Below are 133207 nucleotides of genomic sequence, written 5' to 3' on the forward strand. Positions count from 1 at the left end.
GGAGGGGCGGCGGGGCCGGGGCCGCTGCAACACCACGGACGGGGGCGGAGTGAGAGGGTCGGAATTGTTGTGGCGGCGGTGGGGTGTGTGGCCTGCATGACTATGTGTGAGGGAAACCGTACAACGCCTGGGAGTAAATAGTAAACGCAGCCAGGCTGTTGTGGGCTGAGAGAAGCAACCGAGGATGTTCAAGCTGGAGACGACAGGACCAGGGATGGGGGCGCGATCACTGTCTTCTTAGCTATCACGTGGAGGAGGGATAGACTTGCTCTGTGTGGCCCCACAGGGCAGAACTAGCGCCAGCAGGAGTGGGGGTGGCGGTGGGGGCTGCTAGAAGGCGGATTTCGGCTTTAGTAGAGGAAGAAGTTTGTTAACAGGCAGTGCTGCCCAACCAGCTGAGGAGAAGAGCCGCTCCCCACAGGCATATGCAAGCAGGAGCTCCAGGGACTGTGATGGATAGATACCAGCACAGTAGCACTCACTACGTGCCCGGCCTGATGCTATGTTTTATGTGAATAATTTAAGCCTCCCAACTACTCTTGGAGATAGTTGCAACTATTATCCCCATTTTACAGATGAGACAATCTTACCCAAGGTCACACAGCTGCTGAGTGATTGAGTTGAGATTCTAACCGAGGCAAATTTGAGTCCAGTCTCCACGTTTTTAATCATGACATAATTCCATGTCACATGAGGGGAGGACTGTTGGATTAGGTCATTTCTTTGGTCTCTTCTGATGTAAAGGTCTACAACTCTAAACAAACAAACAAAAAAAAAAAGATTCTTATTTTCAAGGTTGGGACAGTGTTTTGCTGGGGGAAATCTGAGTGATCCTAAGAGATGGAGTTTGTTTGTTGAAGCGGGCAGTCTGTTTATTCAGAAGAATCTGCTGGAACAGTAATTCTTAATTGGAAATAAAACTCGGGGGTCATACATTCTCAGAAACTTTGTGCCAAATGTGTTTGTTTATATGTGCAGATGTGTGGTTTTTCTAGGAGAGGTTTCCTAGATTTCTTCAGACTCTGAAAGGGATACATGATTCGAAAAGAAATTAGGGTGTGAAAAAAAAGACTTTAGTCCCAGTTGGTAGTTGACCTCCAAAGATGTTTTAATTGCTGGTTGGCTGTTGGTGAAAACTTTCTTTTTAGCCTGTTTGTGTTTTCCACTTTATCCCATTTCAGAGGAATGCATTTTGTGAGCTAAAACCCTGTGCAAAGCAGGATTCCTTTGGTCGTCCTGAGTGTGCAGGGTGAGGTGGCAAGTCCTGACCTGGAGTTGAGGAGGCCTGGGTTTTCCTTCGACCTTGGCCTCTGCTGGTTTCTGTGACCTTGGGTCACTTCCTTGCCCTGTTTCTGTTTGAACTTCACTATCTCTAACATAAAGAGAGAGGAGCCTGGGTGGTGAGAGCAGTTTGTGATCAGCCGCTGACTGAGAGGTTAGTGCTTCAGATCCACTCAGCCACTCAGCAGAAGAAAAAGCCTGGCAGTGTGCTTCCATGAAGATAACAGCCAAGAAAACCCATGGAGTGGTTCTGCTCGGTGACGCATGGGGTCACCATGAATCAGGGCCAACGTGACAGCAGCTAACAACAGTAGCATAAAGAGATAGGACTAGGTGATTTTCTCTCTGAAACCCTTTTGTTATGACGATGTTTTTCAGGCATTAAGAGGAGGGTATTCCTTTAAATATGTCAGGATTCGGAGAGAAAATTACATTTGCCCACTCTTTTATTCTTTTCAATTTTATAGGCTTTGATTATTCCTTCTCTTTCCTTTGTCTTTTCAAACTTACGTTGCCCCCTTATGACAGGCTACCCTAAGTGGCCATATTGATCCTCGGGGTCATTTTAGTTGCCCTTTTCAGATATCTTGAGCCCTCATTTTTTGTAGCTGTAAACCTGATCATTGTCCCCGGATGTGGAGCCCTATGGTTTTGCACAGAGGAAGGATGATATGTTCTCTGGTTTCCAGGCCCCTTCCTGATTCTACCCATCCCTTTGTCAGCCATTCTGGCCCCAATACATTAGACCTTTAGGAAAGAATCTGCAGTAGCTCCTGGATCCCTTTCCTGAGTCAAAACTGATAGCCTGGAACACAACACCCTATAAGTGGATTATTTTTATCAGAATGCATTACCTTACATTTCTCCCACATTGAGACTTACCTGCCATTTTGCATCCCACTCAGCTCACTCTCTCCTTTAGCATAGCATTTTCTTCCCTGAAAGGGCTTAATACCATTTGAAGTCCTGAAAATCTTGTTTTGCTCTACTTCTTCTGGATCACCTATAAAAATTTTCAATCAGACAAGTCCCCGTATGGTCTCTTGGGCCCCCTGCACTGTTAATGCCTTTTCATTCAGAGAAGTGGCCATTTATTTCCATCTGTTTTCAGTCTCTCACAGAGTTCTTATGCCCTGATAACAACACCACTCTTAATTTCATGATGACTCCTTTTTAAATGCCCAGTATGTTGTCCAAACTTTTCACAGATAAACTATATCCACTGCTTCTCTCAACAATTTGTGCCTAATTATCCTTCATTGAACACGAGTGCATCACATAATGGAAACTTTATACAAGTATTGTTACTTTTTGACATTCTAATAATGTTGCTTACTCCTCTTTCTGTCTTTTAAGGCCCCTGGAGTCTGATTCCACCCTATCTCCCCACTTGCTGGACTTCTTTCCCACTCCTCATCAATATGCATCCTTATTCCAGCCGAGCTTCTCACTCCTTTATCCTAAGACAAGTCAACCATGTTTCTCTGCACAGCTACACGTGCTGTTTCCTTCTGCACCCTACCCATCTATCTGAAAGCTTTTTTTTTTTAAGTTTCAGCTGCAGCCCTGCTTCTCCAGGAAACATTTCCTAAACTCTAGTCATCATTTATTTCTCCCTTCTCAAGGGGAACACTTTGGGGCATCCTCAGACAGTTTGTCATTTAATTTTTTAAAATATTCTTTGGGAGAAAAAATTGCTTCCTAGGCAGGGCCTTCCACAGCCAAAGCATTGCTTTATGTTTTTAGATCTAACACAACCCCCAACTCTCAATGCTCCCCATTAAGTGCTCATTTAATAGGCATTCAGTGATTCTCCCCTTTATGGTAAAAAGTTACATGGATCAGAAATAGACACTCATGGGCAGGTGGGTCTCAATGTCCCTTCTAAACCCTTCTTAAGAATGGAACTTAGTATGCAGTTGTCCTTCCTTCAATGTAAATAGAGGTTTTATTCTTTGTGGCAGTAGTTTCACAATTTCACCCTTGAGTTCTTTCATTACTCTTTAGGTAGGTTTCATCTGGTGGTAGTGACATATAATACAGAGGAATTAAGTGGTGGGTATGCACATAACAACAACAACAACATGACCTTAGAAACTACCAAGTAAGCACATGTGGTCACCGTAAGTAGGAATCCACGCAACAGCAACTGGTACTGGTAAGCACGTAGTTGTTGTTGTTATGTGCTGTGGAGTTGGACTCGACTCATAGTGACCCCTCCTTGGGTTTCCGAGGCAGTATCACTACAGAAGTAGATTGCCCAACCTTCCTTCCAAGGAGTGGTTGGTGGAAGGAGTGGTTGGTGGGTTTGAACCTCCAGCCTTCTGGTTATCAGTCAAGTGCCTTAGGCACTAGGCTACCAGAATAGTTGTTGTTATGTGCCTTCAAGTCAGACCCTGGGACCTGACTCATAGTGATGACCTCTCCTTGAGGCAGTATCACTTTGGAAGTAGATTGCCCAACCTTCCTTCCAAGGAGTGGCCTTTGAACCTTTGAACCTTTTGAACTGCCAGCCTTCTGGTTAGCAGTCAAGTGCCTTAGGCACTAAGCTACCAGAGCTTCCAGAATAGTAGCACTCAATAAATATTTCTTGCATTTGCCTCAAGTAGCTGCCCAAGGGCAGAAAATCTGATAGTCAGTGATTGAGAACTAGAACTTTGTTCTGGGCTCCAGACTAATTAGCTGAAAGCATTGTTCACTGTCTTTGTTTGGCTTTTGATTTCTTTCTTTGATCTTTCATTACCAGAGATCAAGCCTAAAAAAAATTCATTCAGTCTGTTTTCTCTTTTGCTTTCTTGACTCTTGTATTTTGCTCATGAAATGGTCCCACTGATTCTGTATTTGGCTTCCTGCCTCTGGTTTATCTTTCTCTTATTAGTAAGGAGCCCTGGTGATGCAGTGGTTAAGCACTTGGCTGCTAGCCGAAAGGTCAGGGATTCAAACCCACTAGTCCCTCTGTGGGAGAAAGATGTGGCAGTCTGCTTCCATAAAGATTTACAGCCTAGGAAGCCCTATGGGGCAGGTCTACTCTGTCCTACCAGGTCACTATGAGGTGAAATCAATTCGACAGCAACAAATTCGGTTTGGTTTTATTTTTAGCTGAGTAGTATACCCTTGCAATTGTGAGTGTGTGTGTGTTTGTATGAGAGAGAGAGAGTGTGTGTGAGAGAGAGAGAGTGTGTATGTGTGTGTTTTAGCCTTCCTAATTTCCATTTTGATTCTAAGGAAGGTCAGTATAGGCAGAAACAGACAACCCAGTTTGCACTGGCCACACAAATGACAAAGCATGACTCCTGGATCTGGGACATAGCGGATTCCTTCCCCCAGTCCTGTTTTAAAGTAGTTCTGGTAGCACGGTGCCTCAGGCATTTGCTAACCACAAGGTTGGTGGTTCAAACCCACCAGCCGCTCTGCGGAAGGAAGATGCGGCAATGTACTTCCGTAAAGATTTACCACCTCGGAAACCCAAAGAGGGTCGTTATGAGTCGGAATCAACTCTGTGGCAGTGAGTTTGGTTTGAGTCCAGTTTGGAGTGATCTTCTCCAGCCTGATGAACGTTCTGCACTTGTAGCCCTGAATGAATCTGATGATGGAGGAGGCCTATTAAGAAGTATTAACTGATTTCCAAGCCAAAAACCTCTCTTCATATGATCTTCACTCTTGTCAGGGAAACAAGGCTTCTGATAGGAAGTTCTTCTTTCTATCTAATCTAAATCTAGTCTGCTGTAATTTTACATTTGTTTTCTCTTATTTTTACTGTGGTTTTTCCTATTTAATAACCCCTTGTATCTGTAAGGAGCTTTGCACATTGCAGATGCTTTTATGTGCATGGCCTCATTTGGTTCTTGCAACAATGTCGGGAAGTAGACAGGGAAGATAATGTTCTAATTTACAGATGAGGAAATGGGGACTCAGAGAGAGAAAGTGACTTGTCCAGGGACTTCGTATAGCTAATGAATGGTAAAGCAAAGACAAGAAGCTGGGTTTCCTGTCCTCAGTGCTTTCCCCTCTGCACTCAGCTGTCTTCTGGATTACTGGAATAGCCTTTTAACCAATCTCTTCCACTTTCAGGTGTGTCCCATTCTAGCCCATCTTCTTGAAAGAGGTAGTTTTATAGAAAATAAAAGTAAATTATACCACAAACAGAAATAATAGGAAATTCTCAGCCTTGTAGTGTGGTATCGTTTGAACTCAAAATAGGAGTTTCCAAACCAATTCTTAATAGACTGTAACCAGTGTCTCCTCAGTGCCTAGCACAGTGCCTGGCACATTCTAGACACTTGATAAATATTTTAAAATTTATTGTCTATGTCTCTCACCAACTTCTTTGAATAGTGCTTGGCACACAAAAGTTAGTCCCTGTTTTGAAGAATAAGTGAATACATGCTAGTGGTTTAAATAAGGTCAGGGGAAGCAATGGATGGGGAGGAGATGTTAACTGAGGTTGGGGAAATCAGAACATTTCAACAAGAAGGCGGTATTGGAGGTGAACTTTGAGGGATGAGGATAGAGAATGGTGAGTGGGGCAGTCCAGACAGAAGGAAAACATGAACCAAGGCTCCACAGAAGTGCACGGCATGTTAGGAAACAGTGGATAATTTGATGTGCCTGCCTCATCGAGTTACTTGCTGTTTCCAGTAAGAGTGTATAAGGAGAAGAGCTGAAAAGGGAGACTGAGAGCAGATTGTGAAACTGGCTTTTGTCCAAAGGCTGAGGGGAATCATTCAAGGTTTCTGCTCAGGGCTGTGTTGAGAAGGTAGAGGGACCAGAGCTCTTCCTAAGGTGGTCTGGGTGCTGGCTCCTGCCCTGGGTGCATTTAGCCTTCTTAGCACAACTGGGGCCAGAGAACCTGTTTTAGGCAATAGTATGAAGATAAAGATGTGAATTCTAGCTCTGGCTCTCCTGAGCTGAGAGATTTTGGAACAAATCATTTGGTTTCTCTGGACGTCAGGATGGAGTCCATACACGTCCTTTATTGGGTTTGTTTAACATTAGTCCATGCATTTGTTTTACGAGACAACTTTGAACTGGGCTTTAATGATATATAGAATAACAGCAAAAAACATTTTTTTTTTCCCCCAGAAAAATAACCCCACCAGCTGTTCAGCAAAAGGAAGATGGGGCAATCCACTTCTGTAAAGATTTACCACCTTGGAAACCCAGTGGGGGTTACTATGAGTCATAATCGACTCAGTGGCAGTAGGTTTGGTTTTGGTGTAGATAGATAGGTAGGTAGGTAGGTAGGTAGATAGATAAAACATTTTCCCAGTGATTATATATGTTGTTACAGAGTAAATAGAGAAAAACTAAGCATTATTAGTTTTTATTACAAATTTTGTTAGCAAGAATAATTTAAAAACACAGTTCTATGCCGCAGACATTCATGTGGACACTTCCTCTGTGCTCCAAAAGGGCTAGACCAAAAAGGTAGACATCGTCCCTAACCACTCCCTCTTCTCACCTGCCTGTGGAATTAATTTTGCTTCTTGAATATTACTGTGTCCACTTCTCTCCATCCCTATTGCCTCCATCTTAGCCCAAACTTCTGTCATCTCTTATCTGGACTTCAGGTACTTCCCAACTGATAAGTCTCCCTTGCCCTCCTCTGGTCCTTCTTTCCATGGCAACCAGAGGGATCTTTTAAAAGCAAATCTATACAAGCTAAATAACAGATGGCTCACAAAATAATGAATGTCATCCATAAGTACTGTCCTCCTTTAAAAAAATCAACCCTATGAGACCGAATGGTCAACAATTACTTTGAAACAAAAATGAGAATGTAAGGGGGCAGGGAGACTAGATTAATGGAAATGGAACAACCAGAATGGAAATAATTAGAAAGTTCATGCATTGTAAAGAATTTAACCCATGTCACTGAAGAACTTGTATAGAAATTATTAAATGAGAACTTAAACTGCTGTGAAAACCTTCACTGAAAATACAATAAAATATAAAAATAAATAATAAACTACACATGACTCAATTATATCTGTAGCAGATATGGCAAAAGTTAAGATTTGACAAAATCATTGCTCATGATCCAATGTTTTATTTATGTATTTATTTTTACTTTGCTGATTGCTTGGACTGTAATGCTGTCAGTGATGAACCAGGAGGTTGGGTCTACATTCAAACCATCTAAGCTAAAATAATAAGCCAAAAAAAAAAAAAACAAAAAACTCACTGCCGTTGAATCGGATCCGACTCATAGAGACCCCTCCTTGGGTTTCCGAGGTGGTATCACTACGGAAGTAGATTGCCCAACCTTCCTTCCCAGGAGTGGCTGATGGGTTTGAACCACCAGCCTTCTGGTTAGCAGTCAAATGCCTTAGGCACTGTGCCACCAGAGTTCCTAGCTAAAATAATAGAACTTAATATGTAATCACTTAGAGGTTATCTAATTCAGCCCATCTCTCCCTCACAGTTGAGAAACTGGGGCCTGCCTGCTGGTCTTTGTCTTGTCTACTCTCTGTTCTTAACCCATCAATAAGTCAAGCTCTGGGGAATAGAAGATCTGTGGTAGATTTGCAGGAGGGCATTGACAGGGGAATGGCAACCAAGGCTCCTCCCTTCAGAGAAAGTGAATGAGGGCATGGCCACACCCCTGGCCCTGGGCAGAGGCCTCCCCAGAATTGGAACTCGGATGTGCCAGTGCTAACCCAAAACCCCCAACATGCCACCTTCCCAGGCATGGTGACTGTCTGGCTTGTGGTAGCCTCCTGGGAGCAGGCCAAGGACATTGTGCAGAATGCCAGGGAATTCCTGCTAGTGCACTTACCACCCACTCAAGAGCTGATGGCAGCCAAGAGGCAACATGACGCCATTAAGGTGTTTGTCAAGAAGCTACGCTGGGCGTTGTGGGCGATCCTGAGGGCCTTTTTAGATTGGCTGTAAGTGAACGGGGGGAAAAGACAACATTTGGAGGAAACCAGAGCTAGTACAGAGGCAGAAAGAACCTTCAGTGGGACAGGCAGGGTCTCTAGGTTCCATTTCTGACTCTTCTTTCCACTTGCTCTCTCATTTTGGATAAGTCATTTTCCCTACCTGAGTTTTATTTTTCTCTTCTGCAAAATAAATCCAGAAATTATTTGATCTCTAAATATTGTGCATTTTCTAGTTACCTGAAAGCTTAATGCTTTTAGCATGAACTTTTAAAAAATTAGTTATAACTTAGGTGGGTTCAGCAAAGTCTGGGACCTCAATTTTATGAGTAAAGCAAGAAGCAAGGTTTTGGCAGGACATGGGCTGACATAGTGACTGACATAGTGATAGGACTTACCCCAAGTAGTCACCAAACAGACATAGTGAATTGGTCTGGCAGCAATGACTGAAAGTGGTTAGTCAGTTACAGGGGAGTGTAGGAGTGGGAATACAGATAATAACATTGTAAAAACGCTTACTATGTGCCAGACTCTGCTAAATGCATTATATGCGTGTATTAGTTTCCTATTGCTGCTGTGACAAATTACTACAGATTTAGTGGTTTAAACAGCACAAATTTGTTATCTTCCAGTCCTGGAGGTCAGAAGTCCAGAAAGGGGTCTTAATGTGGCTAAAATCAAGGTGCAACCAGGGCTGCATTTCTTCTGGAGGCTCTAGGAGAGAATCTCCTCTTTGCCTTTGCCAGGTGCTTGAAGCTATGTACATCCCTTGGCTTGTGGTCTCCTCCTAGCAGTAGCACCCTCTGAACACTGCTTCCATTGTCACACCTTCCCTGACTCTAGCCCTCCTGCCTCCCTCTTATAAGGACCCTTGTGATTATATTAGGCCCATGTGGATAATCTTTCCCTCTCAAGATCCTCAATTTACTCTCACTTGTAAAGTCTCTTTTGCCATGTAAGGTAACATATTCAAAGGTTTTGGGGAGTAGCATTTGGACATCTTTGAAGGATCATCACTTTATCTACCACAGTGGACTGACTCTCACCCTTACCTTGCTTAAAATGTTTCACTGAGTCATCTTAACAACCCTCCTTTCATCATCCTCTATTTAACAGAACAGGAAAATGATTTTTAGAGCAGTGTTCTGGTTACCTAGTACCACTCTGACAAGAATATACCACAAATGGGATGACGTTAACAAACAAGAGTTCATTCTCTCACAGTTTGGAGGCTTTAAGTCCAAGTTCAAAGTGCCAGGCTCTAGGAGCTGGGTAAAGCCCCTCAACCTTGGGGTCCAGCTCCTCCTCCTGCTCACAGACCACTGGAGCTAGAGGCATTTCTTCACTCAGACAGCTCTTGGCTGCTGAGGCTGAGAAGCCCCAAGGTTGACAAGTAAAAAGGCACAGGCCCGATGTTACCAAACCATGCAACAGGCCATTGATTTAAGTCCATTTTAAGTCCCAAGGTCGGCAGAGCATGGCAGACTACTGAACAATGACATGGTCACCTGCAGGGTCCAAGCATGCCATAACCTAGAGACCATTCCCAAAGCTGCTTCTTATATATGGGAAGCAGACCACATCCCTAAGGCAGCTATTTAGCTGCTCACAGTAGATTCCACCATGGAGTTGATTACCAGTCTCATCATAGGGAATAATTACATCCAGCTGCCCAGCCACTCAACCAGGTCTAGCCAAGTTGATTGAAAAACATAACCACCACAAGAGTTTGGGTCATTTACCCAAGTGTATACAGGTGGAAAGAACAGTCAGCCAATATTTGGCGTGGGCTAGCATGTTGGTTCCAAGGGCCCAGTCTTTTCAGATAGGACTTCATTCATATCCCAAGTGTATAGAGAAAAGACTCTGACTCTGTGGAGGAAGCTTTGTAGAATGGCAGGGAATCTGAGGCCCTTAGAAAAAGATTAGGGTCATAGCAATCTCAGTTTAAGACCTAAGTGCCAGATAAGCCACTGAGGCAAAAACACAGTTGCAAGGGTGTAAGATAATATAGCAGTGGACGGGGAAGGCTAACTTTTGGCCACCCCTGATGTTGGTGCACAGCAACACGATAGAATCCCAGTGTGGGGGCTGAGGCTGCTGATGGACCAGTTGCCAAAGTCAGGAGTGGCCAAGAAGATGGGCAGGTGGAGGACCCAGGGATGACAGCAGAGCTGAGGCACAGAAGGCACGGAAACCTATTGAGCCAATTTTGAAAGAGAAGGCTTTTCTAAGTGGGTAACACACTTCCTACCTTCTTGTTGTTGTTATGTGCCATCGAGTTGGCCCCCAACTCATAGCAACCCCTCCCTGGGTTGCTGAGGCAGTATCACTACAGAAGTAGATTGCCCAACTTTCTTCCAAGGAGTGGATGGTGGGTTTGAACCACCAGCCTTCTGGTTAGCAGTCAAGTGCCTTAGGCACTATGCTACTTCCTACCTTAGTAAATAATAAATGATAGTGAACATAGCATACCCTTTTCTTCATGATGCAAGTTGTCACTCTGACTGGTCCTTGCTATAGTGGATCTCATGCTTTAGTGGGCAATCGAATCACTGTAGGTGCTCACTTCTTAAAATGCATATTCCTAGTTTCCAACCTCAGAGAGTCTGATTTAGTAGGTCTAGGTTTAGATCTACAGTCCTCAGTATGGATTACAGCTCAACATAAAGAAAACAAAAATCTTCACAACTGGACCCCTAAGCAACATCATGATAAATGGAGAAAAGATTGAAGTTGTCCAGGATTTTATTTTGTGTGGATCCACAATCAACACACATGGAAGCAGCAGTCAGGAAAGAAAATGACATATTGCACTGGGCAAACGTGCTGCAAAAGACCTCTTTAAGGCAGTGAAGAGCAAAGAGGTCACTTTGGAAACTAAGGGGCGCCTGACCCAACCCAGGGTATTTTCAAAAGTCTCATATGCATATGTAAACTGGACAGTGAATTAGGAAGGCCAAAGAAGGGTTGATGCATTTGGATTGTGGTGTTAGTGGAGAATATTGAATAAATACTATAGACTGGGGGAAGAACAAACAAACCTGTCTTGGAAGAAATACAGCTGTAATGCTCCTTAGAAGCAAGAATGAGCAGAATTTGTCTCTCATACTTTGGTCGTGTAACCAGAAGAGGTGTCCCTGGAGGACACCATGCCTGGTAAAGTAGAGCGCGAAAGAGGGGGAAACCTTCAATGAGATGGGATGACACGGGCTGCAGCGACGACCTCAGATGTAGCAGTGATTGTGAGGGCCAGGCAGTGTTTCGTTCTATATATAAGAGGTCGCTGTGAGTTGGACGCAACTCGATGGCACCTGACAACAACAGGTTCAGATCTGGGAACATGCACTTTTAACAAGCTTCCCATATGGTGCTGATAATCCATGAGCCACAAGGCCAACACACTAAGAAACATAGCTTTCAACTTTGGAACTACAGAACACTGATGCTCAGGTAGCTAGGGTTATTTGTCACCTCTCAGGAAAATAACACCAATCATTATTGCTATATTTGATTGGCTACTCACTGCCACACACCATGTTATTTAATCTTTATAACCACTCCATGAGAAACATGAAGAAAATGAGAAATAGGACATTTGAATAATTTGCCTAAGGTCATACGGCAAGTAAATGGAAGCAGCAGGATTTGAATCCAGCATACTTCGTCTCCAGAGTGTGCACTCTAAACCATAACTCTGAACTTGCCCTCAGGCTACTTCACTTCTCACCCCCTCACCACACCCCACACCAAGCTCACTTATCTCCACTTGTAGACTGTAGACTGCCCAGGCAAGGAAGCCATTTCTCACCCTGATCTTCATCCTGGGAGACTGTTGATTAAATACCTCAAAACCAAACCAAACTCACTGCCGTGGAGTCAGACCCAACTCATAGGGACCCCTCCTTGGGTTTCCAAGGCAGTATCACTACAGAAGTAGATTGCCTAACCTTCCTTCCGAGGACTGGCTGGTGGGTTTGAACCCCCAGCCTTCTGGTTAGCAGTTAAATGCCTTAGGCACTATGCCACCAGAGCTCCTGATTAAATACCTAGTGCTCACCATAAAACAAAAATTTTATTTGAAAGGACCTTTAGGGGATATTCAAGCCAGCCCCATATGGGAATCTCTTTATAACAGTGGTTCTTATCTGGGGGCGATTTTGCCCACTCTCAGGTAACATTTGGCAATGTCTGGAGACATTTTTGAATGTCACATCTGGGGGGGTACTGCAGTTGGCATATGGTGAGTAGAGACCTGGAAAATACCCTAAAATGCATAGGACAGCCCCACCTATGAAGAATTATTTTGCCCCAAATATCAATAGTGCCAAGGTTGAGAAACCCCATACTATAGCATATTCTGATAAATGATTACATGCCCTCTCCCTAAACACTTCAACCCATTTTTATTCTATAGATATGTACCAAACATACCTTCCATGCCAGGCTCTGCGCTAGGATTGGGGACACAGTGGTGAAGAAGACAGACTTAGGTCCCTGCCTTCATTTATTTTAGAGTCAGTACGAGGAGACGGATCATTCAACATATGGTTATAATACAGAATTGTGATAAGGAGAAGGACAGGGTTCTGACAAAGGATGTAGAAGGAAGTGTGATGTGGATTTAGAGGGCCTAGGAAAGCTTTTCCAGAGAAAGGGAGAAGGGAGAATGACCTAGATAGAAGGAACAATATATGCAGGGCTTATAAGCACTAGAAGGAGCTCTGGTGGTGCAGTGCCTAAGGCATTTGACTGCTAACCAAAAGGTTGGTGGTTCAAAACCACCTGCCACTCTGTGGAAGGAAGACTGGGCAATCTACTTCCATAAAGATTTACTGCCTCAGAAACCCATCATGGGTCGCTATGAGTCAGAATCAACTCGATTACATTGAGTTTGGTTGTTTTTTTGTTTTGTTTTGTTTTGTTTTAATATGAGAACTAGAGCACACTAGAACACAGCCAGGGTGGTAAATGGCAGAAGAGGTTGCTGAGGTAGGCAGGGCCCAAATTATGGAGGCTCTTGGCTAAAAAGGTAGAAAGTCCTGGAAGCCACCTCAGCTTATTTGTATTTACTGTTACTCTTCCCGGAACACACTTCCTGGTATCCATGTGGCCCACTCCCTCACCTCTTTCAGGTCTCTTGCTCAGAAGTCACCTCCTCACAGAGACCTTCCCCGACCACCCTCTATAAAATAGCTGACCCGTCATTCTCTATCTCCTTATCTTGCTGTATTCTTTATTATTATTATTATTGTGATTTGGGTGAAGTTTACAGAGCAAATTCACTTTCCATACAGCAGTTCACATACACTTTGTCTCATGACATTGACTACAATTTCCCACAATGTAACAGCTCCCCTTCCACTTTCTCCCCATAGTTACCTCTTCCCTGTATCCTTCCCTCCATGCACTCCTGCCCCCTGAGCTGTCTCCCTGTGCATACACAGCCCTTCTATTCTCCCATGTTCTCTCCAAGGAATGTATTTACCTAGTATAAATGTTCAGCTCATATGCCTGTCTTTTGTTTGGCTGGAAGCCACAGGTGTGGGTTCAATTCCAGACATGAAGGGCAGCTAGGGACCATAGTCTCAGAGGTTCCACCAGGCTCTATCACACCAGCAAACCTGTCCTTTTTTTTTTTTTTTTTTTCTCTCCAAATGATTTTTGAGTTTTGTTCCACATTGTTCTCTCTCTCTATCCAGAATCTCCTACATAGATCCCCCTCCGAGTGGTTGACAGTGGTAATCCTTCTGTATTCTTCATAGCACTTATTCACCATCTGGTTCCTCCACTAGACTGTAACTATAAAGTAAGTAGAATGTTTTGTTTCCTGTTATATCCCAGAGCTTAGCACACAGTGCCTGGACCTAGTTGGTCCTCAGTAAGTATTTGTTGAATGAATGAATGAAACAAACAGATTTGATGTTGAGGAGGGGGAACCAATAGTTCTTTGGTAAAAGATTGGAAGTGGGTAGTGAAGGCAAGAGGGGTGTCATGGGTCATATGAAGCTTCTGGTTTGGATAAGTTGGTAGGTGATGGTGCCATACCCTAACATAGGAATCACAGCAGAACAGTACCAAGCTCATTATGACCTGAGGTTAAGACATTGGACCTGAGGAATGAGAGGTATGGGAAGTCCTGGAATAGGAGCTTCCTAACTGCTCAGTAGTCTGGATTGCCTATTTGGTTGTTCTCAGATATACCTGTTTGAATCCTGCCACTACTAGCTTTGTGTAATACTTAACCTCAGTTTCCTCATCTGCAAATTGGGGGTCATAGTTCCTACATCATAGGGTTGTTACATGAGGTAGTGCATTCTAGGGTACCTAGTACAATGCCAGGCATGTAGTCGGCATTCTAATAATAGAAGCTATTACCTGTGCTATTATAATTAGAACATCTCTAACTGTTAAAAAGTTGTTTTTTATAATGAGTCAAGATTTATGTTCTGTAATTTCTCGTATTGGTCTTAGTGCAGCCCTCTGAACCAGCCAGAATCAATCTTCATCTGTAGCCATTTAGCTTTGTGAAGATGGTCATGTTCCACTGCAGACCTTCTTCCTAGCCTGAATGTCTCGCACTCTCCTTGCAAGAAATGGTTCTTCTCCCCTTGTCTCCAGCCCGCTCTCCTCTAGTCGTGCTCCTTCTGCGTATATAACCTCTAGAGCTAGACTTGAAACTCCTATGAATATTGAGGCCAATACCTGATTCCTGTTACCCCAGTCATTGCCCTAGATTATGACTTCAGCTGCCCAAACTCTTTGACCAGGGTTTTTGATTCTTTCTTCCTCATTCTAGCCCGTGCTGCTAAATTTGACACCATATTGTCTTGTCCTTCTGTGTAGCCTTTTCCTCTGACCTGTCTGAGAACACTTTCCCGACCACTTCATTTCTGATTCCGAGCCTCATTCTCTCCGCGCCTTCTCCAGGCCTGTCTGATTTGGGTTCATCCCTGGTGTGATGCCCTGGTGTGATGCTCCGAGGACCCCCCTGCTCCCCCCACCCCCCGGTGACCGAGCCGTTTGAACTGAACCGTCTTGCCTCTCCTCCCCCATGGCCATCTCTGTTTTCCAAGAGCACTTGTCATCATCGTAAGTGGATCTACTTCTTGCCGCCTCCATTGCCACTTCTCACCACCGCCTCTGCTGTCTGCCGCTCTCTTCCCTTTCGGTCCACATTTTTTTCTCTTTGTTATTCTCTGCTCTCTCCTTTCCCTGCCACTACGCCTGAATGTCTCAGCTTTGGCTTCTGAGGAACCAAAATCCCGCCTTCTGGCTAACAGACCAATCACAGTGTATTGTCTAGGAGCTTTACCTCTTTGGCTCAGGCCAGCTATTTTGGTCCCTGCTTGCACTCTGAGCGTTTTCTCACTTTTCCTCTGGGTTTACACTTCTATCTTCATTTAAAGGGTGAGAGACATCTTAGAGTTGTTTAACTGAGCTGTAAAGGTTAGAACTTCTGACATGGCCGGTGATTGATTAGTGGATCCAGGTGTAAAAAGATGAAAGGTAGGTCATTCTGTTTAAAACTGAATGGATTTTTTCCTTTAGTGGATTTTACCTCTTTTCAGAGGGCACAACGGAGCATGCAAGGAAGTCACAGTCAGTAGACTGAATTTCATCCAACACTTTTTTCATCCTCTAATAAATACCAGGAATTATGTCTCGTGCTTTATGTATATTACTCATTAAGCCTTCCCAAGATGCAATTCCTTGCTTGGTACCCAGAGCATGCCTCCTAGACCTACTACTATTCATTCATTCGTTCATGAATCAGTGAATTCACTGATTACTTATTGTGCCAGGCACCAGGCTAAATACTGTAGCAGATTTGAAAAGAAATATGACACAGTCTCTGTTCCCTATGGACTCAGTCTTATGGGGAAAACAAACACATCAGCTAACAGGTATGATATACTGTGGTAGTTGCACTGAGAGTGGTGTGTACAAAGGATTGTGGGGGTAAGGAGTGGGGAGCCACTAACTTCCAGGGGAAGTTAAGGAAGTTTTCACAAAGGAGGATCATTTGAGCTAAACCTTGAAGGATGAGTAGGAGTTTGCTCACCTGCTTCATAGTCAGCAGCTTGAAAGCGTGAAAGGACAGGGAATGTTTTGGGATTGGTATGACTGGAGTGAAGATTTGCGCCAACCTCTGGCTTCTGCCCAGAGGAGTTAAAGGATAGCCTGGGTCACAGAACAACTGAGTGGCAGAGGCAGGGTTAAGCAGCTGCAGCTGGATTTGTCTGGTTGCTGATGCACAGTCCTATATCTCCTAGCCATCCCTGTGTGCAATGCCAGGTCCAAACTCAACGTCCGTTGCCCTGACCGAGAGGCTGACAGTTGAGTAGCCTTTCGCCTTCCCATTTCCTGTCTTGGAGGTCTGCCTCTGAGCTCTGAGGATTGTCCCTAGTGAGGAGAAGGCACTGATACTCTTCCCACCCCTACTGTGTGTCCAATCCTTTCAATGTTTGGTCCTGACCCAGATATTTGCCTAGGACCTGAGTCCTTATATCTTAACTCTTACTGCTGCTGAGATAAACTCTGTGACTTTCATAATGGATCCTGATCAGCCCTGAGATGCTTCTGCTGAGAATACCAGAGAAGCAACTGAGTAAACTAGGCTGCCAGCCCTTTGCTGAGGAGGAGGCACTTTGTAAGCAAAGCTGGAGGGTTTTTTTTTTTTTCTTGGCTGTAATCTTTTTTTTTTTTTTTAATTTTGATTTGGGTGAAGATTTACAGAGTAAATTCACTTTTCATACAGCAGTTCACATATACTTTGTCTCATGTCATTGACCAAAATTTACAATGCAACAGCTCCCCTCCCACTTCCTCCCCATAGTTACCTCCTCCCAGTGTCCATCCCTCCATACTCTTCTGCACCCTGAGCTGTCTCCCTGTGCATAAGCAGCCCTTCCTTCTCCCATGATTGTTCTCTCCAGGGCGTGTGTCTACTTGAGGTAAATGTTTAACTCACATGCCTGTACTTTGTTTGGCTGGAAACCACAGGTGTGGGTTCAATTCCAGACCTGAAGGGCAGCTAGGGGCCATAGTCTCAGTGGTTCCACCAGGCTCTATTGGACCAGCAAACCTGGTCCCCACCTTTTTTTTTTTTTGCCTCCAAATGATTTTGAGTTTTGTTCCACATTGTTCTCCCTCTCTATGCAGGATCTCCTACATCCCTGCTGGAGGGGTTTTTGCCAAAGTTTCCCTGTTCTCTTATCACCTAAGAGCTCTGGTAGCATAGTGCATAAGGCACCTGACTGCTAACCAGAAGGCTGGCGGTTCAAACCCACCAGCCACTCCTCGGAAGGAAGGTTGGGCAATCTACTTCTGTAGTGATACCGCCTCGGAAACCCAAGGAGGGGTCGCTATGAGTCGGGTCTGACTCGACAGCATATAACAACAACAACAACAAGAAGCAGTGATGAGGGCAGAAGGGGTGAGGGTTCTTAAATTCCATGCTCGTAGAGGTAGGTGCTCAAGAAATACTCAATTTGCTTATTGATTTGTCAGTGTTACCTGTCCAAAGATCTCCAGCCACTCTCCAAATGCCATAATTCATCTTAGCTGGATTTTAAGAGAACTAATAGTGCTCATTGGCAGATAGGGAAGGACTGGATTTATTTGGGACTTGTGCCACACTTTTTTTGGAATGGCTTGAGGCAGATTATAGATTAAAACATAGTGTTTTAAAGTAAGACTTTAAGGAGGAAACATAATTTGGCAATCAAGAGATGAAAAAGTAATAGCTACTTCCAAAAACCACCATCCTCAACACTTAATGCTATAAATTTGGCTGAAAGATTCTTGGCAGGAAAACCATTACATACTCAGTGTTCGTTTTCTGGTACCAGAGAACATACAGAATTTCCTGGAGGGAAAACATTTCTCCTCAAGCTATAGCCAAACCAAAAGTGATTGGGTTAGTCCTCATCTGAAGAAAGTGGAGCGACAGGGTGAAGACTATGCAGTTCAGTTCAGCTGTAGTTTCTCACCATCCACCAAGTACCAGTCCCAGGCAGTGTTCCCAGTCTTGTGTGAGAGACGGTCTTGTCCCTAAGTTACTCTAATGGAAAGTAGATGTGATAGTAGACCATGATCGATGTACTACCCTCCATAGGACTCAAAAGGACTGGATCTTGGTTCAGGGCAGAGTGTGGGAGGGTGGGAAGCCTTAATGGATGACTAGATTTCAAAAGGCAGAAAAGAAGTCAAAGACCATGTTTTCCACATTGACTTTATAAAAGATAGCAGAAACACCACCCAAAGGGATAGCAAACACTTTTTGAGTGATTACTGTGTACCAGGTGCATTTGTTCACTCAATCTTAACAATAATCCTGTGGAGAAGGAATTATTATTTATGTTTTACAAATGCAGAAACTGAAGCTCAATTTGCCCAAGGTCACATATAGTAAGTGATGTATCAGGATTCAATATCAAGACTATGTCTCTGTACCACTCTACCACTTTGTTTGTTCAACAATATGTGTGTGTGTGTGTGTGTGTATACAAACATTTATTGAACATTTGCTACATGCTAGACAATGTGCAAGGCTTTGGGGACACAGAGGTGAATACACACACACACACACACACACATACCCTCTTTGGGTTTCTGAGGTACTAAATCTTTACAGAAATAGATTGCCCAGTCTTCCTTGTGGAAGTGGCCGGTGGGTTTGAACTGCCAGCCTTCTGGTTAGCAGTCAAATGTCTTAGGCACTATGCCACCAGAGCTCACACACACACACACACACACATACATAATTGTATTTTTCATGAAGGTTTGGATAGCAGTTTGGTTCCCATTCAATAATCTCTGCACACATTGTTCAGTGCCACTGGTTACGTTCTTCACAGTGCATGAACATTCTCATTATTTCCATTTTGGTTGTTCTGTTTCCATTAATCTAGTTTCCCTACTCCTTTACACTCTCATAATTGTTGACCGTTTGGGTATAGGTGATATTTTAAAGAAGCATAGTGCTTACAGATGATATTCATTATTTTTTAAAAAAACCAACTTGTTATTTAGCTACAAGGTGACCTCAAGGGTTAGTTTTGATTCCAGGTTTTAAGAGTATCTCAGGGCTATGGTCTTGGGGAGTTGTCCAGTCACAGCCAGTCCAGTAGGTCTCAACCAGACAGCTCTTAACTGGAGTTTCCATAAAGAAAAGGAACGTAACATGGCATTCTGGCTGTGAGCAACTAAAGGAATGCAGTCCATTGATGCTTTTAACTTAACCTGAGACTAGAAGATGAATAGATGGACAGTGTGTCAATTACTCTGTCATCTCCACTCTAAATATTTCACTTGAACTTTTTGACTGATCCTAGGCCACAGTCAAGGAGCTCTGATGGCAGAGTGGTTAAAATATTCGGCTTTAATCAGCAATTAGAACCCACCAGGCATTCTGTAGGAGCTCTGGTAGCATAGTGCCTAAGACACTTGACTGCTAACTAGAAGGCTGGCGGTTCAAATCCACCAGCCACTCCTCAGAAGGAACGTTGGGCAATCTACTTCTGTAGTGATACCGCCTCAGAAACCCAAGGAGGGGTCGCTATGAGTCGGGGCCGACTTGATGGCACATAACAACAACAAGGCACTCTGTGGGAGAAAGATGAGGCAGTCTACTTCTGTAAAGATTTACAGCCTTGGAACCCTATGAGGCAGTTCTATTCTGTCCTACAGGGTCACTATGAGTTGGAATCAACTCAAGGGCAGTGGGATTAGGCCACAGTCTAATCACAAGTGATTTTCTGTAGTTTGTCCGTTGTGTCAATAAATATGTGTATCTCATCTCTTTGCACTTGCAGCTCTCTCTCCTCATCACCTCCTCCCGCAATGTTCTAGCCATTTTGAAATACTGCTCAGAATGCACCAGGCAACTGCACATGCTCTACCCTTTAAGACTTGGCTCAAATCCCATCTCCACCTGGAAGCCTTCCCTGAGTTCCCCTTTTCTCCCCCCCCCCTCCACACAGAGAAGATACTCCTCTCTTGTTCTCCCACAGAATCCCATAACACCTCCCTTTAGCACAGTTTACTTGTTGGTTTGTGAATTCCTTATTCATCTTTGTGTCCCTAGAACCTTGCACACTGCCTCAATATAGCAAATGTTCAATAAATGTTTGTTTAATGAACAACTATTGTGTGTCAGGCACTGTCCTGGGTACTAGCGATATAGGAGCTCAGAGTCTGAAGGAGGAGGTTGATATGTAAAGTAATGATTAGAGCCTAGTGTTATGAGATCTATTAATAGGGGGTTTGGAGAGCACTGAGGAAGGAGAAAATAACTTGGCCTGGGGAGTCAGTGCAGTCTTCCAGTGGTGGTAATTATGCCCTGAACCTTGAACCCTGAAATATTTTTGCCAGACTAAGAGGTACAGCAGGCAGAGGGAAAAACATGTACAAGGGCAGGAAGGAGAATCAATGGGGAATTACAAAAAGTATTAATAACCTGTACCGTAATTTGGAATGAAAAACATGTTTCAGATACCAAATTGAGACGTAAAGTTGTCATGGTGTTTTGGAGGTTTTAAGACTGTATTATTCTGACAATATTGTTTTTAATCAGTCAGGTGGATTTTAGCACAAGGCAGTAAAGATGTTATTGTTGCCTTTGATGAAATAAATAATAACTGACTTACATTTTCTGGTCTACCTCCTTCCAAAAATTGTTTGAGTTGACATAATAAAAGACACATCCACAATAAGACTATTAATAGACACAGGAAATAAAAACTACAGATGGAAGAGAATAATATAATTTCCTAAAGTTTTTTTTTTTTTTTTTTCCTTTATTAGCTCACTTTGACTTTAGATAGCTACGGTGGGAGGGGGAAGGTTGATGGCAGGGTTCCTTCAAGCCCAGAGGCGGCATGCAGTCAATGCTTGTGGGGTTCCGTGAAAACGTTTCCCAGTTGATGCCACAGACACTGCTGGTGCTCTGTTTTTCTGAGAGTTTCCGTCTCCTCGTGCTTTTTGGTGGGAACCATCTTTATTTTGCTCGTCTTCAGATTCTCTGCTTCCTTCAGATTCTCTGCTTCTCTGAGCTTCTTCATCCAACTTTTGTTCAGATGCTCTTGTCCATTTAGAGTTTTTACCACTTCCTCTGCCTAAAATTTGAAAAACAGAAAAGTACACACATAGAAAAAAAAAAAGTCTCCCTAGATACTCTAACCAAAGAATAGTCATGGTTATTTATTAAAAAATGTTTTACCTCATTTCAGACTTTCAAAAAATTTTCCAGAATAGAACAGAGAATTCCTGAATACTCTAGGCCTAGCCTCCCCAAATGCCCAACTGGTACCATTTTATTATTAGGCTTTCTCTCTCACCCTCTCTCTGTCTTCCTTTTCCTCTCTCTTTCTGAACCTGTTCAAGAAAAAGCTGACCTTTATATAACCCTAAATACTTTAATATTTCCTAAAAAGAAGGAATTATCTTGCATAGTCACACTATTAATATTTTGTATCCTTCTAGATTTTTTCTATGCATATATTATTTATATTTAAATTATATGATACATTATTGTTTACTTTTATGTATGTATATATATTTATAGAAAGGAGCCTTGGTGGCTCAGGGTCAGACACTCAGCTGCTAACCAAAAGGCCAGTGGTTCAAAGCCGTTAGCTACTCCCCAAGAGAAAGATGAGGTACTCTGCCTCTGTAATGATTTATAGCCTTGGAAACCCTATGGGGCAGTTCTACCCTGTCCTATAGGGTCACTGTGAGTCAGAATCAACTCGATGGCAAGGGGTTTTGTTTGGGGTTCCATGTTTATTATAATGACTTGGGTTGTTTTTTGTTTTTTGTTTTTTTTTTTTGCTTACCAATAGAGAATGTCCATTATCTCACGATTTTGCATCAGCCCCTCCCTTCAACACAATGAGCTTCTGGGTGGCAGAGGATTTTCAACAGGCCACTCTACTTCAGAAAATTTACTGTTCTTTTTTTCTTCCATGTCTATTCAGATGTCAGTAGAAGCTGCTGAGTAAATGGGCAAGGAGGCAGAATAATGGAAGGCCTTGAATGCAAACTTAGTCTTTATTCTGTAGCCAGCAGAGATGCAGGGAAAGGTTTATGGCAGAGGAGTAAGTCAACATGAGCTGTGTTTTCTGGAGATTGATTTGCCAGTGTGTGAAGGAGGAAGAAGCCAGAGCGTGAGGTCGTGAGTCCCGTGGGTACCATGATCCCTAGTGCCAAGGGCACGTCTCTGCCCAGGGAGGGCAGAGCCTTCTCCAGCATAATGCATCCTTTTCTTTCCCATGTCTTTCAGAGCTGGTTAAAGTCATACGGCTATCTACTTCCCTCTGATTCACGGGCATCTGCGTTGCACTCAGGGAAGGCCTTACAGTCAGCAGTCTCCACTATGCAGCAGTTTTACGGGATCCCAGTCACCGGTGTGTTGGATCAGACAACAATCGAGTAAGATTTGCGTAGGACGTTGTCTTTTAATTTTCTGGACTTACATTTGGATTCGCATTTTTCATGGCCTTGTGTACACACCATGTTCAACCTACTCTCCTGCCTTTTACTCCTGCAGTTGTTATCCTAGAAGGCAATACCCCAAGGTACCTTTTTAGAGAAGTTGGGAATGTGTTGAGGTGGAAGTCTCACCTCTGCCATAAACTTGCTGTATGATCTTGGACAAACCATTTAACCCTCTGGGCCTCCGTTTCCTTATCAAAATGAAAGGTTGGGTTATAGATGGTCTCTTGAGTTTCCACTGGCTCTAACAACTCATGGTTCTATGAGTCACCACTTTGGAGTTCCCTGAGATATGCATGTCTCATCTGATACAGAGAACTCTGGAATGATAATGAGTGGGTTTATTTTTCCATTTATCAAACATTTACTGAATGCCTACATGTACCAGGCGCTGTGCTTGGTCCTACGATCCCTGCTCTCCAGAGGGTCACTGTTTCATGGACAACATAGTCATCTGGCTGTACAGTTCTGGAGCTTGAAAGGAACTGTTGAGTTTCAGGGAGTTACTCAAGGGGTGATGGCAAGTAAAAGTGAAACCACTAGAATGACTGAGAACACTCAGGAGGAAAAGAGTGCTGGGGAGGGAACTCCACAAAGAAAGCTGAGATGGGGCAGCCAAACAGGTGGACGAACCCCGGAACTGTGATGTCATGGCAGTGAAGGGGGAATGGTCAGCAGGGTCAGCTGCTGCCAAGTGGTCCAGTGGGTAATGACATGTCCACTGAGTTTAGTGACGAAGAGGTGGCTATTAACCTCAGTGGAATGGTGGAGACCAAGTCAGATTAGAGTGGGAAGGGGAGGTAAGACTAGAGATGACAATTATAGAGGAATCTTTCAAGAAGCTTGACAGTGAAGGAAAGAAGAAAAAAAAAGATAGCTGGAGGGGGAGATTTTTTTCCTTTAAAATGGAAGAAAGTTGATCATATTTAAGTTTGTTTATGCAATAGCCATACAAAAGAAGGGTGTGAAAGCATGGAAAAACACTAGAATAGGTCCCCTAAAGTAGAGGTTAGGGAATGGGGTCCTGAGATCAGGTGGAAGGAGATAGCAGGGATGGATAAGGACGTAGGGAAGTTTGTAGGGAGAGGAAAAGGAAAATAAGACTGTGATATTCCACCTAATCACAGACCAAGAAGCTAATCTACCTCTTGGGTAAGTTACTCCTTGAGAAAGTCACCTCCCTGGGCCTCAACTTACTTATCTGTATAAAGGAGGATTGGGTTATAACTCTTAAATTGTAGGATTCCATTAAGTATTCCAAGCTTCTAGGATTTAAAAATATTGTGAGTCAGAGGCTTTGTGATCCTAAAATTCTGTCTGAACACTTTTTATTCCTAAGATTCTCTGATTTTGACATTGTGAAGTTCTGAGAAAATGCATTTGAGTAATTGTATGATGTTGTGAGTACAGTGAACTCCTTGGTCCTGTGGACTCAAGTGAGTTGGTTAAAGAGAGAGCCCAGCCACTTCTCAAAGCCGAGGTTATTTTGAGGGCTTTGTGCAGACTATGGGGCGGGTCCATCCTGGGGCAGGGGCACTGGTGTCTCTGCTGAAGCACCAGCTGGCCTTGGGTTTTACTCCGTTCCAGAAAGCCCCAAGCCTGTTGGACAGGGTTCAGAAGGTGGCAGGTGGACAGCTAAAGGAGGAGGCAGAGAGAATGATCTAAAGGAAGAGAGTATGATCTAAAGGGAAGAGAGTGGCATTTCCCTCTTCTAGTTCTCCCCCTCCCTCTGCATAGTAAGGCAGAGAGCAGTGTCCTGGGAGCATGGGCAGGAAGAAGGCACTCACGGTTAATCCAGAACCTGAGTGGGCGGTGTGTTTGGTGTGGAATATAGAGACTTGTTTCTGCTCCTGCTTAGTGATCTGGACCAATCACTGCCTTTCTCTGGGACTGTTTCCTCCTCCAGGGGCCCTTCCAGGTCTCATTCAGCCTTGGTGTAGCAGAGGTAGAGAGAGCTCTGTTGGCTACCAAAAGGTCAGCAGTTAGAACCCACCAGTCTGCTTCCATTAAGATTTACAGCTTGGAAACTCTGTAGGGGTCACTATGAGTCAGAATCGACTTGATGGAAGTGGGTAGCAGAGGTGGTTCTTGATTGTCTTCCCAGGAACTATTAGTAAAAGGAAGCTGTATTAGCAATTTGAAGTACTATATTTGAGTATCTATCTACCTTGGGAAATGTCACACATTAGTCATTCACTCATTCAGTCATTCAACAAACATAGTTTCTCTTGACCAGCCTTGTGCTATGCACTGGGAAAAAAAAAAGCCCAACCTTTGTTTTTTACACTGTATGAATTAGTAGTTCATTTACATTCATTCAACTAAGTTCTAGTCCTGCCTTACTGTTTTCTACATTTTGCAAATTAATCGATTTATCTGTATATCTTTCATCTGTGAAATGGGGATAATAATTTTTTGTTACTTCACAGGGTTGAGAATCGAAAATTAAAAAAAAAGAATGTGAATACTTTGAAAATTCTAAGTGTTTATATAAGTTCCTGGCATTATTATTATTATGTCTCTTATTGCTTACTGAGTATAGGACACTATACTGTTGTTGTTGTTGTTATGTGCCGTCGAGTTGGCCCCAACTCATAGCAACCCCTCCTTGGGTTGCTGAGGCAGTATCACTACAGAAGTAGATTGCCCAACCTTCCTTCCAAGGAGTGACTGGTGGGTTTGAACCGCCAGCCTTCTGGTTAGCAGGCAAGTGCCTTAGGCACTATGCTACCAGAGTTCCTATACTAGTAATTAATTATTGATTGCTAGTGTAGGACACTGTGAGCACACAAAGATGAATAAGAGCTGGTCACTCCCCTCAAAGGACTTTTAATACTGGTTTAAGCTGTCTTCTTTTCTCTATATTGCCAATGGCAACTGCTTTTAATAAAACTGCAAATGAGGTCAGACTCTTTTCTCTTCCAGCAATCCCAGACTATAGTTTAATGAGCTCTAGTCATTAAGCCAGCACAGAGAAAATGCAGAGACAGCCATGGTCTTTCAATCCTCCCATCCTGACTCCTTTTGTGTATCCCCCATGATATCCCATGCCTACTGTTCCCTAATAACAGAGAGTTATCAGGATTTACTTCATTGTAGGCATTAGATTACATTCTGGAGACATAAACACAAATATGACATAGTTCCTGTCCTCAATGGACTTACCATTTATTAGGGACAATGGCCTAATGGATTTAAAATCCAATACAATGTCCTGGGGAGAATTATATTCCAAGTACTGTGGTAGTTTACAGTATGCCTATAGTACATTTCTTGAACATCTAGAATGAAGAGAATTTACTGTCTTCTAAGCTGTCCCATTTTACTGTTAGATAGCTTGATTCATTCATTCACTCAACAAATAATTACTGAGTACCTTCTGTATCAGACATGTGCTGGCACTGGGGATACAGCAAGGGTCATACCCCCGTGGATCCTAAGATCTAGTAGAAGAGGCAAAGAATAAACAAGAAGGTAAATATATAATTTCAGGTAGTGATAAATGCTACAAAGAAAACTGAAGAGGGTAAGAGGATAGTGGTAGGGCTTGATGTGATGTCATGGGAAGAAAAAAAGATAGTGGTAGGTAGGATGGAGTGGGGAGGCTAGTTTAGATAGGGTGAACAGGGGAGTCCTTTCTGAAGGGGTGACATTTGAGCAGAGGCTTGAATAAATTAAGGGCACACATCATGTGAAGAACAGGAGCAGGGGGCACAGCAAATGTGAAGACCCTCACCTGGGAATAAGCTTCATATGTTCAAGAAACAGCGAGAAGGTCACTGTGGCCTGTGCATAGGATGTGAAGAGGGGAGGGGTGAAGATGCTGGATAGCAGGGCAGGGGCTAGATTCTGTGGGGCCTATGGTCCAGGATGAGGAGTCTGGATTTGATTCTAGGTGTTTTGGGAAGTCATTAGAGAGCTTTAAACCAGGGAGTGGCATGATCTGATTATATTTACAGAGCATTTTCATTAGAGACTCAAGACAACAGGGCAAGAACTATGATTCTCATGTTGCAGATGAGGAAACTGAGGTTTATGTTGGGTTGGTCACTTGCCAGGGGTCCTATGATTAGTGGTGGAGCTGGAATTACTGGCCAAGGTCTTCTGATTCGCAGTCTCTTCTATAGCAGTGTTTCTTCATATTTGATTGTGAGTGAATGAGTGAATGAATGAGTCCGTCAATCAGTCAATCATATTCCTTTTGGGGAGTCATCCCAAGGTCTAAGGTGAGGATGCATGCTGCAGTCAGGCGGGACTGGGGACTTTGCAGTGCCTTCCTATAGTGGCCGGTGACCACAGTACAGATGTGTGTCTGCGTCTTCTCTCTGCCCAGGTGGATGAAGAAACCTCGATGTGGTGTCCCTGATCACCCTCACTTGAGCCGCAGGCGGAGGAATAAGCGCTACGCCCTGACTGGACAGAAGTGGAGGCAAAAGCACATCACCTACAGGTGCTTTGAGCGTCCTTTTCTCCCTGGCGTTGGCGCCACCCTCACTGTATCTTCCTGGCCTGTGTTTCAGAGGCTCACACTATAGGTGGGTCTGGAGATGAGCACCAGGGACTGACAGCCTATGATTTTGCCTTCTTTGTGGCTTCTGGAGGATGCTGTGACTCCAACTTCAGGTTTATTTGGTCCTATGGGGGCTTACTAGGCTGTTTAGATGACCATTGCTTTCAGTAAGGAAAGTAGGGTATGGATTATTCAGTAACTTTCCGCTGTCATAAAGAGCTGTGGCTGAACTCATTCTCTCCCTATCACTGCTTGCCAAACCGAACTTCATCCGATCTGGATCCCCTGCTCCCCAACTAAACTCAGCCTGTTGGGGAGCATCTGAGATTCCCAACCCAGCCTTGTTTCTCAGGGAGTATGGAGACCAGGAACTGAATCACAGTGACACTCCTTGACTGACAGAGCAGGCACAGTCTCCAGGTCAGACCAGGGACAAAGAGCAGAAATGATGAAGCCCATCGCAGCAGTCAGACATCAGAACTCGGAGTGCACCGGGGCAGAGATCAGGAATAGGGCAGGCTCAGGTGGGCTGTGGTTGGCAGCTCTAGAGGCTCTGATTCTGTCTCAGGTAGACCCCTTGGGTTGAGAGGCAAGATCTGGAGTTGAACTCAGGGCTCTCCTGCTGACAAGCTGCAGAAACCAGAACCAAGTTTTTGTTTGGTTTGGTTTTGTTTTTAGAAATCTGACGAGAAGGGAACTTAAGAAGAATCTGTATAGGAAGCTGGCACTTAGGGTCTCCTGAAGAGGTAGAGTGAATCAAGAGAAAAAAGAACTGGATTCTAATCCAACTCTCACCTGAACTTCTATCACCCAGTCTCCCCGGGCCTCAGTTTCCTTACCTATTGAAAAGGTCATGGGGTGGAGCATCAGAAATAATGGTGCTCCTTTGTGAAGAGCCATGAAATACGAATACAGTAACATTAAACATCTAAATCTACACATGATCAGACCAGGTACCACCCTATACCAACTTGTAGAGAGATAAGCAGTAGTAGGTACCAAAGAGTTTTTTTTTTTTCCCCCTCACTTAAACTCTTCTTCTTTGGATATTTTTGTAACATATATATATATATATAATATGTATTAGGGAAAAAAGTTAAAATTTAGAAAATGCTATCCACCAACTTAATTTTTTCTGTGAATGGAGTGGAATCCCTTGTTCAACATAAACTTTGTCAGAGATCAAGTATAAAGCACTGATGAAAGCAAAGTTACTGTGGTTGAGGTCCAGAGCCCTGCTCCTCAGCTTCTTGTCAAAGCCCTGGGCACCTCAGCAGAATTCTAGGCTTCAGAATTGGAAGATCATTGAGCCTCATTGCAGATGAGGAAACTGAGGTTTATGTTGGGTTGGTCATTTGCCAGTGGTCCTATGATTAGTGGTGGAGCTGGAATTATTGTGCCAAGGTCTTCTGATTCCCGGTCTCTTCTATAGCAGTGTTTCTTCATATTTGATTGTGAATGAATGAGTCAGTCAATCAATCAATCTGATGTTTCTGATGTCTCTTTTAGCTCTACTAGTCTCTGACTCTCTATCTGCTCCTCTCTAATGACCCTCCCCTCTCTTACCAGCATTCACAACTACACCCCAAAGGTGGGTGAACTGGACACACGGAAAGCTATTCGCCAGGCTTTTGATGTGTGGCAGAAGGTGACTCCACTGACCTTTGAAGAGGTGCCATACCACGAGGTCAAAAGTGACCGGAAGGAGGCAGACATCGTGATCTTTTTTGCTTCTGGCTTCCATGGTGACAGCTCCCCGTTTGATGGGGAAGGGGGATTCCTGGCCCATGCCTACTTTCCTGGCCCAGGGATTGGAGGAGACACTCACTTTGACTCAGATGAGCCATGGACACTCGGAAATTCCAACCATGATGGTAAGGCCATGAGGTGAGGGGGTGGGCAGTTCTGGGTTGTTTTGAGGAAGCTCTTGGATGACACTATAGGTGAGGTTCCTGCTTTCTAGAGCTTCTGGTCCAAGAACTAAAAACCTAATAATGGGAACTCTGCTCTTTAATGACATTCATCACTGGGCCCACCAGGGACAGAGCCACAGATATGGGTCAAATCATTTAGTTGATGGTCCATTTAGGCTGAGTCCAGAGTGAGGGGCTAGGCCATGGTTAAGAAGAAAAATGAATGGATCAAAGGTTAGACAAAAAGGTGAAAAGGCATTAAGCTTAAGGTCTGAAAGTGATAGGGTCCAACCTGACTGATGAGGGCTCCAAAGGCTTGTGGAATGACTGACTCTTCTTCAGCCTCCCAGGTGAATAACAGGGCCCATAATTACTCCAGTATTTTTGAATAACTTGCACTTCACCGCTATGCTTCAATTAATATCTATGGAGCAAGAGTCAAAAATGTGCAGTAATAATAACAATACCTTTTAGGTTGCAAAAGAGTTTCCTCACCAATATTTACTCACAAGCACTGGCCTAGAAAGTAAGTACCTACACATTTTCATGCCCATTTTTAAGACATGGAGTTTGGGGTTTGAAGTAGTGATGGGACTTAACTCAAATGGCCCAGCTAGGTGATAGCAGAGCTGGGTCTGGTCCAGCTACCTGGCTATGTGATGAGGGATCAATAATTCACCCTCTGTCTCAGCTATAAAATGAGGGGCTGGATTAGATGATATCCAAGCTCCCTTCCAACTCTGATGTAACATGCTGCAAAGCCCAGGAGGTTCTAAATAATAACAACAGAAAAGACATAATCTCTGTCCTCCAGAAGTCCAGAGTCAAGTGGAGAGGAGAGATGTGTACATAGGTAGTCACAAGATCAAATGTACTGAAGGCTGGAGCTAAGGTACCAAGAAAATGCAGTAAGAGCCTGGGGGAAGGAGTGCAAGGATGCTGGCTTGTAGATTATGATAGATAGTGAATGGTACTTCAGTATTCTAAGACCCAGGCCAAGTGCTTTCTACATATTATGTTGAGGCTGATAAGAAAGAGCACAAAAGAAAAAGGGAGGGAATGAAGATAAGTTTCACAGTTTTGTAATTTTGCCTAGGTTATCTTTGGCATAACTTTGCCAGACCATCTTCTGACCAGCCTTTGGCAGAAATGCTGATCTCTGATCCATACAGTGATAGGAAACGTTCTCAGGAGGCAGTCCCTGTCTACAGGCACCAAATATGGCCTCTGAGCAAATGGGCCAAATTATCATTACCTTCATTATCCTCATTTTACAGATGGGTAAACTGAGGCATAGAGAAACATAAGGTAACCTCCCTAAGGTCTGGTATTTGGTGAAAGGTCAGGTAAGGCTTTGAAAGTAGGAATTATAACCCCAGATCCCCTACTCTTAGCCACTTTCAGTGGTTCTCTAATTGCAGAGAACATAAGAATCACCAGGAAACTTTTCTTAAAAATGAAGATTCCAGGCTTCAGGCCCTTACCTTCTTCCTTTTCTGATTCTCCAGGTGTAAGACAGAGCCTGGGAATCACACTTTAGTTTAAGGAATTCTCCCGTACTTCTGAGGCAGGCAGCGGAGTGCCTAAGGCACTTGACTGCTAACCAACCCACAGTCACTCCTCGGAAGGAAGAGTGGGCAATCTACTTCGATAGTGATACTGTCTCAGAAACCCAAGGAGGGGTTGCTATGAGTCGAATCAACTCGATGGCAGTGAGTTTGGTTTGGTTTTGGTTTTCAGAGGCAGGTGTTCCATCACCTTGCAAAACAGTTCTACTCTTTGGTGTGTCCCCAATTTGATTGACCTTAAGAATCTGTTGGGCTCTTGTTATCATTATGGGTTCCCAGGCCCTTCCCCTGGATATTTTGATTCTTATGTTTAGGCAAGTTTGAGAAAATGTGGGTATTCTTTTTCCCTAATCTCAGTGTGCTTCAGGCTCAGAGTCCACTCTTAAAGGCCCATTTGCTCAGAGGCCATATTTGGTGTCTGTAGACAGGGACTGCCTCCTGACAACGCTTTGTATCACTGTATGGATCAGAGATCAGCATTTCTGCCAAAGGCTGGTCAGAAGGTGGTCTCCAAGGTTATGCCAAAGTCAACCTAGGCAAAATTACAAAATTGTGAAACTTACCTTTGTTCCCTCCCTTTTTCTTTTTATGCTCTTTCTTATCAACCTCCATATTTTCTGTCTTGTTATCTCTCCCAGTATGTCCTGGATGTGTTTCCTACCTGTTCTTTATCTAGATCTTATTCTTGGATCAGTGTCAATGAAAGACTGCCTGTGCTAACTGATAAGGCGTGAGGAGAAGAGAACTAACATTTTTGAGCCCCCATCATGTACCAGGCACTGTTAGCTGATAAGGTTTTAGTTATACCTGATAGAGATGAATGTTAAAAGGATGGCTGTCCAGAGGAGGTACTAGGGAGACACCCTTAACTGCTCTGCCTTCCCGTTCTTCCCTGCTCTGGGCGTTTGCCCTTCCCACAGCCTCTCTTGGCTGCTGAGGAACTTGTTGGGCCCAGCCTCATAGCACTTCTGGAGGTGTGTGTGAAGGAGCTGGGCCCTCTGGATGGGCACCATGCCTACATGCCTCCCACCTGTCCTACTCGATCTTTGGTGAAAGACTACCAACTCTGGTAGAAATTCCAAAGTATCTGAATGTTATCTTGTTAGATTTCCACATAAACTCCATGAGGGAGCAAGTAGTCTCCTAAAACTTTTTATTTATTAGCTTTCTTCTTTGTAAAAAGTTTTATTAGGGAAAATGTCAAACTCACAAAAATAGGGAAAAGACATAATAAAAAAAAAAAAGTATTGTGACTTGGGGGAAAGTTTACAGAACAAATTGTTTCCATACAACAGTTCATAAACATTTTTTCTGATATTGACTGCAATCCCCACAATGTAACAGCTCTCTTCCCACTTCCTCCCTAGAGTCACCTCTTCCCTGTGTCCTTCTTTCCTGTGCATTCCTGCCCCCTGAGCTATCTCCCGGTGCAAATACTGCTCTTCTATTCTCCCATGATTGATTGTTCTATGTGGTGTAAGTGTTCACCCTGTATGCCTGTCTATTGTTTGCCTGGAAGCCAAGGGAGTGAGTTCAATTCCAGGTCCTAAGGGTAACTAGGGGCCATAGTCTGGGAGGTTTTACCAGGCTGGGAAAAGAATAATATGAACCCTTCGGTACCCATCACCCCGCTTCAGCAATCATCAACACCGTGTCATTCCTATTTCATCTACCTCCCCCATTTTTATTTTTTGGCTGATGTATTTTAAAGAAAATCTTAGGTATCATTTTACCTATAAATATTTTACCTCTAACAGATAAAGACTTACGTTCAACAGAATGGCAAAATCATTATCAACCCCCAAAAAATCATGATTTTTTAACAAGTTTGTGTTAATTTTCCTAAATTATCTCCAAAATGCTACTTACGTTGTTTTCTTGAGTTAGGAACCACACATTGCATGTATTTGGCATGTCTCATAAGGCCCTATTTAATTGAAAACAATCCCCTCCACATTCTCTCTTTCCTCCATGACATTTATTTGTTGAAGAATCTGGGTCATTTGTCCTGAATATACCCTTTGGCTTACTAGACTCAGGTTCGTTTCATCAAGTCTTTCTTCCCGTTTTTCCCGAATATTGATCATTAGATCAAGGCTTGAGCAGATCTAGGTTCACTTTTTGGGGCAAGTGTACTTCCTTTTTGGTGCCATGTTGCCTCACTTCAAGAGGCATATATAACTCAGGTTGTCCCACTTTTAGTGATACTGAGGTTGATCTGTTGGTTCTGTTGGTCAGGCTGACACAACTATTATAAAATTCACTGGGGGAACTTAAAAAATAAAAAGATTGCCTAAGCCCTAACCCAAGCCTCCTCAATCAGAATCTGCTCCATCTGTGGACTTAAGAGGCTCCCCTGGAGAAACACTGGATTAGAAAGGTGATTCTAATCCTTCACCTGGTTGGACTCTGTGCAAAGAGGCGATCTAGCCCACCACACCCATAAGTTAGCTTCTGGGCACCACAAGCCTGTCATCGTCTGTCCTCATGACCTACAGAGTCATCAGAGAGTAGAGATCTCTTCCATAAACATTCCTTCACTGTCTCTTCCCCCATGCTGGGAGACAGACCAGGCAAGGATAATCATGTCCATTTTACAGTGGAGGACAGTAAAGTTCCAAGTAGTTAAGAAAGTCACACCGCTGGTAAGTGGCAGAGCCAGATCTGAACCAAAGACTCCGTATTTTTTTAACAATCACCCCAGGCAGTTCGGCTGCAGAAGTCCCAAGGACCACTCCTAGGAAAAGACTGAATTTGGGGCACTATTCCATCTTGAGTGCTGTCACCTAGTCACGTCAAGCACAAAGCTTGCCTGAACGTTGCTCACAGTCCTAGGGCAGGTGAGAGCGTGCACCCGTAGCTATAATGTAGGGTGGAAGGTGGTCAGCGTCATGAAGATGGTTCAGGTGAGCTGCTGGGACAGTGCAGAGGGGGAAGCACTCACTGCCAGCTGTGGAATTCAGGGGAGGCTTCCTGGAAGATGTGGCATTAAGCTGACTTTTGAAGGATGAGGATATTCCAGGGGGAGGGAGCAGCATTGGCAAAAAAATAAAATAGAAGCTAAGAGAAATGCTGTAACCGTTTTGGGAGTTGAGGGAATCAATGAGATGGGAATCGCCGTATCTGGAGGCCCTAAGAGAAGGAAATGCAGCAGAGACAGGGCACTGGCTTGAAGGTCCAAGGACTTGAGCTCCCAGGCCCACAGGAGTTCTGCCTGTCGGGGATGCTGGTCGTCACGCAGCTCACATGGCCTGCTCACTAATAATGATAGCTCTGTGCCAGGACCCAGGACGAGCGCTTTACATACCTTGCCTCATTCATCTTCACCTGCATGCTTATGATGAAGGTACCATTATTAGCTTTATTTTCCAGAGGAAAAGATTAAACATGTCACACCACTAGGACATGCAGAGCTGGGATTCAAAACCAGGCAGTCTGCCTCCGAATGACTGCTGAGCACTCTGCTTCCCTGCCTCGCACTCTTAGGGAGAGAAGACCTTAACAGCCTCCTGTCAGTTAAGCACAGGTCATCTCCCTATCGGGCCTCCCCTCCTCGAGCCTCTGCTTTTCCCCTCACCAGCTTCAGGGAGTCCTCCTGCCCCTCTGCGCTCTCCTTCTGTGTCCTTCAGAGTGGCCCACATGTAACTGGTGCAGTAGAATGCCAGCTCCCTGTCTCTCCTCTTCCTGTTTGTCCCCAGAACAAACCCAAAGGTTTCTTCCAAGGGCTTAGTCTTAGCCTCTGCAGAGACCCAGGCACAAAGGTCAACAGAAAACAGACAAGGAGGAGGGTTCAGGATCTCTCCAGGGGCTCAGAGCCTGGCTCTCTGGTTCCCCAGCTGAGATCCCTGTGAATGCCCCTAAGGAAGGACCTGGTCAGGAGGCAGAGGCTCTGAACAGCTTGTTACAGGCTGAAGAACAGGCCAGGAGCCAAGCCAGGACTGGACCCCAGGAAGCAGAGCTGCCTTCTGCTGGCCCTAGCAGCCACCTTTGTTTGGGATGGAGCTCAGAAATGAGCTCACCCTTCCCCGCTGCCAGAGGGACCTGGGCCCGAAGGAACTGGGGGTGGCCTGCTTTCTCTTGCCAGCCTGCCCTTCCCCAGCAGAAGGCCAGCCCAGGCTTTTGGCCAGCCTTGCCCTGATCTTACCCATTCTGCTCCCTTTCTTTGCTCAAAGGCAGCTTCAGTGTGACACCAGGGGTGTCAGTAGAGTGGTAGGCACACATTTCCCACCTGTTCTGGATCTGCCCCATGGGGCTCTTTCTTCCCAAGACAATCCCCGGCGCTATCTGATCCTCGTGGGTCCCCCAGGGCTGGGCTGGAGTGGGACAACTTTACCAGTGATCTTAGGGCCATAAGGGACAGTAGGATTCTCATAGGCTCCTGGCAGCCTCCTGTGGACTTAGAGGTGCAGGATTGGGGCTGAAACATGCCTTAGAACTAGGGGTTAGGAGGCAGGGGTCTAACTAGGCAGGCAGGAGTCAGGACTGTTGATACAATGACCTGCCCAACTCCCTGCCCTTTACATTTATTTTTTAAAGCTGTGGTTACCGGATAACCCCAAATGCAGGCCTTGTCCTGCCCTAGACTTAATCCAGAAACTCAGGTGAGTTAATTACTGGAACTCCAGTGGCCCTGTGTGTCCTTTCTGGTAAATGGGCTTGTTCCAATAACCAGGCTTCTTTCTTATGTCTGATATCAATGGCTGCTGTCCTGTGCCATGCACTTTACATATATTATCTTATTCAGCCCTGTGAGATGGAAGATTTCTTCATTTGTGAAATGAGGAAATTGAGGTTCAGAAATGTAGATCCCCTGGCCAAGTTCATGGAGCTGGTAGGGGCACAGCTGGAAATGAATGAGATCAGTCCTACACAGGGGCCAGTGTTCATAACCACTGTGCCATGTTGCCGCCTCAGTTTTGTACTGGGGACCCTAAATCCCACTTTGAGCACCAGGATCTTGTTCTCCCCACATTTGAAGCCTTGCTTTGATCATGCCAACGGTTCAGTTCCTCCAGGACTGAAGTCTGGTGGGGTTGAAAGCGTCCCCCCACACCTGGGCCCTGCTTGCCTCTGGGCCTCCTGAAAACCAGCCTATCCTCAGGGCAACCACTACTTGTCCCACTACTTCCACCTTGACTCAGACCCTTTTCATCTCTCACCTGGACCCTTGGACCAGCTTCCAAACTGATCGCCCTGCCTCTGGTCTCATTCCCCTCTCATCCTTCCTCCAACTGCAGCCAGAGTGACTTCACCTGCTCCCACCCCCACTCAACTTACACTCCCCACTGGCCAAGCAGCAAATCCAAATTCTTGTGCATGGCATTACAGAGCCCTGCTTGCCAGCCTGAGTGACCTCATCGCTCTCCTCATGCTTTGTTCCAGAGCCAAGTGGAATGAAACTGCTTGTCCCTGGACTTTGTTTATAGCATGCTATCTGCCAGAAATGCCACCCCACTCCTCCTTTCGTACCCTCGGAATCCATCCTTCTGACTAACTTCTTATCTTTCCAGACTCACCTTAAGCTTCACCTTTAGAAAGCTTTCCCTGAACACCTTCCTCCAAGTTTAAATGACTCCTCAGAGTCCCCACTGGACCCGTAAGGCATCTAGTGAAGCACTGGGACACTCTGTTGCATGTATTTTGTCTCTCTGTCCATATCCTCCACTGAGAGCAGGGATTGTGTCTCATTTCTTTCTGTGTCCCCAGTGTCCAGCACAGGGCCTGGCACAAAGCATATGCTCAGTGTTTGCTGCATTAATGGACTGATTGGGTGCCCTGTGCACCTCTGCATCTCTCTCCATAGGCAATGACCTCTTCCTGGTGGCTGTGCATGAGCTGGGCCACGCACTGGGCCTGGAGCACTCCAACGACCCCAGTGCCATCATGGCACCCTTCTACCAGTACATGGAGACGCACAACTTCAAGCTGCCCCAGGATGATCTTCAGGGCATCCAGAAGATCTATGGTGTGTGACTGGGGAAAGCAGGCCACCACTCCTCTGCGGGGCTGGGCAGTGACTGCCTGCATGTCGGGGAAGGCGGGAGGGAAACTTGGCCATCCACGGGCATAGTGAGTGTGTTTCTTATTTTCACACTGCTTTCTCAGTTCCCCGAACTTGGGCTTTGCTTTTTGTATCTACTTGTATTTCATCTCCTTGGGCCAGGAGTTAGGAGGCCTGGATTCAGGTCTCTGCTCCGTCTCTGACTGGTCTCAAACCTTTAGGGACTTCTAACATCTTTGCTTGGCCAAAAAGGGCAACATTTCCCCCTGGCACATTTCACAAACCTAGGAGAGGGTCTAAGCTGTGACTGGGAGGGACAAAGTGATAGAAACCCACTCACTCCCCCTTCACCTTCTGCACACCTGCCTCTCACCTCCTTTGACCCAGTCACCAGACAGTGACTAAGTACCCTCAGGCTATCCCACCACCTTCAAGGAGTCCCACCTCTAGCTGAGAGGTCCACACTTCTGCCCAAGTAATGTTGATATGATGTGAGGAGTAGTACAACCCAAACTTTTTTCTTAAAAAGAAAAAGTGAGGTGAGGCTGATATTCTGATAAGATAAAAGGTCTCCTACCATGCCTTTCTCCCTGTTCCGTTCGCATTGAGATATGAAGTTCTTGTCAAATGAATCAGTTGTGATGGGAAGACCAGTTTTCTTGAGCAAATAAATATCTGTTAACATTGCACAGGAAAATATACCCTTCTGAGGTGCCTGCTCCCACAACCCCTAAGCTTGGAGCACAGAAGGGATGGAAACCCTGAGGGCTTCATGGGATGATGGCCCAGCCAGGGCCCTGGAGGATGGGCAAGATCTCCATAGATGAAGCAGCAGAGGGCCAGGTGGGGCTGTGGAGCTGGAAGGTATTTCAGAGGTAGAATGGACAGGATTTGCTGATAGACATGGAGTGACTTCTGGCTTTTGTAATTATGGGGCAATAGGATTCACCAGTTTGTAGCTCAGAGATTTGGACTGGGAATATTGAGTGGAATCTTCACTGTTCAACCCAGTAGGCCTTAGCCACATGAACAAACAAAAAACCAAACTCACTGCTATTGAGTTGATGCCAACTCATAGCAACCCCCCACTGAGTTTCCAAGGCTGTAAATCTTTACGGAAGTAGACTGCCTCATCTTCCTCCCACGGAGCAGCTGGTGGATTTGAACCACCAACCTTCTAATTAGCAGACAATTGCCATATCCACTACACCACCAGAGCTCCTTTTAGCCACTGAGGCTATTTAATTTAAATTTATATTAAATAAAATTAAATTCTCAGTTCTTCAGTCACACTAAGAACAATCCCACATTTCAAGTACTCAGTAGCCAGATACCATCTCCACCATCAGTTCTCTTGGAGAGCTCTAATACAGGTCTCTCAAACTGTAAACTTGGATGAGATCGCCTAGGGTAATAAGTCTCACTCTTGGCCTCCTATTGGAATCACCTTAAGATTCCAATAAAAATACTGGTATCCAGATCTCACCCCCAGAGAGACTCAGTTTTATTTGTCTGGGGTGCCTTCTGAGCATTAGAGTTTTTAAAAGTTCCCCGCATGATCCTAACAGGCAGCTAAAGTTGAGAACCACTGACTTAGAACAAAAGGAGCTGTGGTGGTGTAGTGGTTAAGGCCTTTGGCGGCTAACCAGAAGGCTGGTGGTCTGAATCCATTCCACCAGCTGCTCCGCTGAAGAAAGGTTGGGCAGTCTGCTTCTGTAAAGATTTATAGCTTTGGAAATCCAATGGGGATTGCTATGAGTCGGAATTGACTCAAGGGCAGTTGGACCTATAACAAATAAAGAAGAGGACCTAGGGCTGAGCCAGGGCGTTCCAACCTTTAGAGTTGGGCAGATGAGCAAAGGAGGCTGAGAAAGAACAGACTGTGAAGTAGGAGGAAAACCTGGAATGTTTAAAAGGAGAGAGGAGTTTCTGTGATTTTGCTACGCAAAAGTGTTGGCCTCCACCCAACAACATTGGCATCACCTGAGAGCTTGAAGAATCGCAGAATCTCAGGCCCCACTCCAGACCCTCTGAGTCAGAATCTGCAGTTTAACAAGATCCCAGATGATTCATACGCACATCGAGTCTGAGAAGCATTGCCCTAAGAGACTGAGTCAAGTAACCTCTGAATTTGGCAACATGGAGGTCACTGGTGATCTTGACAAGAGCAGTTTCAGGGGGTAATGGGGCTGAAGCTATAGTGGAGTGAGATTTAAAAAATAAATAAGGGAAGGAGATGAGAAAGTGAGGCTAGCAGTGTGAAGGGAAGCCGAGAAATAAAAGATAAACGGTGTTATCTGGAGGTGGACGCAGGGTCGAGGAAATTTTGTTTTGTCCTAAATGGGAGCCACTTTGTATGCTGAGGGATGATCTAGGGGAGGAGAGGGTGATTTTGCCAAGACGGGAAGAACCGAGAGCAGGAGACAGGGAGAGAGTGAGTGTTCAACACTGAGCCTAAGGAGGGACATGTTCTCTCTTGTAACAGGAGAGAAAAAAAAGAAGATACCAGATTTGGGGGTGGAAAGATGAGGGAATTCCCATCTAATGGCTTCTGTCTGGAGGAACAGGTGGAGTGTGGTAGATGTCTCTCGGAGCTTCCTGGTCAGGAAGAGGATAAGGAATGGCAGTGGGAGGCAGGGAATGGCTGGCCCCTTCTCTAAGATGTGTCCTCTCTCTCCAGGACCCCCAGCTGAGCCTCTGGAGCCCACAAGGCCCCTCCCTACACTCCCCGTCCGCAGGATCCACTCACCATCTGAGAGGAAGCATGAGCGCCAGCCCAGGCCCCCTCGGCCACCTCTCAGGGACCGCCCATCCACACCTGGCGCCAAACCCAACATCTGCGATGGCAACTTCAACACAGTGGCCCTCTTCCGGGGAGAGATGTTTGTGTTTAAGGTAGGGCCAGTCAGCTGGCGCCACCCAGGTGGTCCTTCCCACTCCTTTCCCCACCATGGGACCAGAGAAAGCTGCTTCTCCAGGAGGAGGCCTGCCTGGGGCCTGGAGGAGAGATGGTCCAGTGGCCGACACTAGGTCTCTTCCCAGGTGAATCAACCGCCCATTTCTGAGGGAGAAGGGGAAAAAGACTGGTGATTCTGGACCTTCCCAGGGGTTAACACTGAGGAAAAGGGCCAGCTTCTGGTCTATAACCTTGAGCAAGCCACCTCCCTTCTCTGGACTTCAGCTTTTCCAAACCTGAGAGCTGGGAAAGTCATTCCCCTATTCACAAAGGGTTGTGGGAAGATTAAGTGAGCTGTGAAATGGCAGGCTTGCAATAGGGGCTTGATCAGTGGTGGCTGATGTACTCTAGATCCTGCCAGGGCCTGAGAGGCTGGTACTAAGAGGTTCTTGGAAGAAAGCTGGCCAGGCTACGTCTTGTCGTCACCTGTTCCATTCCTGTCGCCTTAGCCGTGGCTGTTGGGCGTACTGCAGATGGGGTTCTTCCGGAAGCAGACCTGGAGACAGTGTGTGGAGTGCAGGATTCTTCTTGAAGAGTAGCTCTGGAGTCAACATCTGTGGAAGAAAGAAGTGGGGTGGAAGCAGGACTGGGCAGAGGGGGCCAGTCAAGTAGCAACACATTGCAGACTTGGTCACCTCCACAGGGAGCTCTGCAGCTAGAATGGCCCCAGCCAGCTGGGCCTTTACACTCCTGCCTCAGTCAGTCATTGGCTGAGGCAGGACACCACCTGGGGAAGATCTGAAGATCAGGTCATCCCTGAACGGACTGACAACTGGAAAGAGAAATGGCCTGTGACCACACTCCCAGTCACTGGAGGGGGATCAGGGCAGCACATCTCGTCTCCTTCACACGAGGGACGTGAGGAGGGCAGGCCCATTCCTTCCAGGAATTCTCCCAGCAAGCTCTAAGCACTGAGCACGAACCGGAGGACACGGATTAGCCCGTCCTGCCTCTCCCCAAGGGGCTCTAGTCAAGTCACTCGGGGCATTCTTGTGACTTTCCCTAACAGAGGTGTGAAAGTCAAAATAAGTAAACAAAACTGTGAACATGCTTTGTAAAACACCATTAAAAATCTTTTCTAGCTTTTGTACCATCTTTTACAGATCACATTTATTCTTCTGCACTTGCTTCTTTTTGATCCTTCCAGCTGACTTGTTTATAGGCAGGGCTGGGTTTTATCATGCCCATTTACACATAAGAAAACAAAAGGGCTGGGAGGTTATGGGACTTACCCGGACGGCTTACCGGGAAAGGGCGGTGGTTGGCACTGTTGGCACGGGCACCAGCTTGAAGACGAGGGGTTTTTATCAGACTCTTTACCAACCTAGCTATCATTCGCCTTCAACTATGTGCCCAGTACTGCTCTAGGCACCTTGCCGACATTCGTAGGCCAATTCCCTCCATCCTTTCCTTGCTGGACAGAGCCAGCCCCTGTGGAGGTCACTCCGCCCAGGCTCAGTGACCACCGGGTGCTTCCCACCAGCCAGATTGGCCTGGCTGATGTCAGTGACTCCACTGCCCCCATGTGGCCACTCTAGGCCCCCATATCATCCCTCCAACTCTGCCCCTCCCCTCCCGTGCAGTGCCTGTTTGCTGTGGGTCTCAGTCTCTGCATTTCTGCTGCTTTGGGTTTCTGCTGCCACTCCATGACAACCCTTTTCATGCTCCACCCTAGGGGATGGGAAGAGGAGGACAGTCCTAGCTAGCAGAAGAGTTCTGCCTCTGCTCCTGACTTGCTGCCCGACCTTGGTAGAGTCATGCATCCGCTCTGGGCCCCACATTATTCACCCATTCAGTGGGAATTACAATCTCCTGCCCATTTACTCCTTCATTTGACAAAAATTTCTTGATCCCTGACCTGGAGTGGGTGCTTGAGGTCCAAAAATGACCCAGACCCCCATCTCCCCTGCCTTTGAGCAACTCCAAGTCCAATAGAGGAGCTGTCCAGGGGGACACATCATTGCAAGAAGTGTGATGTGCTGGGGACCTCAGGTGAAGAAATGAGTGACTTCCTGGAGTGCCCGGGAAAGGCTTCCCCAAAGTGATGCCTTGTTAGCCGGGGTTTGAGCAGTTAAAAAAAGCCCCCAAGATGAACTTGAGGGAAGAATTCTAGGCCTCAGGAGCTGCTTATACAAAGGCAGGGAGGCAGAACATTGCCTGGCTTGTTTGGGGAAATGTGAAGGATCCAATGCAGCCGGAGCATGAGGTGAGGCTGGGGAAGCAGTTTGGAGGTGGACTGTGAAAGGCATTGCACGCCAGGGTGTTAGGTATGGCCCTGCGGCAGCAAGCTCCATTGGGAGTTTGAAGTGAAGAGAGTTCCATGAGCACTTGTCTTCCTTACAGGGCTTTGAAAGGAAGCAGCAGTCGGTGGACAGACTCCATGGAGGGTTGCAAGGCTGGGCCCAGGGGAAGGTGTGACGTTGTAGGGACCTGAGCCCCAGGCCTGGGACCACCGGGTTCAGAGGCAGAGCCTGCCATGCCTTTCTCCCCCCCCAGGATCGCTGGTTCTGGCGCCTGCGCAACAACCGGGTGCAGGAAGGTTACCCCATGCAGATCGAGCAGTTCTGGAAGGGCCTGCCCGCCCGCATAGATGCAGCCTACGAAAGGGCGGACGGCAGATTTGTCTTCTTCAAAGGTAATGCAGCCTGTGCTGTGGGACCTGGGACAGGTCCCTGCCCCTCTCTGGACCTCTTTTTTCCCATCTGTGATCTAGAAGAGGTGGGTGGGAGGCAGAGATGCACTACAAGGTCCCTTCTAGCCCAACAACGACAGTAACCTTCTCGGGTCAGATCCTTCGGGAAGGCAGTCCACCATCAGGGGAACTAAGTCAGCAAGGGCTTGTGGAGGGTGTGTAAGTGCCAAGGCACTTACAAGGTGGATGACAAGCCTTCCACATGAAGGTGGTGCTGGCAACTGGAGACCATCCAGTGCTCTGTGGAGGGTCATCTGATTTGTAAGAGCTTAGAGGGAGGAGGTCACACAGCTGCGGAGACCAGAGGGAGAAGGGAAGGGATCTGAGGGCATACCCACGCTGGGCCTGACACAGTGCAAGGTGGTCTCACACCAATTATCTTGATTTGGGCCAGACCCACAGTGGTTAACATACAGACAGTGAGAAGGGAGGGGGATAAAGGCATTCCAGGGAAGGAACAGTGAGGGCAAAGGAGGGGTGGTGGGAATGTATGTGCATGTACATTTAAAGGGCTTAGAAGGCCTCCCAACAGCCAGGGAGGCCCCAAATTGAAGAGCTGTACAAAGTGGCCTGGAAAGTAGTTTAGGGGTGAATTGTTAAAAAGCCTTGGTTGCCAGGCCAGAATGTGGTCTCGATCCATTAGGCCAAAGATGGGGACTTACTGAATGTTTCCAAGCAAGCTGTGCTATAGGGCAGCGGGCAGTGCAGTCAGGCAGCGGCAGGGTGGCCATTTCTAAGACAGTTGCTGGAACTGAGAAGAGTGAGGCCTATGAGGTCCAAACCAGGGCGGAAGCAGTGGGGCTAGAGAGGAGGGGACAGTGCAAGATGATTAGGAAGGCCTCACAGCTGACTGCTGAGAGGAGAGAGAGAGAGAGAGAGAGAGACGGTCAGAGATGAAGGTAGGGTTTCTTGGTGGGGAGGCTCAGAGGCAGAGAGGTGATGAGGGAAGAAGCCCCTCTGTGGTGCAGGTGACTTGGAGATGCCCAGAAGGCAGTGGGAAGATGGAGTATCTAGTCCAATGGGAGAGTGGCTTTGAGCCAATGCTAGAGTTAGGCGTCATTGTGGCAAGTGGGGGGAGTAGTAGTATGCAGACCTGCAGGAGAGGAGAGAGGAGTCAGTCACATGAGAAGAAAAGAGGGTGGGGCACAGAGCCTGGGCAGCATGTAGCTTCTGACTTATCCCTTAAGCTCTGCCTGGGTTAGGGGCTTCGGACTCCTACCAAGCACATCATGCAGGCCTGTGGCTCCAGACACTGGGCATCTAGCCATGACCCCCAGACCCAGCAGAAGAAGGGCAAGTGGCCCTAGCCACAACTTCTGGCACTGACTGGGGAAGGCTGATTCTGGACTCTTTTTGGCCACAGGAGACAAGTACTGGGTGTTTAAGGAAGTGACAGTGGAGCCTGGGTATCCCCACAGCCTGGGGGAGCTGGGCAACTGTCTGCCCCGGGAAGGCATTGACACAGCTCTGCGCTGGGAACCTGTGGGCAAGACTTACTTCTTCAAAGGCGAGCGGTACTGGCGCTACAGTGAGGAGCGGCGGGCCACAGACCCTGGCTACCCCAAGCCCATCACCGTGTGGAAGGGCATCCCACAGGCACCCCAAGGGGCCTTCATCAGCAAAGAAGGATGTACGTAAGGGCCCGGCTGGATGGGGTGGTCTGGGGACTGTTTTGGCATATTCTGATTGGGCAGTAAGGGTCAGCATGAATCTGATCCTCTCAAAAGTGGAGACTGATCCAGTCCTCATAACCCAGGTCATCGTCAGCTGCCCCCATGGCTCTCTCTCTCTGACCCCAGGCAGCATGAGTGAGGTCAGATCTCCTAAGTTGAAAGGACATCAGCTGCCAAACAGACAGATGCATATGCAAATTTGGGAAGTCCACAAGACATCTGTTCTGGTTACCTAGTGCCGCTCTGACAAGAATATACCACAAATGGGATGGCCTTAACAAGCAGGAGTTAATTCTTCCAATTTGGAGGCTTAAGTCCAAGTTCAAAGTGCCAGGCTCTAGGGGCTGGGTGAAAGCCCCTCAACCTTGGGGTCCAGCTCTGCCTCCTGCTCCTGGCCCACTGGAGCTAGAGCCATTTCTTCACTCAAACAGCTGCTGAGGCTGTGAAGCCCCAAGGTTGACAAGTAAAAAGGCACAGTCCCGATGTTACCAAACCACACTGCAGGCCATTAACTTAAGTAAGTCCCTTGTAAGTCCCAAGGTTGGCAGAGCATGGCAGGCTGCTGAGCAACAACAAGGCTACATGCAGGGTCCAAGCGTGCCATAGGCTACAGACCATGCCCAAGGCTTCTCTTTATATACAGGAAGCAGACCACAAAGGCAGCTACTCAGCTGCTCCCAGTAGATTCCACCATGGAGTTGATTGCCAGTCTCATCATGGGGAATACTACATCCAGCTGCCCACCACTCAGCCAGGCCCAGCCAAGTTGACACACAAACTGAACATCCCACACTTCTGCTGTGCTACCCACTAAATTTGGGGCTGGTTTCCCACTAACCCTTCAGGATGCTAGCTGTCCACACAACACCCTTACTTTCTGACCTAAAACCAAAACAGTAAACTCACTGCCATCAAGTCAGTTCCAACTCATAGCGACTCCCATTGGGTTCCCAAGGTGGTAAATCTTCCTTCCACAGAGCAGCTGGTAGATTTGAACTGCCAAACTTCTGGTTGGCAGTCAGATGCCTTAGGCACTATGCCACCAGGGCTCCTTACTTTCAAACCTGCTGGCTCCTAATTCTCCTTTGGTTTAGACAGTTCACTGGAATGACTTACGGAATTCACGAAGAGTGAAAGGGCCCTGGGTGGCACAGTTTGCACTTGGCCACTACTGGCCTAAATGTTGGTGGTTCAAACCTTCCCAGCAACACCGTGGAAGAAAGGCCTGGCAGTCTGCTTCCATAGAGACTATAGCCAAGAAAACCCAAAGGAGCAGTTCTACTCTGTAACATAGTGGGGAGCCATGAGTCAGAATCAGCTCCATGGCAACTATGGCTACAGATTAATTACACCCAAGAAGAACGTAAACAGAAGTATACGGAAGTCTGGGAGAGTTCCCAATGAGGAGCTTCCATGTCCCAAGGGATGTCCTATGTTCAGAGAGCAGATGTTCTTGGCAACCACAAATGTCTATGAGCCTCTGTGTTCAGGGATTTTATCAGCCAGTCCTGCTAACAGGCTAAATTGTGCCTCCTGAGGCTAGCTGAAGCAGCTCTGGTAGTATATAGTGGTTAAAGCATTCAGCTGCTAACCAAAATGTCAGTGGTTCAAACCCATCAGCAGCTCTGCAGGAGAGAGATGAGGCAGTCTACTTCTATAAAGATTTTCAGCCTTGGAAACCCTATGGGGCAGTTCTACTCTGTCCTATAGGGTTGCTATGATTTGGAATTGACTCAATGGCAGGGGGTCTGATTTTGGTTTGGATAGTTGGCATCAGCCTCCCAGGTGAGTCTTTTCTGGCCAGCCCCAACGTGTCAGCACACATCTCAGGTGTGGCTTGGAAGTCCCAGACCAAGGCACCCCAATTACTCCAAGGACAAAGGCCACCTTACTTTCTGTAAAGCCAGGTCCTTTATCCCACACTGATTTTATATGTTCATCAGGATGTCTCAAACTAGGGCCTACACACATGCTCTTAAGAATTTCTAGGCATGGGAAATACCTCCCTGGTGGCAGACAACTGCCTCCTACCTACCCATGTTCACATTCTCTCTTACCAGCTATGAAGTCATAATTCCTCCTTTGCTGGGATGGTTCACAGCTGAGATATTTTACAGAGAGTGACTTCATTTCTTCAGGTGGTACTTCTCAAACAGTGGTCCTCAGGGTCTTCTCTTGGGGTTCAAGTTATCAAATCCAAAAGCAGTGATGGATATGGGTAATTCAAAGGTGTTTTTCATAAGGTTTGAGGGCAAGAAGATGAAGAAAGAAGCCTTGTTTATTGAGGAGACTTTTCCTAAGCTCCTCCAGCAGGCCATCAGGTGCCCACAGGCCATCAGGTTGCTTGCAACCTGCTTCCCTCCAAGACTAGGAATTTCTCAAGAAGAGGCGCTGGGTCAGGCCCAGGGCAGAGTGGGTCTCTGGCAAAAGCACAGACTCTGTCTGGGTTCACATCTCACCTCCACCACTTACATGAGTTTAGGCAAATGACTTATGTTTTCTTATCTACAAAATACATAGTGGCTAAAGCACTTGACTGCTAACCAGAAGGCTGGTGGTGCAAACCCACCAGCCACTCCTCGGAAGGAAGGTTGGGCAATCCTACTTCCGTAGTGATACTGCCTCGGAAACCCAAGGAGGGGTCGCTATGAGTCGGGGCCGACTCGACGGCACACAACAACAACAACAACAACATCTACAAAATGAGGATGATGATGGTATCTACCTCATGGAGCTTTTGTGAGGATTAAATAAATCATGTCGAGTGCATAGAACAATACAGCGCACAGTCCATGCATTTAAGTTATAATTCCTTATCCCCTTGTTGGTGTGTTGTAGTTTATGTAGAACAGGCCTTATTCATTCACTCCACAAACAACTGAGAGCCATGGCGTGTGGGCAGGACTGGGAATGCAGCAGTGAACCAAGTCTGCAGTGCAGTCCCTAGCTCCCAGTCTGGTGGCAGAAAACAAAGGTGGCAACAAATGCTATAAGGGAAATAAATGCCATCAGAGAACTCGCCTGAGGAAGCCTAGTTAGAGGATGGTGAGGGAAGGCTTGGAGAGGAGCCGTTGATTATAGAAAAGCCAGTGGCTGCTCGTGTACCTGATGCTTTCTTTACACACACAGTCTCATTTCTAGGAGAGCCTCAGAGACAGGTGACATCAACGACCTTGACCAGTGAACATCCCTGCCAGGGTGGGGAGCTGGCCAATGAGGAGAGTCTGGGTGAACTGCTAAGGCTGTTGCTGGAGTCTTGGGGTTGCTGCCAGGGGAATGACAGGCAGGGCTGCCCAGTCCCACCCCCTGCAGGGTCCCAGAGACCCTGCTTCTGTGCTGTGATGTGTGCAAAGCCAAAAAAAGTCCATGATAATTGCCAAGAGATGGTGTCCACTGTCGACACAGAAAGAAATCTTGCTTCCTGACTCTCCTGGCTCAGGTTGGAGCTGGCCTGAGACCCAAGAGCTATGGAGGAAGTGCTATGCAAACCATAAATTGGGGACTTGATCTGATGCATGTGAGAAGTCTGTGGGCACAGTGTGGCAGAGCTGTGACCTAGGCTGAGAAGGGCGCTGTCTGGGAAGCCAGTACCTGGTGAGGTCTTTTCCTGGTACAAGTTGAACTATGTCCCAGTTCTACTTAAGGGCCCTGTGGCTTCCCAGAACTGTTGAGATCTTGGGTGCCTGTCTGCAGCTTTGTTAGTTAGCTGCCCATGCAGATAATACTTCACACTCCAGCCACATTATTTGAGGGCCGGCCAAGTGTTCCAGCTTAGCCCTCCCTCCACCTCCTCTTGGCTTCTCCAGAGTGGGAGAGGGGACCCTCCTCTATGTTGCCTCAGCACCCTATGCCCTCTCAAACCAGCAGGGTCACTGGACCCCTAGGCCTGGCCCAGAGCAGGTGCAGGGAAGTGTTCGGAAGTAGTGACACTGGACCATGTCTCTGCAGATTACACCTACTTCTACAAGGGCCGAGACTACTGGAAGTTTGACAACCAGAAACTGAGCGTGGAGCCAGGTTACCCACGCAACATCCTGCGTGACTGGATGGGCTGTAACCAGAAGGAGGTAGAGCGACGCAAGGAGCGGCGTCTGCCCCAGGATGATGTGGACATCATGGTGACCATCAATGACGTGCCAGGCTCTGTGAATGCGGTGGCTGTGGTCATTCCCTGCATCCTGTCCCTCTGCATCCTGGTGCTGGTCTACACCATCTTCCAGTTCAAGAACAAGGCAGGCCCTCAACCTGTCACCTACTATAAGCGGCCAGTCCAGGAGTGGGTGTGAGCATCCCAGAGCCCTCTCTGTCCACTCGGTCTGGCCAGCCAGGCCCCTCCTCACCAGGGCCTGAGGGCAGCTCCGGGCACTGCCCACCGGGGCCAGCAGGGCCCTAGGCCAGGGTCGTGCAGCTGAAGTGGTGGATGCATTGTCCTAGGCTGAGTGTCGGGCAGGGAGTGATGGGGGGCTGTGTCTGGGGTGGGTGTCTGGCACCCAGCTGCCAGCCTTCTATTCTGGGTAAATTATTCCCTATTCAAGGGAATAGTCCAGGCCCCGTCAGGAGGTAGGGACCCTGTCCAGGGAGCACCCATGGTCACCACGTCCTTGGGCCTGCCTATGAGGCGCCACAGCCCCAGGCCTGGCTCGGGCTCCACACCTGTGGGAAGCCAGCACGAGCTCTCTCACCCCCATCTGGGAGATGCCACCAGTCCTGGCCCCCCCCTTTTGCCAACACCTGCTGGTCAGATGTCCCTCACATACCCCAGTCCTCCAAGGCTACAGGATACCTGCTGCCAACACGGTGGGCAGCATGCCTAGGTTTCCCCTGCTGGAATACAGCAGATTCCTCAGGAAACCTGTTCCACATTGTCAAGATCTCCTCTGAAACCCAGGATGTAGGGTCACATGCTGCAGGCAGGGCTGTGGCCCATCTGGGTCTGACAAGGACCCAGCAGTCACGTGAATATTTAAATGTCCTAGCACTACTGTTTAAGTCCCATTTTGCAAAGGCTGCTTGAGGGTTTAGATGAATTAGAGGTGACTGGCTTAGTGATGAGGCCAGTGTAGCCCGCCCTTCCCCAGGTGGTAAGGACCAAGGTGCTGCTAAGGCCACTCCGGAGACCAGATACTCCAGGAGCTGGGCCCTGCTCATGAAGCTAAAGAGCTAGGGCAGGAGCTGGCCCCGTTTCTGGAGGCCCAGCTGAGCCTGAGACGCCCTCCACTCCCTCCCCCATCCCTCTGCTTCTCTTCACTTCCCCCACCCTGTCCCCAGCTGGCTCCAGCCTGTCACTTTGGCCTGGGGCTCAGTCTCACCAGTTAGGTGGGGAAAGGATAGCTCCAGGAACATTCTTAGGGCTTCGGGGTAAGGGGCCAAGGATGGCCTTCTGAAGTGCTGAGCCCACTGCTCCGACTACCCCATGGCCACCTCATCTCTCAGCCTGGAAGCAGTGTTTATACCACAAGCTTGGCCCTTCATGACCATGGGCTCACGGTACCCATCCTCTTGCATTGTTCTTAGGTAAAGGGTATGCCCAACCAGTAGTGGCCCCCAGTCTAGGGGCCTCCCTTTTTGACCCTTCTCGGGCCCAACCTTCACTGTCTCTAGCAGAAATCCCCAGGACTCAGCTTGCCTTGTTCCAACCCAGCAGAGGCAGCCCTGCTTGTCACTGAGGAGCTTGCAGCAAGACCAAAGGGCTCAGTGATGCCTGCTGGCTCTCTGCCAAAGGTGGAAGGTGGTGGAAGGTGGCCCTCAGGTGCTGCCCTTGCCCTCTGAGCTTGCATGGGCCTTGTCCCCACTCTGTGGCCTCTGGGATTTGGGTTGGCTTACCCTGAAGCACAGCCAGGGACTCCTGCTGCCTTGGGAGCTGTCTCAAGCAAAATCTCTTGTCCCAGAGGAACCAATGGGACCACTGCATCCTCTGTTATCATCCTTCTGTTTGTTCTCATTTTGGCCAAGGGCAGGCTCCCTAGGGCAGGGGGGAATGACTGTAGAGATATTAGTGATTCATAGGTTTGTACAGTGTTTTATACTTTGCAAAGCACTTTATTAGCTCACATCTGTCCATTCACATGAAACTCGTGTAGGCCCTGGGAGGCTCAGGATGACTCTCATGGTGCCCTTCCCTCAGATGAAGCACAGAGTGGTTCTGTTCCTTGTCCAGGCCATCCAGTGGGCTGCCTGGGCCTGTGTCCCACCTGTGAATCCCTCTAGGGTCCAAGGAAGCAGAGCCAAGATGAGATCACAAGTGTCTCCCCAGTCCATCTCCTCCTGGTCTTCCTTCTCTCCCCACTGGCCCCTCCACCCCTCAGGTTGGTGCTCTCACTTCTTGAAAGCTCTTAGAACCCTTAGGATCCCCCTTGGCTCCTAGAACTACCTATAGACCAGCTGAGAAAGAGCAGGAGATGGAGGCAGGCAGCCCAGGCTGCAGACGTGAGGGATGTGGGGCCAGGCCCAGAGAGGGCTGGCTTTCAATCTCGGGCTCTCCTGCTTTGTGACCATCTGTCCATCACCCCAACACAGGGCAGACAGAAGAGCAAAGCACTGGGGGCCCCAGAGCCCAGCTTTCCCTCAGCCTGGGGGACATCACAGCATTTCAGTGTCGGTCACATTTTAAACTGATCAGCCTTTGTATAATGTTTTTTAAATCATTTCTAAATAAAACAAAAATACAGTATGAGTCATTTTCCCTGGGGCACAGGGACAAGCATCTGGTTCTGAGGGTATTTCTGGGAGCAGTGGAGAAAACAGGGTGCTATGGGTATCTGGAAGCTGCCCCTGACGTCTCATCTACCAGATCAGCAATCCCAGATGTCCTTTCCAGGGGTCTAATGTTACTGCGATCCACGATGAGAAGCAGCAACTCCTCCTCCTCAGGAGTTTGAGAGGGGTCACTGTGGCAGACTTCTCTGAGGTCAAAGCACATACTGACGCAACCTGAGACCGCCAAGAGGCCAGTTCTCAGCAAGAGTAGATGGACGAGGTTAGCAGGTCTGCAGCCCTGGGATCTTACCAGGAGCCCTGGCTAGTTCTGGAAGCCAGTGGCACGGCGTAGGGGAGTCTGTCCTCAGTCATAGCCAACAGGGGATGTGACCTGAACACTGGTCAGAACCCAGAACCCTGGCAGTGGTACCGGAGACGGCCAGAGGCGAGAGTGTCCCATGCGAGCTGGAGAGGCGACCCTGCCGGGGCTTCCTTCCAGTCCCCGCGACCTCTTCGAATTCTTATCCGTCTTTCAAGGGCGCCGGGGAGACGAGAGGTGGACTGAATTAAGAGAGATACGGGGATGTGGGGAGAGCAGACAACGGTTGGGCCGGGCCGAGGCGTACAGGAACAAGGGGCTGCGGCGCCTCGATGGCCGGTTACTCTGGTGGGTGGCACAGTCAGTACCAGGTCGTGCAAGCGATAAGGAAGCGCACGTCGTCCAGAGGCCCCCACGGTCCATCCAGCGGCCCCCACGGGGCGGGCTCAGGCCGGGGCCGCTCAGGGTCCTCCGGAACCGCGGGCTGGGGCTGCGCCGTCTCCGGGATGCTCTGGTCGCCGCTCAGCTGGGCGCCCATGGTCCGTAGGAGATGCCCTTCAGGTCTCAAGCCCGCAGCACCCCCACCCAGGGCCCTGGTGTGCCCCTCACCTCACGCAGCCGGAACCGCAGCTCTGAAGACCCTACAGATGCCAGCGTACCCACTTGCACATCGACACCCGCAGGAATTGGCGGTTTAGCGTCACTACGCTCCGTCCCTCAGAGCGGAAACGAGGACCACGTGCCCCGTGGGTGGGGCCCAACCACGGCCCACCCTTGCCCCACACGTCAAAGGCCCCGCCTTCCAAAGACCCCGCCCACGGGAAGCGTGACAACAGATTGAACTGCTTCCAGCCAGCAAGGCCCAAACAAGCACTGACTGGTATCCGGTGACTTCTGTTAGCAACTTTTTTAGTGCAGACGTGGTGATCCTGCCTCCGAAGCCCAAGGAGGGGTCGCTATGAGTCAGGGCCAACTCGATGGCAAATAACAGCAGCAGCTGCCAAGAGGGCTTCCAAGTCTGTAAATCTTAAGCCTCAGCTTTCTCTGGCAGAGGGACTGGTGGGTTCAAGCCACTGATCTCTGATTAGCAGCCAAATGCTTTAACCACTATTCCACCAGAGAACCTTCACCAAGGCCCAAGAGGGCTTTAAGAAACTTGGGAATCCACTGCTGAGGTCTTGCCCACCGAAGCTCCAAGGGAAAGGGGTCTGTTCATGTTGCTCTGCAGTGTCCAGGGCACCTCAATCCACCTTAAGTATGAAACTACCCTGTAGCCAGGTGACCCAACCACAGGGTCCTACCTAGAGAAGATTTGGGGCACATTATCATCCTCTGAAGGAGCTCTGGTAGCATAGTGCCTAAGGCACTTGACTGCTAACCAGAAGGCTGGCAGTTCAAAGCCACCAGCCACTCCCCAGAAGGAAGGTTGGGCAATCTACTTCTGTAGTGATACGACCTTGGAAACCCAAGGAGGGGTCGCTATGAGTGGGTCTGACTCTACGGCACATAACAACAACATCATCTGAAGCCCAGAAAAGTCTGAGAGGCTGAAGTTGGGTGGAAAATGTGAGAACTTCAGTGAAGAGTACTTCTCTCACCTGGCAGGGATGCCTACCATCCAAGGAGCTGGGGGAAGGGAAGGGAAGTGGGTAGGGGAACTTCAGTTATGTATATAGAATGGTATCCCATCTTCCCAGGACCCTGGAACGATGGGGTGGGGGTGGGGGCGGGGACCTGAGTACAAATAACACATTCAGAATGGCCAGAGGCAGCTGCCTTTTAATACTGAGACAAAAGACAACAGAGTCCTCAGTCAGGAGCCACAGGGTCTGACAGCCAGCTTGAGGTGGCATGTTTTTATAGTAACCGCATGTTCAGATGGGCACAGGTGAAGAATGGCTGGTCATCCAGCCACTCAGTCCCCATGAGCTCTCTGCCTCCTCCCTGCCAGTGTCCGGTACAGCCTGGGTGAGGCATGAAGAGGCAGTCAAAGGCCAGAATCTGGAGCCCATGGAGCAGTGTAGAGAGTGACTCAGGTGAGGCTGGAGAGGAAGAAGCATTGTCAGTAGTGGCTTCACAGAGTACACCCCATCCTCCATTCTCAAAGTGCTTGCCTCCACCCTCACCCCTGGACCTTTGTTCCAGCTCAGAACTTAAGAGCCGCTCAGAGCCCCACCTGGCTCCATCTAGGCTCCAGGCTTGAATGCATCCCATGAGTCACCCTTCAGTTTAGAACTCTCAATTAAAGATTGAAAGAAACTCTCTCCCCACTCAGTGAGTCAGCTTATTCATCAACTTACTCAAACTGTTACTGGTCATAAGCCAGAGCCTCGGGGGGTTAAGTCCAGTAGACATCAGAAAAAGAAACAAGGGGACTCAGAGATGGGGAGGCACGTGCCTGGACCACAAGTCTTCCAGGGGCAGGGTGAGGCCAGAACTTTTCCAAGGCCAGGACTCTCCTTTATTAGTACCAACTAAAAAGCTACAAGTAGTTGTTATGTGCTGTCAAGTCGGACCCGACTCACAGCGACCCCTCCTCCTTGGGTTTCCGAAGCAATATCACTACGGAAGTAGATTGCCCCATCTTCCAAGGAGTGGCTGGTGGGTTTGAACCACCAGCCTTCTGGTTAGCAGTCAAGTGCCTTAGGCACTATGCTACCAGCGCTCCCAAAAAGTAGCAGGCTGGAAGAGACGAGCTCAGGAAGGGTTTAGTAAAAGTGCTCTTACTCCAGGTGATAATGTGTGTATAACTGAGGTACATATTTTTAGTTGCCAACCAACATCCCTATCTTGAGGTCTCATGGACACCTCAAACTCAGCATGTCCAAGATCAAAGGATTTTAGTGAGTTTTGTCTCTTCCTTTCCAATATCCAATTCTTTACTTTGTCACAGGTTAGGACCACCAGAACAATGCAGGCATTCATTGATGGTAACAAATTCTGCCCCATTTCAAATGGTACTGTTTGTAATGTTTCACCACTAAATGTAATTAACAGCTGTAGTTTTCTAGTAGGGACTCACTATCAGGTTACAGAAATTTCTCAAGTTGCTAAGAGGTTTTGTTTGGTTTTAATTAAATGACTATATATGGAGTCACCATTCTAAAAGGGCAGAAAAGGTATCTATTTATCACCATATCACTAATGTCTGGTACATAGTAGGTGCTCAATATAGTGTTAAGCAGATGACAAAACCACTTGTACTTCCTTCCTGGTTATAACCTTTCAATGGCTCTCCAGTGCTCACACCAGAGTTTGACAGGGTGGTACCCCAACTGTCCCCATCAGAATTACCCAGGAAAACGTATTTAAAAAAAAAAACAACACATGGCTCAGATCTCAGGGGTGATAGCAGACATCTATTTTAGCAAGCATCCCGATCAATCCAACATGCACTAAGGCTCAAAACCACAGGCCTACGATCCAACTTCTTAAAAAGTGAAAGTCCTCAAACACTCTAGAAATACCACCTTGTCCCCTTCATACATACACTCCCCACTTTCCCATCTTTGTGTCTGCTTGAGGGTGTTTGCCGCCCCCATCTCTGCAGATTCCAATACCTGCTCATCCTTAAATCCCAGACTATGATCTGTCCCGCATGAAACCTTCCTGGATCCCACAAAGTTTCTCACCAGAGCCTCTGATGCCATCTGATGACACTTTTTATTCTTCCTTTAAAGGTAGCTACAAGTTATGCACGGCCACTGTCTTTTCACCCCTCCTCTACTCTTGAGCTCCTCAGAGGCAGGATTAGGACCAAGTTGCCTGAATAGGCCCCCATGGGCCTTGTTCATTTGGCTCAGTAACATCAGGCAAATGAATGAAGGAGAAAGAGTAAAGGCACATTTTGCTCATGGTGAGAAGGGAGGATGTTACTTGGCACTTGCTCTACTTTGGGGTTCCTATCCCTTATCAAAGACTTTGGTGCCTAGTTGGGTATGACATGTCTTGAGACAGGATCCTCAGTGAGAATCAAAGGGGGCTGCTAAACCACCCAGCATCTGCTGCTCTTCCAAAGAAGAGCTTCTAGACCCTCCTACCCCAGGAATCTCCAGGGCTGGGGCCCAGGATCATATTTTGTTGTTTTCAAATGTACAAAACCCCAAATCACTTGAGATTATGATGCAATACCCACCCTCCAACCAGTTCAAGAGCTCTCTTAGACATCAGAGGTCTCTTCAGTTTCTAAGAGTAACTCCCCACCTCTAAACAAACAGCTCTTTCCTGTCTCAGGCTGGCAAATGCAAACCACACAATGTAGTCAGTGATAAAATAAGCTTGCTTAGAGGGGACACCAAGCTGAGACTTCAAAGATAAGCATTAGCAGATACTTGGGCAGCATTTGCCACCTGTATCCCATGATGCACAGCAGTGCCCAGGTAAGCATTCACACACAAGGACCAACTAGTTCGAACAGAGTGGCTCCCACGCTAGGCACCATCCTCTTCCCCTACCCTTAAAAGGCAAAGTGAGACCCCTACTCTGGGCAGAAGAAAGGAGAGGGCCCACATACCTGTCAATGAGGGAATCCCGCATGCTGGTGGCAATGGCACTGGGCTGGGCTTCATTGAGCTTGAAGACACTCTCCACTACTGATAGCTCCGTGCTGGTGGTGTCCAGGCCACAGAAGGCACACCAGTCGTTCACCACCATCCCAGCAGCGATCACCTCACTGCCTCGGTTCACCGTGCCCGCCTGCCAAGGGATGGGCTCAGCAGGTGTCATAACCACATTACCAAAGTCTCTCCCCTTCCTGATGCAGACTCTCCCCAGACACTGCTCCCTGACATGCATCCCCAACCCCAAACTGTGGCAGGATGGCCAGATACCCAAACACTAGACAAAGGGGTGTGCCTCACAGAAGACAGGGGTTAGAGTTGGGATGCTTACCACAAGGGGCACCTGAAGGAGAGAGGACAGCTCATCCTGGTCTTCAATTGAAGTCTTGGGATGCACCAGCCCTCCCTGATTGCTGAAGATAGAGTAGCTTCCTACTAGCACCTGGTCAGCCACTGTCTGTCTGAAGACCTCCACCTTGAGCACATCAGCAAGGATTTCTTCTGTCTCCTACCAAGAGACAGGAAGTACTGTGTACTTGCAGGCCAAAGAACCAAGGGCTTTCCATGTCCAGAACTTCCCAGTGCTTGGCTCCCTAGGCCTCTCATTCCTCTGCTACATAGCTGTATATGGAAGCTTCACCAAGAAAAAGGCAAGAATGTATCTTGAAGCAGAGAGTAGGCCAGCTCTACAGACCCTAATAGCTACTCATGCTGTGAACAGGCAGGGTGCTGGTCTCCCCAATCACCTTCTTCCCTCTACCCCACACCCAAGAGTTCAACTGTCAATCTTTTAGGTCCCCTGTTCTGAAGCATTAATCCCCCTACAGCTTCTTTCTGACACTGACCACACCACGAAAAGCCTCTCTACTGTTGTTACAATACTGAGTGCCTAACATTTGAGAGCCCAGGTACAAGGAGAAACCACAAGAGATGCTCATAATGCCTGCCAGATAGGCAAGAAGAGTGGCTGACCACTGATTAGGCTGGTCCTGTGACTTGTGGGCAAGTTAGGCTGCCTCACCCTGTCCAGGTCTGGGTGGACCAAGGCCACGTAGTCGTTGCAAGTGGTGACATTGCCCAGGGCCGAGAGCCGTTCCTCCACCCGACGGATCTGGACTGAGTCGGGGAGGCAGTTGCGGATGTGCTGCAGCTCCTGGTCAGTGGTGTTGTTGGGCACCAGGAGACCATGCCTGTTCCCTGGTGGGCAAGGAGGGACCATGAAGACACAAGTATTCACTAAGCCTATCAACTTTTCCCAAGAAAGCTTTAGGCCCAGACTCCAGCCCTCCAACCCACTGATCCATACAATGCCTAGTAGGACCAGGAGTCTCAGCAAGCAGGCCAGCAATGGCCCAGGAGTTTGTCCCAACCCAACTTGCCCATTTTACCTTCATTATCCAGAATAAGCAGGACTAGCAAGAAAGACTCTTGGCATTAGTTGTACATTTCACTACTTAAGACATTGAACTAACACACCTACCAAACCAAACTCACTGCTATCGAGTCAGATCTGACTCACAGCAACCCCTCCTTGGGTTTCCGAGGCAGTATCACCATGGAAGTAGATTGCCCAACCTTCTTTCTGAGGAGTGACTGGTGGGTTTGAACTGCCAGGCTTTTAGTTAGTAAATGCCTTAGGCACTACACCACCAGAGCTCCCACACACCTACCAGAACAGCTAAAATTAAATTCTAATTTCAATACCAAGTGTTGAAAAATAAAACACACACACTCTGGTCAAATACAAACTGCTCAACCACTTTAGATAATTATCTGGCATCATCTATTATTACTGAATATTTACATACCCTATGACCTAGCCTTTCTACTCCTAAGTACAGATCCAACAGAAATACGTACAAATGTTCACTAAAAAACATAGCAGCACACCCACTATGATGGTTAAGGTTTGTGTCAACTTGCCTAGGCCACGATTCTCAGTGGTTTGGAAATTAGGTAATAATATAATCATCCTCTATGATGTGATCAGCCAATTCATTGTAGGGGGACTTTCCTTAGGGGTTTGGCCTGCATCATCATATATATACAGACATCATTCTGGCAAAGCCCACCACATGCTCTGGATCCTACATCTGGCTTATCATCATCTGACCTCCACTCCTTGGGATTCATCAGCCTCTGCAGCCTGAGAGCCAGCACCAGCCATCTTACCTGCCTAGTTTGGACTTGTCAGCCTCTGCAGCCCCTGAGCCAGCAGCCTGCCATCTGACCTGCTGATCTTGGATTTGTCAGCTCCTGCAGCTAAGTCAGGAGAAGCCTTCAGCCTGACCAGACGCATGGACTTGGGACTTGCTAGCCTCTACAAGTGTGTGAACCACTCCTTTGAGATCTCTCTCTATCTACAAATAACAGCTGATGACAGCAGATCAAAAAAGGTCAAGGCTGCTCAACAGAACCAAACAGACTCAGGTGCTGCTGTCAAGAACTCAGCACTTGATCCGTCTCTCCACCAACAACCTTCCCAAGAGATATTCAGCTAACAGTTCCAGAGAAAGCCGGAGGGCCAAGCAAGGTCAGTGTGCCCCCAGCCCACAAGCTGGGCCTGACCTCAAGCACAGTGAGAACTGTAGGGTCCAGCAGAACAGACTTCTACCTGTGTATCAGGACCCCTGGAAAAGGGCAGTAGTTGAATAGAGAGCAGTGTCCCTGCTAGGACTCTTTTTTGGTCAACAAGTACTTCATCAGTGGAAGAAAATAATTCCTTATAAATCTAAACACAGTATACTCCGTAGATCTCTCCTGCATTAAGTATTGAAAAGGTCTGGAAGGACATCGCAGACATTCCTCTCAGAAAGATCTGTATAAAGCTTTTTTGGGGGGTAAATGTTACAACCAAAAGGCAAGTACTATAAAACAACTTCTTTTTGTATATGTATTTTACACTAAAAATGCAAAACACATTTTATACTTTTAGTAAACAGCTTTTAAGAAAATGTAAACTTTTGCTTTATGGTACTTCCTATGTGTGACATTAAGCATGAAATACATTTAGATCAAGAATATCTTTCAAATGAATAAAATGAAAGGGAGAAAAAAACCCCACAGATATTGCAGCACTATTTATAATAGATAGCAAGGAGCTCTGATGGTGTAGTGGTTAAGGCATTCAGCTGCTAATCAAAAAGTCAGCAGTTCAAACCCACCAGCTGCTCCATGGGAAAAAAACGAGGCAGTCTGTTTCCATAAAGGTTTATAGTCTTGGAAACCCTATGGGGCAGTTTTACTCTGTCCTAAAGACTCTGAGTAGGAATTGACTCAATAGCAGTGGGTTTTTTATTTATAATACCCAAAACTGAAAATTCTTCAAATGCCCATTGTTAACAGACTGGATGAATACAATGTAGTACATCCACACAATGTGTATTACACAGCAACAGGAATGAACAAACTGCAATTACACTGAAACAACAATGACTAGATCTCTGCCCATCCCTAGGAGGCCACAACTATGAACTTCTGAACCCTGAATTACTCCCATCATAAAAAACACGAAGGGCCCTGGTATCGAAGCATGTTATGTCAGAACTTACTTCAAGTCCTGAGAGCATGATTAAGGATCAGAATGTTTCACCTGAATAAGAAACTATTCAGAGGCCAAGGCTTATAAGCCTTATGATAAAAAAAAAAAAATAAGTAAATAAAAGAACAGACTTCTATATGACCCCAGTGGGAACAAAAGATGACAGTAGAGACAGATTCAGTGCAAAGAAAGAACCAATGGCCAGAGTCAACAGTGCTGAGGGGACAGAAGGAAAGGGTTGGAGGCTACTCAGAGGTGGTATTAAAGGAATGTAAGATTTAAATGGATAACTGGGCTGGGTGACCCAAAAGCTTAGCCATTGTTTTGTTGTTGTTATGTGCCGTCGAGTCGGACCCGACTCATAGCGACCCCTCCTTGGGTTTCCGAGGCAGTATCATTACGGAAGTAGATTGCCCCATCTTCCTTCCAAGGAGTGGCTGGTGGGTTTGAACCACCAGCCTTCTGGTTAGCAGTCAAGTGCCTTAGCCACTACGCTACCAGAGCTCCCAGCCATTGTTTTAGAGAGGCAGAAATGGACACTCTGAAAGAAAAAGCAACTTAATCAGTCAGCGGCAGACCGATAAATTCAAATCCTCTTCTACATTAGGTGTGGGACTTGGTGAGTCACCTAAGCTGAGTATTAGCTTCCTCATTAGTCAATGGGGCAATAATTCTTCCTGCTTCCCAGGATCTTTGGGAAGAAAGAATGAGATAAAGAGTGTAAGAGTGAAAATATTTAATATTATTTGTTGTTACTATTACTCAGAAGGCTTTGCCAAAGGTTGTCCCTGGAATCTGCTGATACCCAGACTAGGGCCTTCCCAACTCCAAGAATTTAGAGGTTCTATAGTTCCTGGAGATAATGGAAACCTAGGCATCGCTGGATCACGCCCGGTTTCCTCAAACACAAAACATGGAAAACCAAATTCACTGCCATCGAGTGGATTCGGACTCACAGCGACCCCCAACCGGATTTCCAAGGCTGTTCAACTCCACACCGCCCCACCTTTCTTCCGCGGAGCGGCTGGTGCGTTTGAACCGCTGATCTGCTCAGCAGCTAAATGGCTTATCCACTACGCCACCAGAGCTCCTTCCCGGTTCCCTACAGGGGTATAATTAAAGGTCCTGGGGTGGCTTCAACCTCAGTCTCTGCACCCCTGCAGTCCTCCACCAGCCTTACCCACACACATACGCCCGATGATCCGGCAGCCTGCGATGGACGCGTGTACCACGGGGATGGTATCGGCGAGCTCACCCTCGAACACACTGTGGGGACAGGGACTCGGCGGTCACGGGGCTGAGGGACCGGTGCCCTCCCCCTGCAGGAGCCCCCGATTCCCAGCACCCCTCCTCGCTACCCACCGCTACCCACCGCCCGCGGGCCCTGGGATTCCCGCCGCACCTGTAGAAGTTCTCTGATCCCCCAATGGCCACAAGGCAGTAGGTGTTGGTGAGCTTAGCAAAGCAGCCTATCTCACAGTTGTTCTCGAACGACGCTCGGACCGCCATGAGGCCTAAAAGCTGCGGGGCCGGGAATTCAGGGACAGCCGATCTTCTATCGACCCCGGGTCCCCCGGGCTTGGCCCCTCAGAACCTGACAGGAACCCTTTCCCTCTTGGCGCCATGACCCCTCCCCTCTTGGGCTCAAGTCCCTCAGCATTCGAACCTAAGACTTCAGGTACCATCCACTAGGACCCTCCACACTTTCTACTCCTGAATCCTCCCCCACCCCTGCCGACCCGGCATATCCCTTCAAACCAATTTACCAAGTAATCACAACCTCCACACGCGACAACCACCACTTCGCCTCCCTAAATAAACTTCCGCTTCCGTCCTCGCGCTTGGAGATTTCCGGAAAAGCCCCGCGAGCTTCGCCACGCATGCGGCTACTCTAGCTCCAACTTCCGGGAGGACTCTATGGTTTCAAATTGCCTGGTTGAGACCGCCGGCCCTGCCTGTAGCATGTTGGCATTCATGCATTCATTCCGAACTTTTATTTTTGTTGTTGTTAGGTGCCCTAGAGTCTGGTTCCGACTCATAGCGACCTTATGTACCACAGAATGAAACACTGTTCGATCCTGCGCCAGCCTCTCCATCCTTGCTATATCTGAGTCCATCCTTGCAGCCACTGTGGCGGCAATCCATCTTGTTGAGGGTCTTCCCCTTTTTCGCTGACCCTCCACTTTACCAATGTATCTTTCTCCAGGAATGGTCTCTTCTGACATCATGACTAAAGAACCTTTTTTAGGAGGTACATTGAACGATACCTGCGGCTGGTCGAATGTGAGGCAATACAGAGAGAAGGAGTCAGGGATGTCTCCCAGAAGATGGGTTGATGATGGAGTTATTTACTGAAATAAGACCAGAGGAGGAAGAGCAGGTCTGGGAGAAGGGCTAAGAACATTTCTGCCTCGCTGGATGTGAGGCATGGAACAGACGTCCAGGAAGTAGGAGGATGACCATATCTGACTGATGGGCTTAGGAATTAGAGTTAGGACTGAAGCCTGGGATGGATGAGCTCACTCAGGGAAAGGATGTCCTGTAGGGAGACGCAGACCAAGATAGAGGCTGGAAAAGGAGAGATGACCAGAGAAATAGGAGGGAAGCAGACTGAAGCGGATATTGGAGAGAGGGGGGAGAGTGGATGAAGCATTGTCTTAGGAGAAGGTTGTGGGGGAGAGGCCCAGGGTGGACCTGGGGTGGTGGCTAACTGGCTTGTACATGTGCTTCTTCTGTGTACTCGATCATTCATTCAGCAGCCACCTTCAATCCCTTGGATAGAGGTGGCAGCCAAAGCCCACCTTAAGGGGCTCTGGTGGGGAGGAAAACCAGGTCCACATTTTGTAGAGCCCAGGGCCTCTCAGATGTCACAGTGAAGGCAGAGGGGTCTTGGAGCCCTTTGTCTCCATCTAGACCTCTTATGATCATCTACTCTCCCCTAGGGAGCCCTCCAAACGTGGCCTGAATGGGGACTTTCCTGTCCCCCACCAAGCAGTTCCAGGACTCTGCACTCCTCAGACACACCAGGCAGCTGTGGGTCATAGCCATGTCCACTTTTATTGATTTGTGTCAGGTACACTCTCAGGCAGCAAAAGGCCCATATTCTGTCAGCCTGTGCTTCAGGAGCCACTCAGCAAACTGACGTGTGTGTGGTTAGATACCTGCCTGCTCTCCTCCCCCTCCTTCCTTCACTGAAAACCCACTCACTCATTGGGTCCTGGCCCTCTCCTCACCTGCTTCCCTCTCCCAGGAATCCCTCTTCATCCTTCAAGACCTAGATCAAATGCTGCCCTCTCTGAGAAACCTTTCTGACAACTCTATCCTCCACAGCCTATGGTTTTCATTCACTGCCACCCTCTGTCCCTAGTTAGCCTTTAATTAAACACCCCTCTGCCCTTTGATCAATGTTTTGTGCATTTAATCCTTGTCTCCCAGGGACGGACTCTGATTCATTCGTCAGCCCTGTGGCATGCCCAGCCCAAGGCTGCATACACAGCTCAGGTTCCAAAGATGCTGGTCGCCATGCGTGTGTGCTCAGGCATACATGTGAGTGTATTGGGTTATGTGCTTAAGGATCCTTATGTGGATCCTGAGGGGGCAGACACTATGCACTGAATGCATGTATTCATTTAGCCAAGTGACGCTTACTGAGTGCTTACAGTGTTTTGGTTTCTGTCATGAATCTGTATGTATTTATTGGTTGAGTACATCTGTGAGTGTACAGTTTGTGAGTGTGTGCCCTGTTGGCATGCCTATGTGAATTGTGCAGGCATTTGGAGCATTTCTGTGACATGTGTACTTTCTGTGCATGGGACACATGAACAATGGATATTGTGTGTCGTGTGTGAAAAAAAAAACATCATCTTTAGAGTCAGGCAGAGATAGGGTTTGGGTCCCTACTCTGTCATTTACTTGGCTCTGACTTCAAACAAGTCTTCTCTGGCCTCAGCTTCCACATATTTAAAATAGGAATGATGATACTTACACAGAGAGATGTTGAAAGGATGAGGGATAAGAAGAAGTAACTAGTGTGAATGCCCTGGGAGCTCTGGTAGCATAGTGGCTAAGACACTTGCCTGCTAACCAGACGGCTGGCGGTTCAAACCCACCAGCCACTCCTCAAAAGGAAGGTTGGGCAATCCTACTTCCGTAGTGATAACTGCCTCGGAAACCCAAGGAGGGGTCGCTATGAGTCGGGTTTGACTCGACGGCACATAACAACAACAACAACAACAGTGTGAATGCCCAACACAGTGTCTAGTGGTAGGGGTTCAATTACTGAGGGTTCCATTTCTCTCTCTCTCTCTCTCTCTGTCTCTGTGTGTGTGTGTGTGTGTGTAAGTGTATATATGAGCCCAGGGAGTATCTGCGCTGACCTCCTAGGCAACTCCCTCCCCATGCAGCCCCTGATCAGAGTCTAGGATCTGAGCAATCTTTGGGGGGGGGGGGGACCTGTCCTTGCTGGGAATGGGGCTAGGACTCAAAGCGGCTTCGGAGCACCCTGAACTTGTTGTACTTGGTGATGAGGTCCAGCTTACTGTGGCCCAGAGTCAGCCGCTTCTCATCCCCATACAAGTCATTGCTACCACTATTGTGATGGCCACCTGTTGAGTCCCCAGGCAGGCCTGGTTCAGGTGCCTGCCTGACAACCTGCAATTGGTGATACTTGGTGATGAGGTCCAGCTTACTGTGGCCCAGAGTCAGCCGCTTCTCATCCCCAGAGCCCACTTCAGTCTTGCGAACAGGGCTCGGACCAGGGAGACCAATGCGCCCGGGCCCCTCAGCCCGGAATGGGCCACACTTTGTGATGAGGTCCAGCTGGCTGTGGCCTAGGCTATGCCGCCACTCATCTGGGCCCTGCTTGCTGGGCCTGCTGGGGGAGCTGGCTTCAGGGGGCACTTTGGAGCCCTGGGCCTTGGAGAACTGTGTCAAGAGGTCCAACTGGCTGTGGCTGTGGCTTGGGGACAGCCTTCTCTCCTCTGAGACCTGATCACCAGTTCTGGGAGAGCCTGACTCAGGAGTGCTCCCTGCACCCTGAGCCTTGGGCAAGAGGTCCAGCTGGCTGTAGCTCTGGCTTGGGGACAACTTCCTGTCCTCTGGGGCCTGCTCTCCAGGCTGAAAGGAGCCTGAGCCGGGGGTAACCCCAGAGTCGGGCCCTCCAGCTTCTCGGGCTCTGGGGAAGGGGACCAGGAGGTCCTTCTGGCCATGGCTCTGATTCAGAGATGCCTTCCTCTCATGCACTGTCTCCAGGACTGGGCCAGGAATTCGACGACCTCGTGGGGGACTAAGCTCCTGGCTTCCTGAGAACCCATTCTCTGGGAGCCGGGACAGGGCTGGACCACCCCGGGGGAAGGGGAAGAGGGGGCGTGGATGGGAGAGCAGATGTGAGCCCACTGCCAGGCCCGGGGGGCTAGCGTTATGGTGGTTGAGGGCAGGGGAGGACTGGGACCATGAGGACACTCCCAGCTTGCTCAGGTTGGCCCTATAGAACCCAGGAGGGGCGTCATGGTTAGGGTCTGACAGCTGACGTTGCAGGGGGAGCTGGTTACTGGTCTCACGGTGGGCAGGACCTGGGGACGAGGTAGAGCAGCCTCCCAGTAGAGCGAGGTAGGAGGCGCGGCCCAGGAGAGGAGAGCGCTTGACGCTGCCGAGGCTGGTGCTGGAGGGCGAGGAGGAGGTGGGGCTTCTTGGGAAGCCAGGCCTGAAGGCCAGGGTCACCTGGGGAGGGTGTGGTACCCTGGGTGACAGGGGCTCCTCACTGCCACCGAAGCCCTCCACAGGCTGAGACTCGGCATACAGACAGCGGAACTCCCGGTCGAAGTCCTCCACGATTCGGCCCCTCAGCTGCAGCACCATGCTCGTGTGGGCCTGGCTGCACAGCCAGGTGAAGCTGGGGCAGAGCGGCAGGGGTCAGGAGGCCAAGCACAACCCCGGGACTGGCCAGAAGTCATAACCAGGGGGGCAGAGTAAGGAAACTGGACTAAAACACTGCCACGAAGGCCCCACAGTGAGGGAGACAGAGCTCTGACCCCAGCGTCTGCACTAGTCCTAGCTCTGCTGAGTGGACTTGGGCAAGTGGCTGCCCAACTCAGGGCCTCAATTTCCCCATCTGTAAAATAGACTGGAGAAAGGTTCTCTGAAGTCCCTCCAGTTCCAATATATAAAAGTTATTCTCTATGCCAAGGATATGAAAGTAACCCTTTCACTACAGTGAGTGCTCCATTCTATCCCCTGGGCCCTGCACAGTGCCTGGCAGGCAGCAGGTGCTCAGTACATGTTTGAAGGGATGGGTGAAGGAGGGAAATTTCAAAGCTGCTAGATCCTAGATGCCCTCAGCACCCAGGACACAGCCCCAGGCCTTCTACCTCCAGTCCATGTGCTTACCTGTAGCTGCCTGCAACCACCTGCTCACAGTCGATGATGATGAATTTCTCCAGGGCCTGCCCTGTGAAGCGGCGGCCTGCCTTGCTGCAGTATGTGTCCCCACATATGCTTCGCACACGCATGTTCTGCACCAAGGAAGGGAAAGGAAGCTGGGGAGGTGACCTTGACAGACTAGGGCCAAAACAGCTAAGGGAACCCATTCCCTCCGCCCACTGACCCCCCAACTTGACTCTCCTGCCCTGCCCCTTACTGACTGGCAGGTGCCCCCCATTGACATCCATCTTGTAGCACATCTCCAGGAAGTGCCTCAGGTATTCCTGGGCCAGGAGCACGTAGACGGGAACACCACGCCGGCTTGAGGCCTCCATGAGGTCACACAGAAGCTCCATGTCGGTGAATATGTCCATCACCACAGCCACGACCTGGGGGAGGAAAGGGAAGCTCAGCCCTGCTGGGGGCACTGCCTATATCCACTCCAGCCCCAGGGCAGGGCTGGAACCCAGAAAGGGCACTGGACTGAGAATCAGGAGTCCAGAGCCTGTGAGAACATCTCTGGAATCACTTTAGCAGTGACGTAGACCAAGGCTTCTTAACTTAGGCACAGGGAGTTTTGACTGTTTTGAACCCATGGAAGTTATTTTAAAGTTTTTGTGTGCATTTTTCTGTGTTTATCTGCCATTGGATTCTCAGAAATGTCTGTGGATCCATGGTGCTGATCTAAAGCCCCTTTCTACATAAGGGATCACTGAGGCCCAGAGCGGGAAGAGACCCGGGTTCCCAGTCTAGCACTAGCCCTAGTTCTGGCTGGTCTGAGGTTCCCCTTTCAAAGGTCAGAGCTACAAGCTAGTTAGTAGGGTCTCCAAGGCCCTTTTCCAGTCCTGCCTCAGTTTCCTTGTGAAGCTGCAGAGGTCTGGCATGACACTCATGGAGTCCCTCACTTCCATCATGCCAAGTAGAACAAAGTTTCTTGTTCAGTCCAGGGACTGGGGCTTACAGCTACTACTCTACATACAGGCCTATCTCAGAGAGGCCTGATATCCCCTGGGGCCTCAAAGCCCCTACTGCTACTTCTTCCCACCACATGTATCTGCTGTGAGAGTCTCCTCTCCCAGACAGCAGAGGCAGCAGGGGCAGAGCAGAGCCCTGGGTTCAAATGTGGACTCTGTTCTTCCTGGAGCTGCAGCTTTAGGTGAGTCGCTTTACCTCTGGAAGCCTCAACTTCCTCATCTGTTAAATGGAGATAATGATAGCCAGGTTTTAGAGTTATAGGGAATTACACGTGAAGGGGCTCCACACACACCAGAGGCACAATTAAATGTTCCTTTCCTGATGCCTTCTTAACAAATGGGGACATACTGGGCCTTAGGGCGGGAAAGCACTTCTCAAGGTCACTCCAAGCCAGTGATGAGGCCCTGATTAGAGGGGTCCAGATGGGGGGTGAGGATGCCCCTGGCTGGGGGAATAAGGACAGGTAAGAAAGATCAAAGGGACAGGGTGGCGATAGCAGCCATAGCAATAACCACCCTAATGACCCCATTGCTGATGCCAATCAGGCCTGGCCCTCCCCTGCCTGGGGCACTGGCAGGCTTGCCAGGGAGGCTCTGCCACAGGTACTGGGGGACCCTGGCATCCTGCCTCCTGAGCTCTATAGTGAGAACCTTCCAGGCTGCTTCCTTAGACCAGGGTCATCTTATCCATGCCCCTGCCTCCTGAGCCACAGAAGTCAGAGCCCAGCAGTGAAGCTCTGCCAGTACGTGGCTGGGGCCCCCTCACCACGCCTTCCTGGAGGCACCAGGCTTCCGTCTCTCCTGTTCTCTTTCTCCTGAGCCCCCTGCTCCCCAGCCCCGAGCCCAGCAGCCTCCCTTCCCCCTTTCCCTGCCAGTGCAGAGCTAAAAGCCCAGCCCTGAAGGCCATGCATGGCCTCCCCCCTGCCCTAGGCTCAGCTAAGATGCTGTGCAGGAGGGGCTGAGACGCAGCTGAGGGATAGGCCAGGGTGCAGGGCTAAGCCAGGGCCCCAGGCCCTTTGTCGGGGTCCCCTCTCACCCAGAGTCCTGTGCTCCCTGAGCAAGTCCCAGCCCCTCTCTGGCCTCAGTTTCCTCCCCTATAAGTCAAGGAGATGGCTCTGATGTTCTCTGAGGTCGCAAGTCTTAGTTTGGGGATCACAAAACTTTTTGGCATCTGATGAAGGTCATGGAGACCCCAGAAAGATGGAGTATGCATCTTTGGAATAAGCACAGCTTTGCTGAGGCTCCACACTCATTCTGTGCTATTCATAGTTTTCTTCTTTTCCCCTCAATTTTATTTATTTTCTTTTTTCTGTTGAGAAAAAAACAAACAAACAACTCACTGCCGTCAAGTCGGATCCCACTCATAGTGACCCCTCCTTGGGTTTCCGAGGCAGTATCTCTACAGAAGTAGATTGACCAACCTTCCTTTCAAGGAGTGGCTGGTGGATTTGAACCGCCAGCCTTCTGGTTAGCAGTCAAGTGTCTAAAGCAAAACATTCACCAATGCAATAGTTTCTACATGTATAATTTAGTGACAGTGGTTACAACCTTCAAGTTGTGCAACCAATTCCCAATTTACTTCTCTGAGTTGTTCCTTCCCCATTAACAAACTCACTGCCCCCTAAGGTTCCCATCTAATCTTTCAAGTTTTCACTTTGATCACATACAGATAGTTCTTCAAAGAGATGAATGCTTAAGGCAGATACTTTCTACTAGTGGAGCTGAACTACTATATGGTTTTAAGATGACTTCAGGGGATCCGCAGTTTTCTTGAGTGCCAGAGGATTACAAGGTAAATAAGAAATACATGCCTACCCTCTAGGAGCTTGTGATCTAGTACAGGCCAGAGATTCTAGTCCCAATTCTGCCCCTAAATTGCTGTGTGGCTTTTGGGCTCTTCCCTTCCCCCCTCTGGACCTGTTTCCACATCTGGAAATTTGGAAGAGATGAGGTCCTTACCGTGCGGGCCTGACTGAAGAGGAAACGCAGCAAGTCCTTGATGTTCTTGGCCTTGTCCCGCTGGAAGTGGACCACGGCCTGGGTGGGGCTGAAGCCAGTGGCCTGTGGAACCTCAGGCCAGCCCAGGTCCAGGTCCGGGGGCTCTAGATCAGAGGCCATGGGGAAGTACGTGCCTGAGGTGACTTCAGAGAGCAGGCTGAGGCGGTCAGGCACTGCAGCCTCCAGTCCCTGAGCCTCATTGAGTTCGGGGACCCCGTGCACATGGCTGGTCATGTAGTCCACGTCCAGGGCGCTCAGGAAGGGCAGCTCCCGCTCCTCGGAGATGACCTGAAGGTAGGCAGTCTCACCCCGCTCCAAGAGGGCGTCAGCTGCCAGCCGGGCAGCCTCACTGTGCCTCAACACCAACGGGGAGGTCTCCCGCCACCAGGGCCGCTTCAGCTCCTCCACCCGGCCCCGCAGGGGTCCCGCCATGCCCTGGGTTCCCAGGCCCCCAGGCCCTAGGCCTCCAAACATGCCTGCCCACCTGGCTGCTCATCTGCCAGCGAGCTCCATGGCCTGTGCCCCAGGCTGGCTACAGCAGGAAGACGACACTAGCAGGATCGCCTTCCGCCAGCCCGCCCCCGTGTGCGGCAGGATCCCCAACCTGTTGCCACCCTAAGTCAGAGCCAGGCTCCGCCTCATTGCCCCTGGCCTCTGGAACTTGTCAGGTCAGCCCCATCTGTTTGCCCCCTGTTGGGACTCGCCCGCCTAGGGAACCAGCAGCGCCAAGCTCTTAGCACACATTCCCGCCACCACACCCCGTAACCCTGGCATCTCCTGCTCCATCTCCACCAGTCTCCTAACAAGTTTACTCTAAACCTTGCCCTTCCAGGGCCCCCGTGCAGATGGGATTATGGTCCAGAGGGGCTCAGGCCTGTAGAGGGACACAGTCATGCACACGCACCATGGGATGTACGGATGACTCAAGTCACTGAGATAAAGACGTGAACACACAGACGTGCTGACATGTATACTGACACAGATAGTTAACAGACCCACAGAGGTAGAATATACACTGAATATACACGGACCATACATTTTGATCGAACCCACTCACGTACACTGACCTGAACACTAATCCAGAAGCTGGCTATAAACTCAGACCTCCACAATAGGGACAGCATGGCTCAGCACAGCGGGTACACAGGCATGGAATTAGAGGCAAGAACCGCCAAGGACAAACATCCTGCTACTCGCCACCTCATAACTGGCTCTCACAGCCCCCTGCCAGCCCCAGCCCTAGCTCTGAGCCTACCCTCCAAAGGCCCAAAGTAGTGGTTCACAGTAGCCCTTATGAAGAGCAGTGAAAGACAGTAGGTCAGGAAGTATTAAAATATAGACCCCCAGGCTCCACCCACCCAGGGATTCTGTTCCAGAAAGTGTGGGGCAGGCTTCTGGAGCCAACCTTTAAAACAAGTGCCTGGTGCACCTGGGCCACTGGGCCAGGCCCACCCCTTGAGAAATGCTGTTCCAGGTGGCTGGGTTTCCAACACCCTCAGCTCTAGGGGTGCTCTTGACTGGCAGGGGCTGGACTCCAGCCATCCTCTCCTCCTCAGGGGCTGAGTAGGGAATGGCTGGAGTAAGGAAAGTTGTTTCGGAGGGTGGGAGGATACACTACAAGGTCAGAGGAAAAGAGGGCAGGCAGGTTTCTGATCTCTGCCTCCAAAAAGAGCCAAATTCCCAGAGCCTGCTCAGCCTGTCCTCAGGAGGATGGGTGAGGCTTTGCTCTAGAAAAGCGGAGTGACGGCAGCTGGGGTGAGGAGGCAGTCCAGGAAGAAGTGCTCACAACACACAGTACCCCGGGCCAACTCACAGCACCATTTTTATATGGAGGGGTATGCTCCAATGAGAATGACCAAGGGATGGGGGGCACAGGAGACCTAAAGCATGTCTCAAAGCCCTGGCAACCCCCCTTATAGCACCTATTGCATCTGGCTTTACCTGGCCTGGGCCCATGTGTCCATTCCTGAAGGCAGGAATGGTCTGGTTCTTCTGTGTCCACAGAACCTAGCATGGGGTCCAACTCATGGCGGTGGGAGTGGGGGAACACAAAATGCTCTTAGCATAGGCTTAGGGGATCCCAGTGATGAGCTGGACAGTGAGGACCAAAGATGGATCTAGCTGGGGCTGGCTGGGGTGAGGGGCTCATAGGACGAGAACCAAAAGGTTGGGCCATTCCATCCCATCTTATCGTAGGGGCAAAACTAAGGAGCCCCTCTCTGGGGGCCAGGAGGCTATGCGAGGGGCAGGGGGTGAATAAGCAGAGTCAGACCATGGGGGGGGGGCAGCTGAGGAGGCAGAGCCCTCATTAGGGCCTTATCAACAGGTGTGTTTACAGGGGTGAACCAGGGCCTTATCTGGGTCATGGTCCACCCCTGGGGCAGTGAGCCAGACGGGGTTCCGCATTGTTGAGTTCCTGTTTATCCCTCAATGTGTACATGTCTCACTGATGGTACATAATTCCATAATTCTGGCTCTGTATTTTTGTGTATTTCCCTCCATGCCCATGTTTGTATTTGATTGATTCCATTCTTATAAGCAAAAAATCTATTCAATATAGGCAATTTCACAGGATTCAACTAAAAATACATACATACATGGGTATGCATAACTGTACCTGTGCATGTCTGTACAGGTACATACAGTAGAGTGGTGGCATTCGTGTGACTGCCTGACAGCCTTTAAGCATCTAGCCACGTGTCTGCATGTTTGTACCATGTATGTATGCATGTCTGGGGTAGAGGCAGTCCTTGAGCCAACTCTCTTTGGACTGTGGTGCTGGGTATGTATGGTGGAAGTTGTCGCTAGATGCTGTTGAGTTGGTTGCAACTCATAGTGATCCTATGTGCAACAGAACAAACACTGCCCAGTCCTGCACCATCCTCCTAACTGTTGCCCGTTGTTGCAGTCACTGTGTCAGTCCATCTTGTTGAGGGTCTTCGTCTTTTACGATGGCCCTCAACTTCACCAAGCATCATGTCCTCCTCCAGGGATTGGTCTCTCCTGACGACATGTCCAAAGCACATGAGAGAGAGTCTTGCCATTCTCACTTTCGATGACCATTCTGCCTATATTTCTTCCAAGACAGATTTGTTCATTCTTCTGGAAGTCCTTGGTATATTCAATATTCTTCACCAGCACCATAATTCAAAGGCATCAATTCTTCTTCAGTCTTCCTTAGTCATTGTCCAGATTTCAAATGTATATGAACTGACTGAAAATACCATGGCTTGGGTCAAGCACATCTCAGTCTTCAAAGATCTTTGCTTTTTAACAGTTTAAAGAGGTCTTTTGCAGCAGATCTGCCCAATGCAATGTGTCATTTGATTTCTTGACTGCTGCTTCCATGGTTGTTGATTATGGATCCAAGTAAAATGAAATCTTTGACAACTTAAATCTTTTCTCCATTTATCATGCTGCTGCTTATTGGTACAGTTGTGAGGATTCTTGTTTTCTTTATGTTGATGTGTAAAACATACTGAAGGCTATGTAGTCTTTGATCTTCATCAGGAAGTGCTTCAAGTTCTCTTCACTTTCAGCAAGTCAGTCTGTGTCATCAGCATATCACAGGTTGTTAATGGTTCTTCCTCCAATTCTGATGTCATGTTCTTCATGTAGTCCAACTGCTTGGATTATTTGCTCAGCATGCAGATTGAATAAGTATGGTGAAAGGATGCAACCTTAACACATGCCCTTCCTGATTTTAAATCACACAGTATCCCCTTGTTCTGTTCGAATGACTGCCTCTTGGTCTTTGTACACGTTCTGCATGAGCTCAATTAAGTGTGCGTGTGTGGGGGGGCTCAACTGAGAGGGGCAGGAGTGGAGGTGGCTCAGTTGAAGGGAAAAAGGCTCCAGGGGATCCCAGTCACCCTATAATAATAGCATATAAATCACATTCCCCAGGACTGCACGAATGACTGCCCTCCCTTCAGGCTGAATGGGTAAGAGGGCAAAGGGAGGGGAGGCAGCCTTGGGGTTAGGCCTGGGGTGGTGGCTCAGGGTGACAGGAGTTATACAGATAGACCTAAGCCCAGGCCCCTTAATGACTGTGCTCCAGGCACAGGCCCCTTAATGACTGTTATTAAGAGGAAGGAAAATATTTTCCTGTCCAGGAGGTGTGTGAGGCGCCTGCCTGGCATCGCTCTAGCAACCTGGGGGTCATTTAGCCTCATCCGTTGTCTCTCACCAGGTCAAGTGGCGCCTGGACAGGTGACTGCCATGTGGGGGTGGCAGGAACAGAATCTGGGCTGCAGCCCTCCGGAGGCAGCTGCTCTGATTCCAACACTGCTGCACACCTTTAACTCATCCCCTTGGGGAAGGAGCCCACAGCTTTGGCTAGATCAGTAAGGGAGCCAGAGTGCACCCACTCCTCTCAGGCAGGGAGTCCTGAGAGCTAGAAAGACAAAGGGACAAGTGGTGAGGATGCCCAGAGGTGGGCTGGAGCTGGGTATTAAAGGATGGGTAGAATTTCCAGAAGTGCACAATGGCAGCCAGGGCATTCCAGGCTAGAGGAAGAGAGGGGCAAAGCTACATCCATTGAAGGAAGGTGGGGCCAGGGTGCAGAAGAGGCTGCAGAGAGGCAGTCTGGTACCACCCTAGGAAGGCTGTGAGTGCCTGGTTAAGGTCCTAGGCTCTGTAAAGACGACGGTGTAGATGCCTAGCCCTGTGCTTTAGGAAAACTTGAGCAGCAGTTCCCCAGGGGAAGACTGGCCCAAAGCAGCAGACTCCTAGCAACAACCCCAAATGGGTGCGGTTCACTCTTCCTTGAGCAGGAGGTCACAATTCTGGGCTCTTCCCTCACCCTCACACCCCAAGGGCTGGGCTCACCCGGGGACTTGGGTTGTGCCCCTGGACTCGGAGTCAGACCACGTAGGTTGGAACACTGACTTTGCCACTGAATGGGTGAGCTGAACAATCCCGGCTTCTCTGAATTTGTGCTGAGGAAGAAGACCCCAGATTCAAACATGCTCCACAGAGACCCTTTTATCAAGCCTTCAGCAGAACAAAGAGAAAGCAAACCTAATCGTAAGGATGAGGGAAACTGTCGGCACGCACACAGTACTGAGGCCGATAGAATCTGCTGAATCAGTCTTGGAGTTTGTTACATGATGAAGAAAGAAGGAAATGATCATAGGATCATGATTGGTAGCACATCAGTCATCACCGTCACAGGCCGGACTATAGAAGGGGGCATGGGAGGACCCATGAACGGGATAAGTACTTAATTGCCAGTTAAAAAGGTTACAGGATTGGTTCTGGGGTTCTGTGATAGTTGGGGATCCCATGACCCTGATTCACAGCAACAAGGTGGTTCTAAGACAATACCAGGACTCTCAACTTGGTGTGACAGATAAAATGGGTGGGAATGATAGGCTACTTTTGGTAAATACCCAGGCAAATTACCTATTTTTGTGCGTGTGAGCCTCTTTCTGCATACTAGTCAATCTACTTTCAAACACCCTCTTCATGAGAGCAAACTTCCCCTCCCTGGACTTGCCCCAGACTTCTCTAAGCACAGCCACATTGCTGGTTCAATGCACAGCCAGAACTGGGGAAGTAACATGAAGAACTCAAATAGCATCTGAACTTAGGTCAAGACTCAAAATAGGTCAAGACTCAAGATGGAGGTAGGGCTCCTGTCGTAACCGCAGTCTTCCACAAACCAAGCGCTTTGGGATTGAAGTTCTAATGCAAGGTGCAGCACCCTCATCTGTAAAATGAGACTAATACCACCTCCTTCACTGGTTTGTTGGGGGAAGTAAATGAGCTAATTAATGTAGTGGTAGCTCCGTACACGCTGAATCCAGAGCTCTTCTGGCTGCAGAGGGCACAGGCGCAGTGGAGGCCTGAAGATAAGCAGCAAGCCCCGAGGAGCCCCTGGCCAGTCTCCAGGCTTGTCCCTCAAAGGCTGGCCCTGCAGTAAGCATGGCCCCCAGGCCGTTTTCATAGAATGTGGCTGCTTCTGCACTTGGGCCTCTGTCCCACCACAGCTTCCAGGAGGCCAGCTCCTCCCTCCACTTTGCACATACACACAGACAAGTACACTTCCTTCTCTCCTAACATGCTGAACAGCAAGGGATGACAATTTGGGCATTCATTTCAGAAAGGTGGCCCATTCTGGGTCTAGATGTAGATGTTGTGATGCTAGGGGCTCATCCTTTCCCTCATGTCCTTCCCTTAATGCCACCTTAGCCTCTCCACCCACCCATCCACCTCCTCTTATGGGGTGGGGGCTTGTCCCCACCTCCCCATGTTTTCAGGTAGTGAGGGAATTCCCACCCCACTCCAGGAGAGAAAGTAGGTGGAGCCCTCCTTCTTCTGTCTCCTGCTAGCTCCCTCCTCCCCAGGACAGGAACAATGACTTCCCTGACAGGTAACTTGGTTAAGGGGGTGGGCTCAGGTCTTTCTGAATTTTTTTTCTGATTTCACTGTCGGGAAAGGTAGGACATTCTCTATTCATTTATATGGCAAACTTGTAGGAGAGGTTCTGACATGCAAATGAAAGGCCCACTTTTTCTTGGGGGATAGTGGAGAAGGGTACAAGTTTTGGGAAAATGATAGCAAGTCCATTTGGCTGGAAATCTAGTCACTTTCTCAGAAACACTGGTAAAGCCACCATTTTGATGTCCATCTGTTTGCCTCCTGTGTTTTATTTCTCAGTTTATTTTGAACTTAGGAGGAAAAGAAAAAAGTATTACTTACCAATCCTTAAAAAACAAACAAAAAAACTTCCATTGAGTCAATTATAGAGACCCCTCCTTGGGTTTCTGAGGTGGTACCCCTATCAGAAGTAGCCTGCCCATTCTTCCTCCCGAGGAGTGGCTGGTGGGTTTGAACCACCAACCTTCTGGTTAGCAGTCAAATGCCTTAGGCACTATGCCACCAGAGCGTCTACCTATCTTTAAGCCCTCAATATTATTCATTCTGTTCCCATTGTCCAATCCCATCACTTTATCCCCATCTATCCAACCCATCCAGTATATAGTTAATGCCTACTTTATTTCAGCACTGTGGTCCCAAAGAAAATTATGGGTTTGTCTTAGTTATCTAATGCTACTATAACAGAAATACAAGTGGATGGCTTTTACAAATTTATTTTTTCACAATTTAGGAAGCTAGAAGTCCAAATTCAAGGTGCCAGCTCTAAGGGAAGATTGTTGTCTCAGTATCTGTGGACCCAGAGTGCCTGGGGTCTCCATGTGTCTTGGTGTCAATCATCCTCTGGGTCTATGAGGTTCTCAGCAAAGGGACCCCAAGTTCAAAGGGTGTGCTCCACTCCTAGCTCTTCTTTCTTGGTAGTGGTGAGGTGTCTCCTATCTGCTCACTTCTATCTTGTAACATAAAAGGTGTGACTCAAGCAAGGGTGCGACTTGAGTAAGAGTGGGACTTGGGTCATACACTCTTATACTTAAGACCCACCCCAAACTAATTCTGTCTCCTTAACATGTAGAGGTTAGGATGGAGGATAAGTATGTCAGATCACAAAATAGAGCACAACCACACAATACTGTCAGGGGAAAAAAAAAGGCCACTGGAAATCTTATGAATAACAGGGAAGCACTGTCTGCTGTAGTTCTGGAAGATGAGCCCCTCAAGATGATAGGCACTCAAAATACAACTGGGGAAGAGCTGCCTCTTCAAAGTAGAAAACAAAACTAAACAAAAAACCAAACTCACTCCTATCATGAGTCGCATCTGACTCATAGCAACCCCTCCCTGCGTTTCTGAGGCAGTATCACTACAGAAGTAGATTACCCAAGCTTCCTTCCAAGGAGTGGCTGGTGGGTTTGAACTGCCAGCCTTCTGGTTAGCAGTCAAATGCCTGAGGCACTACACTACCAGAGCTCCTTTCAATCATTTCAGGAGGTAGTATATAATCAAGAACTGATGGTATTGAAGGAAGAAGTCCAAGCTACACTGAAAGGCATTGGCAATAAAACAAGCTTCCGGGAACTGATGGAACAGCCACTGAGGTGTTACAACAAATGGAAGAAGCACTGGAGACACTCATTTATGCCAAGAAATGTGGAAGAACAACTGACCTCGCCAACCAACTGGAAGAGATCTGTATTTATGCCCATTCCAAAGAAAGGTGCTGTGACAGAATGTGGAATTATTGAACCATATCGTTAATTTTACAAACAAGTATAATTTTTCTGAAGATAATTCAAAATCAGTTGGAGCAGTATACTGACAAGGAACTGCCAGAAATTCAAGCTGAATTCAGAAGAGGGCAGGTGTTCTGGTTACCCAGAGCCACTCTGACAGAAATATACCACAAATAGGATGGCCTTAACAATTGGAGTTTATTCTCTCACAGTTTGGAGGCTTAAGTCCAAGTTCAAAGTGCCAGGCTCTAGGGGCTGGGTGAAAGCCCCTCAACCTTGGGGTCCAGCTCTGCCTCCTGCTCCTGCCCACTGGAGCTAGAGGCATTTCTTCACTCAGACAGCTGCTGGCTGCTGAGGCTGAAAAACCCCAAGGTTGACAAGTAAAAAGGCACAGTCCCAGTGTTACCAAACCACACAGCAGGCCATTAACTTAAGTCTATTTTAAGTCCCAAGGTTAGCAGTGCTTCGCAGGCTGCTGAGCAATGACACAGCTACATGCAGGGTCCAAGCGTGCCATAGGCTAGAGACCATTCCCAAGGCTTCTCCTTATATACAGGAAGCAGACCACAACCCAAAGGCAGCTACTCAGCTGCTTGTGGTAGATCCCACCACGGAGCTGATTGCCAGTCTCATCATGGGGAATAACTACCACCAGCTGCCCAGCCACTCAACCAGGCCCAGCCAGGTTGACACAAAAACATAAACACCACAGCAGGTAATGAGGGATATCATTGTTGAGGCCAGACGGATCTTGGCTGAAAGCAAAGGATACCAAATACATGTTTATCTGTATTTTATTGACTATGCAAGGCTTTTGACAGTATGGAGTATAACAAAATATGCATGACATTGAGGAGAATGGGAAATCCAAAATACTTAACCGTATGCATGAGGAAGCTGTACATAGACCAGGAGGCTGTTGTTCAAACCAAAAAAGGGGGATACTGCATGGTTTAAAATCAGGAATGGTGTGCATCAGGGTTGTATCCTTTTACCGTAATTATTCAATCTGTCTGCTGAACAAATAACCCAAGAAAATGGACTATATGAAGAAGAACATGGCATCAGGATTGGAGGAAGACTCATTGACAACTTGTGATATGCAGATGACACAATCTTGCTTGCTGAAAGTAAAGAACACTTGAAGCACTTACTGATGAAGACCGAAGACTATCTATAACCTTTAGTATGGATTATGTCTCAACATAAAGAAAACAAAAATCTTCACAACTGTTCAATAAGCAACATCATGATAAACAGAGAGAAGACTGAAGTTGTCAAAGATTTAATTTTACTTAGATCCACAATCAACAAGCATGGAAGCAACAGTCAAGAAATCAAATGACGTATCGCACTGGGTAAATCTGCTGCAAAAGACGTCTTTAAAGGGTTTAAGAGCAAGCATGTCACTTTGAAGACTAAAGTGTGCCTGACCCATGTCATGGAATTTCCAGTAGCCTCATATGCGTGTCAGAGCTGGACAATGAATAAGGAAGACCACAAGAGAACTGAGGCATTTGAACTGTGGTGCTGGCGAAAAACACTGAATGTACCATGAACTGCTAGAACAAACAAACCTGTCTTGAAATATAGCCATAATGCTCCTTAGAAACAAGAGTGGCCAGACTTCATCACCCGTACTTTAGTCACGCTGTCAGAAGGAACCAATCCCTGGAGAAGGATATCACGCTTGGTAAAACAGTCAATGAGAAAGGGGAAGACCCTCAAGGAGACAGACTGACACTGTGGCTGCAATGATGGGCACAAGCATGCCACAGATTGTGAGGATGGCACAGAGCCAGGCAATGTTTCATTCCGTTGTACACAGGGTCATTCTGAGTCACAGCCAACTTGATGGCACTTACCACCACCACACAATACCGGGAATCATGGCCTCCCCAAGTCGACACGTCTTAAAAGGCTTGGTCTCTGCCCTGGAGGAAGTCACGGTTTACTGGGGAGGAAAGACTCCTAACTATTTATAAACCACAGATTAGGTGGAGGCATAAACCAAGTACTTGGGTTTTAGAGCTCATGACCCATTCTGGAACCTCAGAGGAACTGTGCCCACACCTCCTGTCACACCAAGTAGGGTGCACCCCTGTGGCAAGCTCTCTTCCCCTAGATAGTACGCTGGGAGGCCAAGGAGCTATTTCAGGCCTCAGAGAAAAATTTAAGAGAAGAAAGAAAAAGGTAGAGAAGCCAGCCAGCAAGTGAGTCTCTGGGTTCTGGTTCTTGAATGTGAAACCTTGAGTCCTGCTTCTCAGGGCCTCAGCTTGTAAAATGGAGGCTGACCTGGAGGTCCCCCAAGTTCCTCCCAGTGCTACCATTTGTAGTCGATCACTCTTTGACATCATAGGTCAGTACTTGAAGACTCCTTTCTTGGAAATTCTCCAGTCAGGATTTCCTGAATCTTCTTTCCTTTGTGAGGGGAGGGAGGTCTTTAACCTACACAGGGTCTGGGTCCTAGGCCCACCAGCTCAGCTCAAGGGAACTCTCTGGAAGCTACAAAAAAACTTGTGACCAATGATTAGCTCTGAACAGGGGTGAGTGGATAGAGAGTCACGGCCAGGCCTATGAAGCTGGTGCATCCCTCCCTTAAGGCCAATCACTCCAGGATGGGGTGGCAAGGCAAGGTGGGACCCAGCGGGAGAATAATCGAAGTGGATACAACTAGGGCAGCAAGCACAGTCCTGTGGGCAGTTCCTCCGGCCATAGACCTGCCGGGTTCCTTCCCTCCCACTTTGCCTCAGTGGCTCATAAACTAGATTTCCTGGGTATCAAGACCCACTGGCACGGGCTCTCCTTTCCCTCAGCCCTCACCTCAGAAATTCCTTGTTACTCCCATCCTCCCAATCTCTGGTTTCAGGAGAGGGTCCTCCCCACGCAAAGCTAAGTCCTTGTTCTCAAGACCAGGCTTCCATTTCCAGAGGGATCTAATTAATACCTAACATTTATGGAAGTTTCCAAATGAACTAAGTGCTTCACGTTTCATCAATCGGTCTCTTCCACACAAATCTTCAACTTCTTCCTGTGCTGAATGCACCTTATTTTTCACCTGCTCTCTTAATTCCTTTATCTTTTATTTTTTAAAAATTTTATTGTGATTTAGGTGAAAGTATACAGAGCAAATTCATTTTCCATACAGCAGATCATATACGTTGTTTCATGACATTGACTGCAACTCCCCATAGGGTAACAGCTCTCTTCCCACTTCCTCCCTGTAGTTACCTCTTCCTTCTGTACCATTTTTTTCCATCTCTTCAGTCGGACTCCTCCCAAGACACCAACAGCCACTGCCATATCCTGCCTTCTTAACTCTTTGCAATGTGTACTCTCAAAAAATACCTTGTTCCTAGCATAGTCCAAGGTCCTTGCACTTCACATACTCACTTCAGCCACCTCCATTTTATGTGGCATTAACAGCCGCCTCCTCCCGGAAGCTCTTCTCTCCCCAGGTTTCTGCTCCAGATTCTCCTGCTGGTTGTTGCTCTTCCTGCTGTGCTCTGTGAATGTTTTCCCTCCTTCCACCCCTGTGCTCTGGTCTACCTGCTACACTGTCACTTCTGAGAGGTCATCCAGTTTCATCATGTTAACTGTCTTGTCTATACCCTAGACAAAGCCAAAGGCTTTCCAGTCCTATCATTCCCCACACCATTGCCATCCCTACGACACTTCTGTCATCTAATGCTGTCTTTCAGCGAGCTGGTTCCCCGTACAGATCTAATCCAGGTGCACCAAAAACGATACGGGCAGGGTTGGGAAATGGGACCGTTCACCTCTGCTGTGGGGTCATTTTGTGCCAGGAGTGGTTTCTTCTCAATGGGCAGCAGTTCCCATTTGCACGATGGGGACTGCAACCCCTGGCCTGCCTGTCTCACAGGGTACTGTCATTGTCACTGGAGCAGAGCCCTCTTCTGCCAGGGTTGTTGCCATTTCCTGGATCCCAGAGGAGCTCTGTGGCTACTCCATTTCTTCAGTAGCCACCTGTTAGGGACCAAGTCCTGAAGATATGTTCTTCATAATGTCTTCCCTTTGCATTCCTACCACCATGCCCTGGGACCTCAAGCCCAGATGGCTAGAATGGCCTCCTGCCCAAGTCATTCCACCCAGTGTACCACTGTGTATCTTCACACTCACCAAGTCACAATCCTTGCCAAGAATGCACCATGGCTCCCTGGTCCATCAGACAATGTGGAATCCAGGCTACGCAACTGGTGGGTCCCACCTGATCTCTGTAGCCTTTTCCTCCCATAGTAACCAATTCAGCTGGTTCACTTGAGTCCAGAGAGCTTCTTTTCCCAGCCTCCACCAGGCGGCTCCTCCTCACCTCTTCCTCCCTACCTCAAACTTCCCTCCTATCTAAAACTTGCCCATCTTTTATGTCCTGACTCCCTTCAGGGGTTTTCTGATTAGCCGTCTTGTTCTGATTTTTCCAGTTAGAGCTGCGTGTCTGCTGAGTGTTGTGTGTCTGCCCACACAAGCCCATGTGGCTAGAATACTGCTTTTGATTTCTTTTTACGTGTGACTACAGCACACTTGCCCCTCCCCCTCTAGAACTGCTGTTTAGAACTAGAAGCACCGGACTTGGGTGTCAAAGCCGCCCAAGTCTGCATGCAGGGTGTGTGTGAGCCTCCGCCAGCTTCAGTCTCACTCGGCTGGAACGTGAGCTAATAATACTTACCTCACAGGACTGTCACTGAGGGTTAGATAACAAGTAAAAACACCAAGCAGTGTCTGTCACAGAGCAGATACTCAACAACATTGGCCACTATACCTACCATGGGTCAGACAATCTGCTGAGTGGCTTTAATCTCAGCTTAGTGTAAGAAATAACATCATTTTAAATTAGTTTAGGTAAGACTGAAATCTTAGGGACAATGCTCACTATGCTGGTGTTTCTCACTTAAAATCCTTACAATACATTCTGCTCTGAAAGAATAAGGAAAGTCCGTTTCCGCTAATGAATTAGTATCCTTTCTTTTGTGTGCCAAGAGCTATGTAATCTTAAAGCTTTCCTTTTTCCTACCTCTGGCGGCCAGGAAGCTCAGAGCAAGATCTTACACCCGACTGTAGGGGACATCCTCGCCAACCCAAGGGAGGCAGTGTGGAATGGGGAGAAGGTGGCTGCAGCCTCTTCTTGCCCCAACTCTCTAGGCCTCACTTGGGTAACGGGGATAATAAACAACGATGAGGATAATACCTACGTTGTGAGGCAATGCATTTAAGAGATGTTATAAATTATAAAGAAATTTCATATAAACGTTTGTTATTAGCCGCCTGGTTTCCAATATAATTATTTTCCCTCCTAATATTTACTTCTTCAACGATGGGCTCAGGTATGGCAAGGATTGTGAGGCTGGCACAGGACCGGGCAGTGTTTCATTCTGTTGTACACAGGGTTGCCATGAGTTGGAGATGACCTGATGGCACTTAACAACAACAACAATATTTACATCTTATCTTTTAAATTTTGTTGTAATAGTTTTATAGTTTGACTGTACTGTGTCTCTTGCTGGAATTTGCTTTCATCCTTTCTGGAAGGGCACAGAGTACAAAGGGATGGCAAAATGATTTCTAGAGAGCAATCTCCCTAAGGTCGAGCAATCCTGTCCTCCACTTGTTTCATCTCAGGACAATTTACATTAGAAACATTTAGCTATGCAAAGATTGCTGAGCTGAAGCCAAAGGAGGTACTTAACACTGAGTTGGTAAAATAAACTGAACTGCACCTCAGACAGAGAATGGTCCAGAAAGGGGTTTGTTGGACTTGTACTGATCGTTGTTGATGATTTAGTCATTTATTCCTTCTTTCATTTTATACTGGTTTCATTTGTAATGATGCCTACTCTGGGTCAGGACTGTTGAGTGCTGGAAAAACAACGGTGACTAATCCCGAGTCTCCACTCTGAAGGCAGCCACAGCGCAGTAGAGAAGGTGCTGTGGTTGTTGCTGTGTGCCGCTGAGTCGGCCCTGACCCACAGCGACCCCTCCTTGGGTTTCTGAGGCAGTATCTCTAGGAAAGTAGATTGTCCAACCTTCCTTCCGAGAAGTGGCTGGTGGGTTTGAACCGCCAGCCTTCTGGTTACCAGTCAAGTGCTTTAGGCACTAGGCTACCAGAGCTCCCGTATAAAAGGTAGGTATGTCAAAATAATTCCAGATGGCAAGGTGAGTGCTAACAGAGCAGAGGACACTACTGTAGGAGCACCACAGTGGGAAGTGCTATCTGAGGAAGCATGGGATTTCTCCAGTCAGAAGAGGGTTTCAGGTAGAGAAAGCACAGTGTGGCCTCTCTAGGTAACCTTCTGCTTAGAAAAGAAATGGACTAGGGACTAACAACAGGCTGGAAATAGAGGCAGGGGACAGACTAAGAAGAGCCTGGGAACCTCCAACGAGTCTGGATTTTATCTTGAATGTGAGGTTTGGGGTAGTTGATGAAAATGGTGATGGCCAGGAGTGAGGGCTTTGGGACATCAGACATGACAGACATAATCTGACTCTTCCCAGTGCAGCTCCTCATTAGGACCTGCAGCATTTGATGATGACTGAGAACGGACTTGGCTCTGGAGGCAGGAGCTATCTGATGCTTGAGGGAATCATACAGGGCCTAGATGAATATAGGCGAGCTGGGATGTTGAGAAGGGGAGCCAAGTACTGGACAGAGACTGGACTGAATGACCTTAAAGTTCCTTCCACATCTGAGATCTCAACATTCTAAAGCAAGCCCAGTAGCTGAACTCGTGCTATGGGTTGGGTCTGTGGCTGGGGAGCTGCCCTGGGCAGCAAATGGGTTAAGGCTCAAATAACTTTTATATATGAATTAATGTGTAGAGTCAGGAGCCAAAATCTGTTCCATTAATTTTTCCATCCAATTCCTGGAGCAGTTAGGTACACACAGTAAAGTTTATTTTGGTGCATGGTATACTTCACTCCATTAAAAATAAATTAATCAGCAAATTCCTGCCTGGCTCAGCTCTGGTTTATGTAAATAGTGCCCAGCTGTAATGAGTTACAAGGTGTTATTATCTCACACACACAGTGGAGGCTTCACCCTAGAGCTCCGCTAGCAACAAAAGCATCTTAAATAAACCAGGAGACGGCGGTTTGATTTGTAATGTTTTCACAGAAGTGGGATATACCTCAGCCATATAGAGTTTCTTTATATGACTCATTTTATAGCAAGTTAAATGAAGAAAGCCTGATTGGGGGAGGGGTGAACAATATGACTCCCCGTTCCCTTCTTTGATTTAAAAAAAAATCCCCCAAAGAGATGGCCGGCGCTCGGGAGGAGGAGGGGACTAGTCATGCAATGCTCAGACTGGTGGTTCTGTAGTATATGTCCTGGAGCTGGGAAGGGGACAGAAAGCTGGGCACAGGGCTGAGGCTTAGGACAGAACCAAGTCAGAAAGAAAAGTCTCCTGCTCTCCTCAGTACCTCATTCAAGGAGGGTTGAGGAAGGACAGACAGCACGTTCCTCCCCCAGTTCACTGAAGGTGACACAGAGGACTTTGGTTTTGAAGCCTCTTTCCAAATGACTTAGGATGGCCCCTTGGCCACCAGAGGACTCCTGGATCCCTGGCTGGCAGGTTGTGCCTTGGCCAGAGGAGTGAGACATCTCCATAAACTGGAGGCAAAAGCAGCAGCAAAGACCCTCCCCTTCTCCCTGCCTCTATCTGAGCCAGGCCATACTTCTCAGTGAGGCACCACCATCTCAGATACATTTCTAAAAGACCCTACAATAAAGAAGAGCCATGGCAGAGACAAGTCTCTGTTTCTTTTAATGGTCAACTCCCCCTCATGGCTCAACCCAGGGGACAGAAGTGTGGTTACCCGTTTTGACTCAGCAGTATCACAAACTTCCCCTAGGCCACAAGAGGCCCTTGGTGGGGATCTCCCTTTTCTTACCTACCCCCATCCTTTCCCAGGATTTTGGGAGAAGCTGTCAATCACACAGAGTTGCTAGAGGGGCCTTCGAGAGCGTGTGCTGGAGAGCTTTTGCTCAGTGCTTCTGTAATGGAGAGGATGCCCCAGAGGAGCAAGAGATTCTCTCAGCACTGTACCCCATCAGATCAGACTCCTGGACACACTAAGGAAAATCAACACAATGGGGCCAGGTAGTTGAAGATGCTGTTCAAAGGTCAGTTCAGGCTATTTTCTGCTGGGTCCTGGGCAAAACAGGCATTTCCCTCTTGGTGGTTCCTCAAGCAAGTTGGCCAGCTGTTTGGAGGGACCAGCCATCAAAGACCCTCGTCGTTATAAACTGGGGAATGGGGCTTCAGGACGCTCTGAGGATTCTTCTCCACTAGAGGGCGCCAGCTCACCTCCCCTGTCAGAAGCAGATCCTCACCACTCATGGAGTCCAAGTACTGAATCTGCAAATGGAAGAGTAGGGATCAGAGAAAAGGGACAAGATCAGACACGAGATGGCATAAGGAACCGGTCTCCCAAAGGAGGGGGAAAGGAAGGTGCTCATGACTATGCCAGCACCCAGGCTGGGGGGTCTCTGATTGCCCACATTCATTTCATTAAGGAGCTTCTGAGAAAGGACAAAGGTTGGGGCAGTTCACCGGGAAGGCTTTAGGGAATTTCCTGTCAAGAGTCTGGATGGACAAAGATGGACAGGCACAGACACATACACTCCAAGGACATTACTTTCCCTGATACACCCTCCCTAGAAAGCACATGTAGTCCAGGAAGTCGGGACTTGCAACTTAACAGAAATCATCCTGTTCATCCTCATCCAAAGCTGCTGGGTGAGGTGAGTCCTAATGATGCCCCTTCCTAGGGGTGTGACTGAGGTAAGCCACTTTCCCTCTCTGAGACTATGGTCTGAGAAAGGGGATAGTCATGTGTACCTTACAGGACTTATGAAGAGATTAAATGACATTACATAGGTACAGTGCTAGTCACTCACACTTTTTTTTTAAATATGTAGCATACTACTGTCCTCTACTGGGCCTTGATACGTGGTCAGCAGGCCCAGCTCTACCTTGTAGGATGGCTGGTGCATCTGTCCCCTTTCACAGCTTTGCTGTTAACATGTTCACATCCTAGAGAACCCTGCCCTCCGATGACTTTCACCACTGATCCTCGTTCCATCTGCAATTGGAAAGACCAAGCACAGTATCTGTCTGCTTTCCACACTGACAGCTGCTCTTACATCTGAAGAGAGAGATCCTGGCCCCCTGGGCTTTCTCCCATTTGTGCCTCCAGCTTGTCTGGCATAGAGATAGTGAGCTTCAATCCCAGTGCTCAGAGTTCTGGTTCCAACAAAGGCTGAAGACTATGGGAAGGGTCGGGCTGGATGCCACTGCCCTGGGCAATGCCAAGTCCCTGAATGCTCCCAGGTCTGCCCAAGGAATCTAGGTGGAGCTCTACCTGGAGGAAGGGACACCTGCGACGGGAGAGAACGGGAGCAGCTATAGGGAAGGTATGGTCAGGCAGTTCTTCCAAGAAGCAGTTGTTCTAGTTGAGTGGCTGGGCCTCAGGAAAGGCAGTCACTGGGAGGATTCCCCAGGTTGCCTGCCAGTAAGCACAGCAGCAGAATGAGAAATGATTTTAAAGGGATAGGCAAAATTCATCTCTGAAATGAATCAGAGCAAGAGTCAGCAATGGATTCAGAATAATGGGGCTCCACTTTGGGGTTTTCATTTTGCATTTGGAGAGGGGAGGGAAGGAGGCTAGAAGCTTCATCTTAGGCCTTGAATTGTCTCCCTCTTCCAAGAGTATGTTCACTTCTGTTGCTTTGTCTTCAAGCTGCTGACTCTCAATCCTCAACCCGAAGCTCTCACATACCCCAAGTCTGGACTGCCACATCCTGCTAGCTCCTTCAATCCAAGGAGCTCCAATTGAAAAATCACCTTCCCTAAAACCCATTCATCTTCCCAACTACTGTTTTTGTCTGTAATGCCAACACTCTGCCCATCTCCTGATTTAGAAATCTCAGTATAACCTCTGATGGTCTCAGGCCATCTACTACACCAAGTACCACAGCAGAGGACTAGAGCCTGCTTTGGGCCCAGCTTCCAATCTTCTCTGCCCACATGGTCAGAATTAGTCTTCCTTTCTCTGGCCTTTCTTTGTTCCTGCCTGGATCATGGGATGACTTATTTTAGCGTTAGCCTTGTGCCTTACTGGCCTCCTTGCCAAACCATGAGCTGGCTCCTGAGGGCAGGGACTGGCTCTTAGTAATCTCTGCTTTCCCAACAGAGTACCTGGCACAGTAGTTGCTCGAAAGGTTTGCTCATGAAACTGGGTACCCATCAAAATCCCTGCTTTCTTAGGAGCCCCATCACTGTGTTCCCATAGCCTATGTCTCACTAGGCCATACGGGACTTTTTATAGGGGGACTGGCTGCAGTAGTTCTTTCAGTTAGGGCTGTCAGAAGTCCCAGCTATACCCTCATCACTGCCCCTGCACAAGCCTACCATGGCAGATGGAAAACTTGGGCTGTCTCTCAGAAAACACAGCATTTGATTTGCCAACTGCTTTCCTTGTCTGAGGGTGAGCCTAGTCAACAATGTCTCTCTGAACTTCTGTGCAGTGGGGTCCTCTGGCTATAGTTCCTTCTCCCTGCTTTAGCAGATATGAAGAATGGTCCCAAAAGTCCTGACTTCTGGGATTTTCTACTCTCTGGGTTCGAAAAGGCCCAGTATGTGGATTTTCCAGCAATTTACATATTGGTCCTACTGTCCTCATCATCCTTCTCCTCAAGAGTTGGGGGCCTAGCCTTCCCCTTCCTTGCTGTTGGAGGCTTGAGTGCCATGGGCACAGGTGAATAAGAGAGTAACTGTGGGACGAGGTCCCTTTAGCTCCAAAGGCCAGGCCCATGAAGCACAGGTGTGACTCATGGGATGGCCTGAGCTGCTAAGCCGTCTTGAGCAGCTGGGGCCTCTGGTGGCTGCATGAATCACTCAGCTTGGGTTCTAGACCAGCTGTGCAGGCTGACTCACTGGGAGACCCTGGAAAAGCTTCTGTGTACCTCCTCCCTGCTGTTCTGCTCACTCATCTACAAAGTATGGGCTTCCCGTCAATTCAGGAGCTGGGGGCAGAGATCAAGAAGTTCATTCTCCACGGGCTTGAGGGAAAACTATGCATTTAACCAGTTTTCACTCTAGAGGTTTTTCCTAGAAGCTCTGGTGTCAGGGAGTCCTGGGGGAACAGAAGGATGAGGTACTAAAGTAAGGGGACCCTGCTTGACTATGGATAGCAACCAGTGGGAAGAAAACTTGAGTTATGTTTGTGGAATGCTGTCAAGAACCTAATTCTGCCAGAAATCAGGAAGTGTGAACACTGGATCTCTAAGTATATACAAAAGGGGCTACAGTGACTGGCTGCCCGCATACCCCATGCTTGTATTTTACAGGACTGTGTGTACAGTGTCATGCACAACACCTGGAGGCAATCAAATGTCCACTCAAGGTGGGAGACCACTCAGTGCCTTTTCCTCTTTTTTAATTTTCTTTCCCCAACTCTTCTGGACAAGCTCATGGTTGGCAGGTTGGACACACAGAGGTGCTCTTCATCAGTGTCTGCCACTGATGTGATTTTTTTTTTTTTTTTAACTTTGTCATTTGGGTGAAAGTCAATAGTGCAAATTGGTTTTCCATTCACTAATTCATGTTCATTTTTGATTCATGAATTGATTGCAATTCCCACAATTCAAAGCACTCTTGCCATTTCCTCCCTGTGCTTACTGTTTCCGTTTGTCCTTCTTTCCTGTCCCCTCCTGCCTTCTGAGCTTTATTCCTGGGTAAATGCTGCCCTTTTGTTCTTGTATGCTTGGTTGTTATAGGGAGTGTGCACTTCCCTGGTGTTACTGTTCACCTTATAAGCTTGTCTATTATTTGGGTGGAAGTTGAACCACAGGGATAAGTTAGGTTCCAAGCTTGAAAGGTGTGTAAGAGCCATAGTCTCAGAGGTTTCACCAGTCTCTATCAGACCAGTGAGCTGGTCTTTTTTTTTTTTTTTTTTTTTAATTATTTTGAGTTTTGTTTCACATTTTTCTCCCACTCTATCTAGGATCTCCTATGATGATCCCTTTCAGAGCGGTTGGCAGTGGTAGCCATGTATCATCTAGTTCTTCTGGTCTCAGGATCATAGAGGCTGGGGTTTACATGGTCCATTAGTTCTTTAATAATTTCCATCTGTCTTTGACTTTCTTCACTCTTCTTTGCTCCAGACAGGAAGAGACCAATAGTTGCACCTTAGATGGCCGTTCATAAGCTTTTAAGACTCTAGTCACTACTCACCAATGTAGGATGGGGAACAATGTCTTTGTGGACTATGTTATGTCAACTGACCTTGATGTCCCCCAAGATTATGGTCCTGAGCTTCCAGGCCCAGTGACTCATTCTTTCAAGGTGTGTGATTATGGCTAAGAAGTTTTCCTCACTTTGCTCCCTGTATGCTCTACTATATTCATAGATACACTTGTAGCACATATAAACACATATGTAGAAGTATTCCTGATGTGACTTGATCACAGTTTCCTCAGAATGGCCTCTGGTAACTCAGCTTCCTATGATCCACGGAAAGCCCAGCTTCCAGAGACTGAAGGACTCGTTTTCCATGAGAATCTGGAGGGGAGAGAAGGGCTGCTCACCTGTTTCCTCACATATTCCACCAGCAATTCAAGCTGTCGAGGGTCTTCACATTTCTGGTTGAAGAAAGTTCTCCATAGAGCAGCAGCTAGTCCACGATCATCTGAAAGGAGGCCCTGGAATACAGAGTATCATTTGTCTTCCCAGGAGCCTTGTAAAATCATGATACAAAAGCTGGGGATAATGTAAACAGGCTAGCAAACCACAGAATCAGCTCAGGACCTTACAGACACTGAGAGGCAGAAATGGGGTGGCTACATGGTAGGGCTAAAAAGGGTCTGCAGAGAGCATCTAGTCTAATCCCTTCATTTTATACAGAGGAAGACCAGGGAACCCAGAGAGTGACTTGTTGAGGTTGATGCATAGCTGGGACTCATGTCTGGTCCACCCTCTCAGCCCACAGCTCCCTCTATTCTACCAAACACTACACTTGGTCCAGGCAATGCTTAAGTGGCCAAGAAGAGATATGGTAGCAGCATTCCCACTGCTGTCAACAAAGCATGGGCTGGTGAGTTTCTGTGAATGTTTGTTTTTTCCTAGTGATTGCAATGGGTATGGACTGAGCCTTCTCTCCTGGTCCAAGGGCACATATCTGCAAGGCAGCTGACTCTTTGGGGAAGGAAGCTAGGTACCTCACCTCACTGTTATCCAGTTTTGGGCTAGCCATGCCTGGTGCAGCCTCTATCTCTTTTTCTCCCTTCTTTTAAACAGAGAACAGACTGCTCAATAGGCTGGCCAATGCCCAAGTGTGTGTGTGTGCCTGCCACTGTCTCTCCCAGGAGAGGAGACCTCTGTTGGGAAGCCCAACCATCAGGCAGAAGTTAAATGAAGTCTGGGACCATGTGCTAGGGCTATATTCTAGCTCAGACCTCTAGTGGAAGGAGGGAGGAGGAAAGTCTTATTTCCTGAGGCAAGGAAGAAGGAAAAAAAAAAAAAGTTCCAAAGAAGCTCCTTTGTCCAGGTGGCCAAGGCAGCGTGTAGAACCAGAGAAAGGGCTGGCTTGGAGTAAGAAGGCTGGATAAAGTCCTAACTCTGCCACTTCCAAGCTCAGTGATGGTGGGCAATAAATTAAATTTGAGTCTCAATCTTCTCACCTATTAAGAGAGATGAAAATATCAATTGGCATAACATAGTCCACAAAGACAATGTTCTACATCCTACTTTGGTAAATAACAACTGGGGTCTTCAAGGCTTGTGAACAGCCAATGAAGGTGCAACTACCAGTCTTGCCATGTCTGGAGCAAAGAAGAGTAAAGAAAATCAAAGAGAGAAGGAAACAATTAATCCAAAGGACTAATGGACCACATGAAACCCCAGCCTAAATGAAGCTGAGATCAGAAGTAGATGGTGCCTGGCTATCACGGCCGACTGCTGTGAAAGAGATCACAGTAGGATCACAATAGGAGGCCCTAGACAGCATGGGAGAAAAATGTGGAACAAAATTCAAAATCTTAAAAAAGACCAGGCTTACTGGTCTGAGGAAAACTCATGGAAGCCCTGAGACTAAGGCCCTTGATACCCTTCAAGCCTGCAACTGAACTCAATCCCTGCGGCTCAACTTTCAGCCAAACAGCAGATAGGCCTGTAAGTTGAACGATAATACCAGGAAGGTATGCACTCCTAACAATCAGAACAATCAACAATACAGACCAAAAGGACAGCACGTACCTAGGGATAAATCAGAGAAGGCAGAAGAGACAGGAAAGAAGGATGACGGGAAATGACAAACACGGGGGAAATAGAAGAATGCTGTTACATTGTGGGGACTGCAGTGAATGTCATAGAACGTGTACTGTTGAATGGAAAACCAATTTGCTCTGTAAACTTTCACCCAAAGGACAAAAAAAAAAAAGATAAAAGAGGAAGAGATGAAACTACTTATCTTATTTAAAACATTTTTGAATTATAAAAAAAGCAATGAAAGGACATTTTGTTAGGCATTAATCAATCAGAAAGATCAGGATCATGCTTTGGCAGGCAGCTGTGGATGTAGTTGAAAGAACAGTGGGATCTGGTAATTAGACCACCTAAGTTAATGTATCAGTTCTGTCATTTAATGGTTGTTGGACTCTGGAAAGCCATTAACCCTCTTTGAGCCTCAGTTTATATTCCACAGAGTTGTTGTGGGAATTCAAAGAGAATGGCCATAAGAAAACTCTGTTAACAGTAAATCATTACACAAGAACCCAGGATCACTTATGTAGTATTACATTGTGGGCTGGCCTCTGGGGCACCTTGGTGCAGGCCTGCCGCCAGGAAGGGCCCTGTTCAGTATGAGGTGCTGACAGTTTGGTGGAAACACATTCCACCTGTTCCAAATGCCACTGATAAAGACCCTTATGGTTCCTAAGCTTAAGAGACTGTCTTGGCGCAATGGCTGAGTCAGGAAAACCAGCTTCTTCCGGCAGATGGGGACAGGGGCCAAGGACAAGCTCAGACACATCACTACTCCACTCTCCAAGCTATCTGCTAACACAACAGCCTGCCTGTGTCTGAAGTGCCCTGGGCACATGCTGGGGTGCTGCTGGCAGCAACCCACATGTGCTCATGGGAAGGGATGGGAGGGGAGCCGGGCACAGAACTTGGGAGAATGAGGGCAGGGTCCAGGAAAGCAAAGTCTGGGAGCCGAGGCCTGCTGTAAGTAGGCAGCTTTGGTGGTAGGTGAGATGGCTGGGAAGGAGCAAACTCATAATCTGGAATTCCAGAGCACTCAGGAGGAGAAGAACTCAGGCCCCAGATTACAGTGATGACAACCTTACTGCTCCAGACTGTGAGAGTTACTTCACACACCTGGCTCCTAATGACTTTGTACACCAAGTAGGGCACATATCATTATCCCCATTTGAAAGATAAGTAAACTGAAGCTTAGTGGTTATCTAGCTGATTGGTAATAGAACTAGGACCAGAATGCACCGGGGAGGCCAAGGAACAGTATCTGACTATCTCTAGCATGGAGTGGGAGTGCAAGAAAACTGCTGAGGAAGTAAATGAACCCACCTTCAGCCTCCTTTCCACCATACTGCTAGTAAGTCAGTGAAAACAGGTAGGAGACTGCTCTGAGAGTATCCAGTGCAACCATGGAAGCAGGGAATAGAAAAAGCCAAACACTAAGGTTGCACAGTAACTCTTCTGCAATCGAATAGAGTGCCTACTTGTTTTCCCTCACGATACAAAGAAAGTATCCTTCAGCAAATTAAGACATCTAGGTCTAGAATAGCTAGAGGAAGCTACAGGGATTGTCCTGGCTGGAGAGAGAGCTCTGGTTATGGTTCAGAGTTAAGAGTGGCAGGGTCTCACTTAGTAAAGATTGATTCAACACCACGAAGTACATTCCATAAACATCTGTTAAATGGGTGGATGGATGGATGAATGTTGAAGTTCACAGTTAAAAACACAAGAGGTTTAGAAAAGTCAGGGAACATTTTATGAAGTGGGCCTTTACAGATGGGAAGGATTTAAAGAGCTATATCAAATTCTAGAAAAGAGAGAACAGTATTACAGAAAGCCTGAAAATTCCATGGAGGAATTTGGACCTAATGTAGTAGAAAATAGGAAGGTGCCAAAGTGTCCAGGATGGAGGCATAATTCAAGCAAAATTCTAGGAAAAGGCAGAAGAGCGCTGACAACAGACCTTCTGTAATGATGGAAATGTTCTCTATCTGCACTATCCAATACAGTAGCCACTAGCCACAGATGCTTACTGAGTATGTGAAATGTAGCTAGTGTGACTGAGGAACAGAATTTTACATAATTTCAATCAAACTAGCCACCTATGGCTGGTATTGGACAGCACAGCTCTCCAGAAAGGCTGCATCCACATCACCTGAAGCTTTTCAGTATCACAGTCTCAGGCTCCGCCCCAGACTTGCTGAATCAGGACCTGCCTTTTAACTAGAGCTCCAGGTAATTTGCATGCACGTTAAAATTCAGTGTTCTAGAATTGCACATTAAAATCACCTGGGGAACTTTGAGAACTACAGATGCCTACCTATGCAATTAAACCAGAATCTTTGAGGGACAGGGTCTAGACAGAGATTTTTAAACTGTGTCCCAGGTAATTAGCATATTTCCCAAGCTTTCTCTTAGAAGTCATCTGGATACTTGTTGAAATGCCAGGCTCTGCTCCTACTGAACTGGAATTTTCAGAGAGGTTTCAAGAATTGTATTTAAAAAGGATCCCAGATGACTCTTTGGAGCAAGTATGTTTGGGTGAGACATTCTGGCATAATGGATTGGGATGGAGGACAGAGAGAATAGACAAAACTTAGAACATTTTATTAACACTAGGAAAAGAGTCAAGTGAGCCAACCAAGTCAACTTCAATAAAGACCTCCAAACAAATGCCAAAAGAAAGACCATTTCTCTAAATCTAACCCTCATTCTCTTATACACTGTCATGTGTCTGAAGCCAGAGCACATCCAATTTAACAATGGATATGTACACTGACAGTGTTTTTCAACCACCATCCCACTTCCAAAAAGCCCATGTTAACTTAATGGCAGATGTGGTATGCAATCTAAATTGATCTCTTGTAATTGGAAATATCTGGTAGTTTGGGAGTCAGGAGACACCAATTTCAAATAGTCCAGTAACCCTGGGCAAATTATTTAATTAATTAATTTTTGGGGTCGGTGTGGGGGGGTAAGCTTATCTCTTGGCTTCGATTATTATCTTCAGGCTGATAACATTTCCTCCAGCCTGCACTCCATAATGTCTTGCCTTCATTCCTTCATGCAACTCCTTCCTTCCTCATTCTTCACCTGTCATGTGCCAAGCACTAGGCTAGGCAATAGAAATACAAACACAAGACACTGCCACCACTCAGAAGAAATCCCCAGACAAGCCAGGGCAGCAGTGAATGCTAAAGGAAGTTACTAAGGGCTCAGAGTCCACAGAGGGCGGGAATGACCTGTGCTTGGGGAAGAAGTTCCCAGAGTGTTTCCCAGGAGAGAGGAAGCTTGCAGTACATTTAGAGGTAACCACAAAATTAGCATAAAAGGACATGATTTGTTAAAAAGATGAGGTATACTGAATGGTGGTGGTTGGTATAAAAGAGTTTATTACTCTACTTTTTTCTATTATGTTTGAAAATTTTCGTAATAAAGGTTGAGGTTCTACAGAAAAAAATATAAGTTGAGGAAAAAAAGATGAGCTAAATCTAAATGTTCTCATGTGGCAGGATGTCTGCATAAAGAAAATAAACATACAGTCCCATACCATATAGCATAGCTGCTTGTCTCTGCACCAATGATGTCTGGAAGGACACCCAATAACCGATGAGTGTCGTTTTCCTCCCGGACAGGGAACTGGGCAGAAGGGGGGAGTGGACTTCTATTTTCCACTTTACCACTTATGTACATTTAATGAATTCTTAAAATGATTATGTATTGCTTTTATAATTAAAGCAAGAAAAAAGTGTGTCGTTTGGTAGACTGTACTGTTCACGTGTGTCTTTCCCTCGCTGGGCACATCTGGGGCTGGCACGGGGACTGATTTGCCATTGTCCCTCCATCCAGCAGCTGTGGGCTAGGGAACTATGTCATGCAGTATTTTCTTTTCCTAAGCATTAGGCAGCCTGCTGCACATCCATTCTAGTTGCCCAGTCAGTAATATAATCAGGAAATAAATACAAAGCCATAATGGCAGGCCGTGAAGGATGGTCCTTGAAGAGTTCCTCAGAGGCTCTCATCAGAAGCCTCTGCTGGGGGAGGCCATGATTCTGCCTAAGGCTTGGCAACTGATCTTACCTCATCATATCCCAAGATTGCAGCATAGAAGCTATTGGTCATGAGGACCATGTTCTTCTTCAGGATATAGGGATTAACCTACCGAAACAAAATGGCAAAAACAAAAGTATGAAAGAAAGGACAAAACTAAAAAGCTGATTTTTGGCTCTTAGTTGTTACAGACGCTTAACAAAACAAAATGCTCAGGGAAGGCTCCCAACAAGTCAAACTGCCAGTCCATTCCTGATTCCATTATCTGTCAGGATAATTATTTGTCAGCTTCTTTTAGGTTTGATCCCAAATTACACTAGTCACTCAGTTTAATAAACTGAGTTGAATACACCGAGTCCCAACTATGTGTCCTCCAACACCCAGCAGAGGGCCTGGCCTGGATCAGGGTCCCGACAGGCTGTTGACTGAATCCAAAGCAGGGCCTAAGTGCCACACACAACATCTTCAATCCAATGACACGGGATGTTTTTGTTTCTTTGCTGCTCATCACCTTCCATGTTTCCGACATATCACAAACAGATACTACCAAACTTCTGCACCATCTTCCAGGATGGGCTGGGGTGAGAGGAGTCAAGAAACAGGAAACTATGAGCTAATTCCTCTATAAGGTCAGGATGGCACTATAACCCAGACCTCCTGATGCCCATTTCAGGGTCTCTCCCTATCCCAATACTAGTCGCACTTCTAATTATGTAAGAAGAATCAGAGCCATGAAAGGACAATGCCAGAGGTGTTACAGATTAAGGCAGGTGCATCTCTCCCAGGCAAACCTTCATTGGACCTACTCAGCACAGCTAGTCTGTGTGTTGCATTGAGACACAAGCATTAGAGCTGGAAGGGCGCTCAGAAAGAACCTCAATCCCCTTAAGGAAATGGTAAACTGACACCCAGAAAGAGAAAGGGGTTTATCTAAAGTCACACAAGTTAGTGTCAGAGCCAGGATTAGAATGTGGTTTCTGGGCTAGGGCTTTTTTTTTTTTAACTTCACCATCTGCAGGAGACTTCAGTGATCACCCATACAATAACCTGCAAACCTCAATTCTCGCTTTCCAGGAAGCTCATGTACATGCGTCCTCTTGAGATGTCCCTGCATGCTCACTGGCTATTGCCCAGGAGAACAGAGGACAGGAGCGGAGTTCCTTATTTGCAAGGTTTCTCTGTCTCCTGAGACTGTATCTGAACTCCAGTGACCTATAAGCTGCCTCCCCTTCACCTTTAGCTGACGGTTGGTACGCTGCCACAGCTAGGAATGGTTTTCACATATCGTCATCCAGGCTGGATTAGATCATGACCTGGGCTCTTCCTGGAAGAGGGCAGAAGCTCCATCAGTGCAGACACATGATCTGTAGGCAACAGGTGAAGGGCAGCTTCCTGAACTACGGGACTCAGCCCACCGGGCCCTGCGGCCAGACCAGAACCCGAGGGGAGGAGGAGTTTCCCTCTGGTGAACTCTTGCTGGGATGCCGCCCCCTCACTGAAGCTTGTGCTGGTCAGTGTGCAGGTTTCCTGTGTCCTCACTGCCGTGACCCACACACCGGATGACAAACTCCTCTTAGACTGTGCTGGCTGTTCTCTTACTAAACTCTTCTCCTTTCCACATGGTTTGCTTTTTATAAAAACTCATACATACAGCACCACCACAAGGAAAAGGTCCCTTTTATATCAGTTACTCATATTTTCCCATTTATTTAAGCTATTAAAATTCATGCAGATATTTTATAAGCCATCAGGATTTGGTGACTAGTATTACTGAATGTTTAATAATAAACTAAACAGAAGAAATCAGAGGGTTAAATGATGACTGCAATTCCTGTAATGACTTAATTAAATTTTTATTGAGTACATAAACTATGACGTCATTTCTAGCCAACCACGGGTCTGCTCTCCCGCTTGTCACAGGGTGGGACCGCTCAATAGGAGGCGAGGCTAAATGAGCAGCAGGTCTCGGCTGAAATGGGAGGGGAGCAAGGCTCATGTAACACACTCAATAAATTATCCGTTCATTTTTAAACAAAGTCCATGAGTTATAATATATTTGCCATGCACTTTTTATGACATAATAAAAATGTTACCTTAAGGATTACTTAACACATACTACAAATGTTATAGCAGAGGCAGGCACAAGGGGCAAAGAAAACAAACATGAGCAGGCCAGGGACGGGTCCTGGAGTTGATGTCCCAAGGGGAATAGCATAATATATTAAAAACCAAACCAAACCCATTGCCGTCAAGTTGATTCCGACTCATAGCGACCCTATAGGACAGAGCAGAACTGCCCCCATAGGGTTTTCAAGGCTGTAAATCTTTATGGAAGCTGACTGCCACATCTTTCTCCCACAGGGCAGCTTGTGGGTTTGAACTGCTGACCTTTTGCTTCGCAGTTGAGCGCCTTAACCACTTTGCCATTAGGGCTCCTTAATATATTAAAAAGGGAAGAAAAAAAAGGAGGAGGGGGGATGTAAGAGTTTAGGCCAACAAATCAGTAGATGAATGAATGAGACAACCAACAGGGAACACAAATAAAGCAATAATGAATCTTACAACAGGTCACATCCTTAATTTATGCAGTGTTTTTGAGGAGAGATGCCAGTTCATCTGAGGCCAGTTCACTGCCTTCTTTCTCCTTTTTGTTCTCGCTGCTCTTAAAGACATTTATGTGACTGTTTAACAGAGGAACCAGATGATGCAGAAAAAACAGGACTGATGCAGGATCGAGTTTAAACTTTGGGAGCTCTACAAGGTTCTCTGTGATCTGTTCTTGATCATCTTTCCTCCCTCCTCACCTCTTCCCACTACCACACTCTTACCTCACCCTCCAGTCCGAGTAAACTTGTGCAATTTCCACAAATATGTCACGCTCTCTTGCATCTCTGAGGCACACTGCTGCAGGATATCCTTCTCTCTCCTTTATCTACTGGGAGACTAACTCTTTATCCTCCAAAACTTAGCTTAGAAATTACAATCTCTATGAAGCATCCCTCTCCCCAGTCTACGTGTGCCACAAAAGTGATTCAAGGAACAGTTCCCCCCCTAATTCAGCATTCACCATGTACCAACAACTGTGCTAAGAGCTTTACACATATTAGCTCATTTAATCCTTCCCAAAGACTCTATGAGAGAGAGAGGTACTGTTATCATTCCCACTTTAAAACCAATGTTTGGTGAAGTTAAGGTTATACCAAAACTCAAACTCATGCCATCAAGTTGATTCCAACTCATAGTGACCCCCTTTGGGTTTCTGAGGCAGTAAATCTTTACAGACGTATATTGCCCAGTCTTCCTTTTGCAGAGTGGCTGGTGGGTTTGAACCACCAACCTTCTGGTTAGCAGTCAAATGCCTTAGGCACTACACCACCAGAGCTCCTTTTAAGGTTGGAAATAGTGGGGTCAAAGTTAGAATACATAGTGGAACTCCAATACTTCAACTCCTGTTTTGAAGTAAACACCCTATATAACATGGTTGTCCCTTCCTATGCCCTATGCCTCAGGTTATCTGTAGAGACAGGGCTAACAAGTGCTGGTGGGGTCTTGGGTAAATACAATTCAGAGATTTCAATGAAAGTTAGAAATGGGGCACCAGATGGGTCATCAGACAACCCTAGTGTAGCTAAGCCCCATTCCTGGGCAAACTTGGAAAAAAAAATGGCTCCCTGGTGCAATTATGGTGCAGGAGGGGAGAACAGAAGAATGTTGGTATGGACGAAGAAAGAACTGATTAGCATGAAGGTTAAAAACAAACTTTAGGGATACTCACTTGAGGCAACTATGCTACCAGGAGCAGGCTGGTAAGAATTTGTTGGAATGAATGAATGACAAAGGGTGGCTAGAGCTGCTGACTAAAGAATAAGGAATCTATCAAATTCATCATAAGGTAACAATGCAGTGCAAACAAGTGCACTGCAGGTAGCACAATAGTGCCAACACCATGTGTTACAGTCACTGTGTGACATCCGCCAGTATATTTAAAGTTAGAAATTAGCCCACTGTAGAAGACGTACGAGAGACAGAAAGAAATAGTGAGAGGACAAAGAAAGACAGAGGTGGACATGGAGAGAGTGTCTGCATGGAACTCACTCACCACATTATGGCTACACATCTCTTCCTCCGGAGAGTTTTTAGCAATGACCACAAAATACAAACAAATAAAATCCTAACTATGTGCATGTTTATTAGACAAGTCCAGAGAATACTGTGTTAATGCCAAGAATGAAAAGGAAAAATAGTGAAACATGAAAAGATGGACAATTTTTTCTTCTCATTTTAGAAAATGAAGTGACTATCTGAGGAAAGTATGCTCCCGTTGTGATGAAAGACCAACCTAAATGAGGGATGAGATAATCCTTAAGTCTTATTTCACTTAATTATGTCAAGCTTTTAATGTACCAGGGAAACTTGCTATATGACCAAATCCTTTCTTTAAAAAATCCCCTTCTTGTTATTTATTTTGAAAATCTCGGTTTTGTTGGTTGGGATGTGCATATTCAAATCTGCACAGCCTGAGCATGTCCTGGAAAACAACGTGCATGGGCAGCAGCAGAAGTGTAGAAGAGGTAGCCTTAATTTCTGAACGGCCAAAAAGTACAGGAGCCTCTTCCTCAGGAAAACAGCACATCAACAGAGTAAAGCTAGCTGGCCTTGGAAATTATGGTCATTATGGTCACTTGATAAGACAGTCAAACACGTCAAGAAATCCATAGTCTCCTTGAAAAGCAGCTGATGAGGGACCATAACGTCCTGTGAAGATCAAACCATCATACTACTTTGTCTTCTATGGCAAGGCACACAGACTAGAGGAATGTAACAGCTATACTCGACATTAGTTTCTGGATTTTTGGATTGTGTCCCACATAGCAGGTAAGGGTATCTCATACGTACTCCAGTTACAAGGATCAAAATCTGGCTTGAAAGAATGGACGTCTTGATAGTAGCACTGATGGCAGTCCTATAGCAGTCACTCCTGGATAATAGATTTACCTGAAATCTATACCAATAATTATGATGATAGTGGTAGCAGTAACAGTGATTATACACTGTACTTTATCTGATAATGTTTTCACATATATGACCTTAGTAGTGACTCACAACCATAGCAGTGTCCTCCAGGAGCTTACAGTGTAACTGCTACTGTTGTCCCAATTCTGTAAGTGAGGAAACAAAAATTTTAAAATGTGAAGTGATTTGCCCCCCAAAATCACACTCGGATCATAAATGGTAGTGCTGGGACTTTAAACTCAGGTGGCCAGTCCCTAAATCTAGTAACTTTTCTATACCACCATACCTTTCTGCTTCTGTTAAGTCATAGCAGAAATGGAGAATCACATATGACTCTGAGTTACCAGAAAAATCATTCCAAAATTAAGATTTGATTCAACAAGGTTAAATGCACAGTAGTCTGCCTAGACTGATGGACAGGCGGACAGACAGGCAGATGGATGATGGGCTGAATGAATGATAAGGTGGAGGAAGAATTTGACCAGGTAGTCAAAATAAAGTCCCAGGGCAAATCTTTGATCATGAGCTGATAAATCAAAAATATGAAAAGGTAATAACTAGACATATTAGATGAAATGTAACATAAAAAGGTCGAGAAGTTTTCCTTCTTCTACTATTGTAAAAGTCAAGAGTCTGTTTTAGCATGACACTTAAGAATGACCATGGAGAAACAAGAGAAAGTTCAGTGAATGTCAGATTCTAACATAATGTCAGATTCAACTAACTGGTCACAGTAGGTTGGCACTGGATCACAGGCTAGGACATTCTAGATTAAATGACCAACAGAAATGCCTTGAGGCTGTTCTACAGGTTGACCTAGTTATTTCCATTATCAGCCTCAAAGGATAAGTGCTCTGGTATTGTCTCTTCCTCTCTTTGTGCTCCTTTCCTTAGAGGATATGCTCCTCCTCAACTCTGCATGAGTTGGCTGGCTGCTGCTCCTGGAACTCTGGGCCTCCATCACAGAGATGGGCATATAGTGCAAGCTAAGCTAATCGGTCCCTCACTTCTGAAAGCAGAGACATCTGAAGAGAAAAGGCAATTAAAGTTGAATCATCCTAAAGAGACTTACATTAAGTTCCTGTTTCTAAGATCCCATTCTGGTTATCTAGTACTGCTCTGACAGGAAATATACCACAAATGGGATGGCCTTAACAAACAGGAGTTCATTCTCTCACAGTTTGGAGGCTTTAAGTCCAAGTTCAAAGTGCCAGGCTCTAGGGCCCACTGGAGCTAGAGGCATTTCTTCACTCAGACAGCTGCTGGCTGTTCTTACTGAGGCTGAGAAACCCCAAGGTTGACAAGTAAAAAGGCACAGTCTCGATGTTACCAAACCACACGGCAGGCCATTAATTTAAGTCCATTGTAATCCCAAGGTCAGCAGAGCATCGCAGGCTGCCCAACAACGGCACAGCTATGTGGAGCATTCAAGCGTGCCACAAGCTAGAGACCGTTCCCCAAAGCTTCTGCTTATATACAGGAAGCAGACCACATCCCTAAGCCAGCTACTCAGCTGCTCACAGTAGAGCCTACCGTGGAGTTGATTACCAGTCTCACCATGGGGAATACTACATCCAGCTGCCTGGCCACTCAGCCAGGCCCAGAAGCTGACACACAAACTGAACTACTCCCAGATCCCTGTGCTTCTCTGTATCTTTCCTTCCTGAGGCCTGCTGTTAAACCTTCTCTCCCATTCTGTGAGCCTTAGGAACCCTCTAAGAAAGTCCTTTGTTTGCTTAAATTAGCTAGAGTCAGTCTCTGTTGCTTGCCATCAGTGGATATACCAGCATTCATCAATTCATTAAAACTTCTCTGTAATAATAACAGCAATAATCATTATAACAGCAGCAGCAGCAAACATTTTTGAATGTTTACCATGTTCCAGAAACTGTATTAAAAGCTTTATAGGTGTCATCTCTTCAATCATCACAACAATTCTAAAACGGGGTTGTTATTCGCATTTTATAGAAAAGGCATCAACACATTTTCTTCAAGCCTTTCAAGTCTTCCCAAAACTTAGTGCTTTCTCTTTACATGGTTTTTAATACTTCCACCAGGAACACTTATTGTACTACTTTAATGATCTGTTTATGGGGGCAGTGGTGGTTCAGTGGTAGAATTTTCACCTTCCATGCAGGAGACCTGGGTTCAATTCCTAACCAACGCCACCCCTGTCAGTGGAGGGTGGCTGCTGTGACAATGAACAGGCTGCAGCAGAGCTTCCAGACCGAGATGGACTAGGAAGGAAGGCCTGGCGATCTGCTTCCAAAACTCAGCCAGGGAAAGCCCCATGGACCACAACGGTCTGACCTGCAAATAATCATGGTAATGGTGCAAGACAAGGCAGTGTTCCATTCCACCGTGCAGGGGTTGCTGCGAGTCAGGGGCTGACCCGAGGGCAGCTAACAGCAGCAATGATCTGTATGAAGGCTTCTTCCACACTGCATCAGACCATGAGCTCCATGAGGGCAAAGAGAGCACACTGCTCGGCCCATACATCTGCAGAATGGATGAATATGGGAGTTTTTTGCCACAACTACCTACTAGAGTAGTGATACCCTTGCATTTTACAGATTTCAAGGAAATTCTAAGTACAAGGATCTGGGGAGGGGCAGAATAAGTCCGTGTATGTGCTGCTGCTGCCATTTGTAAACATAGCTCCACTCTAGCCTGCCTTCAGATGGCCTCTGCAACCTCACAATCCCTCTCACATCAAGCCCTTTCACTGTAATAACTTTAAGACCACCTCTAGTTCCATACCACCATTTGCTAGAATTCTAGATCTGGAGCCACAATACTTACAAAGTTCTGAAGTAAAAGAAAAGCTTCTGAATGAGCAGAGAAAGAACATGATTGCCAGGGCAAGGCAAAAAGTAGGCAACTGAGTCTCTCTCTCTCTCACAGGTCACTCTAACAAGGTAACGGACAACTAACTCTCCGAAGGGAACAGGTTAAATATTAACAGACACTAGATCCCTGCCTGCTGCGGAACAGGCACTATGGAAGGATAGCTAAGGAATTTTCTAAGAAGTGTCTTTCTTCTGATACTTCCAGGTATAAGAAAGGTCTTAAACCCTGCTAACAAGTGCTAGTGTACAAAAGCTTTGGTCAGGCTTTGATTTTTTGTTGTGAAATGTAAAATTAGGAAAGTGAAAACAAAGTTTAATTTATTAGTAGATGGACTGACACAGTGGCTGCAATAATGGGCTCAAGTATAGCAAGGATTGTGAGGATGGCGCAGGAACAGGCAGTATTTCGTTCTGTTGTACACAGAGTCACTACAAGTCACAGCTGACTCAACAGCATCTAACAACAAGAACAATGACCAAAAATAAAGATAGAACCAATTAACAATATAATTACCTGAAGTATAAGCAAATGATAATTCCAATTATAAATGGCTCACCTCATTCAGATATTTCAATCTCAGACAGATGTATATTAAAGTTCCTCTTATGACTCTTAGTCTATTCTACCTTGTATTATCACAAAGCGACTGGTGTTCCTTGATGGACCATAAGCTCTCTGGGTGCAGAATTCTAGATTGCCTTGAACAACTTTGATAAGCATATATTGAGTCCTATGATATTCGGGCATCACGGATGTGCTAGAGGTAAAAAGATGAGTGTATGTCCTCAGGAGTTTAATTTCACGTTGGAAAACATACCAGAAACCATTATAACACTTAGTACATTGTATGTAAAAATAAAGGCAGTGGTGAGTTTGGGAGCTGAAAAGCTTCAGAGAAGAGGTAACATTTATTGTAATGGAGCTGAAGGGTGAAAAAGGATTAGTACTTTTCATCAGAAGGAATGGCAAGTGCAAAGCTACAAAGATGTGAACAAGCACAGCATGTCCAGAGGAAAGTTTTGAATAAGGGGCTCACAGTAGGGAGAGGCAGAAGGCAGAGTTGGAAAGGCAGTTGGTGTTGGATTGTAAATGGCCCTGAATATCAGACAAAGGAAAGACAAAGACTGCTCCTAAGCAGGGAAGTTGCATGGTCACATTTATTTTTGAAAAGGAACCCTAGACAAAGCACAGATGATGAATTCAGGGGAAGGACCAGAGGAGGCTGCTGCAGCAGCCCAGGAGAGGGTTGGTAAGGAACAGAATTCATACAAGGGACAACAGGAATAAAGAGGAGGAGATGCTTTCAAGAGAAACTTCTAGAGTAGGATCAACAAGATTCGATTATCAAGTGGATGTGGAGAAAAGGTGAGACCATGACTTGCATGTAATCAAGCCCCACTAATGCTAGCTGAAGCAAGAACACAACAGTTATATGCAATTATACACTGATGACTTTCTGACCCTGGCAGTACTGAGTGTAGACAACCAGTCCTGTAGGGTTTCAGCAGTCACTGTGCCCTCAATGTCTCCTATGTTGTGGTAATGGAAAATCTGACTTCGGTAAGATGTAATATGAGCAAGATGTGTATTTAGCTCGAGCCCGGCAGGCGTCCCCAGTGGAGCAGGGGTATGGTCTACCAGGGTGTAGGAGCCTGAGCCCCATCCCCAGTAATCTGTTCACTACACACACACACACACTTCCTTTGGGTCTTCTGCATTCTACCTGTAGCCATGAGGTCTGATAACTGTCAGCAAGATGCTGCTGACACACTTTAGATTTCCAGAGACACTTGCAGCCTCCTAATTGCAACATGGACTTCGTGACCCCGTTTATGAGTGTGGAAAAGCTTCAGGCACAACTTTACTTCATTAAAGATTGTCTATTAAATTTAGGCAGACTGGGTTCAGTGGAAAACTACAGGATGCTTATTCCCCATCAATACTGGCCATTTCAAATACACAGACATACAAGCAAAACAGCTCAAAATGGATAATTGACATGGTAGCGAGTACTTGATTAATGGAGGTGCTCAAGGATCACCTAGGTACTGTCACTTGTCATGGGTGCCAAAGACCTGAACAGCAGAGGCAATACTGAGCTTATGGACCCAAAGTCCTTTCCCACAACAGGGATTCTAAGACAGATACCACATTGCCTCGATAACAGAAGATCCAAAATCTAACCCTCTACCACTTTGAGGCCCCTGGCTCGTTCATCAAGCAGCCCTGCCTTCTTCTCTGCAGTAATGGGGAGTGAAAGGCATGGGACCACTCTAATGCACTGAATCACACACTGTAACTAGTGTCTCTAATTGAGCAGAGTAGGTCAGACCAAAGTCTACAGCCCCAAACAGTAAAGTAGATATTTTTATTGTTCTCCATGAGTCACAGAATGTTCGCTTTCACTGCCATTTCCTTCCAGCTTACCTTTCAGAACTACATAATTTCCCAAATACAATGAATGGTATATGACCCTATGAAGGAGCTCTGGTAGCGTAGTGCCTAAGGCACTTGACTGCTAACCAGAAAGCTGGTGGTTCAAACCCATCAGCCACTCCTCAAAAGGAAGGTTGGGCAATCTACTTCCCTAGTGATACCACCTCAGAAACCCCAGGAGGGGTCGCTATGAGTGCATCCGACTTGATGGCACATAACAACAACAACAACAACAACATGACCCAATGGTAATCTGAGAAAAAGGCTGTCCCTGCTAAAGAGATGAAGACTCAGAAAGGTCAAGTGACTTGAGCAACATCATTCAGCAATGGGTGAGATGTTCACAGAAACAAGATCTTCTGACTCCTAGTCCAACCTTCTTTTAAGGTTCAAGGAGAACTGCCACTCAGCTAAGAGCTTACAGAATTCTACAGCAGTATACTGGTATGGCTGAGCCCAAATATTGAGCACTATGTTCACTGGTCATGGTCATTCCCACTTGAGTGGTGGCCAAAGGCAAGGCAAGGAGTGAGGTTCAGATACTCCCTGAAATGAAACTGACACTGGGTTTTGTGAGCTCTGAGAGTGGCCTAATCTTTGCAAGGTAATTCTCTTTATTTGCCCACTTTTTTCAGTAAAAAGTTCCTAAAGGGGGTAAATATTCAAAGGAGAGAGGAAACCTTAGTTTAAAGCTATGTCTGTGTTATATGCACACCCATGTTCATTGCAGCACTATTTACAATATCAAAAAGATGGAAACAACCTAGGGGCCCATCAACAGAAGAATGGATAACCAAACTATGGTACATACATACAATGGAATACTATGTAACACTAAAGAATAATGTAAAATCTGCAAAACACTGCATAACATGGATGAACTGGGAGGACATTATACTGACTGAAATAAGTTAATCGCAGAAGGACAAATATAGTATTAGTTCATCATTGTAAAAAGTCAAGGAAAGGTTTCTTTGTTGGTTACAGGGGTGGGAGGGGAGGGGAGGGAACACTGCCACAAAAAAAAAAAAAAAAAAAAAAAAAAAGCACTGACCCATGTCACTTTAGCTTTGTGTATTTCACTGTACATAAATTGTATTTCAATAAAATGCATAAAAAAAAAAGCTGTATCTGTTGAGAGGTGCTACCTCTTCTGACCAATGCAACACAATCCAAAGCATCCTAATTCATTTTTTTCATCCTCATTCACTTTTATTAAAAATTTGATTATAATGTGGCAAATGAAAAATATACATTAAAACTTATTTAAAAAATTGAACAAAGCTTAAAATTAAAAAGAGATGCTCTCTCTGGTGACCCATATTCAAGTCCCACCTGGGCCTAAGAAACTCTCAAATCTTAGTGGATTATGGGACCTAGGAGCTCCATTTCCCCACCTTGTGACTCTGGAAGACAAATCTGAGTTTCAGTTTTTCCCCTCAAAAAATGCCTTTTTCTTCTTTTTACACTATCATGTGAGATAAACTGCTTAATATTATTGTTCTTAATAGAATTAATAACAAATATCTCTATCTAGCACAAAGTGTCAGGTACTGTTCAAAGAGCCTCACATGTGGTAACTCACTTAACCCTCACAATGCTGTAAGGTGTGAGGTAGGAACTAAAGTTATTCCTATTTTACCGAGAGGAAACTGAGGTACCCAGATGAAGTAACCTGTCACACAGCTGGAACTGGGATCAGAGCCCAAACAGTTTAGCTTCAAGGCCCTGGTGCTCTTAACCTCTCTGTGACGCTGCCTCAGAAAGCAGGTTACAAACCCAACCTGCTGCCTCACTTAGAGATTAGGGCCTGGAAGTCCCCTTTCTCTTGGTACCTGAGGGTTTGCCTAATCTCCTGCTGCATCCCATCACTTTCAGCCCTGCTCTGTGTCAACTTCTCTAGGAAGCTTGCAGAGAAAAAGAAAAAAAAAGGTAAACTTTTATCATACTTATTCATGTATTTAGGTTGAAAAGTAACCTTAACCCAGGAAAGATTCAATCTTCATTTCTCGTCTTAGTGTAAACTAGACTATAAGCCCCGTAAGATCACTCCTTTCTGGCATACTCTAACAACAGCATAGTGAGGAACAAAAATGTGCCCTGAGTAAATAAATGAATGAAACAATCCTTAATGTTGTTGTTGTTAAGTGTCGTCGAGTCGTTTCCGACTCATAGCGACCCCATGCACAGCAGAACGAAACACTGCCCAATCCTGCAATCCCTGCTATACTTGAGCCCATCATCGCAGCCACCGTGTCAATCCATCTCGTTGAAGGCCTCCCCCTCCTTTGTCCACCGTCCACCCTACCAAGCATGACATCCTTCTCCAGGGAATGGTCCCTTCTTACAACATGACCAAAATAGGTGAGACGAAGTCTGGCCATTCTTGTTTCCAAGGAGCATTCTGGCTGTACTTCCTCCAGGACAGATCTGTTAGTTCTTTTAGCAGTCCATGGTACTTTCAGCATTCTCCGCCAGCACCACAACTCAAAAGCATCAACTCTTCTTTGGTCTTCCTTATTCATTGTCCAGCTCTCACATGCATATGAGGCGATTGGAAATATCATGGCTTGTGTCAGGTGCACCTTAGTCCTCAAGGAGACATCCTTGCTCCTCAGTACTTGATACTGCTCCTTCGCAGCCTTCACAGGTTTACTATAGAATGCTAGATGGTTAATTTAGTGCCAGCTCCTTAATCCTATCATTCAAGGTCCCTAACTTCTTCCCAGTGCTGTGAAGTTTACTGCATGCTTTTCTATGAATTCCTGCTGCCAAAGGCCCTGATTGGTCACCTCTGTGTGCCTGGCACAAAGCAGGCACTGAGTGAACACTGCTTGACAGTGCAGAGCATCTGGGAACTGTGAAGAAGGGAGCTTGGGCAGCCTCAGCCTCTACATGCATCACCGCTGACGCACCACCGTGCTGGAGAAGAAAGGGTCGAGGGATCCATGAGGAAAATTAACCAAGCAAGTATTACCCAGACTATGCTTTACCATATAGCCAGCACAGCCGTTTCAATACACGTACACCTAATCCTCATTTACCGACTATCTCATTATCTGACATTTCACATTTACAGTAGTAAAAAACCTACTCTCTGGCTGTTTTATGCATTTACAACAAAAGTTTGGCAATAACAAACGCTAAGGTATGAGGAGAGAGTAACACTGGCTGTGATAGTTAAGGTTATGTGTCAACTTGGCTAGACCATGATTCTCAGGGGTTCAGCAGTTATATAATGATGCAATGTTGGCAGTTATGTAATGATATACTCATTCTCCATTTTGTGATCTGATGTGGTCATCCTCCATTTCACATAATGCTGATTTCTGCTAACAATCTGGTCTTTGGAATCTAACTATGTCAATAAGAAGAGTGGATATATTAATTCTAGAAAGAATTAGCTTTAATTCACTTTGCTATTACCTTGGAGCGTCTTGCAATGCAACAGAACTACCTGTTAAACCAAGAAGCATTTCCTATGTACTGATAATGTGCTTTGCTCTGTGCTGGGCACTCAGGAGATTACTCAAGGCCCTTTCACTATCACTGCATTTAAGGTCTTTACAATTAATACTGGTAGAATAAGACCAATGTAAACCTGGGGTGGGAAGATTTTAGCAGAGAGCCAATATGAGCAGGCAAGGACTAGAAGAAAAGTTCTGCAGGGAGAAAGGATAACAACATGATGATGAATTACACAGAGCCTTGTAGAAAGGTTAAGGGGTTTGGCTGGCATTTAGCAGGTACTGGGGAGCCACTGTGGGTTTTCATGTGGTCAGTAATTTAAGTAGTGTTTGGGAAGATTAGCCAGGCTGCTTCACTGATCTGCAGTATGAATGTGAGATAAAGAGAGTTGGGAAGCAGGAAGACCAGTTAAGCAGTGAGTTTAGGTGAGAGGTCAGGACTGGATCTAAGAGCAAGTAAAACAGCTGAAGTCGGTCTTGATAGTGGTTGTTCCAAAGAAGGGCTTCTTTTAGCAGCTTCTGCTCCTTTAAGGAATAAACGTGTCACATTTACTGCACGTATCACTGCCACTCAGAAAAGAATAAACAGACAACAACTGATGTAGAGAAAGAAGTCCCTCCTTTGTGACTAGGCCCCTTCAGCTCTCACCAACCCCTAGGGTAGCATACCCCGCATTTTAAGGCAACAAGGAGGGGAAAGGAGTGCTCCAGCTGCCTCACTAATGAACCCAGAAATACAGCCCATCCGAAGCAGCTGAAATAAATGTCTGGCTCTCCTGTGTCCTGAGTTTGACCTCTCTAGCTTCCAGAACTTCTTCACTGGCCAGCCAGACCCCAGCGAAGCCATGCCCTCTGGTAGCCCCGGTGCAAGGCTAAATCCACAGGAGAAGGGAGCAGACAGTTGCCTACTCTGTGGCAGAACATGGGGTGAGCAGCACTGTCAAGAGCTCTTCACAGTGCCTGTGAACACTCTTTTTTTCTGAAGGCACTATTTACAAAAAACCCCAGTAAAATGCAAATGCTATCTGGGATCCTGAAAACATTATCTTATTAGTACACATTGACAATTTAGCATAGATTAGTTTAGAACCAATACAGAATAGATTCTAAGAAAATGGAGTTAGGGATAGATTCATTCACTCACTGTTCAATTCTTGATGATGGCTTCCTTTGTACTAAGCACTGTGTTAGACACTAGAACACAGAGTCAAGGGAACAGGATCACAGGAGGCCTGTAAGATAGGAAGTTTTTCCCAGAAGACAAAATGGAGGGGGTGTGTGGTAGTTCTGGGGAATGGCAAAGGTGAGAGTATGATTTAGTGAAAAGGGTAACAGAATGAATCAGAGGAAGTAAGTTTCCACCTCTGCTTTGACACTAGTCTGTGACACCAGACAAGCCATCTTCCTTGCCAGGACTAAGTATCCTCATTTGAAAAGGGCTGAATTAAGATCTTTGTAGCCACCAAGCTTATAGATCACCAGCCACTGTAGTGATTAGGAGAGAAATGGCACAAAATATAAACACTGACTACTTTGCAATTCCTGACTAATGATGGTTTCCTGCCATCATCCAGAACAGCTTAGACTTCTTTACATAGTCCCTGGGGCTGTTACCAACTGAAATTCCTCTGACATTCATACCTAGCCAGTGCTTCAGATCAGAAAACCCTAGCATGTTCTGAACTCACATTTCCCATAAACACTCTAGTCTCTCTTAGGGCCTTTCGGCTAAAGATACCAGGGAAGGGACAGTTCTTCCAGGGCAAGTGAGGCTTGGGAGACAGAAAGGCAGTCTGGCAAAGTGCTGTTCAGTCTTACAAATTCTACCCTAGGTTGGAAAATTATCATCTCCTAGACTTTTTCCAAGCTGAAAGGCCCCTGAGAAATATCCTGGTCTGTACTAGTCTGACAGAGATTATGGCCCTCAGATACCCTTCAAACCAGAATTGAACCCAGCCCCAGGGACCACCTTTCAGCCAAACAATGAGGCCTTTAAAGTGAACTGTAACACCCTGGTGGAATGCACTCCTCAGAATAATCAACCACACGAGACCAAAAGGGCAGCATTTGCCCAAAAACACAATCCAGGAGGCAGGAAGGGGCAGGAGAGAAGGATGATGGAACTGGGGCACCCAGGGAGGATGTGGGAGCAGTGCTGATATTTTGAGGGGACTGCAACTACTATCACGAAACAAAATGTGTATAAATTGTTGAATGGGAAACTGTAGTGTTCTATAAACTTTCACCCAAATCACAGTTTAAATAAAAGAACGAACGAATGAACCTGGTCCAGGCTCTTCATCTGGTCCTGACTTTATCTGCGTTTGCTGGTTAATAATGGAACCAAGTCTAATTCCTTAATCTTTTGGCTCTAAGACTAGTAAGTGGACTTTCAACTCTACCATCCTCTCCTTCTTCCAGAAGAAGGCTCTTCTTTGGCAGGCAACTAACTCACCTTGGGATCTAAAGCAAAGCAGACTATAAACACCTCTGTCTTTGAAAGAGGAGATGTATATAGCCATAAATATTTGTATCAAAGACAACAGAGTTCATTTGAAATCCGAAGAATCTCAGCAAAAGTGCAAGGGACAGGGATGAATAGGAGTAGGGTGGGAGACAATCAGAAGGCCACGGGGAGGTTAATGGGAATCATCTCCTCTGTCCCTCACAGCCATTCACATACCACAAGCCTGCTGATTCCTAACCCCACACTGAACTGCCCAAGGACCAGAAAAGGGGCAATATACACAGTTTACACCTTTTATTATTCCGATAGAAATTTCTCTCCTGGGAGCAGGAAGGGGTCAAAAGTCCAAAACCAAAAATATATATCTTTATAAGTCATGAGCAAAGAAGCATAAAAGCAGACAGTTATTAAAAAAAAAAAAAAAAAAGCCATAGTGAACAGAGCAGAGTAGGAGGTGTTAGAAAACTCACTCCAAGTAATTCATTCGCTGGGAACTACAAAGGGCTTTCCCACGAACAGCAAAAACACCATTAATTTCCCCAGTACCCTCCTTTCAAAGCGCTCCAAACACTTCACACATATCATTTTATCATTTTAAGTTGTCCTCAAAGGTTCCAAAATAAGAAGGGGTAATTATTTCCCCAGGTACAGATGGAAAACCAAAAGCGTTTGTGCCCACCCTGCTCTTCCCCAGTCATCCTAACAGATGTCCTTTAGAAAGTCAGAATCTAGCAAGGAGAGAGGGAAGCATAAATAAATCCTTACAAGACAAGGCAGCCTATGCTAGATGTTATTTTTAAAAAAAGTCCAAATACAGTGCCCCATCAACTCCCATTTATCAAGTGCCTAAAGTGAGGCAAGCGTGGTGCTAAGTCTTTGTTAGCAGCATCCTGTTGAAGTCACATGTGTGGCTTACTTTACAAAGGAAAGAATGGAGACACTGGGAGGTAGAAAGACTTGCCCAGGGTCTCAAGGTTGTGTCGGCAGAGCAAGGACTGGAACTCAGGTCTCTCTGGCTCCAAAGCCCATGTGATAGAAGGTAACTGCTTGGGAACTTGGTCTTTGAACTTTTTTTTCCCACACCAAGTACCCACAGCTCTTGGAGGTGAACAGCTGACATAAAGGGGGCTCTCGCTAGTTTTGGGGAAAATGGCCTGTTTCCTTGGTCCAGAATTGCAAAGGTATGTACTAATCTGGATTCACCATCATGGGGTCTGGTCATGAGGGTCAAGAAGCCAAAAGCAGGCATCTCCTACAAAATGGAGCAAGGTTGCTCTGGGCAAAGAAGGCATGAAAGGTCCTGAGCACTTCCTGTTCCAGAGGGTCACTGCCTCCTGACTGGCTTTAACAGAAGGTCACAGCACACAGGTGGGCAGAGCATCCTCTTCTCAGATCCCTGGAGAAGCCCATGGCTACTGACAGCTCCACAGAGGTCATCTGGTAGGCATAAACTCTGTCTCTTTTGTGAAGGTACCATTTTGGAAGACAGGGAAGAAAGTGCTAGACATAGAGGAAGGAGAACTTATGAGGCAGCAGGCCACAGCCCCCAGATCATACCAATTACAGAGAACATGGTGAGCAGCAGGGAATCCCTGCATCTAAACAAGGGCTAGAGCACTAAACAGCTGTATTTTAAGCCCGCAGGACATGAGGCAGATGGGAAAAGGAAAGAGTTCTCTAAATCTTAGGAGCAAAGTGGAGCCTGAAACTAACAAGGGAGCCTAATCTCCAGTCCAGCATTCTTCCCACTCAGTCCATGCCTTCTGAAGCAATTGTTTACAAATCTTAATTTCAACCTAACAAAACAACAACAGCAAAAAATCCTTTGAAGGGGCCAGGTACTTTTGGGTATCATCATCTCACTTAACATAAGTGATCTATGCTCCTATCAGAAGACATGTTAGTACCTTAGCTCTCTCATTCATTATTACTTATATTCCACCAGCTTCCAAAAGAAGGTTCAAGTTGGCTTACAAGAAAAGACATGTACTATGGCCAAAAAAGCAAGGGTTTGAAATCCATCCGATCTAGGCTTGTGACTTACTATGTGGGTACAGCCAAGTCCTTTAACTTTTCTGTTCCTCAGCTGTTCTTCAGCTGCAAAATGGGCATACTCTCACCCCTACTGAGGATTAATTCGGAAGGATGAAATGTGATGCCAGGTACAGAATTTGATCCACAGTAGGCATTTCAATAAAAACAAAAGCCCAGAACAAAAGTAAAAGTATTAAGCAAGAAACTGAGGGAGAAAGTGGTAATGAATAATTATATTAAAATATCTTAATAAGGGAAGCTCTGTGCTTTCTTCTGGCAGTCATGGCAAAAGGAAAGCTGCACTGACTACACCATTCTCATTATTTCATAAATGGAGGCATATAAGTTCATCAGGAAAGAGAAACTTCTTAATTCCAAATTCAGAGGCACATATATACATGAGTGAATGTGTATGTATACACACACACGCACACACACACACACGTGTGTGCCTGCACTTATACCATTTCTCTCCCCAACAGGAACAGGAGAAAATGGCTCTCCAGAGCCCTGCTGCCCCTCTGACACCACACTACTGCTGCATGCAATGAAGTACTTCAACAGTTAAAACGTTTCTGTGCCAATATTTTAAGAGTGCAGAAGGTTCCAAATTACATGTAAAATAAACAATGCCAGACTGTGAAAACTCTTGGCTGCAACGTTCTCTGATGTTAACAAGAGTTTCTTTATTACTGTAACCTTTCAGAAGTGAATAAAAATTATTTCTCTGCCCTAGTTTTGCCCTCCAGTAAAAGGGAAGAGAACAGTGACCATGGAAAGAGCTGTACAATGACCTCTCAGGAAGGCTGAGGGACTAGGAAGGGGGCAGTTTAAAACACAAAGCCTACCATGTATGTTTCTAGTCAAAGGCTAGAAATTGTTTGTGCTGTGCTGATCACACTGTAAAATTTTACATTCCTAATATATTCATGTAACTAAAAATTCCTAGGGGGCAAGAGGGCACCGAGCCCAAACTGAGCTGGTGCTATGGCGATCTTGCCCAAGGCTCCTCAACCATTCAGTGAACTTCTTTACTCAGAAATTCAGTCTGAACCACCCTCAAGAAACAGTAAAGATCATCTATGGGTAGCCAGGACTTAGATGAAATAAGTTACTTTGAAGACCCTTGAGACTATGAGTCTGTGAGTATCAGACACACAGAAGGGTCTCAAAATGGAGCTAGCTGGAAGAGTCTGATTTCCTGATTAAAGGAAAAGAAGGAAAGTTACCAAAATGAAGCCAAATATACTCTGTCCTCTCACAACCCTCTGCGCCCACACCCAAACGGTTCCTCTGCCTGGGATGTCCTTCTCGTCCAACAGATACCTACTTTCCTGGGAAGATCCAACCCAAATGACATCTTCCCCATCCTCTGGGCTTTCTCAGCAATTTTAAAACATCACTACTTCTTATATTATAATGATCTGTTTATGTGTTTGTCTTCCCTTACTTGTCTGGAGACTCAGGGACAATGTCTCAGTCAACTCTGTATCTCTAGTGACTAGCATAGTACCTGGAAATTAGAAGGCCACAATAAAATGGATGGATAGATGGATAAAACGTTGTTTGTGTCTGGGAACAGAAATCAGTCAGAGAATGATGAACTGCTAAAAAAATAGAACATAAGTCCTGGGATTTAACACAAGGCTAGCTTTTCAGACTTTCACAGAGTTGCAGAATGTTAAGTCTGGAAGAGAATTTAGAAATCATCTAACGCTCTTCCCCAGAGAGGTGAGGTGATTGGACTCACTCAAGCTCACCCAGACAGAGGCCAGGCTAGTCAGAACTCCTTCCATTATACCATACTGTCTCTTTCTTACCACTGTCTAAAATTGTGGGTATAAATGTGTATCTGGCAGTGGAATAAGAAATGTGATTAAGACTAATATTGTAAGAATGTCATCTCATTATAAACAAATGAATAATGGATATCAACTGTACACTAAATTGTATTTAAATAACTTGATATAAAATATAATCTGAGTTCCTCACAAAGTTAAACAGTTACCATGTAACCTGGCAATTCCACTCCTATGTACATCCAAGAGAAATGAAAACATATGTCCACACAAAAATTTTACACAAATGTTCGCAGCAGCATTATTGAAGAAAGCTAAAATGTGGGAACAACTTCAATGTCCGTCAACTAAAGAACAGATACACAAAATGTGTTATATCTCCATACAATGGACTATATATAAAAAGGAAAAACCACGTATTATATGATACATGATATGGTCAGAACAGGCAAATCCATGGAGATAGAAAATAGTAGTTGCCAGAAGCTGGGAAGAGGAGAGAGTGGGGAGTGACTGCTGATGTTTATGAAGTTTCTTTTTGTGGTCATGATAATGTTCTGGAATTAGATAGATGGTGATGGTGACATAATATTATGAATACATGATATACTAAAAAACTCTGAATTACGTATTTTAAAACAGTGAATTTCACAGTAGGTGAATTATATAGCTCAATTGAAAAGAAAAGAAAAAAAAAAAAAGATACAGTCTCTGCCTAGGAGTTAAAATCTAACTGGAGGAGCCAGGACCAACATACAGAGATGCTTAAGGACTAAAAGGTTCAGCACTACATAACAAGTATTATGGGAGTCAGAGGAAAATGGAACACTGGTTAAAAATCTTAATGTTAATACTAGAGTCACAGTTTTTAGTACTGATTTGTTTAGGCATTAAAGAGCATGGACTCTGGAGTCTGGCAGGCTTGGGTTTCAATCCAGGCTCCCATGTTTCCTGCATATGGCTGTTAAGTTACCTAACTGTGATAAGCTCAACAATTATCTATCAAAAGATATCTATATCCTTTGGAACATGTGCCTTATAGGGCAAAAAAAGGACTTTGCAAATGTGATTAAATTAAGGATCTTGAGATGAGGAGAGAATCCTGGACAATCACACATGTCCTTATAAGCTGAAGGCAGAGGGAAATTAGATCCAGACAGATGAGGAGAAGGCAATGTGACCACAGAGGCACAGATTGGAGTAATGCAGTCACACAAGCCAAGGAATGCTGGCAACCATCAGAAGCTGCAAAAGGCAAGGAATAGATTCTCCCCAGAGCCTCCAGAGGAAGCGTGGCCCTGCTGACATCTTGATTTTGGCAGATGTCTAACTTCCAGAACTGAGGGAGAATAAATGTCAGTTGTTTTAGGTTACTAAGTTTGTGGTAATATGTTATTGCAGCTATAGGAACTAATACACTAATCTCGCTGAGCTTTAGTTTTTTCATCTGTAAAATGAGGATAAAAATATTACCTACCTTGCAGGGTTGCTGTAAGATTCAAATGGTGCTTATAAAGGGTATGTACTCAATAAATACTGTTGTGTGTTGTTGAGTTGATTCCAACTCATGATGACCCTATAGGACAGAGTAGAAGTGCCCCTATAGGGTACAGGACAGAGTAGAAATGCCCCCACAGTGTTTCCTAGGCTGTAATCTCTAAGGAAGCAGGCTGTCACATCTTTTTCCAGTGGAGTGGCTGGTAGGTTTGAACCGACAACTTTCTGATTAGCAGCCAAGTGCTTATAAGTACTTGTGCCACCAGGGTTTCTCAATAAATGTTACCTACTAGTGGGGAACTACTTCTGTATTATGCTAAAATCCTTACCTTTCACATGTCATTAGCTCATGCTCAGACCCTACTCCTCTGAGCAGGGAGAACATAAAAGCTGCCCATCCGGAGACCTGAATTCTGCTCTTCAGTTTGTAACTCAGCTCACTCAACTCTCTTGCAATCATTTCTTCATCAATCAAATGACAAGATCAGACTAAAGTAGTGGTTTTCAAACTGAGGGGTTTGATAAAACACAGATTACTCATTAAAGACTGATGATGAATATATGAAACACCTCATAACATGGATGACCCTGGAGGACATTATGCTGAGTGGAATTAGTCAATGACAAAAGGAAATGCTGAATGAGACCACTGTTGTAAAAAGTCAAGAAAAGGGTTTCCAAAAGGAAATACTATTTGATGGTTACTAGGAGTGAGAAGGGAAAGGAGGGGAAACCAGTAACTGGCGAATAGACACATTGAAAACAAACAAACAAACAAAAACACAGATTGCTGGGCCCCGTATCCATAGTTTCTGACTCAGCAAGTCTGAGGTGGGGTCCTAGAACTTACATGTTTAACAAGGTCCCAGGTGATAGTGAGACTGTTGCTCTGGGGACCACACTTTGAGAATCTCTGAACCAGATTATTTCAAAAGTTCTTTTCCAGTTTTAACAGTCCAAGTTTCCCCAGAAATATCCAGTAGATGCAGCACTCAAGTAACAAGCACTTTTTTCCTAAGTATGGAGTAGGGAATGGGAGGGTGACTATGAGGTATATTGTGAAGACTAGTTTTAACTTTTGAACTAAGCAGAATGAAAAATTGTATGCAATGGCAGGATCAGGAAGAGCCTATCCCCTTATCCAAAGTGCTGGCCCCATTTTAATTTATCCTAATCCCACCTTTCTAACTTTTCAGCAGACCCCTTCCCTTCTGCCCTCCTCTAGAAACACATCTAGGTGTCTCCTGAATTCATTTATTGGCTTTGCTGTGCACAGTATAATACTGCCTTTGTTAGTCTCCAGGCCCAGCCCCTCCAAGGACGGTGTTCAGTCTCGGTGTTTCTCTACTCTTAAAAAAACATAACCAAGTACTCTCTGAAAAATAATTGTAGAATCAACTAAGGCAATTTCAGATGATATGGAGACATTCAGATTTTAAATGCTGGAAAGAGAAACAAATTCTTAACATTGTTAGTGTTCTCATTTGATTTTTCTCCCTTAATCTCTATTAGTTCTGTTGAGTAAAAAAAAACTTGTGCCATATGGAACTAGAAATTCTGAAAAAAGAGACCATACACTTAGGATTGCAGTGGAGAAATGGAAAGCCTTTAGATTCAAGAAAAGCTGCCCTCTTGGTCTTTGGAAATCCTTTGGAAGACAGGAGAGAAGAACAAACCATGAGGTGGATTTCTGGAAGGTCCTGTGGTGTAGTAGACAGGACACTAGACTGGGACTCAGCATACTCTGCTTTGGTTCTCACACTGCTGTTTACTAGAGGCTGCATGACCTTGGGCAAAGCAAGGACTTCTCCAGCTTCCATCTCCTCACCACAGAAACAAGATGGTGAGGCCAGACCTATGGTCCTAAATCAAAAACACATTTCAGAAATCTGGAGAGATTTTTCAAAATACCTGAGCCCCTCTACAGAATGACAACCACTGAATTAGAGAATGTCTCAGGTATTCAGTCTAATATTTTAAGGTTCACCTGATAGAACACATTGAAAGTATAATCAATAAAAAAACCAGGGAGTCCATCAGGCAAGGCAGGGAGAGAGGGAAAAACCAACCAACCACCTTCTTTTCTTTTCTACCTTTTTTTTTGAGGCAGTGCAGGGATCAGAGAAATTGAATCCAGTTGTGATCAGAGGAGATCCTTCATTGCTCCAGCATTTGGGGAAACAGTGCTGGCCAGAAGGAAGTAACAGAAGCAAGTACTTTTGATCATCCAACAAGTATCTGAGTGGTGGCTAAAGGTACTCTGTGGAAGATATCACGGATCCTAGGATCCTTATCCTGTCTAACAACACTGACCCACATAAACGAATAATTACAGTATAACATGGTAAGATTCACCTCAGAAATCTATGAATAAGAATAAGGAGGAGTGTGTAGCCAACTGCTGTGTTTACCTAATGTCACTCTGACAGGATTGTATCACAAATGGGATAGTTTTAACAAACAGGAGTTTATTCTTACAATTTAAAGGCTTTATGTCCAAGTTCAAAGTGCCAGGCTTTAGGGGCTGGGTGAAAGCCCCTCAACCTTGGGGTCCAGCTCCTGCTCCTGGCCCATTGGAGCTAGAGGTGTTTCTTCACTCAGACAGCTGCTGGCTGCTGAGGCTGAGAAGCCCCAAGGTTGACAAGGAAAAAGGCACAGCCCCAATGTTACCAAACTATATGGCAGGCCATTAACTTAAGTCCATTTTAAGTCCCAAGGTCGGCAGAGCATAGCAGGCTGCTGAACAATGACACAGCCACATGCAGGGCCCAAGCATGCCAAAGGCTACAGACCATTCCCAAGGCTTCTCCTTAAATACAGGAAGCAGACCGTTCCCAAAGGCAGCTACTCAGCTGCTTGTGGTAGATCCCACCATGGAGCTGATTGCCAGCCTCATCATGGGGAATACCTACTACCAGCTGCCCAGCCACTCAACCAGGCCTAGCCAAGTTGACACACAAACATAACTACCACACCATCTATACTAACATCATTGGGGGGTGTGCTAGGAAAACCTTCTCGGAGGAAGTACTATCCAGCTATGTCTTACAGTGTTATGCACAGAGGGGAGAGAGAATAACACACTTCAGAACAGCATAAACAAAGCCCAGAGGTGTAAGATAACATGGTATACACTATGAGACCAGTGCAATGCTGGCATATGTGTGTGTGTGTGCAAGCTCATGAACATTTAGGGATGGGGGCTTAGACATTTAAACGTTGGGGATTAGACTAGAAAAGCATGGGTGATAGCCAAAATGTGATTTTTTTTTCCTCCAAATTTTTTATTTTGAAAAGTTTCAAACTTATAGCAAACTTGTAAGCGTTATATTACAAAAACCTATACAGTTGTCTCTTGGTCTCTGTGAGGAACTGGTTCTAGGATCCCCCTTGGATTCCATGCCCATGGATGCTTAAGTCCCTGGTGTAGTATTTGCATATAACCTACCCACCTCTTCCTGTATACTTTATTTATTTATTTATTTATTTTTCTCTCTTTTTTTAAAATTTTATTTTGATTTGGCTGAAGATTTACAGAGTAAATTCACTTTTCATACAGCCGTTCACATAATATACTTTGTCTCATGTCATTGACTAAAATTTACAATGCAACAACTCCCCTCCCACTTCCTCCCCATAGTTACCTCTTCCCAGTGTCCATCCCTCCATACTCTTCTGTGCCCTGTGCATAAGCAGCCCTTCCTTCTTCCATGATTGTTCTCTCCAGGGCGTGTGTCTACTTGAGGTAAATGTTTAATTCACATGCCTATACTTTGTTTGGGAGCTCTGGTAGCATAGTGGCTAAGACACTTGCCTGCTCACCAGAAGGCTGGCGGTTCAAACCCACCAGCCACTCCTCGGAAGGAAGGTTGGGCAATCCTACTTCCGTAGTGATACTGCCTCGGAAACCCAAGGAGGGGTCGCTATGAGTCAGGGCTGACTCAACGGCACATAACAACAACAACAACAACATACTTTGTTTGGCTGGAAACCACAGGTGTGGCTTCAATTCCAGACCTGCAGGGCAGCTAGAGGCCATAGTCTCAGTGGTTCCACCAGGCTCTACTGGACCAGCAAACCTGGTCCCCACCTTTTTTTTTTCCTCAGAATGATTTTGAGTTTTGTTCCACATTGTTCTCCCTCTCTGTGCAGGATCTCGTACATCCCTTCCAAGTGGATGACAGTGGTAGCCGGGCACCATCTAGTTCTTCTGCTCTCATAGTTGTATAGGTTGCAGATCGGATGGTGTACCAGTCACTAGGACTGATTGTTTCCATTAATTTTGATTTTCTTCTTCTTGACGAGGAGAGACCCACTGTTGCATCTAGATGGCAGCTTGCTAGCTTTTAAGATCCCAGTCGCTACTCGCCAAAGTAGGAAGTGGAACAATGTTTTGTATAGTATGTTATGCCCATTGAGCTTGATGTCCCCTGCGACTATGGTCCCAAGCCCGCAGGATCAACTACTCGGTTGCTCTGGGTAGCTGGCTGTGACCAAGCAATGACCATAACCTTGCCCCTTGTCAGCTCTACTATACACCTGGGAATTCTGATCATTCACATGAACTTATAGGACCATTGTCTGCCAACCCTATATATGATCTTGGATACACTCCCCATTTAGACATACCTAATTGTTTAGCCTGTCCACCTATCTATCCACCCATATACCCATGTTTGCTTTCACTGACAACTCAGTACTGTATATGCAAAAGGGTTCATATTTGTTGTCTGTACTGCCCATATACCTCTCTATGTCTTTCTCATCCTCACTGCTGCCATATTGGTCACTCACATTTGGTACACTGCCCTTCTCTTCACCCAAATCAATATTTATCTCTATCTATCTAACAGCGTTCCCTCCCCTCCCCTCCCACCTCTGGTAACCAACAAAGAAAATTTCCTCCAATAGATAAACCTTTCCTTAACTTTTACAATAACGGACTAATACAATATTTGTCCTTTTGTGACTGACATATTTCACTCAGCATAATGTCCTCCAAGTTCATCCACGTTATGCGGTGTTTTGCAGATTCTACATTATTCTTTAGCGTTGCATAATATTCCATTGTGTGTATGTACCATAGTTTGGTTATCCATTCCTCAGCTGATGGACATCTAGGTTATTTCCATGTTTTGGCTATTATAAATAGTGTTGCAATGAACATCGGCATGCATATATCTGTTCTTGTTACGGCTCTCACTTCTTTAGGGTATATACCTAGTAATGGGATGGCTGGGTCAAATGGTATTTCTAATTCCGACTTTTGAAGGAATCGCCATACTGCTTTCCACAATGGTTGTACCATTCCTGTATACTTTAAATCATCTCTAGATAACTCATGCTATCTAACACAATGTAAATACTATGTAAGTAGCACTTTACGCTCCCGCATAGCCTTGGAGGGATCACTTTGACCACTTAATTGCTACCCCCATCCCTTGAATAGTTTTGAACTGTGGTTGGTTGAATTCATGGGTGCAGAACCCATGGATGAGGGGGTGGACTGTATAATCTTTAATTCACAATCGGTAATATTTTGCAACCTTTGTTTTATATTTATATACACATATACACACATACAACTTTTTTTCTTTTGATAAACCATCTGAAGTTGTAAATAATAAAACATTTCACTCCTTAATATTTAAGTATGTTTCTCCTAAGAATAAGCACATTTTCCTACTTAACTATAAAGTGTTACATATGCCATTGCTAGGAAATTGGAATTTTGTCCTGCATGTGATGAGAACCCTCAGGTTTCTAAACAGAAGAGGGACATGATCAGGTATGGGACTAAGAAAGAAAACATCTGGCAGTTATATGGAAGGAGGGTTGACTAGAGTAGAGAAAAGGCTAGGGACTAGTTAATAGGGTATTTGTAATAAAGGACAGATGATGAGGTTTGACATGAAGCAATGAAACAGGAAAGGTTAAAATTAGATGTTTTAGGCAGAGAACTGATAGGCCAACTGGAGGCAGAGGATGAGGCAGGAGTTGAGGATGACTCTCAGAATTCTGGCTTAGAGGACGAAACTGATGGTGATGACATCAGAAGTGAGACAAGAAACACAAGAAGAGGTTCAAGGAGCTATTCATCTCCTGTATCCTGGATGAGATTTCTGTAGGAGAAGCACCAGTTTGGAAAATGGCTTCAAGCTGCAGCCAGTATTTACAGCTTTAAGCAGCATTTAAAACATAATACAAAAGATACCAAATGGAACAGGCACCCTGAGAGATTGGGAGACAGAAGAAACAGGACAAACTGGAGAGGTAAACAGTTCTGAAAGAAAATGATGAGCTGAATAGGGAGGGAGTAGGTAACATGAGTGGTACTGAAGGAAGCATATTATGGAAAGGCAAGGTAAGAAGGAAAGGCAGCAGAGTGTCAGCACACTGAGGCAGCCAGAGCTTTGAAGAAACAGCAATTAGCCTCTGTCTTTCCTGCAGAGATTTCATGAAATAAACTGAATATTGTAAAACGGGCTCTAGTTTTACTCATTCAGTCAAGAAATATTTACTGAGTCTGGAATTGAACTAACTCCCATGGCTTCCAGATGAACAACAGACAGGCATAGGGGGTGAACACTGACATCAGGTAGACGTAACTCCTTAGAACAATCAATCATGGGAGAACAGAAGGGCAGTACTTGCACAGGAGATAGCTCAGGTGGCAGGAATGCATAGGAAAGAAGGGCACAGGGGAAACTGCCATCAATGTCATAAAACAAAATGTATATGAATTGCTGTATGGAAAATGAAATTGCTCTGTAAACTTTCACCCAATTCACAATTTAAAAAAAGAAAAGAAATACTTGCAGGCACCCAGGCACTGATCAGGCCAATGACTTGTCTAAAGGAAGTCACCAAGAATGCAACTACACAGTGCATTCTTGCTACCTCTTAAGGCGAGAGGATATGAAACTTGTATAAAGAAAAGGAATGCATCTACTAGAAGGACATCTTCATTTGTCTTCATTTGGCCTCTGCCTCGATTCATGATCCAATTCTGAAATAGAATCACTTAGCTTTCTAAGAGTTCAGCTTTCTCTCCCTGAATAAGCAAGTATCAACTCCAGCAGCTCTGGACATTTAAAAAACTTTCAAAAGATCAATTGATATCCAAGAACAAATACTTATTCTTGTTTTAAAGGCCTCAAGCCCAAGGGATTGCTCCGAATTTATACACCATTAATATCGATGGTCACGAAAATTACACCCTTAAAGTGGTCCGTGACTTTAAAAACATACCTTTGGCAGTGAATTTTAATTCTGATCTAGAGATGCAAAGTACAGCAAGTTTTTTGACTCATGGTAAAACAGGAATTTGTGTGAAAATGTTTGTGTTGCAGAGAGGAGATATGAGTGAAATTATGAAAGCCTGGAAATTTTCAGAAAAACTGCTGCTGTTGTCATGTGTTGCTGTTGAGTCCACTCCAATTCATGGCCACCCCATGCACAGCAGGAGCAAATGGCGCCTGGCCCTGGGCCATCTTCACCATCACTGGTGTGCTCAAGTCCACTGCTGCAGCCACTGCGTCTTCCAACCTGGGCAGCTCACCGTCCAGCACTACAGCAGACAACATTCTGTTGTGATCCAGAGAGTTTTCATTGGCTGATCTTTGGAAGCAGATCACCAGGCCCTGCTTCCTAGTCCATCCTCCTCTAGAAGCTCCACTGAAACCTGTCCACCATGAGTGGCCCGACTGGTACTTGAAATGCCAGTGGCATGGCTTCCAGCATCACAACAGCACACAAACCACCACAGTACAACAATCTGACAGATGGGAGGTATGTTAGCTATGTTTGTGTGTCAACTTGGCTGGACCTGGCTGAGTGGCTGGGCAGCTGGTGGTAGTTATTCCCCATGATGAGACTGGCGATCAGCTCCATGGTGGGATCTACCACAAGCAGCTGAGTAGCTGCCTTTGGGAATGTGTCTGCTTCCTGTATTTAAGGAGAAGCCTTGGTAATGGTCTCTAGCCTATGGCACGCTTGGACCCTGCAGATAGCCACGTTGTTGCTCAGCAGCCTGCTATGCTCTGTCGACCTTGGGACTTACAATGGACTTAAGTTAATGGCCTGCCGTGTAGTTTGGTAATATTGGGACTGTGCCTTTTTACTTGTCAACCATGGGCTTGGCAGCCTCAGCAGCCAGCAGCTGTCTGAGTGAAGAAACACCTCTAGCTCCAGTGGGCCAGAAGCAGAAGGTGGAGCTGGACCCCAAGGTTGAGGGGCTTTCACCCAGCTCCTAGAGCCTGGCACTATGAACTTGAACATAAAGCCTCCAAATTGTAAGAAAACCTCCTGTTTATTAAGGCCATCCCATTTGTGGTATATTCTTGTCAGAGTGGCACTAGGTAACCAGAACAGGAGGTAATCAGAAAATGTGTGCTAATGGACCACAAGTACCTTAGCCTCCATGATCCTGAGACTAGAAGAACTAGATGGGGTGTGGCTACCACTACCAACAACTCTGAAAGGGATCACTTTAGAAGCTCTTAGATAGACTGGGGGGAAAATGTGAAACAAAACTCAGAATTATATACATAAAAAAAGACCAGGATAGAGATGAGTAGAATCCCCAACAATTACGGCCATTGGTCATAATCTTTGGACCCAGAAGTGAACTCACTCCCACAGATGAATTTTCAGTCAAACAACAGACAAGTCTACAAGGTGAGCAGTAACTCTAGGAAGGTACACAGTCTTAGAACAATCAACCATTCAAGACCAAAAGGGTAACATTTGCCCAAGGACAAAGTTCAGAAGACAGGAAGGGTTAGGAGCGGAGGAGGAATGGAAATGAGAAACAGGGAGGATGTGGGAGGAGGGATGTGACATTGAGGAGACCACAATCTAGGACATGAAGCAAAACGGGCAGGAATTATTGAATGCAAAATTGATCTGCTCTGTAAACTCCCACCCGAATCACAATAAAAAGTTTTAAAAAAATGCCCCCAAGAACTATGAAACCAGAAGAACTAGATGGTGCCTGGCTACCACTATCAACCACTCAGAGGGGATTGGTGCAGGAGATCATGGATAGAGTAGAACAATGTGGACTAAAACTCAAAATCATAAAAAAAGAAAGAAAAAAGACCAGGTTTGCTGGTCTGATAGAGCCTGCTTGGTGAGACCCCTGAGACTATGGCCTCTAGGCATCCTTCAGGTCTGGAACTGAACTCATTCCTGTGGCTTCCAGCTAAAGAGATGGGGTGGACATTTATATCAGGCAGATAAGCTCCTTGGAGCGATCAATCATGGGAGAACAGAACGGCAGTGCTTGCACAGGGAGAGAGCTGGGGGGAGGGAGGGTGCATGGGGAGGGAATGACAACAGGGAAGAAGTAAATATGGGGAGGAAGTGGGAAGAGAGCTGTTACACTGTGGGGAATTGCAGTCAATGTCATAAAACAAAACATGCATGAACTGTTGTATGGAAAATGAACTTGCTCTGTAAACTGTCACCTAAATTACAATAAAAATTTAAAAAAAAAAAACAAAAACAAAAACTAAAGTGTATGTAATTTCTACTTTTAGCACCCTTTACAGACTAATGTCTTTGTTAATTTAGAAAAACAAATGCCTAATGTATAAAATTTTTTAATCAAATGATTCCATTAGAAGATGGAAAAACATGGAAAAGAAACATAAAAATTCAGGGTGGAGAAAATTATTTCTCTTTCTCCCCCTTCTAGTATTTAAGACTAATATATCAAACAAATATCCTTGGAATAAAAACAAAAGTTTCTTGCCACTCCACTTCTTCCAATCCTTATCTGGGCTTTCAGGGTTCTTCTTTCATTCTTCAAATGTTTGTCATTGTTAGTTGCCATTGAGTAGATTTCAACTCATGATGTCCTCCCTGTGTGTGCAAAGCAGAATGCTCCAGAGGGCACCCAAGGCTGTGACCTGGCACAGAAGGAGACTGCCAGGGTGGGTCTGCATCACCAACTTTTTAAAGACTAGTAGTGGAGCGCTTCACCATTTCAGCCCCCTAAGGTCTCCTTCAGATATTTATTGGGCACCTAAGGCATTTGACTGCTAACCAGAAGGTTGGCAGTTCAAACCCACCAGCCACTCTGCGGAAGGAAGACTGGGCCATTTATTTCTGTAAAGATTTACTGTCTTGGAAACCCAAAGGGGGTTGCCATGAGTCAGAATTTACTCAATGGCAGTGAGTTTGGTTTTTTGGTGGTATTCAGCCAGGGGACAATAATAGATACTCTGCAGAATTCAAATATTGCATGTGATCCTGCCCCCAGAAATTCACCTTAATGACAGTCCACATACATGAGTAACGATGATTCAAAATAGAAACTGTAAGTGCCAGAAGAAGGGTACACATAAATTATTATGGCACTTACTTGCAGCGAGGAGAACCTGGGGTTTTAGTTTGGGGGTGTAGTTTGGGGTGGTAATGGAATCAGTCCTTGAAGGATGTGATAAAACTGGGATGGGGTGTTGGTGAATCTGGTGTACATACAGCATGAGGAAAGGCACAAGGTGGGAAAAGCAAGGTATTTCATCTGGCTTTGTGAAGGGTATGTGAAGCAAGGATGGAATGTGATGCTTACTGAGTGCTTACTATGTGTCAGGGACATGTGATAGAAGATTTCAAATATTTAAGGTTCAAGAATAGCTAGGGGAAATGAATTTAGAAAGGTGTATGGGGTATGATCACAGAGGACCTTGCAAAGCAAATGCTGGTTCTGAAAAGCAAAGCAGAATTCATAAAGGAGTCTAGGTCAGCCAACAGCTACTCCACCTCCTCTTCCTAGGCCTTCTGTACTACCCTATCAAGCAGCTCTGCTACAGCACAGAGAGCAGGAGACCACGAGGCAAGGATTCTTATTCTAAAATGCCACTAACAAGAAGTCATCTGAAGTCCTACTGAGGGAACCAGCACGCCAAGGGCCACTGATAAGGAAAAATTGTCCCAATTCCTTAACAACAGCCCATCCCCATGCCTTCCCACCTAGTCTCCACAGCTTGGAAAAGTTTAAACCTGTTCATTGTGAGCCACAAGGTGGAGATGTCTGGCAGGGCAGGACTGAGAGGAAGTCATTTAGCCAACCTAAGGTTACCATTAACACTTTGAGCCACTGCCTTGAGCTAATTTTTATGTTTGTTTTTAAGTTTGGTTGAAATGTCACAAATGGAAAAATTAAGTAAAGAGCCCTGGTTAGCCATAAGACTGGACACACCTGGCTGCAAACCCAGCAAAAGAACCTTACTTCATTAGTAGGAGAGGCAGGGTGAAATTTACATCTGAAATTTGCCTGCACCAGGAGAAAGTGCTGAGGCCAAAGGCGCTGTCTGTTTTTACAGCTGTGTCAAGTCTTAGCTCTCTACTCTTACCAACACTCAGGAGTGCGGCAAGGGCCCAAGGAAAAATGGTCTCTAACCTCTTCAGCTGCGACTCAGCTCACAAAGGTTTTTAAGAACCAGTTAATGAAATAAAACAAGACCAGATGAGGTGATATAATGCACTTTATTTCCACTGCTAATTTATATGTTTAAATCCCAAATAATGTGTTTTTATTTTTTTAAGTCAGAACACTCTAAAATTATTGATGTGATTTTTGTAACCTTAATTTTAACACTTGGTTTTTGAATCAGCTTCACTGATGATATATGAGTCTACCCAGTTTTTCACAATAGTTGGGATCCTAAAAGGCTAGTGAAAAATAAACTTTTTTAAAATAAGAATTTCCCCACCAAATGAGACAGGAATTCTAATTCCAAAAGAGTTCTTGACAATCCTGGGAGAATAGAAGGGCTGTGTATGCACAGGGACAAAGCTCCGGGGGCAGGAGTGCAAGGAGGGAAGGACACAGGGAAGAGGTAACTATGGGGAAAAAGTGGAAGGGGAGCTGTTGCATTGTGGGAAATTGTAGTCAGTGTCACGAGACAAAGTGTATGAGAACTGCTATGTGGAAAGTGAGTATGTTCTGTAAACTTTCACCCAAATGACAATTAAAAAAAAAAAAAAAAGTACATATAAATAGGACAGGAGGCAATGAAAAAAAAAGTTCTTGATTAAAATTTGATTTATTAATTCGTAAGTGGCTCTCGATTTTCTGCACATCAATCCACTCAAGAAATGTTTTCTAAGAATTCTCTGGCACGAGAAAAATCATCATAACACATTGATCAGCTTTGTAAGTTCCATTTTTTATATGAGTGCTCTTAAAGAGGTACACCTGGGATGCCAAGTAACACAAAGACAGATTTGCAAATTATCACCTCCAAATCACAGGTTCTCAAAGCTGAAAAGAAACTTGCACATCGTGTAGTTAACTCCCTTTTTCAAAGGGAGGAGCTGAAGCAGAGGGAAGGTCTGCCAGCCAGTGAGGACCAGGCCAGACTCCACACTGCCCACTATTCCTCCCTAGTCATGTGTTCCGAACTTTCCCGTTTCTGGAGGTTGTATACACATGGATGGCTGAGAACCCCTATACACACAACTTAAAAGTGATTAATGTAAATTTTTTTAAACTTGTATAAAAGGTGTCTATTCATACTGGGGGACTGAACTGAAATTAAATCTATTATAATAGAAAAGGAAAAATGGTAATTTTTAATTAATTCAAATCTCTATTATTTTTAAATAATCATCTTTTATTTATAGTCTTTGTAACTAAATGAGTGCTTGGCAATTCTCTTTTTGTTGTTGTTGTTGTTATGTGCTGTGGAGTCGGACCCGACTCATAGAGACCCCTCCTTGGGTTTCTGAGGCAGTATCACTACGGAAGTAGACTGCCCCATCTTCCTTCCAAGGATGAAGACAAATTTAAAAGTTTTATATATATTATAAATCACCTAAAACCTTGCTATCCAAAGTGTGGTTCCCTCCTCTCACATCCCAGAAGGTACGTCAATCCCTGACAACTTCAATCTTTTCTCCATTCATCGTGATGGTGGTTATCGATCCAGTTGTGAGGATTTTTGTTTTATGTGGAGGTGTAATCCGTACTGAAGGCTATCATCTTTGATCTTCATCAGTAAGTGCTTCAAATTGTTTTATCATAACAAGTTGTCTGTAATTTGTTATGACCTACACAGTTGAATGCCTCTGCATAGTCAATAAAGCACAAACCGAAAGAAAACCAAACTCACTGCCCTCGAGTCAATTTGACTCACAGCGACCCCTCCTTGGGTTTCCGAGAGGGTAGCTCTATGGAAGTAGACTGCCTGCTCTTCCTTCTGAGGAGTGGCTGGTGAGTTTGAACCACCAGCCTTCCAGTTAGTAGTAATGCCTTAGGCACTACGCCACCAGAGCTCCCTCAAGAAAGCACAGGTAAACATCTTTCTGGTATTCTGTGTTTTCAGTTAAGATCCATCTGTATCAGGAATGATATGTCTTGTTCCACATCTCTTCTGAAAACAGCTTGAATTTCTGGTAGTTCTCTGTCAATGTACTGCTGCAACTGTTTTTGAATTATCAATGCAAAATTTTACTTGTATGTGCTATTAATGATATTGTTCAATAATTTCCACATTCTGTTGGATCACCTTTCTTTGGAACGGGCACAGATACGGATCTCTCCTAGTCAGCTGGCCAGGTAGATCTGTCTTCCAAATTTCTTGGCACACAAGAGTTAGTGCTTCCAGTATTGTATCCATTTGTTGAAACATCTCAACTGGTATTCTGCCAGCTCCTGGAGCCTTATTTTTGGCCAATGCCGTCAGTGCATCTTAGACTTCTTTCTTCAGTACCATCACTGCTTAATCATATGCTACCCCCTGAAATGGCTGAACACTGACCAATTCTTCTGGGTACAGTGACTCTGGGTATTCTTCTTTTGAAGCTTTCTGTGTTGTTCAATATTTTGCCATTCGAATCCTTCAGTATTGCATCTCAAGGAATATATTTTTAATTCAGTTCTTTCAGCTTGAGAAATGCTGAGGGTGTTCTTCCCTTTTGGTTTTCTAACTCCAGATCTTTGCATATTTCATTATAATACTTTACTTTGTCTTCTCAAGCTGCCCTTTGAAATCTGTTCAGCTCTTTGACTTTGCTTCTTTCACTCCCTTTAGCTACTCTGCATTCAAGAGCAAGACTCAAGAGTCTCTTCTGACACCCGTTTTGGTCTTTTCTTCCTTTCTTGTCTTTTTAATGACCTTCTGCTTTCTTCACGTATGATGTCCTCCCTTCAGTCATTAGTGTTCAATGCATCAAATGTCTTTTTGAGATCGTCTATTAAATTTAGGTGGGATATACTCAGCAGTTCAGTTGACAGTAATAAGAAAAACAGGCTCACTAACAGAAGAGCTACTGCCTGGCTGCCTAGCAATCAAACAAGGCTTTGGTTGGCCAGAGGGTATCACTGGACATCATTAAATGGGATTATTTGAGACTGCTAAAACCACCCTATGTTCACTTCATGCTGCCACAGAGCTGAGATTTGAGGGCAAATGGGACACTCAGCTGAATGAAGAGTTAAAAGTGCAATAGCAAGTCTGCTGATCCCACTCTGGGGAGTGAGGACAGCAGGAAGGTATGACAGTGAGAAAAAGGGACAAGGAACTAAAGAAGATAATGACAAAGAGAGTTAAATACTAACTGGAAAACAGAATAACAACAGCTAAAACTTGATACGTGCTATCATCTTAGAATGAACAGAAATGCCCCAATGGTCTATTGTCCCAAGGAAAGGCATATACATGTTAATGAAAATACCTAAAGGCAAACACATGTCTACTTTGCTTCCTACCTGTGTAGTCCCTCCCAAGACATGACACTTTGAAAATATCCTTAACCCAGGTTCCCAGTAGGCAACCAGCATCACCATGAGGTACAAAGATTACAGTTTTATACAAAAAGTAAGCACACCGTATCAACAGAGAACACAGGCATTTGTGAAAGTAACTAGAGTAAAAGTGAAACATGGTTTAACTCCAGTGCAGTACAGGAAGATCACTAACACATATTATTGAGTGAAAAAAAAGCTGCATAGTAAATACAAAGAAATGGTATCATATCTACTAAAACAAAAAATAATACTACATATTTCTATAGATAACATAGGGAAAAGTCTTAAAAGATATACACCAAACTGGAAACAGTGGTTCCTTCTTGGAAGGAGGTAATTAGCCAGAAACTGATCATTAAAGGGACTTTAGGATTAGTTAAAAGTTCTGAATTTGAAGACAATTGCAAAGTAAAAAAAAGTATCTATCTATCTATCTGAAAGTGAAAAAAAAAGATGTGAAAGTGTTTATAGCATGAGCGCATTTGTGTTATGTTAAAAGAATGTACATTTATTATAAACTGGTATTTCTACAGTAAACAACTAGAAAAACACACATCAACTCTAATCATTGGTTACTTCTGGGGCACTGGATTTGGGGGAAGACACTTTTGTTTTTGTATACTCAATGTTTCTTAATATTTAATTTATATTCTATGAGCATTTGTGACTTTTATAGTACATATATACAAGTTTTCTTCTCAATTTACAGAAAATTTACAATTTTCTCTTTCTATAATGAAAGAAACTAAATGAATTCACCTTATGACCCAATCTCATGGTTCCGCTTTGTGTGCTCCCAAGCTGGGAGGCAACAGAATGAGAACTAACCAGGAACTATGATCTACTCAACACAGTCCAGACATACAAAATACACAGAAGAATATATAACCAACTGCATCCTAATGTTTTGCTTTTGTTTCTCTATTGTCATCAATTTCCACATAACATACATGGACTATATATTCCCCCCTTATATGTATGTACTAGCATACAAGCTTGCTTTTCAGTTTCTTAGGACAGTGTAGGCCACATACCAGGGTTTTTCCATTAGGACTAATTTAGAGGAGACTAGCTCAAATACTGAATCAGTGTCAAAGACAGTGTACTTAAGCTGGATTATTTTTTGATTCTTTCCATATCCGGCTTTATAATCCCACCTCTAGGTAAGAGTGCACTTACACTGACAAATCACAATAATGTGTGCAAACAGATAAATAAGGATCCATAGCATGTCAGTCTCCATAGATAGAAGTGACTCTAGCTGTACTGTCATTTGACATCATGTGGCTTTCCAAAGAAATCTAAAAGGACATTCTAGAATGGATAAAGCCCCAATCAGAGTTAGGCAATCCCTCATCAGTTTTCCAAGAACAGAATCTGACAGCACTCACTTACCCCCATGACTTTGCCACGCTGCTCAACATCCTCCCACATAAAATGAACTATGATACGACACATGTATTTCCCACTCCGGCCTTCCTGCTTCATTCGGACTAGACACATCCTGAGTGGGAAGAAGATATAAAGAGTCACTGACTGTTTGCATTTTTCACATCACATATTTCCAGTGAAGATCTGTTCATCTAAGAGTGATTTCAGCAAAGGCCACAAAATCTGGAAACTAGATTGATGTACAACATGGTGTCGATGATATGTGCCATTGAGTCAGACTCGACTCATAGAGACCCCTCCCTTGGGTTTCCGAGGTGGTAACTACAGAAGTAGATTGCCCAACCTTCCTTCTGAGGAGTGGCTGGTGGGTTTGAACCACCAGCCTTCTAGTTAGCAGTCAAGTGCTTTAGGCACTATGCTACCAGAGTGTACTATAAAATACATGAATCTTAAGTGTACAGCTTGGTGAATTTTTTTTTTTTTTTTTAATTCGGATTTGGGTGAAGATTTACAGAGTAAATTCACTTTTCATACAGCAGTTCACATATACTTTGTCTCATGTCATTGACCAAAATTTACAAT

The 133207-nt window shown here is 46.0% G+C and overlaps 4 protein-coding genes across 4 annotated transcripts in view; 1 reads left to right on the forward strand and 3 right to left on the reverse strand.

Moving 5' to 3' along the window:
• The first annotated feature begins 7971 nt into the window (after positions 1–7971).
• Positions 7972–48260, forward strand: MMP24 (matrix metallopeptidase 24). The gene is made up of 9 exons (XM_007934595.2): positions 7972–8142; positions 22450–22598; positions 26995–27111; positions 28741–29045; positions 36456–36617; positions 39334–39548; positions 42106–42244; positions 43665–43931; positions 47923–48260. The coding sequence occupies exons 1-9, from the start codon at positions 7972–7974 to the stop codon at positions 48258–48260; spliced, it is 1863 nt and encodes a 620-aa protein (XP_007932786.2).
• Positions 48261–52904: 4644 nt separating this feature from the next.
• On the reverse strand, positions 52905–60598 carry EIF6 (eukaryotic translation initiation factor 6). The gene is made up of 6 exons (XM_042783600.1): positions 60492–60598; positions 60270–60355; positions 56570–56745; positions 55880–56056; positions 55503–55684; positions 52905–52953 (listed from the first exon to the last, which is right to left on the reverse strand). The coding sequence occupies exons 1-6, from the start codon at positions 60596–60598 to the stop codon at positions 52905–52907; spliced, it is 777 nt and encodes a 258-aa protein (XP_042639534.1).
• A 2964-nt stretch (positions 60599–63562) lies between these two features.
• Positions 63563–68952, reverse strand: FAM83C (family with sequence similarity 83 member C). The gene is made up of 4 exons (XM_007934597.1): positions 68440–68952; positions 65728–65895; positions 65474–65598; positions 63563–64979 (listed from the first exon to the last, which is right to left on the reverse strand). Exons 1-4 carry the CDS (start codon positions 68950–68952, stop codon positions 63563–63565), a joined length of 2223 nt encoding a protein of 740 aa, XP_007932788.1.
• Positions 68953–84826: 15874 nt separating this feature from the next.
• LOC103191744 (ubiquinol-cytochrome-c reductase complex assembly factor 1) overlaps positions 84827–133207 on the reverse strand; it is a 124088-nt gene continuing 75707 nt past the window's right edge. Inside the window, exons 7-10 of the mRNA XM_042783601.1 lie at positions 132629–132737; positions 94940–95017; positions 89194–89307; positions 84827–84961 (exon numbers count right to left, since the gene is read on the reverse strand). Of these exons, the coding sequence (XP_042639535.1) occupies positions 84827–84961; positions 89194–89307; positions 94940–95017; positions 132629–132737 (436 nt within the window). The remainder of the gene's footprint in view (positions 84962–89193; positions 89308–94939; positions 95018–132628; positions 132738–133207) is intronic.

This window comes from Orycteropus afer, unplaced genomic scaffold (genome assembly GCF_000298275.1).
Source record: "Orycteropus afer afer isolate SDZICR_OR568_19922 unplaced genomic scaffold, OryAfe1.0 scaffold00020, whole genome shotgun sequence".
Classification (NCBI taxonomy): Eukaryota; Metazoa; Chordata; class Mammalia; order Tubulidentata; family Orycteropodidae; genus Orycteropus; species Orycteropus afer.

Excerpts from the sequence above, each read along its gene's own strand:
- MMP24 (XM_007934595.2), top strand. The coding sequence starts at position 7,972 with ATGGTGACTGTCTGGCTTGTGGTAGCCTCCTGGGAGCAGGCCAAGGAC. Across the intron at positions 29,046-36,455 it reads CGGAAATTCCAACCATGATG|GCAATGACCTCTTCCTGGTG; the intron begins GTAAGGCCATGA and ends CTCTCTCCATAG. Across the intron at positions 42,245-43,664 it reads CAGATTTGTCTTCTTCAAAG|GAGACAAGTACTGGGTGTTT; the intron begins GTAATGCAGCCT and ends TTTTGGCCACAG.
- EIF6 (XM_042783600.1), bottom strand. The coding sequence starts at position 60,598 with ATGGCGGTCCGAGCGTCGTTCGAGAACAACTGTGAGATAGGCTGCTTT. Across the intron at positions 56,746-60,269 it reads CATCGGGCGTATGTGTGTGG|GGAACAGGCATGGTCTCCTG; the intron begins GTAAGGCTGGTG and ends CTTGCCCACCAG. Across the intron at positions 52,954-55,502 it reads CGGGATTCCCTCATTGACAG|GCTGTACCGGACACTGGCAG; the intron begins GTATGTGGGCCC and ends TGCCTCACCCAG.
- FAM83C (XM_007934597.1), bottom strand. The coding sequence starts at position 68,952 with ATGTTTGGAGGCCTAGGGCCTGGGGGCCTGGGAACCCAGGGCATGGCG. Across the intron at positions 65,599-65,727 it reads TCAATGGGGGGCACCTGCCA|AACATGCGTGTGCGAAGCAT; the intron begins GTCAGTAAGGGG and ends TCCTTGGTGCAG. Across the intron at positions 64,980-65,473 it reads GTGGTTGCAGGCAGCTACAG|CTTCACCTGGCTGTGCAGCC; the intron begins GTAAGCACATGG and ends GCTCTGCCCCAG.